Below are 144,179 nucleotides of genomic sequence, written 5' to 3'. Positions count from 1 at the left end.
GATTCAAACAAGGAAAAATAATTTGAATGGTCTTTCAGGGAAAACTACACAATCACAAAAAAGCAGAAAAGCTTTTATTTTAAATCGTTCCCCTCCTCAAAACTAACTGAAAAAGACTAATGACCAACTGTGACTGTGATAAATGCATACAGCTGTGGTCAAAAGTTTCCATCCACTCTCCATGAAAGCATGAACGACATTTCTTTTTTAATGATTTCTTTAACTGTTCTTTACCAGGACAAAATGATTGTAGACCATGCATCTTTAATGACTGCTACAAAACCAACACCTTCAAGCTCGACTGAAATCCACAGCTGCTCACGGGGACGAGCCAAATGTCGTCTGGACAAAAGTTTTATGGTCAGGTGAGAGAACGATTTAGCTGTTTGGCCATAATGACGCACAAAGATGAGTAAACTAAGAAGACTATGCAAACTGTCAAGCACGGTGGTAGCATCATGCTCAGGGGCTGTTTTGCTGCCAGGGGTACTGATAGATTACACAAAGTGGATGTGATAATGACAAATTCCTCAACTTCACCTCAAATCAATACGTGGATGAAACTTGGACACAGCTGGGTGTTCCCAAGACAATGATCCCAAATACAGATCAACATTAAGCTTCTGGAACAGTCTTCACAAAGCCCCGACGATTGGATAACACTATGCAAGTGACCTCACGACAGATGGTAATCACATCCATCTTTAACATACAGTCTGTGGTCAAGCCTCCAAAATCTAAGACATGCATCAAAAAGCAGAAATGAAATTAGAACACAGGTGAGAGAAAACTGAAAGCTGAACTCTTTTTGTGGTCCTGCTAACAGTTTGAATGCTTGTTGTCCATGTTGTGTTGCTGTATATCACATTCGGAGTTGGCTCTAAGTGTCACATTAGATAAATCCGAGCAGTGACCCATTCTGAGGAGACATGGATGAGATAATTACAGTTATACATTATACAAAATTGGTCAAGTGGAAAATCCTTAGTGTGTTTATGTCTACTTCGCTGCCTCAGGAGCTCAGACTCATTCAATCTGAATGCACAAGGTTTGGTGACGATGTGCCAGGATAAACCGTAGCCTACTTTTGAGGGGGGACAAGTTCACATTAACATGTCTCTGCATATTATAGCAGTTTATGTCATCAAGTTGTGATTGAGGGCAAGATGCATTTTGCATCTTGTTACGATTGCCCTGTTTGTAGTCATATATACACACACACACACACACACACACACACACACACACACACACACACACACACACACACACACACACACACACACACACACACACACACACAGCAACACTGGTCTCTCCCTCTTCATAAAAGACAAACAGCGCTCAAAGAATCAGTAATTTACATCTCTGGGAGAATTCCCAGTAGAGTTTGTGATTTAGTTACAAGCTTTTTAAGCTAGCTGATATGTTAGCTTTCTGAGGCTAACAGAAATATCACATGGCAGCAAGTCACCGCATTTAAGCATGCTGAGGTGGTGGAGACAACTTTAAGAGACTTTGAAGAAAGCCACACAAAACATTTGAATGAGTCCCAGTAATTCAAGTCCAGTGAAGAAAACTAAACCCTTTTCCAGACCCTCAAACATTACATCATATCCTGTACATCTCTTTTCCATAGTACGCTTGTTAAAGAATGTTAAATTTAAATTTCATACAAACATCTGCTTTTATATACACTGCATGTCATTTTAAAGTATTTTAGTGTGTTTTTGTGTGCAGGTCAGAGACAGCGGGTTGTAAAATGTGAGTTAAGGGGATTTCTTTCAGAGACAAAACAAGGGACGGGATGAGTTTTGAAATGTTTAAAAAGATGGTAAATTAGTATGTCCAAGGTTGATTCAGTCAGTTGATCACATACTGGAAATTCTCAGCAGCGTGGTTGCACTATCATGTCGATTTCTAATGTTACTTCTGCTTTCCAGCCTTTAAGTGTCCAGTTTGTGGTCCTACTTTTTACTTCCTTCCATCTTAGCGCTCCGAACTCGTTACATAACGTAGACTAAAAGCTTTCCGTGTATAACCAGCGGAATTGTGGGAGTCGTGATGGCTGATTGTAGGCTCACGATGCACGGGTCAACTTGTTTTCCATTTGATTTCAAGTGGTTGCTATGCAACGACACGATTGGTGCCTGAAGACCTATAAAGTAAACAGGCTTTAGTCTGTCTTTGCGATGATAACTCTGAAATGGCATGTGGAGCCAAAAAGCCGATGAAAGCCTCATTCAATACATCAAATGCTGTGTGATCTCCACTTATTTGCTTTGGTAGTCTACAGTAAACATCTCATGATGTCAGGAGAATCAGTTCTCAGCTAAAGGCTCTGAGTTTGTCACAATGTGATGACGCTTTTGGAGTCAAATTTAACACCCACATCCCCCCTCAAAAAAAGACATCCACTAAACTAATTCCATTCAAAACTCATGAATTCATAACCACTGCTCACATCAAGGTAGAATTTGAAGCAGCACAGTTTTAGAAGGATATTCACACAATGAAAGATGACATTCACATCAGCACTTCACATATCCGAAAACTTATCTGCATATAATTACATTAAAACCCGTGCAGGAGCCGTCTTTCTGCCACTCATATAAATCAAATTGGACGTTTTAATGGAATTTCCCCTTTGAATCTCATCCATCTTTTAACTTTTCTTTTAATCCAAGTGACAAGTTGATGCATAAGCCACCACCTGGCTGCCTTTAGGCAACATTAAAAAAAATCCACAAAAATAAAAATCTACAAAGCTCTACCAACAGTATGTGTGTGGGTGTGACAAATGAAAACCAGTGACACATTGCAGGTGTTGTAATATATACAGCAGTAGCAGGTGCTGCTGAATGCGTTCCATTAATAACATCAGGCAGCTAATTCCTTTGAAGCACCACTATTCACCACCTATTTCCTGTCTGTGTTGTTTTGATGAAACAGCAGAGAGGTTGTTGGATGTGCTCTGAAGCTTTCTTTACATTAGTGATCACTGTGAGGAATGGAGGACACTTCGTTTAAAGATGACTGCTAGTGTCAAAGTTGGAGTTGACAGTAAGAGGAATAAATTGTATACATGTTTTTTGAGCTTATGCTTACTCACTTTGTGGTTTACTGTGAAATTTGGCATGCACTCCTCTTAGTCCTCCTAGTCTGGACATTGTCTTTTGCCTGTTCCTTTCCAGCACTGATCACTCGGATGACTGATCAACTCTTGATGATCTTTAGCTGAGATTAGAGATTTCCTGTGTGCTGCTGTGGTCTTTGTTGCTTCTTCTCACTAAAACAACCATGAACATCCAGGTTTTGTCTCAGATGCCAGCACATTTATTTTGGGAGCACTGCAGAACCATGAAGGAATGTTTTGGATGTTCAAATTTACAGTCATTTTGTGTTTCTGTGTTTGTTTGTTGGGATACACACACAAATACAAGTTGTAGGTAGTGAACAAAATAATGAAATTGCAGAAATTAGCTTGCTTTGGGGGCTGGCTGGGCTCTCCCTTACAGGTTGGGTGATTTGCTTGGCCATTTGGAAAGGATTTACTTCTCCAGATTGACTAGGGTGACTACTGGATGCCTCTTTGGTGAGACATTTTGGGACAAATGGATGTGTGATTCTTTGGATTATGGAATGAAACCAGAATACCAAACTTAGAAAATGCAAACTCACAGGACCCCAGCTACCTGAAGGTTCAGATCCAGATCTTTGTTGTTGTGCATGTGCCCAAAAATATAATAATTGTTACTTCTTTTTCTTTTTTTTCAGTGATTTCTGGAAACAAAAGCATTTCTCAGCCCTTCTGCCAGAGGTTTCTGGATCATGCACATAGGTGTTCCTTTGATTGTTGGGGTTTTCCACCAGAATATTTTATAAATACTATCTTTACCTTACAGACCTGAATTGCACTGAAAAAGTTCATAAATATAACTCCACTGAGTGTGACAGCCACCTTTGCTGGTGCTAACGTGCATTTGACATCACAAATGGCACTGCACTAATGATCAGTTGTGTATGGAAACTCACTGATAATTCCCCTAAATGAAAGCATTTGAATTTTACGTTTTATTGGCTATGAATGACTCTTGGTTGCCAGCAACAGGACTCCTCTTCTCTCTGCTGCCTCAGAGTAAGAGTATCTGCCAACTGCAAGCTATTTCCTGCCCCTGCGTTAGTACTCTGCACTCTGTCAGCTGTAGCTTCCTGCATTTATCTCACATCTATATGTGGAAAGAAAAGCTGCAGGTCTGCATGTAAATAACATTTTTTAAAAGAGAAAAGGCTTTCCAGGAGATAAGCACTGCTGGGTGATGAGACAATGATGGCACTCACTGTGAAAAAGGAGCTAAGTGAGGGAAACTGTGTGATGGCTGTGATAGCATGTCCATGTAAACTACAAATACAGTAGCTGTGCCAGAGAAATCTGCATACTGATCATCCATCATCCTTCAAGAAACTGTGACTGAACACTTCAGACTTTTAACTAACCAGTTAAAGGTCAATTGTCTTTAAAGCACAGATATCCCTTACAGCTTTGTACACTAAAAGTCAGCAAGTTATTGAACACTTAACCTCTTTGAAGGCTTTGGAAAACAGCAACAAGCTGTAGACAGATTATGAGATAAAGGGATCTGCATGGAAGAACCAGATTTATTAGAGAAAGAAGCGTTTAGGTGTAGCTGACAGGAAATTCTTAAATAATAGATGCTCCAATCTGAAGTAGCCTATATTATTGTCATATCTGAAAATTACTTTCCATAAAGGAGTGCATGATATCATTCGTAAATTCAAAATGTGCGTACACGTAAAAGAATATTTAAAAAGTGAATATTGCAGAAAGATTGCTGTTTGGGTGGTTGAATTTCATGTCTGATGATTTGGAGGAATATATTGAAATAAATGCACAGCTTTGGCTTTTAATTAACATAAAGCTCTTTCATATTAAAGACTCTCACATATACACATGCAACATCAGGATAGGTGTTTTTGGCTGATTTCCTAGAAGTATAGGGGTTTATACCAAAACCCAGTGCTTGACTATGAGGGGATTCTGGTAGGTGCCACTTAAAACATTTCTTAGGTCGTCAAACACTGACACAACTTTTTGTATTATTACAGATTGATCCAATAAAAGCCAGCGTGGGGCTTGTCCTGCGCCTTAGGGGGCATATTAAGAACCACCCCTCATTTTGACAGTTTGAGAACCAGTTATTCAGTCGTGTTAACAGAAGATTGAATTATTTTAATGAGAAGAAAATCAGAAATGACTCATTGGGCTACATCTGTTACATCAGTCGCTGGTGAAATACTTGTGATATCCCTACTAGAAACACTCAGATCACTGGTTCCAACTCTGGGCTCAGCAATGCTGTGGTGAAGTGATGAGGGGTGCAGGCGCCAGCTGTTTGGAACTGGAACCAGGTGTGTTTTTAGTGCAATTACCTGGAACCAGGTGGACTGCATTTGTGCAAAGGGGTTCACAAACTGCCCAAAAGCCCAGACGTTCTGTAGGTTTGTATTTCCCTCCACTGGCCCTAAACCTGAGCAGGTTTATGAGACAGGTATGTGAACTGTTGCTAGGAATAAAATAAAAAAAAAACACTGATTTTCCACCAGAATAAATCTAGTAGTGCATTCCTTACAGTTTATAAAGAACCCTTAGGATTCAACACAATTATATTTTTTACAATCAAAAGCAGGTCTTCAGTATACCGCCAAAAAGGTGTAGAAACTTCTTTAACATATTTAGGTTTAATGAACCGATAATGGATATTGTGACTTAGACAGAGCCATGCAAATATGAAAAGTATATAAGTATATTTCACTGACTGACAGTATGACGGAACAAACTGAGGCAAAGATTAGCTGTGCGTGAGTCACATTCAGAGTGTTTATCTCATACAAAAGAATTGAGCAAAAGTCAGAAAGTTTGGAGAAAAAACTCAAGCTTAAATGTCAAGCACAGACACGTTTTACACATTTATTGAGAAGATGTTTGTTTTGTCACTTCAAGAGTCCACTGACATTCATAAAAGTGTCACATATGAGAGAATATGCTTTGTGTCTGAGCAAATTCTCAGTAAGTCAGAAGATTGGTGTGGTGGTTTCTGGTTTGACTCTCATTAATCAGTGCTTTGAAAACATCGTCAACTTTTCTTTAATGTCAGGTGTGTTTCCAGAACCACTGAAAACTGCTGTAATTAAACCTATACTGAAGAAGGACAATCTTGACAAGACACAAATGAACAACTACAGGCCGATCTCAAATCTCCCATTTTTAAGTAAGATCATTGAAAAAGCAGTTTCTCAACAGCTCAATTACTTCTTAACACAGAATAACTGCTACGATGCCTTCCAGTCAGGTTTTAGACAGAACCACAGCACTGAAACTGCTCTGACCAAAGTGTTCAATGACATATGTGTGAATACAGACAGTGTTTCCACTTCCTAGCAACAGTTCACTAATGTCAGTCTTAGTTTTTACTGGATCTCAGTGCAGCATTTGATACAGTTGACCACAACATATTACTCAAACGACTAGAGAACTGGGCAGGTCTTTCAGGAACTGTACTAAACTGGTTCAAAACATACTTAGAAAACAGGAAATACTTTGTATCAATAGGTAACTTCACATCCGAGCAGACAAGTATCACATGTGGAGTTCCCCAAGGTTCCATCTTGGGACCCCTTCTGTTTAACATCTACATGCTCCCACTGGCACAGATTATAAACAACAACAAAATAAACTATCACAGCTATGTAGATGACACACAAGTATATATCACAATGTCACCAGGAGACCGAGGCCCTGTACAGGCTCTTAGTAAATGCATTGAGGAAATTAATGACTGGTTGTGCCACAATTTTCTCCAGCTAAACAAAAACAAAACTGAGGTAATAGTTTTTGGCGCCAAAGAAAAACGATTACAGGTCACCAGAGAACTTCAATCTATACATCTAAAAACCACAAACCAGGCGAGAAATTTGGGTGTAGTGATGGACGCAGACCTAAACTTAGAAAAACACATTAAGACAATAACAAAATCAGCTTACTATCACCTCAAGAATATTTCAAGGATAAAAGATCTGATGTCTCAGCAGGACCTGGAAAAACTAGTCCATGCATTCATCTTTAGTAGGCTTGATTGCTGTAACAGCATCTTTACAGGTCTACCTAAAAAAATCAGTCAGACAACTACAGCTCATTCAGAACTCTGCTGCTCGAGTCCTCACTGAGACCAAAAAAAGTGGACCACATCAGCCCAGCTCTGAGGTCTTTACACTGGCTGCCTGTCCGTCAGAGGATAGACTTTAAAGTTCTGATGCTGGTCTATAAAGCTCTGAATGGTTTAGGACCAAAATACATCAGTGACCTCCTGACCCAGTATGAACCTTCCAGATCCCTCAGGTCATCTGGATCCGGTCTTTTATCAGTTCCCAGAGTCAGAACCAGACACGGAAAAGTTGCATTCAGCTTTTATACTCCATATATCTTGAACAAACTCCCAGAAAACCTCAGATCAGCTGAAACACTCAGTTTCTTTGAATCCAGGTTGAAGACTCGCCTGTTCTCAGCTGCATTTGAATAAAACACCAAATCCACACTTTTAAGCTTACATTTCAAAACTTACATTTTAACTACTGATTTTATCTACTGTTCTCCTTTTTTTCTCTTTTTCATTTTAAATATTGCTTTTTAATTGTTTCTGTTTTTTAATGTCTCTGTAAAGCACTTTGAATCACCTTGCTGTTGAATTGTGCTATATAAATAAACTTACCTTGCCTTTCACCTGTGATCATTAGTCTCATAGACTGCACCTGGGCCCTGCCTGTCAAAGCTCTGCAATCAGACTCTTCAGCCATGCATCTCTGACACACCACAGTGACGGTTTAAAGTTAGTCTCCAGAGCTTTGTTGTGTTGAAAAAAATAAAACATGCCTCCATGTGAGAATAAATCTGTGAAACAGCATCTGCTTCTGTGTCCAGCGGCATCTGGGCTCTCTCTGGGTTTTACTTTTATATTGTTCTGTCAAACTTTTTCACATCTGTGTCCCAATTTCCAGAGTAATCTCATGAAATTTACCCTAAATATTTGCTTGCAAGTCCAGTTGCATCAAATTCTTTAACATTGCCATACGTGCATCTGATATAAGTGGAGTTGAGAGAAATTCCTGATCGCAAAACACGAGTCAAACCTGTGAATACAAGAATCTGCAAATCTTACATAAGGCAAACCGTTATCCATAAAGGCTTTAGTGCTCTGTTTAGGATAATATCACTATGCAGTAGCTTATAGAAGAAAGAAATACATTTACAAATTGCTTGCAGCCAGCAGGACAGAAAAACAGTCATGATGTTTGTCTGGTGAGAGCATTATTGATGTTTCTAATAGTACTGAAAGGAAAGACAGAAAGTTCAGACTGAGTGACTTAGTTTCATAGAGATGTTTCAGTATTGTCAAAGAGAAATGATTGATAATACAGCAAACTAGAGATGTGGTGGAAACAATTTACTCCTGACGTTAACTGGATGAACCGGTTTCTTCATTTTATAGTGCATCTCTGATGTTTGTGACTATATTGATTTATTTGGATTAGATCTCGAGCACATGTCACTAACAGACACTATATGGAAAAAGGTTCACATCTGGGGGTGGGATAACATCAGAGATCAGCTTCGGGGTCCTCCATGTTTATAGTGGTTATGGACAGGATGACAGATGAGGTCCATAGATTATACTGTTTGCAGATGACTTTAAGATCTGTGGTGAGAGTAGAGAGTCTGGAGGGGTGGCGCTAAGGACGGGAGAGAAGAGATGACCTTGCAAGGGACTGAGGTTGTGAAGGTCAAAATACTAAATACTCAGGTAAAGCCATCCAAAGTGGACAGTGCATAATGAAACCAAAGCACTGTTTATGTCTAATATGTGTAATGAGAGTTTGGAGTTCCTTGCGCTGCATATTACCACACGCCACAGGACCACACTCTCAGCTCTCTGAGGCGCCCTGACATTTTTGTTTTTTTCTGGAGATCCCAACAGGCAGCTGCTTGACTTCACTCTGCACCTGTGTGATTAAACTGCCACTTAATGGAGCCTCATGTGACACTGATGCAGCGTTTGGCTGTAGCAGACTCATGCTCCACTCGTTTAAGCAGGGGGAACATTTCCCAGCTCAAAATCACAGCAAGAGCGAGATTTCTTTGTTTTTCCTCTCCACTTCAGATTGTTTGTGCATCTCTGTCTCTCTCAAATTGTAGTGTGGAGAAAATTACTTCAGCTGCTTTCCAAGGAAAGCATTTCATCAAAATCTTGACTCGACATGCCAAAAAGGCCATAGCAGGGAGAATAATCGACCTGCAGAAGCAGCTAGATGCATGAATCCACAAGGATTAGGTGATTTATTTATTTTTTTTTGTGAAATTTTGCCATTTGGCATGCTGAGAGCAATCACTCTTTAGACACTTCATACAGCCAGCCCCCTCCTGCTGCCTGAATTACTCAAAGGAGAAGAGTGTATACAGTTTTAAGACAAATGACATGTTAGGAGAAGGAACAAAGATTCAGTCACGTTTAAGGTACAAAGCATAATGCATTTATACTCTGGCTAAAGCTCTCCAAAGGCAGCAGAGCATTGAAGTAAATGAATCCTGTGTGACAACATTTTAAGCTGGATTTTGGGAATAAAGGTGCTGAACTCAAGCTTTGTTTCAGAATTAGATTTGGCATTAAGGCCAACAAGTTGACTCAGACTTCCTGAGCTCTTGTTTGGATGAAGTCCGTGCAGTTTCCTTGGATTTACCTTGCTCCAACTGAATTCACAGCAGTAAATAAATTATGAGACATTAACAGAATTCTTGTATGTGGGGGGGAAAAAAGCTTAATTTAGTTATCTACTTGTAAAAAAGATTAAAGAAGTAGTGCTGCCTTCTTCTTCTTCTACGTATTATTGGCGGTTGGCAAACAACTGCATGGTGCATTACCGCCACCACTGGTATGGAGTGTGGACAGAAAGTAGTGCTGTCAAAACTGCTCCTGAGCTAAAAACTTTCAAGTTCATGGAGGCGGTGTGCTTTAATTGGTTTAACGCAGAAGTGTGTAAGAGCCAATCAGTTGAAGTCACTGAGAGGTAGGTCGATAAAGATGTTAAGATTACACAGTCAATAAAGCAGAGCCTGATTCTTTGTATTGATGTCTTTGACTTCATGTGAACAACCTGAAGAAGCAGCCTTGGAGGGGATTATGGAGCTGAAAGGTGGTGGTTGTGTTCTTTGATGGGAAATAAGAAGTCTGTCGACTCCCAAGAAAATGTACCCAAAACTCTAAGGGCAACAAAGGTGTTTGTTTTGTTTTTATTATCATCTGTCTTTTTTAGGGTTAAACCTTTAACTCATTATGATAAATTGCCCACTTCAATGCATTTTATGTAGATAAAATAATTGTCATGTAACCATAATGCGTATAATAATGCAAATCTTCATCCCTTCTCTTTTTTCTGTGAACTAAGCTTGCTGTTGACTTCATTATGTCATTTGTTGGCGTTTTTTTAATTATTTTTAAATTTGCCATGACTATTACGGAGCAGAATATCTGTGTTTATATGAGCTGCAATTTTGTCAGAGCCTCTCCCGATTTAGTAAACGTGATGTGAGTCATTTGATATTCAGCCAAAAGGTTCTAAATAAACAGGAGTGCCACAGAGTAGCAATGATTACAGGAAGCAAAGTGAGCGATCAGTATTCTTCCACAAACTTCTGAAGCTTGATTGGAGTCAGTTTATATTAAACAGGTGTGTGTGAGAGAGATTACAGATTTTGTGTGTTCTTGCATCTTGTCGAGTCTTCATCTCTGTTGCGCACGTCCCATTTTAGTTGAGTCTCCTTTTGTTTAGTCCTGTTAGTCTTGTCTCTTGTGCTTTGCCATTAGTTTTATTTTCTGTTTTAATTAGTTTCAGCTGGTCCCGTTACGCTGGTGTTTCTCATCTTGCTGATTACTTTGTTTATTAAAAGCATCAGTTAGCCTTTTTTTTTTTTTTTTTAAATACATCATTCTGGATTTTCTTGTGTGTGCTCTGTAGATCTATTTACCACAATTTTGATTTCCTGTTTGGAGGTTTATTAGCTGCCTTTTGGATTACTGGCTTTCACATCAGAAAAGGTTATTAGTTTTCCTTTTTTATGTATTTACTTTTGCCTAAATCTGTATTTGGGTATGCAGCCTGTATATTATGCTAGTCCAGTCCGAGCCATGCAACATGTAGGCACCAGATGTCTACTTTATATTTGGATTTAGGCATGGGCAGAGAGGGTTAGGGGTCTCGGGGTTTTCTGGTTTTTGTTTCTTTTTACCTATGCAGCAGATCTGACAGAATTGCCTCTCCATGCTGTCTGTGACAACTGGACTTTCTATTATACTTAAAAGGCCAGTTTTTGTTCTTTAAATGCTACCACGATTGTGTCTGTTTGTCTGCAGAAAGGGGTTTTCAATCAATGCATATGAGCTCCTATGCTAATCCACTACCACTGCTAATTTCCCATTACCCTGCAATATAGCAGCTCTGCTACCTTTTTAAGCCGGGCACTTAAGGACAAACCACATTTTGTCTTTTTAATTTGAAGCTAAACAAAAGTTAACACTCCACAACAATAACTCGTGCCCACATCAGAAGTGTATGTTTGGTACATAAGGGCCTCCTTTATTACAGAGGGGGGTTGCATCTTTCAGCTATAAATATCAATCAGCTCTTGGATGATTAGACCCATGACATGTGCTTATTGTAAATCGATGTGTTCTGCAGGACAACAGTATGGATAAAAGCCCAAATTATGAATTTAAGACAAATGAAAATGAAATCAACATGACTGATCCTGTGTTCTTTATACATCTGAAGGCAGTTTGCTCATCAACTTGGACCATATCTGCAGATGGAAAAATTCCCAGCTGTTTTGCCTCCGGATGTTTGTGCAGTATTGGCCAGGATCCCGCACAAGTGCCCACTACCCATGTTTACCATCTGCGCCAGTTCTCACCATACACAACACAAAAAGTTTAATGTTCTGCTATAAAAAGTGTCAAGTATTAAATCTCAGACTATGTTTTTGTTATAATTGTTGGTGGGCGGATCTGTTACCCTTTGTTCTTTCGAGATGGGATTTATTTCTACAGGTTCTCTGTATAGAAATATTAAACACTTTTATTTATTTAAATTTTTTCTATAGCCTTTGACCTTGAAAAAATGAGACTTTGGGGGTTATTTTTGGCTTTTTAAACAGAACAGGGATGTCCATCTCCCGGCCTCAAAGGCTGGTGTCCTGCAGGTTTTGGGTCAACACACCTGAATCAAATGATTAGTTCATTTCCAGACCAGAAACTTCAAGACATGTTGAGGAGGTAATTTAGCCATTTAAATCAGCTGTGTTGGATCAAGGACACATCTAAAACATCCAGGACACCGGCTTGGAGTTGGACACCCCAGTCTAGAATAAGTTGTTTAATTTCTACATAAAGGACTTTTTTAAGAATATGGTTTTTAACCTCTTAATCGAGTCCTATGAATCAGTGCCTCTCTCGATACTCTCTTACAGCATGCTGTACTAGATAAGGTTACCACTAAAAGGCTCTTAACAAAAAAAACAGCATTTGACACGCTGTGAGTGAGACTGAGGCTAATGTAGATGGGATCAGAGCAGCTCCCATGACTGGCTGCAAAACAGGAAGGTTTAAGCCACTAATAACCTGCAGTGTACACATGCTGTTTTCACTGGCTTAACAAAAGTGATTGTTTTAAAACTGTGATTACATATTATTGTAATATACTACATTGTCACTGTGTTCTGCACAGGTACAGCACACTCAGTCTCACTGCATTGTGGTGAGCAGAGTTAATGAGCCCATTCGTACTAAAGAAAAAGTTTATTCAAATCTCAGGAGGCTGACGGCAGAGAAAGCTGCAGCATGTGGACTTGAGGAGCACACAGGAACGCTGCACTGCAAGTGTGTACGCCATTTAGTTTTTCCTCCTGTCTGCCTCCAGGGGCATCGATAGACTGGAGGTTACTTCGAGACACACGGCAGTTACGAAGGTTAAAGAGTGAAATCCCAGAAGAATTGGAATGAGAAATGGCCTCGCTTCAAAAACTCTCTGCTCACCATGGAGGTTCAGTTTAAGCAGAGCCAGAACTAATGCCAGGTTTGATTATATTCTGCTGGGCAGCTGGGTAGAGCCACATGTTCAAGACTAGCAGGAATACACTGTGTGGCAAGCTGCATGCCAGTATCAGTACTTAGAAAAACACATGCTGTGGGTAAGACTATAAAAGCCTTAGAGCGTCTCATTCTCTAAAGTAATTTCTTCTAACTTCTAGAAGTTTTGGGTTGCTCATAGATTTAGTATCGAATTGGCAAGGAAGTGTTTTTAAGTCTGTTTAAAGTGAGTCTTTCAGAGTCATTAAAGACAAATGAAGCTGGGACAAAAGCCCAAATAAATCAACAAAAAAGGCAGTCTGGGAAAAGTGAAAAGGGAATTTAGTCTGGGATTTTTCACAGTTATTAATTTCTCTTCATTTTTACAGCTCAAAATCTCAATTTTCAAACCAATGAAAACAAAGAATAAACCTCAGAATATTTAGTTGATATTTTTGAGGTTGGTGTGCAGTGGTGCAGCAGTGTATTCCTCGATCAGTTGACGATTGGTTGTGGGTAGTCGTTGGTCAAAGTGCTGCTCCAAAAACCTGCGGTTGCTTCAATCGTTATCAAATTGTTGTCGTTACCTGTAGTTTGCATGGAAGGTGCAAATTTGTCTGCACACTGTTGCAAATTACTTGAGGTGCAATGACTTGGAAAAACTGTGACGCAAACCAAAAACAGGCTTTTCACCTTCAGAGTAAGCTGTACTCTTTGCGCATGTGGTACCAGCTGTGAGGCACAGCTTTTACTTTGAAAGCAAATGCTGTAAAATGTTTGTGAGTAGAAGTAGTTAAACGCAGAGGTGGGACCAAGTCATTGTTTTGCAAGTCTCAAGTAAGTCTCAAGTCTTTATCCTCAAGTCTCAAGTCAAGTCTCAAGTAATGTCAGGCAAGTCAGAGTCGAGTCTCAAGTCACTGGTGTAAAAGTCCAAGTAAAGTCACAAGTCTGAAATTTTGAATTTCAAGTCCTTTCGAGTCTTTAAAAAAAAAAACGAAAAAAAGCATGTTGGAGTTATATGCTAAATGTAAATATTAGACCATGTAATTTTTAAATCTGTGTTTTTCTCAACACATGACAAAATAGTGAACTTAGAAAATATACACAAATTGTGAAATTGCACCTCTTTAAAATGCAGCTCAATTAAACCTAGCTCCAAGAATAATTTTCACCGACAGTTCTGAGATAAGCTGCATGTTATTCTTGGATGCGGTTGTAGGACTGGCTTTAAAATCGCATGACAAAAATATCATACATAAATAAATGATATTTTTTTTAAAATATCATTTAAAAAAAACTGCATCACCAACGTAGCCTGGAAAACATTTGCTAGTTAGATGAAGTCAGCTATCTCATCGTAGCATATTTATATGCATATTTATAATTATACGGTTCTTGGAGTGAGTGCATACACTCATTAAGTTTAGTAACTTCCGGTCACTGCAACAAGCCCAGGTACAGTTTACCGACGGATGGGTGCAGGACCTTGAAATGCACCGTGTAGAACGAAAGACCATCGTACGTATCATAAGTTTACCAGTCTCACAAATCGTCGTCATAAATACACATTCGTTAACCGTTTATTAATAGGACCTTTGAGCTCAACGGTAATTAATTAGCAGTGGAAATAATTTCTGGTAGCATCACAGAAATGTAGCAGTGACAATAATACTGTATGCTGTAATCGTACTGGGCAATTAGTGATACAAAACAACTGTTTTATCCTGTGAATAAAAGTATATGTTTTTGTCAATGTACCATAATAACAGAAGCGAAACGCAATATTGTGTCAGGACAATTCACTATTTATGCACAATAAACAAAGGAGCATAGCGCGACAATTTCTGTTCAGCGCCAGACTTGCTTGTAACCTATATCACCAATTATGTTAAGAAAAATGACGTATTAACTACAACAGCAGACTGACCTTTGTGTAAATGCTTGGAGCAGACTAACCTGTGAGCTGGAGTGTTCTGGGACGTTATATTTGATCTTTGAATGGCTGCAATCCAGGCCATCCGTCGCCTCTTTGTTACTTCGGAAACATGGCTCGAACAATTTCTCTTCAACGAGGTAATCCGATAACAACCGATCTCTTTACCCGTCGGCTTCCCGTGGCTGTCATGCGACCGGCTATTGCAGTTAATAATACAACAGCTTCTTGACATTTTTGTGTTTCTTTTTATCGCTGTATAACTGACCGCTTGCCACGAGTTCCCAGAATCCTTTGCGGTTCTACCCGTGAATGACGTCACATTTTCAATCTCTATATAATATGCATGTTAAATTTTATATTTGGGGTAAAATATCAAGTCTTTTCAAGTAAACCGGTTCAAGTCCAATTCAAGTCCCAGGTCATTGGTGTAAAAGTCCAAGTCAAGTCACAAGTCTTAGAACATTTTTTCAAGTCAAGTCTAAAGTCATAAAATTAATGACTCGAGTCCAAGTCATGTGACTCGAGTCCACACCTCTGGTTAAACGTGCACGGAATAAAGTGCTGTAAATATTGCTTGCAGTCTGGGTACCACTAAGAGTGCTTTATTCTATGACTGACTCTGGAAGTAGTTTGAGAACAAAAACATTTAAACTAATTTAAAAGTATAAAAGCATAACAACTCTTTCCTAATATAAAGTTCTCACCATGCTGCAGTGTAAGCTAGTATCTGCAGGTGCAGCAAATTCATGCTGTGTTTCGGTCACTCTCTCCTTGCAGTGATTGCTGCCACATGTTGGCTTTAAGATGAGCAAACAGCTCTGCAGTCATGGTGCCCATAAGTAAGCACCGTCTACATCAGTCTGGGGGGAGTTTGTAATGTTTACACCACAGCTTAGCTCCTGTGAACAACTCTGCGATGCTGCTAATTGGCACAGAGATGAATGCGTCCTTCCTGCTTCACGTGTGTGCATGCCTGAAATAACAGCCTTGAATGGCACTGGATTTGTGTGTAAAAATAAGTCTATATTTGGGGTGGAGGTTGACAGCTGTTGTCATGGGGACAGGGCTTTGGGAGATGCTCCTGAGTATCATTACTCCCAGTTCATTGTGCTGACACCATCTGTAGTCTTATATCCAGCCTACACGGATCAGTGTGCACATTTTGGGTCTGTAATCCTTAAATCATCAGCACACACAAAGCTGTTTCTTTTTCTTTTTTGCTTCTCTGAAACAAGAATAGCTGATTTCCTGAGACAGGAGCCATATGTTGTTCCGCTAATCACTGAAATGAAATGAAAGTTCAAAGCTGCACCCATTTCCAGACTGCATGAAACAAACTTATCTAATAGGTACCAGCGTCCTCATTATGGAAGGCTTTGATTATTTACTTCAAAATAAAAGACTTTATGGATTTGTATTAAATGTGAATTGAATGACTGTTCAGAAATTTGCAGCAGAATAATTGTACAGCACATATTTTCACTTTCAACAAAAAAACAAGGATTGGATGCACAAATGTATGTATTTATTTGGGATTTATTTTTATTTATTTTGGATTTTGACTAGTTTCTGGCATAATTTTCACAGAATTACTGGAGTTCATTTTAATTAGTTGGTTTCCTGGCAAAGACCGGCTTTTAGGCAGTCCACAAATTTTCAGTAAGGTTAAGGTCGGGGTTTTGGAAAGGCTATTCCAAAAGTTTATGGTTAAGCTGCTTTATCCATTGTTTAACATTCTTTTAACTGTCTAGATGTTGATTTTAAATGAAGTTGGACAACTTTGAGGCCATCCACCATTATTCCACCTACCCCTGTGAGACATCAGTACCAGCAAAACAACCCCAGAGCATAATGTTACCACCACCACACTTGAAAGTTAGTATGATTTTCTTAGGTTTGAAATCTTCACCTTTTACTCCTCCAAACATACCTTCTGTCCTATTTACACCTATTGTGGCCAAAAAGCTCAGTCTTTGTCTCATCTGACCATGAAACCAGAAGACATTTGGCTCGTCCATGTGGTCAGCTGCAGATCTCAGTCAAGTTTGACGGTGTTGATTTTGGATCAGGGCCTTCTTTCTTGATCGCACTGTCACAGTCTATGGTAAAGGCAGACTTGACCCTTGGTGGTTTCTTAGAAATTTCCTCTCATCTGAGGGTGACAGTTTAAGCCTCCTTCTAGACTTTGGCAAAGGGATGACAATCTGAAAAACATGTACTTATGTACAATTGTTTGAACTGTGTTGTGGAAATTTTAATTACCAAAGCCTGCAGACACGATGAGTTGTAACAACACCTTTATTTCAGCTATCTCATGCATAAGGAGGGACGTCAGTCAGGGCGCACTGAAAGTTGTCTCTGACAATGAACAATTTAAGTCCTTTTTAAACACAGTCCCAGAACAAAAGGCTTTTACAGTTGCAGTTCACACCTTGGCTCTAAACAGGAAGACTCTGTATCACCTGTGTGAATCTCCCCCACTCTGGGGTCAAGTCTTCCTGTGTGAGCTTCTGTGTCCTGGCTTCCGTCTCCTGGGAGACATTCACCAGTTTCTCACCGTCTGTTTTCCGGCGTGAATGAGGTGTGAACCAGACGTACTAAACTAAGTAACATGAAAGCATTTCATCAAGACAATACATTAAAGGACAATACATTAAAGAGAAATCCCACAACAACTGATGAAGAGAAATTGCTCCAAGAGACTTTCCCAACTTTGTAAATCTACAATTCTCCTTCTTTTATTGTATCTGGCCAATTTAACAGGTGAACGGCTCCCTTTTGGAGATGGCTCTTTGTGTTGGTTTTTGGCACTTCCATAAGTTGCCCCTTGATTGATTCTCTTTTCTTAGATTATTAAGTAGCAGATTGTTAGCATTTGAAGTTAAGTGACTTCTAGCTACTAAAATGGATCGACTGGGGGGATAAAACTGTGTCCTAACATGCTTGATTCTTGGAAATCCTGATTGTGATTCAATCTGCTGACTCCTCGTTGAAGATTATGAAGCAGATGTGGCAGCAGTGGTACAAACACATCTAAACACTGCCAACTGTGAAAGAACTTACTGTTGGCCATCTGAGAGCACCTACTTTAAAAAACCCACAGAAATCGGGATTATTTCCAGTCCTCTAATAGATAAAGAGAATTACATATTAATAACAATAATGTGGCGGACCACCAGGTGGCTCCACTCACACCCAAGTTTAAGGGAAGTGTTGGGGTGGAGATTTTGGCGCTTTCTGTATGTGGAGTTCTGGTGAATCTGTTAATAAAGTTGGAGTGAGACACTGAGACCTCTCCTGTCGTCTTTACATACCTCCACAATAAAACACTTATTGTAGACAGCTTTGGTAGGACAATAAACCACAGTTTGTTTCTTCTGAGTTACCCAGTAAAGCAGTGATACAGCAGTAAGACCCTGCAAAGCTCCTTCCACATCGATCATCAGCAGATGATTATGCTAATTTTCCTGCTGGGATGTGCACTTTTACAGGATTTTGTTTTAAGAATCGCCCCCCAGAGGAAAGGTCTTCAACATTTCACTGAGTTATTATGGAGGTTAATTAACAGGCTGGCCACAGCAGAAAAATGAAGGTTATTTCTGGGCAGTAACTGCTCACATTTTGAGCACATTAAAGCAAGCACTGAGTCAAACTAAATAAATATTAGTGTTGCTTAGATTTTCTATTTATGAGAAATATCTCTGCAAAATGCAACATCAGTGCAACATTCAAACATCTCTTCCTCCTCGAGTTCAGATTATTTCTGCGGTGTCAATGTTGCGTATTGGTTGATGAATTATTGACCTTTGCCTTCTCCACCGGTGTCTCTGGCCGTTTCGTCACAGAGCAGTAATAACCCGAAGGAACAATATTGCCAAACCCATAAAGGGGCAGAATTGGAAGAAAATGAAAAGAAATAAATAATAGAAAATGAATTTATAAAAGATGGAAAGATAAAACTCCTATAAGCCTGAGACGTTTTTCATCTTTGAGGTGCAATCATCATATAACCCCAAAGGCTCAGTTTTGTGAGTGAAGATTACAGCGAGAAATCTGACAGCAGCCGGATGAAATTTTCAACATGGTTTTTGTAATTGCAATGACAAAACCTTGTGTGTGCATTCTTTCAAAGAAGAACTCGCACACTGGGAAAGTTGAACATTAAACAGATTCACGGTAGGTGCTGCTGCTAACAGCAGGCTGTGACTTTTTCATCGAGGCCAGAGGGATGGGAGGGCTGCTGTCAAAACTGAGGGGTTGCTTATGCTGTCATTCCAACCATGACTGCCTGGACACATCAAGAGAACTGGCTCACTGGAGCTTAAACAGCTGTGCCGGTCATCGATTCCCTCACTTGCCTCCTGCTAGCATCAAACTAGATCCTCTGAGTTGCTCCGTTTCCCTGATTTGTTGCAAACCCCACAACTTTCAGCATGTTCACAAGAAAATGGTCATTTACGGATCATACCAACAAGGATCACCCTTAAACCGCGAACATGCACGTCTGCAGCTTTATAAGAAGTCTTTCACTTTCATTATTCCACTCACTTGTACTTTGGTTTCAAATATGTACTTAAGGATGCAGTAGACCCCAGTACTGCCTTTGCATCTTTGGCAGGGGGTTCCTATGTTTACACATATGGTTCCTGCAGGAATTTAGCATAAGAAGATCATATTGAACCTCTGGAGAGAATAGAATAGAATAGAATTCAACTTTATTGTCATTGCACAGGTACAGGGCAACGAAATGCAGTTTGCATCCATCCAGAAGTGCTTTAGTGATATAGATATATTACAATAAATATAGATATGTAAATATATTACAGAAATGGGTCTATTATGGAATGTTATAATGTACATGGTATGAAGTATGTTGTGAATATTCTATAACTATAAGTATGTACAGGCTGTAGTGAGTACAAGCTATGTACAGGCTATGAACAGGATATAAATATGAAAAACTATACAGAATATGAAATAAATAACTTTACAGAATCTGAGATATACAGCTATACAGAAATGGGAACTGTGCAAGTTGTAAACAGTTGTAGGGTTAAAAATTATCGTATGTACAGAATGATTATTACAGAGCTATACAGTAGAGCAGTTAAGATAAGTGAGATACGTGGATAGTTTCTACAGAGGCTATATAAAGTGCTAGTGGTTGTGAGTGGTGGTTCAGTCCATGTTATTATTGTGTTTGAGGGTACAGTTGTCCATTGTGGGTGTGTGTATGTTCAGTCCATGTTTTAACGTGGGTCAGATGTCAGGAGGCAGAGTTCAGGAGTCTGACAGCTGTGGGGAAGAAGCTGTTCCGGTACCTGGTGGTCTTAGTCCGGAGGCTCCTGTGGCGCCTCCCAGAGGGCAGGAGGGTGAAGAGTCCATGTGATGGGTGACTGGGGTCTTTGATGATTTTCCCAGCCCTTTTCAGACACCGCTTCCTGTAGATGTCTTTTATGGCAGGAAGTGGTGCTCCGGCGATGCGCTGGGCAGTTTTCACGACCCTCTGCAACGCCTTCCGGTCCGAGGCAGAGCAGTTCCCGTACCAGACTGTTATACAGTTGGTCAGGATGCTCTCGATGGTGCAGCGGTAGAAGTTCACCAGGATGTCTGAGGACAGGTGGTTCTTCCTCAGAGTCCTCAAGAAGAAGAGGCGCTGGTGAGCCTTCTTGACCAGCTTGGAGCAGTTGGTCGTCCAGGTGAGATCCTCGGAGATGTGGACTCCCAGGAACTTGAAGCTGCTCACACGCTCCACAGCCGTCCCCTTAATGTGGATGGGTGGATGTGGGTCAGCATCCCTCCTGTAGTCCACGATGAGCTCCTTGGTCTTCTCGTGTTAAGCAGCAGGTTGTTTGTGTCGCACCACTCAGCCAGACGATCCACCTCCTCCCTGTAGGCGGCCTCATCGTTGTCACTGATGAGGCCAATCACCGTGGTGTCATCTGCAAACTTAATGATGGTGTTGGAACCATCAGCAGGTCTGCAGTCGTGGGTGAAGAGGGAGTAGAGGAAAGGGCTCATCACACAGCCTTGTGGTACACCGGTGTTCATTGTGATGGTAGATGAGCAGTGGTTATCCAGCCGGACATGTTGGGGGCGGTTGGTCAGGAAGTCCAGTAACCAATTGCAGATGGGGGAACTGAGAGGGGGTTAGCAGTAGAAAATGACCTCCCACCCACCCCACCCTTTTTCTTTTTTTTTCTAAAGACGTACGTTGGTGATAGGGTTAAATCCTTTTTTTTTTTTTTTTTATACACATTGATGGTGTACTCAGTTTTTCATAGGGCTGCAGAGAGTCCTATGAAAACCTTGTTTTTAACATGACTGTGCACAACATTCGAGTGAAAATCCCAAAGTGGTGTGCAATCTTTTACACAAAGTGACACATCCATAAGTTGAAGCTTAAAAATATAATTAAATATTGATCTCACAGATTCAAAAAGTGCTGAAGCATGACATTGCAGACTATATAAGATATTTGGAAACGTTAGATGGTTTAGTCTGTGGAGACTGCAAGCATCAAAATAACATCTCTGATAACCCCAAATACTTCGAAGTGCATATGGTTATGTATTTAAAACAAACTGGCTTCCCTTGTTTAGTTATGCATCGCACTGCATTTGTGTTTGTAAAGTAAACTTATATGCAAATTCAAATACGCGCAGCTAAAAGTGTTTAATCTATGAAGTCATAACCTTAAAGAGTCAGGATGATGTAATGCGGTGATTTCAGACACCTTTCCGGTGGTTCGTTCTGATTAACAGCTGTGATTTTGACTCCTTTGACTCTCTGTGGTAAAACAACAACCAGCAGTGGAAAACAAAAGGCAGACCCACAGTCTCCACACCACGGAATTGGTTAATGAGTCAATAATGTGGTTTTCCTCTTCTCATTTCACACATCTGAGCACTCCGCCCACACATACCGACTGAAATAGCTGCCATCTAATGGTCCCGAGAAAACAACAAAACAGCGCATCCTCTCGTCTTCGGAGAGCAATTTCTCTTCAAACTGCGTACAGCGACTAACATCATGCCTCTCTATTTGCACCAAATGAAGTCACATTCATCATTTCAAATGGAGAATCAGTGGCCCAGGATTGGAGACACAGCCTGAAATTTAAAAACTTATTATGAGTGAAATTTCTCCACAATTACTAAATGGATTGTCATAAAATTTGATGCAGACATTTATTCTCCCATCGGGGTAACGATGATCCTCTGACTTTCTGGCCCATATTTATTCCCAGGATGTCAAATAGTGGAGTTTTCTCAAAGCCATCGCTGTGCCAGATTTACAAACAAGGTAACTTATTTCAGTTTTATTTATATGGTGCATGAACCCTCCCTCCGCATCCCTTTGAACAAGCACTTTGGTGACAGTGGAAAGGAAAAAATTCCCATTTAACAGAGAAACGTCGATCAGAACCAGGATCAGGGCGGAGCGGCCATCTGCTGTGACTCGTTGGGGTGAGGGGAGGAAAGCTAGTCGAAGACCTGCTGTGGAGCTCTAAGTGTATCTGCATTTAAGCACACCGGGCTCTCCATCTGAAGGGTCATGTTTTAATCCAGCACAATCTTTTCTAAACATTACTATTTTCACGTGCCCAAAAACGAGCAAAAGCAAAAACAACAAAACAAAAAGTGAGCAAACACTAAATTAATCTGCAAATAAACCAAAGCACCAAGATTCAAACCGGAGTCAAACTGTGGTCTTCTGACTGAGAAACCTGTGACTCAATCAACTCTCCTCTGTCAAGCTCCTCATGCTGACAGGACTGTTATGTGTGTTGAACCGCAGCCCCAAAGGGGATCTTGTGCATCAAATCATTGTGAAGATGAGCCTGGTATCCGCTTTAGATTGTGACACTTTGAGTGGGTGTAAAACTAATTATTTGAAGATGTTTTTTGCTACTCCACAAATAAACATATTTACCATTTGGTTCAGTAGCTAATTAGACAGAATATTCTCACAGTTTTATCTTTTGATAGTTTCTGTCGTGTTATTTCAACAAGGGCAGATAAAAAGTTGTGTATTAATGTGAGATTCTTCCCTATTTGTTGTATTTTGCAGATGGCCAATGCAAACACAGCCACCTCCAAGTCAAACGTGATGCATCTGCAGCCATCGTGGCCACCGGCTGAATGACTCTGCAGCTGCGGCGTGAGCAGACGGAAACCTGAGACTCTTCCACAGAGTGTCTGACATTTAACATCTGCCACCTTGCTGTAAGGCAGCTGTTGGCGACGACTGGCCTTTTCATTGATAGTTTTGTGGGTGTTTTTTGGTAATATTTGATTTTTGTATGTTCCACCACTGGATGAAACAGAAATTGTTTATTTTTGGTGGTACTGGCACAACACAAAGCGATATGGTGTAACAAAACAGGAAATCTTACCTAAAGAGTGCTCGCAGGCTGCTTTTTTCTCCCCACGGCTGTCAGGAAAGAGGTTAAAGTTGTGTCTACTTCACTATAGCGTCCCCTGGTTAAACCAGTTGCTTTCTAGCTGCTGTGAAATATCTCCTCAAAGTAATAATGTGAAACAAAAAACTCTGCGGCAGCTTTTGAAGGAAACCTGAAGAATCATATAAAAACGGACGCTCCAAGCATGGATGTGAAAATCCTGAACTAAAGTACAAAGACAAAAGTTCTTGCTCTTATTTTGAATAAGAAGTTGGGGATGGTCTTCTACTCTCCCTGAGAGAGGTCTCTCTATATTTTTTTTAATCTCTAGTTGGCAGAAGGACTAAATAACATGCAGCCACGAACACTGAGCAACGTTCACCTTCATTTAACATTGTGGCATCCTATCACGGTACCACGCTGGAATTCACTGCGCTCTAGAGAATAACCAATTCTGGAAGTGACCTGATTTCAGTGATTTAGAGGAGTGAGTAAATGCTTTTGACCATATAATGTAGCGTTACACAGTTACCCGTTCCACCACATCCATCCATTTGAGTGCAGTAAACTCGATGGCCTTAAGGGGCCCAAAGTGTGCTAAGAAAATATCCCCACACCATGACAGCCTGAACTGTTGATACAAAGCAGGATGTTTGTTTACATTTTGACTCTACTTCCTGAATATTGCAGTAAAACTCGAGACTCGTCAAACCCGGCGGCATTTTTTGAATCTTCTGCTGTGTAATCTTGAAGAATTTACAGAAAGCCCGAACATTAAACTGCCTCCATTTACTGGTGAGTTCGAAAGCATAAATTAGGAATTCAGTGAAGGAGATATCTGGATGTTCACTTTGAAAAGTCATTTTAATATTGTTACATTTTGTTATATTTGTAACATTTGAGATGTTTTGGGTCGCTGCTGTTTTGATCAGGTCTCGCTTGTAAAAGTCATCTCAATGGACTTCCTGGTAACATAACAATAGTACAAATATGCGGCGTCTTCTGCTGCTGCATGTTCACAGATGCCTTGGTTACATTTAACTATATCTTTGAACTAATCCTTCCCTTCAGCTTGAAACATCCTCCTCTGACCTCTAACATCAACAAGGTCTGATATTTTCTTTTTCAGGCCTCTGGATATAGCAGACAGGCTGGTCTGCTGCGATTTTACTGTAGAAGCATCCCTAAGGTTTACAAAACCACTTAAAATATCTACAAGCCTAAATGCATAGCGCTCTTGCCAAGTGACTGGCTGATTAGATGTGTTTGCAGGCAGCTGAAGAGGAGTACCTTAAAAACTGGCAGGTGAGTACAGTTTGATCTAATGGCCTGTGTATTCTAATGTGCATTTAAAATTTTTGTCTACATTAAATAAACAAAATCGATGGCAGCTTTCCAAATCCAAAGAAATCCAATCAACACGGCATCAGAAGCACTTTTAAAGGCATTTATTGATGAAATACACACTTAGGTTTTGACAAAAGCTTCTGTAGTTTTGTATGAAAGAAATTCCAGCCCCAAAACTCCTTGAATTAAATGACAGTGGAGATCAACTCATTACATGTGCAATAAATAACAATAATACAAAAGGAGGCAAGGAAAAGGACACCAGAATAAGAGTCTGTGTTGATCTGAAAGCAAACCAAAACCCAAAAAGAAAAAAACAGTCTGGGGTATTTGTGACAAGAAGAGACTAAAGTAAAATCCAGTCGTTTGAATTTTGGGTGCATTAGTGTATGTTCTGAGATTCCCTGGTCACCCTCAGGACCAGAAGGCATTTAGTGACCTGAGGACCTGACTGGAAAAAGAAAAATCATTTCAAAATTTAAAAAAAAAAAAAAAAAGGCTGGAACCATCTGGGAACTGTATATTGCACCTTTTCCTTGCCAGTACAATAACCACATTGCCACATTCATACCTTTTTTTTCTTTTCTTTTTTTAAATAAACTTGACCTAATGAATATGACCCATGTGTTTTGTCACACACTGCGAAGACGACACTTTATTTAATACGAAAGAGGGGGAATGAGTCATTTAAGCCATTTTTCCTGTACGAGTCTGCTCAGTTTCACAAAGAAAAGGGTAAAAAAAAACTGCAAAATAATGAGCAAGAGCATAAATGTCAAACACTTAAAAGCTACTGCAGAGGTCACTTTTTGAGCATAAATAAATATTTATACAAAACTGGACAGATCAGGCGATAACATCAGGGGAATGTCATTGTGAGATTTAGTAGATGACGACTGATTCGTTCTGAATTGCTAAAGCCAATAGTTTGGAGTCGTTCGCAACTGCTGCGCCTTTGCAAATGAGACTTTGTTGCCCTGATCGGCAGTGAAAAATCACCCGAAGCAGCAAAACAATCCATAATTTAAGCAGACATTTGCTCTTCAAGCTGAACCACCTGTGTGCTCGAGGGCTGCCGGCTCAAATGCTCTGAAGAGACACCCCAGCCAAACGAATCTATATTTTTTCGACCGTTTCAGTTCACGTGGCTCATGTGGTTCATACGAGTGAGGTCTCAGTCTCTGCTGCACATAAAGCCAGCCTGTGAGATTGCTGCGCCTTGCAGAGAACTCAAACAAGGGAGAAAGAGAGCTAGGTAACAAAGAAAGCTACCAGACTCCCAGAGTGGACGCTTATTACAGCAGAGTAAACACAGGAGAGCCATTTGAAGTTGCCAGAAACAATTCTGCTGCCAACAAGCCTGAAATGAAAGCTGAAATGAATGCGGCTGCCGCTGAGGAGGAAAGTTTCCGAGCTCAGAAAACTGTTCAAAGTGGCCTGAATAAACTGTTTACTCGTCTTGCCGTCATGGCGGTGGAGCAAACTTGCTCTGCTCAGACTCGACGGTCCACGTGAAGCGGCTAAACTTTGGCCGGGCTTCACCGAGATCCCAGCAGGAGCTAACAAACAGGCTGACAGGAGATCAGGGTCAAAGCAGAGATGAGCCAGAGACATTTCAGAGCAGATAGCAACACCATCTGCAGGCCTCCTGGAAGCCTCTCATCCTGCCTGTCAGCATAGCAGCACTGATGTCTCAATGTTAGTCCTAATAAAAAGGCGAACACTGATCTGTTCTGGCGCAAGATGCGGCCAGCATCATCTACACACGGGTGGCGAGAAGGTCGAACCTCCTGAGAGAAACGTGTAGACGAAAACACAACCAGCTGTACACGATTTTAAATTCATGGATGTTCTAGTCTTTCAGAGCCAATTATCTGTTAGAAATTGGAGTGAGACTCAATCGAACTCGGAGGCGCAAACATCTCACCAGTGAAGCCTGTAATAAGTGCGAGTTTCTCTTTGAGGCACGAAATTGCAGCAGGTGCACCCAATTTCTCACCACTTTTATTTGTCACAGCATCAGCCCCGTCACAGTCTATGACTTATTTAAAATTCCCTCTGTTTCCTTTCCAAAGCGAGCCTAGACAAGTAGGGAAACCCAATCTGAAAGTAGGGAGGGGATCGAGCGTCTTCTTTATCAGACGCCCAAGGACAGGAGCACGTACGGCGGCAGGAGAGCGAGAGCTTCGCGACACAGATCCTTTTTGTCTCTGAAGTTTGAAGCGAGTAGTTGTTAGCACCATAGAGAGCACCAGCAGCAGAGACGCAGCCTGACCGTCACTGCGGCGAAGACCTCGCCCTTTCCACCTTTCCATCAGGTCACAGGGCTTTTAGGAGAAAACAAGCACGAGAGGGTAAACAATTCTAATTTTGACTTAAAAGCTGCGCACCAATTTTGCTCTTTGTGTGACAGAAAACGCCTTGGAGTTGTTCTATTTGGGCTCATTAAATTTTATTTTTAGTTTTCATCGACACACAAATGCAACAGATCCAGAAGGTAAACTACTCAAGGCTTTAGAGAGGATTCAGAGTGAAACATTTGGAAAGACTTGATCGTGCCGAACGATGACCAGGATGAGAGCACTAACGATCAAAGCAGGGAAAAAGTGAACGTTTGAAGGCGGATGTGAAACACAAGGGCGTTTCCGGAGCAGTGTCCTGCATTATATCTTTTCCGTTTGTAGTCGTGAGTACAGTAGCACCTTGTCAAGTGTTTTACAGCTCAATCGCTGAATTACAGTAAAGAGATTTAATCAGTGACAACCAAACACGACGAGAACTCCAAACGAGTTGTGACAGCCGAACGGCAGAAAACACGATTACGATCTAGGACTGCAAACCAGAGGACTTAAAACACAGATCTCAGTGTCAGTGATAGCTCCGGGAAGCGTACTCGACACTCGTCCGAGTACTACGAAATAATCAGTATAAGCCTTTAAAACACCAAGTCTGCACTTACAAAGACATAATATCACACAGATATTACATTACGTTTGCAGGGATTAGTACATACACAACACTCTTCCACGAGCTGAGAACATGGCCAGGCTCATTGTTTTTGGTTTTTAATCACTTTCTATGCATGAAAATTTATTGTAGCAAGAGTCGGACCAAGTAAAAAAAAAAAATTAAGAAGAACAAAGAGGAGGAGAAGTAATACCCGGAGAGGTATTTCTGGACAGGCCAATTCAAATTTCACCTTTTTTAAAATAATAATAATAATAAAATAAAATACTAATTTACATAAAAACCATAAACAATGAGCACCCTACAAAAGGTAGCTGAATTAAGGTCCTTGAAACATAAAGGTCAGCACATGAATGAAGCATGCAGAAGGAGTTTTGGTAGAGCTGGTTTTGTACAGACCTGTAGGCTATAATGCATTTAATACACACGTCATAGGTCCTAACGAGTCCCTACACATTGCTTTGTCGGCCAATTTCAAATCACTCCGCCAGACTTGTGAGATCTGAAGATGCATAGGAACCCCGCACATGAGCGTACAGACAGACTGCTTGTTGTGGGGCGATACAACGCAAAAGCTGAACTGCCGTTTTTAATTACTGATAAGAGAAGTCAGTGAGGTAAGACTACTTGAGGTCTGACACGCTGCTCAGGGATCCAGTTGTGGTCAAAGACAGTTCGGTTCAGGATTTTTAGGGTTAAGACATTTTGCTTTTGACATAACATCAGTTTTCTGCGTCACAAAGTTGAGAACGGCATGCTCCCGCATGAGGAACAATCCTCCTCAAGGTCAGAAACACACATCTATAAGCACCAAATGACCAAACAGCAGTCATTTCATTATCAAAATGTTCAAAAAAAACCTCAGCCTCCTCGCTGAGAAACCTGAATTTGCACGATATTTCTTTCAAAAAGACTCATAAAATCGTCTTGTTAAGTCAACAATATTGAACACTGGCTACTCTGCAAAAAAGGAAGAAAAAAAAAAAAGGAAAATCCAAGTTTTATACTGATTTTCTTTTGTTTTGTGTGTGATTACAAGCCTAAAAATATTCACTTATCTTTCAGAAATGCTGTCGTATTGATGCGTTTAAAGACTTTGCACCTTTGCTCTCCAGCTGGCAGTGAGAACTAACCAAAGTATAACCCAGAAATGGAAAATAGCGATATCGCTAACCTGCACTCATGTTTGCAGAACTGGCACATCTGTGACGTTTGAATCCATCTGAAGAGACGAGCTTGAAGTTTATAATAAATGTCACTTCCCTTCCATGTTCACCATAAAAAAGAAACTAGGATAAGACCGTCTCTGAGGCTGTTAAGATGAGGGAGTTGTCTGTATCTCTACATTTCTACCTTGCAGCTTCGGTAGCTCTGCAGTAAAAATGGAGCTGAAGGAAATGTCTGGAAGGATGGAGGGTGCCAAAAAACATCTACAGCTAGCAGCTCAAACCAAAAGCTGTAAACATGTGGGTGGTATGGGCATACACCTGCCTGGTGCTGCTGCCACTGAAAGACTGCAGAAACACAGGGACGGATATTAAAAGACTGCACGGTGGGTACCGAAAACAATGTTTAAAAAATGAAACATCTTCCGGGCATCTACGGACATGAGTGTTTTGTGTAATGTTAAAATGTGTTAATATAACTAAAATTAACAATAAATGTGTTCTACTGAAGGAAGGTGAGATGGGAAGGATGAGGTTGGGGTGAAGCTTTCTCCTCATCGGCCCCCTAAAAGTTCATCTATCGGGGCAAAGGAACACATTTAGACCCCACATACACATAAATGGCAGAGGATTTGATATAGCTGTTTTGTGTCTTTCTCAGACAACATAAAAATGCATTTATATAATTTGATACTGATAGTGAGTCTGTCTTTAAAAATCCTAATTTATCACCTCTGGACATTTATTGCCCAACATATAGATAGCACTTCTGGGATCCACTCTCTTTTAACAGTCTAAAGTCTCTCTTCAATCTCTTTCTCTCTCTGTAATGACATTTTATGTACAATATTGGTATATAGAACATAAATAACTACACAAAAAATTAACCTATTCACAATTGACAATTGAGAACCCAATAGCAAATTAGACAAAGCCAACAGAATGAAATTTAAACCAAAAAAAAAAAAAAAAAAAATCAGGGAAATCAGAGACTTGATAAACAGCTTAAATTTGATGCCTGTTATATAAATTTTTCCATATACTTTCTGTGCTCCCAAGACGTGTCGAGTGCGGTGTGAAAAGAACAAAACACCTTTTTATATTAAAAAAAAATAATCCTGTCCTCCGCTCAGTCATCATCTCAGGAGGATGAAGTCTGCATGGAGCTGGAAAAGACGGTCACACGATTCCCGACATCTTGTTTGCGTGTAAACAGAGCACCAGTAGTGTCTTGGTTCCGTGTGTCTCTTCTGTACAAAAGTATAAATATATGCTTTTTCTCCATATTTTTTATTTTTTCGTTCACATATGTAGGATGTAGCAGACCAGGGAAAAAAATGGTTGTTTTAGTTTCTAAAAACACACGCCAGTGTTGCAGTGTCTGTGCTGGAGAGGCGGCCAGTTTGTGTCAGTTTGTCCCACTTTCCCTCCCCGTTAGATGGACGTTTGCTGGCTTGTGTTGACTTTTACCGTCGGGCGTTTGCTTGGTGTTGGTTGATCGTCTTTGCATAAATTAAAAAGGTTTCGGCACAGTCCGCGGCCACTGGGCCAGAAAGAAAAATAAAAAACAACCACTGTGTCCGTTGTAGCTACAGCAGATCCATCTTGGGTCTGTAATGGAGCAGGAGGGGGGATTTCTGCAAGGAACAAGCAAAACACAAGCTCGAGCAAAAGGCCTTAAACCATTCACAATTAGCTTATTAACTGCACTGAAGCATGGATTGGCTTAGAAAATATGATGCTAATGTTTAAGTGCTATAGTTTAGGTTCTTCTACGAGAAATAACAGATTTATGACAGACTAAATGGGTTTCCACCTACAGCAGAGACCTAGTTGTACATTAACTGTTACAGGTGGAGACGTGATGTATCAACACATGTCTGTGTTTACGCCACTGTTAGCTGGAACACAAGTCCTTGAATTTGGGGAAATCGCTTTAAGAACATAATTTGTCCTCATTTTCAAGAAGCCAGATGTTACACTCGATTAATTAAAAGAAGTCTTGAGTACAAAAAGGTGAACTTATTACTTCATTATTTTTAATTTTAAACCAGTTTTTGACAGATTTTTACAGTCTCTGTGTTTTGTTTTTATAATAGGTGATCTAATAAACTTACATACTCTATAACTTCCAAAGAAGCTTGAAAAGCATTTGGGAAGACGTCCTTCTAGGAAGTTTTTTGTGACCTACGCTGCACAACTGAAATTTCACTGGGTACTCATGAAGGCAGGTATATGGTATAGACTCTAGACGAGAAGATTACATCAGCCAGAGAAACCAAAGGACTGCTTCACTGCTGCAGCAAACACTGTAGATATGTTGGCCAAACTCTGTGTTCAAATTCAGTTTTTCTTACAAATCTAAGCACCATCTGTGTAAATGCTATTATTGTAGGGTCTACCTTACAGTATAAAGCGCCTTGAGGTGACTGCTGTTGTAGTTTGGTGCTATATAAGTAAAACTGAATTTAATTAAATATGATATGCAGAAGGAATAACAGCAGCTTTGATAACTAGCTTTATCTAATGAGATGCTAACTGTTACTCATGTCGCTTGTGCTAGTTAACCAAATGGAGCTATGGCATGTGGTGAAAGCATGCTTGCCTGATGGCTGTTCAGTAAAAATATAACCTGGAAACGCATCAGACTATTGGAGTTTACTTCTGGGGAAAAGTCGCCAATATTAACTGATTATATCAATACATGAACAGTCTGTAGTCAGCTGATTAGTTTTCAGTTGATAAGTGTCCACATAGCAAAAACATTTCAGTGAAATCAATTCAACTGGATATTACTGGTAATACCAGTCTCAAACTCACAACTCATTTGTCTTTTACCTTAAATCTCCATCTTGTAACAACAACAAATTTCAAAGTGTGGTCCTTCCCCAAGATTTCCTCGTTGCATAAAATGTCCAGCTGAGAAAAGAAGCACAGAAACAAATTACTGAACGATATCTGACCCGATTTGTGCAAGAGTAGTTAACAACATGACGTTAATATGAGCGGCGTATGCTGGAGGTCTCTGCTGGTTAGTGCGAGGACAAAGTGAAACTCTACTATTTTCCCCTCTTTCTTTCTATTCTAACATCAGTGTTTCCTGGAGATGTAGCTGGGTGGGTGGATGGGTGAGTGGGGGGCTCATTTTGACATCGAGTGGCCCCTGGCACCCGCACAGAGAATCCAAAAGTTCGATACTGAACACGATGCCGGCTCGCCAAATCTACCGCTCCCCCGTGAAGCCGGCATTGATATTCTTCTGAGCAGCTCCTCGCATCTGCATCTGCCAATCAATACTGAGAGGCACGCAGGGAGGGAGAGAAAGTGAAGGCCGGGGAGGGACACTGCCACAGCGCCACCTGCTGGCTCTCAGAGAGAGCACATTTTAAGGCTGGGAGGAGTTGAAACTATCCAGGTCTGATTGGAGGATGCAATTCAGGGGCAGAATTTCATTCTCCAATCAGGTTTTCTGTCCGACAAAACAAAACCATAAATCTAAAATTGAATTGTACAGCTGAGATGCTTTTTACCCTTAAACCCTGAAGAAACTTATTAAATCATCATTATCTAAACAGAGATGCTCACAATGAAAATCAGAAAAATGAGATGCTGAATGAAAAAAATAAATAAAAGCAATCTAAGAAGGAAACCAGAATCTGGCACACCAAAACCAATCAAAGCATAACTGTGATCTTCTGAATTTTGTTCTATGAGATTTTAAACTAAATGAATCATTTGTAGTGATGCTGGGAAACTTGTCCATTCATTTGCTACTTAAAGGGCTGAATTGTTGTAATTCCTTATGAGGTTGCTCTAAAAGCTTCCTGACAAGCGAGGTTTCCCTGAAATGTCACAGAGTATTAACAGGAACGAGTAAGAGAGTCATCCCGTCCATATTAGTTTCTCTTCATTGCCTTCCTGTTAAAACCACAATTTAATTTAAAATTCTTGAATAATCAGTCCCATCATAACTTAAAGACCCCCAATAGAGCACTCATCCCTCTCAGAGCCCCTGGCTTGTGTTTCCCGGAGCTCCTTAAAGTAGAGCGGGAGGCAGAGCCTTCATCTTTCAGGCTCCCATGTTCCTGTGGAACCAGTTTCCCACGTTGGATTTGGGACTTTTAAAATTAAGTTTGGCTTTTCACAAAGCTTATAGTTACAGCATGGATCAGTGATTGATTGCTGCCTGGGCCTAAGCCTGGCTGGACGTCTCTTCCTGTTTAAAGGGAGTTCTTCGTCTCCACAGCTGCCAAGTGCTTGGTTCATTTTCTGTTATTAAATTTACAGTTCAAAGCATTTTGAGGCGACTGCTGTTGTGAACTAGTTTCCACAGCTATAGAACTGAGTGTGTAAAAAAAAAAAAAAAAAAAATTAATGGATTTTTTAAACATGCATCTCCTATATGTGAAACTTTGAGATTGGAAGATTAGCTTTTTCCAAGATAGTCTTTTAAATGCCAAAAATGTGCTTATTCTTGTAGCACATTTATAATGCTTAATAATAAGAACAACATCTTTATTGTCTTTATATGGTCATCAAAGAAGACCTAAGAAAATCTATTTGATTCCAGGAATCGATCCCTGATTTTCCTCCATTTTGGGCATTCCTTTTATCCTAGTTTCATCTGACGGAAACACTTCCTGCAGAGACATTCAGATGGCTGACGTGGCCACAACGATGGGTTTACAAACATGATCAATGAGTAACTGGTGTACTGCTCCCCGACAATGCTCTGCGCTCGGCTCTGCATTGAAAGCAGAAATCGTTTCAAACAACATCTTTTGATAGTCAGTAGATAGGACAACAATGGCTGGCTGGGAGAGCATCCGCCTCGCCAAAGCTGTGTTATGGAGGCCAACGATATGATGGAGCCTTCCCACTCATCTCTGTGACAGCCAGTTTAAAAAAAAAAAAAAAAAAAAGGACACGGAGAAAACAGAAAAATAGACGACAAGGAGGCGACTGATGATTCAATCGAAAAATCCATCTGTCAAATTATCGCCTACTCCCCTCCACCCTCCCATCCCCCGCTGCTTATAACAGGGTGGTAACGATAATTAATAGAAAAATTAGATCTCATATGGGCTTGTTTCCTGCTAAATATAACAAACACAAAAGGCATTGTATGAGTCAGTACAGAAGAATTACAATAAAGTGACCTTTTATGCAATTTCTTGCAATTAACTAAAACTTTCTGATACGCGGGGCCCACACGGGACAGCTGGTGCTCCGAAAACTTAAAACAAGCGCCAAGAATTAAGAGATTTGTTCCAATTTGCTACAAATCCATTTCTGGAAAAAGAAACAATGTTTTTGTAAGAACAGGAATTAAAATGACTAAAAGCAGTAATCTGCAATCTCAATGTTTAATCACAAACTACTATAGGAATTATTGTAAAACTTCCTGGAGGGAAAGCCTGTAAGTGTCGAGGTTTTGTGGAGTTTTTCAGGTTTGGATTTATAATGTTTGAAATGATGGTGTCAGGGTGCGGGTCACGCCTCTAGCTGCTGGTCAGGCTGCTTGTGATTCTCAGCTTCTAGCAGCTTTTTAGCTTTAACCCACTACTGATTCTGAACAATGTCAAAGATATTCCTAATATGACTGGGCACAGAAGCCCCACCCACTTGCTGTTCAAACTTTCTGTTTACAAGGGGCAGCTAATGACAATATAGTTGGTTTAAAGGGAGGGGAGTAGCAAAAACAGCTCCTTTCAGACCGAGAATGGCCTTAAGGGTCTCACTGAGGCTCAGCATCAGATAAAATGAGGATTAATTTAAACTCCAAGAACAAACATATGAAGCCATTTCTGTTCCTTTGTAATTAAGGCTAGTAGAAAGCTTCAAATGTACAGGTTAAGTCTAGCTTTGAGCAATAAAAGGATCAGAGTGATGCAGACTCTCAAGGTTATCAACATGGAGATAACAAGCGCTGAGGGGGGGGAAGTGTTTCCTCTTAAACTGCTTCCTTTACAGCTTTAATTTTACACTAAAACTACATTTAGTTCGTGACAGACTCATTTCCCTGTCATCATTGTTTCCCGGGCTGGTGGAGCGTGATATTATCTGTACCTCATTAAATGATGTCAGGTTAAGCTTTTTGGCAATGAACTTCTTGAGGTGGAGGACCGTGGCTTGTGCTGAACAGCGGATCCACTTGCGCTTCAGACCGCGAAGCTTGCTGCTGTTGCACTCCAAGCAGATGCTGACCTGTTAGGAGACAGAAGATGAGGATTTAAATCCTGCGTCCACTGAAGTGTGGGTACATGATCTTATCATTTTATAAGGCCATTAAGAACTGTTTCATGTTAAAGTGCTACATTTTTTTTTAAATATAAGCCACGAGGGATCGCAAGGTTCCTTTTAAAGAGCAAGTAGTAGGGCAGTGCTAGAGCTAGCATCAGTGACAATGTGGAGTGTGTCCACTGCAGAGCCCTGTTCTGAATGTCAACGTAAATCTAGTGTTACATGATTGACAGAGCCTATAACTCTGCCTCAAGCTGTTTCAAATGCTGCTGTTTCACAGTCAAACTGTAGTCATGTGTGTAAAGTTAAATATAAATAAATATATAAACACTTTGGTTTAGGAAAGTTCAGAACAACTTAGACGTCTGCAGTCTTCATAAGAACCACCTTCTTACTTTGAGAAGCCCAGAAAGTTTCACCTGGCAGCACCTAAAGGTCAAAATTCCCACCTCCGCAAAGGTCAAAAACCTCATGGCAGAATTCACAAGTCCTGCAGCTGTGAACTTTTCACCCAGCAGAGCTGAATGTGAGAAAATTATCCAACTCAGCTGAAGTAGACATTAAAAAGCTTGATACAAAGCTGAGGTTTCGTTGATTGTGCTTATAAACGTATAAAGCAGGTAACCGTCCAGTGAAGACAGAGATGGCTGACAATCGCCAAACCTGATTTATACCAACATTGTGAAAACTGCTTCAATCTTCAATGCTGCTTTTAAAGAATGACAGAAATGCTTTCAGTCTGGATAACTAAACAGCCTTTAAGCCCCATTTGTCAGTTTTTGTTGTCGCTGAGGCTGTGAACAACCACAATATTTGGTTTGCCTTCCATTTATAATCCATTCAACAATTTAGTTTTGGCTGTGTAACCAGAACTGTAGCCTGCCCACATCGACAAACATATTTCCACCTTTCTACAGCATCTCTTTTGCAAAGACATGAAACCAAGAAGCCCGGCCGCAGGGATCGATTCAGCTCACACGGTATGTGTGGATTTGTAGCTCGTTTCACCCACCTTCTCATAAAAACTCAACCTGACGCTGGTGTTGATTTCCTCCTCTGCTTCCTCACAACATCTCACTGAACCTCTGCTGCTGTTTTTTGGGGTTTTTTGTTTATTGGCTTCTTTCACGCGACCGACACTTAATGCCATTGGCCCATTCATTTGTCTCCCCACCCCCCCGAGGTAACATGGTAGGTGGTTTTTGGCAGTGGATGGTAGCGGGAGTCAGAATGCATTACTGCTACTGGGCTCCAGCGGCACATATCAAGAGACAAAGGCAGAAGCGTTGGATTTATTCATTTGTGGGTGTTCCTCTTCCTCTTTTCATCTTTCTCTTTTGAGACTGAGAGAGCTAACATTACCCTGGTTTCTGTTTAAACTTGGAAATCATCTCTGCTCTCAAGTAAACACTGGCAGCGCTTCAGTGAGCAGCCTGCCCTTCAATAAGCAAAACCCAGATTCATAATATATCTGCTTTCCAGTGGTGTTGGCAATGAGGGAGGCTCATAATGTGAAATAAAACCCTTAGCAGTGATCTGGACTCCACGGCAGCTTGATAGCAGGCCGCAAGGCAGTTTCATTACATTAAAATAGATTAGTGACGTGCTCACAGAGCCGAGGACTCCCGCTTCAGCTAAACACACAGACGTGATGATGCAAGGGAGAGGCGTATCAAGAAAATATCGCACGAGCCTTCAGGAGTCATGAAGCGAAAGCTTTACACCATGTTGCCGAGTCCCGAATGCTTGCAGAGCGCTGATGCAACATTTCTATCTGCACCTTCTTCTGTGTGGAGTAAAAGTTTGTCTGTGTGGGTTTTGAATTTGGATCTCTGATAAATTACATTTGGAGACATCAATAAATAATTCAGAGCGAAGCTGCTCTTGCAAATGTCTCCAAAGTAGACTCTTTAAACCCAAAATATCTGTAGTTTATTAAATTTACACAATCTGTTCTGACTCTATTAAAATTTGATATGAGCCTGAAGGTGACCCCATCTGGAGACTTTATACCTCGTCTAGAAACATTAACCTCAGAAACGAGCTTCATGCTTTGCTGCAAAAGTAGGCTGCTCTGATTAATTGCAGCTTTTATCAGGAATTTAGTTTCTCCCTTTTTAGATGAGCTTGTTGCAAGTTTCTTTCTCGCCTAGCAACACCCCAAGGTTATACTCTAAAAGGTCGTCCAGAAGACAGCGGGGGAGCGTTCTGGAAGTCTTCCATGCATGCTCACAACGCCTGCTGGTTGTTACATCTCAGTGATGAAGGGGCGATCAATTTCTGGGAGAAAATTGCTCTTCATCTTCATTCCCCCCAACTGAAACTGCTGTTTTCACTTCCATCTGCTCAGAGATGCAACATCCCGTTTTGCAGAGCCATGCCATCAAATTACTTCAACGAGAATAATATGTATATATATGACCAAAAACCCCAATAAAGCTTCTTTTAGCTGCTCCTTTATCCCGAGGGTCTCAACCACAACAGCTAGCTCTGCATATTTGAGTTTTACTCTCAGCTAGCTCTGCATATTTGAGTTTTACTCTCAGCTAGCTCTGCATATTTGAGTTTTACTCTCTCCGTGCTGTCCAGAAAATCCAAACAAAAGGTAAAATTGTTTGCAAATACGGTACTGCACTGATTTACATCTTATACATCATCTCAGCATTTTTGGAACTTGGTTTGTCAATCAAAGTACATGATATTACACGAAGGCAGCCTAAATATGAAGTCCTGGATACAGCAGGCACCTCCACAAACATCAGCTCTATATATAGAATAAGTAGCAAACTGCAGTATTTGACAGCAGGAGTAGCCCTTTTTCACACAAAGTATAAATGACTGTAAAGGTGACTTCAGAAAAACACCACTCCAGTGATAATGTGATATGCCAGCAGCGTGTGCTTGCATTTATCCGACTGGTCAATGTATGCAGGATGACACTCTGTATTATGATTTCCTGCCACATCACATCTGTGTCAGCGGCCGTTCTCATCAATGCAGCAGCCTTCCTGAAATCAAGGTTGTATTTTTGTGTGAAAGGGCTTTCCCCCCCCTTTTCTTCTTTTTACTCCCTGGTGGTCTAAAAGCTCCCTACTTTTAAGAGTGTGCACCATCATCATCCTCTTATTTCAGCCATTTCCTTTCTGCATGTTCTGATGAGGCTCACTTTTCCATCATCTCACATTAGACTTCCCTCCGACATAAAACCCAGAGAATCGTATTTATGATCACCTCACCCCCTGCATGGTGACCTGACATCACCTCTCTCTCCTACACTTTGTCTCTTTTCCATCTCTCATCTTATTTTCCCTTCCCACCCTTCTGAGGCTGAGTTACATCTGACATCACTGCATTCAGCTCACGCAGCCCACTGTATTAGCTATTCCGAGTGCATTCTGCACTGCTGCCGCGTATCCAAAGGGCAAGATCTTCACCCTCATCAGGGCGGCCTGTTTTCCCCACATGGCAGCAAAGAAGTGGTTGTTTTGTTTTTTAAAATATAAATCCAATTCTTTAGAAAAGCAACAGCTAAAACGTGAACAAGATTAATTTTTCAGCCTGTACAACAAACGGCGAGCCATTATTTCCACATGGCGTCTGTCCGGCAACAATAGAAACTCCTGCATTATTAATGACATTTTTCAGGGCTTAAGAACACGCCGGAATACAAATGGAATCAAGAAAAGGCCCATTTTCATTTTAAATATGTTCAGTGGGTAGCAGTGGTGTGTCTGTGGTGTCTGTGTGGCTCCGTGCAAATCAAACAGCCGAAAGACAAAAGAACCCAGTAATTGTGAAACAGCCTGGTAAACCACAAGGGGGCCACTTTTATAAAGGCAATAATTGATGTTCAGGCTTTTAAGGCAATTGTACAAACAATTATCACAAACAGTATTTTTATTCCTTGGTGCTTTTGTTCCTGACACAATGCTTTGTAACCCATAATTATTTTACCCGATTCACTTCCAGTATCTGCTCAAAGGAAAAAAATATATACTTCCATGCCTTGTGGACTTTTGTGCAAAATATAAAACATAATTAGACTGAAAACAACTCAAGTGCTGTGGTATCTAACAAAGCAGATATCTCCTTAGATCCGTTTCTGTACTAATAAAGCAAAGGATAGGATTATGTTTGGGTTTTCTGTTTTTCCCGGTGCCGTGGACACCATAATGTCCCCGATGGCTTGAATTATCCTCAGACTTTGCTGTCAACAGTTTTCACAAAGACTTTCTCTTCAGCAAAAAGTATCTGGAATTAAAAAAACAGTTGACAGCGAGGTCCGAGGATTAAGATTGTGCCAGAACAGAGGCCGATATCTCAAAGCAAGGGGGGGGGGATGTGCCTTTCTGAAATGCAACAAAGTAGAAGAGAGGCTGCCACTTGAGAAGGCCCCGGAGGCAGGAAACAAGGAGCAAATGTTGTCATCCGTCAGGCTTACCTGCTCGTCACTACGGTGATAGTCGTTGTCCTCCTCTGGTTTCTCCTCTCCTGCCTCCTTATTGGCCGTGTCTTCTGATTTGGCATCACCTGTTTAAAAGACAAACAAACAAACAAGCAAAGAGTTAGAAAAAAAAAAAAGATGCTGTTTGTAGGACTCAATACAGATTCTCTCTTTATGTTTAGCAAGTTAAGAGATTTGAGGGTTACTGATGTCCACTGTGGCTGTGTTAAAAACAGATTTGTCAGGGAAACAGGCAGGTTTGTCTCCCTGCAGTATTTAAAACAGACTGTGCCTGTTGGAGCGTGAAAACACCTCCTGCAGAAGCCCATTTATAAACCAACTACATCTTTGAGGGTGTTAAAGCATCCTTTGTATGACTTATCGTCTGTGCAGGCACGTCTCTAGCACAGGTGAACTTCTAATCAATAAAAAGCGTTCGCTTATTCTGGTCTGCATGAGGAGTGACTTCAGCTCTGAACTTAACCCTGTCTGAGTTTGCCCTTTGTTCCTTTTCTCGGATATGCTGGTTTTCAGAGAGAGCAGCACAGTCTAGTGAACATTAAGGTAAAATAGGAAGAAAAAGGCATTTCTCACAGGCTGCACTGCTGAAGGATAATGTGTTCAGAGTGTTACAAAGCAGGTAAGGTACTGTTTAATAATGCATCACACAGAGCTTTTGGTCTGGCTCTGGGAGAAGTCTGAAGACCCTGGGTCAACTATATTTGGAGTTCACACACACACGCACGCACGCACGCGCTACAGGTGAGATTTTTTTTTTTGTAACTTAATTCTAGTAGAAAACAAAGTTACCTGCATCAATATACGAATTTCACTTGCTTTACATACAGTTCGTTACCAGAAGTAGGCAGGAAGAGATCTAACAATTACTTCAAATTTCTAAAACCAAATAAGCCAGACAAGCTACAGCAAATTTCAAATGTAGCCAAATTGGACATCAAGTTGTCTTCAACCTGCCAGCTTCCTAGTGTAAACTCTGCATGATGCCCGATTGAACGCATAGTGTTCACAGCGAGCAAGTAAATGCCTCATTTCCTGCCTCCCCCGTGTTCTATGGAGACAGCACCCTCGCCTAAAGCAAACCATATTTCTGAAGGTGAGAATGCATTTGACCCAGGCTGGCTCCTGCTGTGTTCTACACATGACAAGGGGCAATTTCAGACAACATCCTGAACTGATTGCCAACGTCTGTCCTGAGATAATGTTGGCGAACTGCTTTGAAAGAATACACGCTAAACTCAAGGGATGCTTATGCTATGATGCACCATTTCTGCAGCTTTTCTGAAAACACAGGTCTGCATCACAAGTCATGTAAACGGCAGGTTTGTCATCTTATTCCAGTGTGGCAATTTTTCTTTTACATCTGGATAACATAAAATGTATGCGTGATGCACTGATCTGCACCCATTTTCATTCTGTTAAAGTTAACTACCTCCATTCACTAGTATATTAACTGAAATTTATTAAGACAAACAAATAACTCTGAACACATCTGCATTAACACATGGATTGTCATCAATCCAGCAGCCCACTGCGCTCATGATGTCAGAGCTTTGCTAGTCTAACATCCATCAATCATGTGCTGCTGGGCAACAGTTTTAAGCCCAGACGTCCCTCCCCTGGGTTACTTCCCGCAACTTATCTAAGGGAATACCAAGGAAATGGTGATATAATATCTCCAGCACATCCTGGATTTGCCCTTGACCCTCCTCCTGGTAGGACTTGCCTAGAACACCTAACCTTTACTTGTGAACATGTGTGCATCACCCTCACCCTCACCCTCAACAATCACCTCCCTTCAAAGAGTGCAAAATACACAGCAATGAAACCCAAAAACCAAACACTCAAGCAGGAACAGAGAAACAAGCAGAAACAACAACAGACGGTGTGATGGTTCACACTGTGACAACACCCAAACTCCCATCAGGGCCACCTGAATCTCCAGAGCCTGAACACCAACACACACAGTGGTTGCGAGAATCCACACGAGCCCAGAAAACTAAAGTGGTCAAGACAAATAGTGAAGACAGCAGTGTGCCGAACCAGAAACATACAGGAAGGTTACACCAGTGCTCAGAGCACCTCCCCTAGGACAAGACCAGAAGGCATCGTAGAAAGATGCCCAAACCACCTCAGCTGTTCCTTATGGTGTGAAGGAGTAATGGCTCTACTCTGACCCCCATCCAAATGACTCTGCTTCTCCACCGCTCTCTAATGGACAGTCTAGACACCCTATTTTTGGAAGGAAGCCTATTTTTGTAGTCACCAAACATTGCCTGTCGAAGCCAAGGGAACCATATCATCTGCCTAAAGCAGAGATAGGATCCTGAGATCTCGGAATCTGACGCCATTCATCCTTTGACTCCTTTAGAAATTCTGTCCATGAAAATTAAGAAAAGAAGCGCTAACAAAGGACAGCCTCGGTGGAGTCCAAAACCCGAACCCCGCTCCTGACCCTAAACCTAAGTGAATCGCCAGTGACCTGGTGGATGTTAAAAGGTTAAACATTTACAGGTGTGAGGCAGAATTATGATGTTCATTTGACTTTAGGTACATCTAAAAATGAAGTCTCATTCGAAGTATTTGATTTTCAAAAATGACATGCTGTCTCACTGTAGAGACTTTTAGATATATATCTAAATCTAACACACTTCCCGATAATTTCAAACCTCACACTGTGAAACAGATGCTCCACAGTTGTCCGGGACAGCTGAGGTTTATATATTTCTCTAGGGATTTTCTTGTTGGCTGTGATATTGTAGTAGTATTGAATTTTTAGATATGAAACTTGGTTATCAAAGTCAAAATTGCATTGCAGTGACAAAATTGCCACATGGGCAAGTATTGCTTTTCTGTAACCTTTAAAAAACAAAGAAATTCGGTCTGTTCTTCCTGGATTCAGTGGATGTAATAACGTGTGTGTGTGTGTGTGTGTGTGTGTGTGTGTGTGTGCGCGTGCGTGCGTGCGTGCGTGCGTGCGTGCGTGCGTGCGTGCGTGGACAGTTTAGTCCTACTCAGACAGATGCTATTGGGAGCACCCCTCTGTGACCATTTTCTGTCTGGGCTAACTGTCACAAATTCCACCAAGTATTATTGAGCTGCTCTGGTGTCTCTGTGGTGATTGTCTCCAGAGTGTGCCTCACTGATTGCTTATCACCAGGGTCTTGCTCTTATTGTTGTGCCTCACCTTCAAACAACTCCTGAGCATCTGAGTGACTCAAACATGAAGTCCTGGCTTTTGTTCGAGGTGATGGCATCGTGTAATGGGTTGATTGCTTGGGTCTGGGGATTAGAAAGACTGAGCAGTCTGTCTCTTCCAAAATTTCTTTTTGTTTCAGAAAAATCATCTACTCTGACAGGTTTATGATTTGTGGGAACTCTTATAAACAGTCGAATCCCAAAGGCATGTACTACAACGTTTTCGAGTGATTCTGCTGTGTAATGGCAGTGAGATGGAGTAAACTGTGTGTTAGTGAGTGGGCGTTTATATTGTCATGAAGTAGAAAAGGGCACTCGACAGACTCATCATCGCCCCATGTCTCCCTATTTTCTTGTGTAAAGTGCTCAGAAAAGAAGGTCATTTAGAGAAATGAGTTTGCTGTATACTAGAGGAGGCCAGATTTTTAACAGTGTTTGGAAAAAAACTCAGCTTATGCACTTAAAAGCACAGCTAACACGGCTTAGATCTACTGTGCAAAGGCTTAAATCGTGCAGTATTATAGCTTAATGGCAGTGTTATCAGTGGTTAAAATATTGGGCCTGTTGCACATGCCACGTTTGTCTTAATGTAAGTAAACCTTCAGTTGGGAATAAAACACACACAAGAAAGTCCACAGAAACATCTCTAATATTGCTTTGCATGTTTAGTATATTCCAATCAATCAGCATATTACTGACAGATAACTCTATATTGCAGTTTCTGTGAGAGACTGTGAGACTGAATGCAGAGCTTGGAGGTACTCTGTTAAGCCGCCTTGGAAAGTGTTTGGAACATATTGATAAGAGAGCTGGATTATGCACTGTCAAGGAACAAGCTGCAAATATGTCATACTTAGAGCCAACACTTAAGGAAGAAAATGGGCAAATTATGAACTGCCACTGGTCCCCTGTAATCAATAAAATGTGATTTTTGTTCTGTAATTGTTCATCTCTTTAGGGTATTAATGCACTGAGGGAGCATTTGGATTAAGGTCCCAACATGACTCACAATGTCCCTGATTCAGATCCACATGCAGGTCTGTACTACATGTGCTCTGTTTAATTAACAGACATTGCGTCATTTATTTCCTGAAAACACACTCTTTCTTCCAAATATTACAACCTCTGGTTGTGACTTCTGTGCTCATGGATTAGAAAGTGTCGATCCGTCTTCTATAAAGCGGAAGAGGTTAACTTTATTCAGCTGATTAGAAGGACCTAAAAGAAAGTTCCTAATTTTGAGATTCTGGGTAAATGAGCCTTTAATTAAGCGTAAAACTGCTCAGCTCTGGCAGGAGAAACATTTACAGAGCGCCCACTGTCACCTGTTGTTAGTGCAGTGTGATCTCTGCGATACCATCTGTTAACTTTGGTTTGCTATTCTTAGATAGGAACCTAATGAGGAGCATCCATTTTCTCAGGTGGGAGAGAAAGATTTCAAGTAAACAAACCAGCCTGCTCGCGGTGATGCTGGATAAACAAATTCTGACTATGACTTAATATTTTTCACCGTTTTGGGAAATCTACCCAGCTTTAAGAGCTACAAAACAGAAGAAAATAGAAATACAGTAGAGCTTCTAGAGGCCAGCAGCTGCACAATTTAAAACTAGATTTGTATTGTCTATTTTAAAATAGAGTACAAAGTAGTTTTTTGTTGAGTAGTTTAAAACCAGAAAACCTCATTATTATTATTTTTCCAGTTGGGGCGAAGAATTGTTGGCATTGACCCCCGTGTCCTGGAGTGGGACGTGGGGCATGACTCAGATGAGCCATCGCTGCAACCGAACACCGCCTGCCTACATAAAATCACTGCCTACTACTTTTATACCACATGTATTCAAGTCAATGGACCTGGAGCACATAGAAGCATGTCACTCACTGCCCAGGAGGAGTGACAGACTGCTGGCCATCATTATGAGATTTGTCAATCGGAAGAACAAGGTCGCACTGCTGAAACAAGGACGCAAACTGAAAGGCACGGACGTTTTCATTAATGAGCATCTGACACGAAAAAACGCAGACATCGCGAGGAAGGCAAGGCAACTGAAGAAGAACGGTAAAATACAACATACATGGGTAACAAACTGTAAGATTTTCATTAAGCTAAACGGGACACCAGAATAGGCAAAAGTACTGATAGTGAGGAACATGGAGGATCTGGACAAGTATAACTGACACCAATGTATCAATTACACCAGGAAATGACATGGACACGTTGAAATTAGTTCTTCAACAGAAAGTAATTGATCTAGATTGTGAATATAAGGAGCATAATATAATAGATCCAGAAATAGATTCTGAAAGTAACTTTCTCTCTTCTTTTGTTAAAAATTGTAATTATTTCACTCAGGAACAATATGAAAAAGAAATTAACCTAGACGGGAAGCTCTCATTAATTCACTTTAACAGCAGAAGTATGTACTCTAATTTTGATTTCATTAAGGACTATTTGCAACAATTTTCTCGCCCCTTTAGTGTTATAGCCATCACTGAAACTTGGTTCAATGTCGATAAAGGAATAGATTTTTGTTTGAATGGATATGATTTAAAATACATGAATAGATTAAATAAGGCGGGCGGCGGGGTTGCTATATATGTTCATAACTCTATAAAATATAATGTTGTAACAACTATGTCTATGGCTATTGATGGAATTTTGGAATGTTTGACTATTGAGATTATGAATGAAAAAAAGAGAAATGTTATAATAAGTTGTATATATCGGACACCCAGTTCAAGTATTGACACTTTTAATGAATGGATAGAAAAAACGTTTGCTTCGGTGAACCAAAAATTACTATTTATCTGTGGTGATTTTAACATTGATTTGCTAAATCCAACAAGGTTAAAAGCCATTGATGACTTTACTGACACAATGTACAGCTTATCACTATATCCAACAATAACAAAGCCAAGCAGAATAACATCACATAGCGCCACTATTATTGACAACATTTTTACTAATGTCATGGATTTCCAAATTAATAGTGGTCTGCTTGTCTGTGATATAACTGACCACTTACCAGTTTTTACTTTGTGTGACTGTGATTTAAAAAAAATAGATACCAAGATCATGATAGCAAAGCGAACAATAAATGAAGAAGCAATTCATGCCTTCAATTTCGATTTAGCACAACAAGATTGGAGTTCGGTGTATGAAGAGTCAGATGTGGACAAGGCTTATGATAATTTTCTAGATATTTTTACTATGTGGTACAACAAACATTGTCCTGTAAACGAACACATGACAAAGAAAAAAAAGATAAAAAGTCCTTGGCTCACAAAAGGAATTATTAATGCTTGCAAAAAGAAAAACAATCTGTATAAACAGTTTATCAAAGTAAAAACAAAAGAAGTGGAACAAAGATATAAAGCATATAGAAATAAATTGACTGATATTATAAGAACGAGCAAACAACTTTATTATAGAAGAAGATTATATGAAAATAAAAACAATATAAAAGGAACTTGGGATGGTTAAACAACTTAATTAAACAAGGATCTTCTGGAACATCATATCCTGAATATTTTACTGATGCAAATGGTGAAAATCACAACATGAGTAATATTGTCGATGGGTTCAATAAATTCTTCATAAATGTTGGCCCTGAACTAGCAGCGGACATCCCGTGTCATAAAAATGAAAATATCAGTAATATAAAATCAAATCCCTTTTCACTGTTCCTCTCAGCTACAAATGAGCAAGAAGTAATAAATATCACATTAAAATGTAAAAGTAAGTCTTCAATGGATTATCATGACATAAATATGTCTGTAGTTAAACAGGTTATTCTGAATATTGCTAGTCCCTTAACATATATCTGTAATTTATCATTTCAGTCCGGTTGTTTTCCAAAAAAAATGAAAATTGCGAAAGTAATACCACTATATAAAAGTAATGACAAACACAGTTTTACCAATTATAGGCCTATTTCTCTACTGCCTCAATTCTCAAAAATTCTAGAAAAACTTTTTAATTCAAGATTAGAAAAATTCCTTGAAAAACATCAAATAATAAATGTTGGTCAGTATGGTTTCAGAATGCAAAGAACCACTTCAATGGCGATAATTGAGGCAGTAGAAGAAATTACTGATACACTGGATAAAAATAAATATGCAGTTGGTATTTTTGTTGACCTCAAAAAGGCCTTCGACACAATCAATCACTCAATTTTACTGGATAAATTTGAAAGATATGGTATTCGAGGGAAAGCTGGTAACTGGTTAAAAAGTTACCTAACAGGTCGGGAACAATATGTTAGCATAGGGCATTACCATTCAGAGAAACTTGGTATTACATGTGGTGTTCCCCAAGGGTCAGTGTTGGGACCAAAACTTTTCAATGTATACATAAATGATATTTTTGATGTTTCTCAAGTACTTAAACTCATACTGTTCGCAGATGACACCAACATATTTTTCAGTAGCGATGATTATACTGATCTTGTAATGACTGTAAACAGGGAGCTAAAATTAATAAAAAAATGGATGGACATAAATAAATTATCATTAAATATAAATAAAACTAAAGCAATGTTTTTTGGTAATTTAAAATATAATATAGAATTACCAATTATCATTGAAGGTGTACCAATTGATAATGTGAGTGAAAACAAATTTTTGGGAGTTATAATTGATAACAAAATTTCATGGAAACCCCACGTCAGACACATAAAAACCAAAATTTCCAGAAGCCTCGCAGTTTTGAACAAAGTGAAACAATTCCTTGATAAAGATGCACTTCGTACTCTGTACTGTACCCTGGTTCTTCCATATCTTACATATTGTGTGGAAGTGTGGGGAAATACATATAAAAATACAACTAATCCATTAGTCACAGTACAGAAACGAGCACTGCGTATTATTCACAAGGCTGGTTATCTAGATCATACTCACAAATTCTTTCTTCAGGCAAAGTTACTTAAATTCCAGGATCTGGTTAATTACAATACATCCATAATTTTGTATAAAGCTTTTACTAAACTTTTACCGGCAAATTTACAAACTAGATTTGAAATTCGAGAAAAGGTTTATAATGTGAGAGGCTTTGGAGAATTCAAATTACCCAGAACTCGAACAACCCGTAAAGGCTTTTGTGTGTCTGTATGTGGTGTGAAAATCTGGAACAGTCTGAGTTTACAATTGAAACAATGCAAAAATATTCATAGATTTAAATTTCTCTACAAACAGTTGGTCTGGTCACAGTATACTCAATGATGGGTTTTAGTGTGCTCTGTAATGTCTGTCCTCTTACCATTGCTGGTATGGATTCCAAAATAAAAAAATTAAAAAAAAGTGTGCGTATGTATGTACATATATGTACTTGTGTGTGTAGATATATATGTATGTATATGTATGTGTGTTTGTTACTTGTAGTTATTACTGCCTGTTACCTGTGGTAATGCAATTTATAATTTATATATTCTGTATTCAGTTATGAAGACTCTAATTGTTGGTTGCGAGCTGCCGCTTAGATGCTTGTATCTGCCTGGGGCTGTTGATGGGTCTGTATGCAATGATGGGCGTAGCTGCGGGAAGTTTATTGTTTTTTTTTTTGTTGATGAGTGAGTATAGGGGTGGGATTTAATAAGTTTTCTTCGTCCCACTCCTTTTTCAGGCAAGTTTTGTTTTTTGTTTTGTGTATTTTATGTTCAATATAGGTATTTGTTGTGCCTGAAAATGAATAAATAAATGAATGAATGAAATGAATGCAAACAGAATCTCTGTAACTTTAATGAAAGTCCTGACAGGTCTTCAAAGAATCTGGATGCAATGTCAAATCGCTGAGTCCAGATTAAAGATGGATGCAGATAATTTACAACCTGTAAAACAAGTCAACCACAACCAGATGACTAACACATACCCAGGATGCACTTTATCGCTTCTGAGCAATGTGCGTTTTTATTTACAGTGCCTCATACTGCATTAGCTTGTATGTATAGACAGATGATGGTAATATTACATACTCAGCCTAGTAGGATTTTTGCTGCTAAACCACCCCTTAAGCACCACTTTGTGATCAATCTAACCTATGTGTAATATTGTGACACTCCTCGGCTTTCTTGTCTCTCTCAAACATTTGCTGGCGTTGTCGAAACTTTTTTATGCAATCTAAACCATGACTGGGGAACTGTGGCTGTATTTTTAGCTCAATTTGTGGCACTTGCAAAACTATCTAACACTAATGGTGTTGTACAACCATGGTGAGTCTTTTCAAGAGTGGCTATTTGAAAAGACCACTCACCGTGGATGCATTACGGAGAACTGCACACAAGATGGTGTGCCATTAGCCGGCTACCTGACACATGGATGTTATGCACGATGCCTTTTTCTATTCAGACTTCCATTTGGCTCAACACACATGCACGAATGGATTAAATAATATAAAGTTATAACAGCTCAATAGTCTAAGATCTTTTTCTTACATTGTTGAACCAGATGGATGAAATGAAAAGAGAAATTTTGTTGTGCAGTGTGACATTTTCTTTGTTGTGTTTTCAGTGATTGTATATAGAGACGAGCTTTGAGGGAGACCAGATGGTAAACCAATTATCTGAAATTCACTGGAGTTAAAAGGAAGCTTTCAATTCCTTAAAAGGCTGGTAGCTTTAAAATCTTCAGAAACGCACGAAAGAGAGTGAATTTCTATTTCCATAACATGCATTTGGTTTTCTATAGTTTCCTCATGTCAAGATTATTTTTATCACTGCTCAAAGCTAGAGACACATTTGTTTGTTCAATGGTGAAATGGAGCCCAGGAGTTGCTTTGTTTCTTTTTCTGTTGGCGTCTGTGCAAATGGTCCTTAAAATGTGTTTGGGTATGAACATTTAGAGGTGTGTGTGTGTGTGTATATTCTATAGCTAAACCTGACTTCCAGCGACAAAGCTCGAGAATCCAGAGAGCAGTTCCACTTCCATTTGAACCTTAATTACCAAAATCAGAGAGGGGGGTTAAGCTAGCGATTAGGCCTGCCAGCATGACAGCCCTCTGGGTACACATCTACACCAACCCTTGGAAGCGAGCAGGTTTGGAAAAGCCATTGTGCACAAAGAGCAGGCCAGAGGCTCGTTGTGATTGGCTAAATTGTCTTTATCTGTACTGTTTAATGGCTTCTGCTCTTACTCTTGGTTGTGCTTCTAATGTTTCTCATTACTGGCCAGAGACTTCATTCTTTACACATTATCAGCACGACATCCACACTGCAGAGGTGAAGTCTCATTTATAACAACATGACGTTAGCATAGAATAGTTTAGAATGAAACATGATAAGCAGGCTGTTCTTTAGGGATCTGTGACCGGCAGGTTTCTCAGTAAGGTTTCTACCCTTCACTTGTCACATTCATTTAAAAAAAGCAAAACAATCAAAATGCCACACTCTTAAAGACTTGGGAACAAACAAACAAACCCATCTACATCCATCACAGCTCGTCTTTTGTCCCGTCTCCATCCAGTCACTTCTAACCGGTCTACAGCAGATGTTTGCCCCTCCCTGAGCCTGATTCTTGCAGAGGTTTCTTCCTGTTAAAATTCAGTTTTTCCTTCCTACTGTTGCTGAGTTCGTGCTAATAGGGGTTCGTCTAATTGTTGGGGTTTTCTCTGCATTACTGTAGGATATTTGTCTAACAATATAAATAGTTTTGAGATGGTATGAGAAGATATGAAAAAAACATAACTGACTTGAATTGAAAATTGAATTCTACTAACATACTGAGTGCAAGTATGTAAATACAATATCTGCACGTTACCATGCATAATTTAAGTATAATATGTGAATGCATATTGTGCATGTGTCTTAGATTGTTTAGGTTGCCAACAGGTAAAATCCGCCCGGACAATCAATACAACATTATTTACACCATTTTTCAAAGAGGCTGCAGGAAATATTTGTTTTCATGCCTGCAGTACTTTTTTCAGCCAGGTTGAGCCCTGGTGCTATTTGGAGGACCTTCAACTCACAGCAGCATCACGTGACAAAGCCAAACAACATCCTCTCGTATGCTGCATTCACTGAGACTGTTATGTGCCACCGTTAAGGCTGTGTTGACTAAAGGTCAAATCCTTCACGTCAAACAAATAAGAGACCCGTCACAGGTGCATGTTAAGTGTTGGTTTAAATGCAGAGCCAGCTCCAAACTAGATGAAGCAATAAGAAAGATTCTCTGTGGTTCTGAAAACAGCGCGAGTCTGCGAGGCTAACGTACCGTTGCGTTGATCTAGATGAGTCTTCATGTTGCAAAGTTCTCCTTTAATGTCTCCGGGCACCTCCATCCCCAACTTCTGATAGAATTCCCTTTGTTTCTTTATCTCCGCTGCACAAGAGCCAAAGGAAGAAAAAAAAGAGTTAAAAACAGAAGTCCTTTTTGCTAAGGCTGATGCTGTCATCGTTTTAACATTTAGAGAAGCATGTGTGCACTACAGGGAGCTTGTTCCTTAGGAGTTCTGAGGTTCACGTACAACAGCGAGGAAAAACAATATTAAAATGATGTATTTTTCAGTCAGTTTACCAAAGCATGCATGCAAGGGAAAGCTAAAAAGTTACGTTTTAAGGAAGGATCTCTTGTAGGTTGCATCCCAGGAAATAAATACACAATACTTACCCTCTTGTAGTCCCGGTACCAACTTATAGACAATGTCTTGCATTGTTCTGTCATGGCTATAAGGGACAAGAAAATAATTAGTTACTTTAACACGCAGTGAAAATTAACATTATAAAAAGGGAAAAGCAACTGAGTTTCAAACCCAGAGATTCAAAAACTCACAGCGAACAAGGTAAAGATGCACTTGTACAATTTCATAACACATTTGCATGTTTTTGTAACTCACAGCAGTGGATCCCTACCTTCAAGTCTGGACTGGAATCCACAAAAAAACCCCAAAAAAACTCAGTCTGAAGTCATGAGATCATCAACATGATAGGAGAGAACGTGGGAAACAATATTCTGCTGTTTCTTTTCTTATCAAAATTCCCCTTGATTTTTTTCCTTTTCTTGTATGTAATGCTGCATAATCAGTCTAGCCTCTGCACGCAGCAGTCTGAGAGGGTGGAATAACATTTGGTTGAACTATTGAGAACCTGTAGATTTTGCGCATCCTGTTATGACATGCTGCAAATGCCCCGAGGTAAAACTATAAGTTCTTGCCACCCTGCACTGTAAAACACTATCCTGTTAAATGACTGAAAATCTCAAGGTGACGTGCAAGAAAATAATCTCACAAAGCCCCAACTGACACCCTCAAAGGCTGATGTTCAGCATGCGCTCTGTCAGAGTGTTAAATGGTTAAATGGCCGCTTCCCCCATGCTGGTGACATGGTGCACAGTGGGTACGCGTTATGTGTGATGGTGTGTTTTGACACCCAGTGCTGACAGCCAGCTAACAGACAAAGTGTGCTGTTTGTTGCAAGGTTATGGAGGAGAAAAATGAATAAATAAAAATGTGACATGTTTGTCTCCCCTGCTGTCCACTGAGGAGGAGTTATATCAGGGACCGAAATTAGCCACCTAATGCTGAGGATTGATCCCCTGCAAAAAAGCAGGGAAACACTGACCCCTGCTGGACAAAACTGATTATAGCCCTGAGATCTGTTACTGGCGTTAAAAATGTCCACGTTGTGAGAAATGTAGACAAAAATCACAAATACTTTGTGTGTTTCTGTGTTTTTATTTCCTGATCCCGCCTGGAAGTTTCTGAATCATGAGACTTTAAAAGGTCAAATAAATATCCCATAAATCACCTGAGTTATCACTGATAAAGAAGCAAATAAGAGCATAAAGAACCCAACAATTAAAATGTGATTGTGCCAACTAAAACGACTGCAGTCTCACACACCCACATCTGCTGCTCTGATTGGGTCTTATGAGCCACTGCATGTCTTTCCCTCCCCCATGCCACCATGTCCTTATCACATGAGCTCCTTCCTGAAGAAGAGATAAGCCTTGGCTACCAGTGGCCAACTCCACATGGACACTGAGTTACAGGCATTGTTCTCCTCCTTCTATGGACTCGGTTTTAAAAGCCTATGAAAACATTAGAGTGACGTGCACATTAACTCTAAATAAAATGATCCAGCAGCCCTGAACTGTCTCTAAATGTTAACACACATAGAAACCAAAATGTAAATGTAACAAATATATCATTTAAAAAAAAAGTAGTGGCATGAATCAACACCATGTTTTGAAGTAACTAAATGAGACCAAGTGGCAACAATATGTGCACATTTCCTTCCCAGAGCTACTGATTCCCAAGCTGTTTGCACGCATGTAACCGCAACAATTTAAAGTATGTGAAAACAAAATGGATTAAAACAATCAAAGAAAGCCACATTTGGCGGGCGGAGCGGCAGGATTTGTTCTGCCCAGCTGATTCTCTGAAGAGACATCTGACTGTGATTTTTAAGCCTAAATCTCAAACATCAACTTTGATCAATCTTCCCAATGAGCAGATGGGGTTTTGCTTGTCATCTGCTGGGCGTTTTGCCTTCAAATCACTTGTGATGTTTTCCATCAGCTCCAATTTCCTGCAAACAATGAAGGGAGGAAGAAAAAAAACCCAAACAGCTGCGCAGAGAGCTAATGCGTTTGAAATGGAGCATTTCCTGCAAAACAATGAGTCTGCAGAAAGCGCAGTTTACACAGTAATGACTAAATTGCTGGTGCACATTAGGTTTGTGTGCCACATTTATCAGACGTTAATGCGTGAGCGCTCAGAGGGGCAGACACCACACGATGCTTCGCAGAGCAGGATTTAACCAGCCGGAGACGGCTTCCAAAAGCAATAAGATATTTACAAAAGTCAACGCACTTATCGCTACTCAATTAACAGACTTGAAGTACAACTTTCCTTTTTCATATTTAGTTATCAAGAAACAGTGGGGAACGCCGAGCTGCGATGCCACTTTGATGCAAAATCCCAGCAGCGGTTTATGATCATAGCTGCAGGATCATCTACTGTATATCTACTTTATAGCAACTGAGCCGCGCTTTATAATGCACACAGACATGTTTGTTCTTTTGAAGATTTTTGAGCGTAAGCAAATAAAACATAAAAATAAGACAATGAGCATCTTTGGATCTCAGTGGGCTACAGCTGTTTTTTTACATTTTAAATGTGCAATGTGGATAAAGGGATCTCTTTGCTTTGGTTAAAGAGAAAAATATAATTTAGCTCGTGTATTTTACTAGTCTTTAATAAGAGTAGAGGGAAACTCCACAGATCCCAAAGTTGGGTTTTTTTTTTTAAACGGGTGTTCGAAAGTATTACTGCACATCCAAAAAAGGAGAAAAACATGGGAAATAAAAATGTAACCGCCGTCCTTCCTGGTCTGATAACATTTCAGGTGAGCAATGCAGGCAAAAATAAATAAATTATTGTAAAAATCATAGTAATAATTGCATCACTAACAGTAACAACCTTCTGCACCGATGTTATCGTGTAAGGCAGACGGGGAGAGCTGTTATCGTTCCAGCCACAGATTACAGGCAAACCTAATCAATGAAATCACACCGACTTGTGTGATTAATGTGAGAAGCTGCTCACGCTCAGCCCTCCATGTTTAAATGGTCAAAGTTTAATAATACATTGATTGTACTAACTGTACAATGAGCATGTATTTTCTAGACTCTTGTGCAGAAAACAGAGCTGTGAATGGGTGTGGGCTTTAAGTGTTTTTGTGCGAGGTGCAAATCTACAAAAGAAAGCAGCCGGACCACCCCGAGAGGCTTTTTGTTTCCTGCAGAAGAGCAGAAATCAAATGGAAAAGGACCGCCGGCTCTTTGGTCCTCGGCAGTTTGTTTACTGGCAGAGCACAGCTGATGGCACTCAAAGTGTGAATGAGTGAGTGAGTGTGTGTGTTTGTGTGTGTGCACTTTGCGGTGGTTCCTCACTCACCCGATATACTGCAGTGGATGGCTCTGATGAATAACAATCCTACACGTGGGGCACGTGTTGTTTTCCTCCAGATACTTCACAAGGCAGCTTCTGCAGACTGGAGACGCACAGCAGAAATGTACGGTTACTCTTCATCGTGGGCACACACACACGCACACAGAGCATCTTTCATTCAAGGTCTTTATTTGTAGAGAAAAGAATCTGCCACACATTTTTAGATTTCCCTGCTTAATACATGAAAAGCAAACCGTTTTCCTCGGCTTTTTAACACTCGAGTTTGCATTCGTTGATCTCTGTGCAGCGCTGTTGTACTTGCTGTGTAGCTTTATTTTCTTTCTTTCTTCATGTAAATCTACGAATGACCTTAAAGTTCAAACACACTTGGCCAATTTGATCTTTTGGTCAACCATTACACCCCGCATCAGTTGGATTCTTTAAAATGCAACTAAAACTCTCACCACCAGGAGGCAGAGTTTTTACCAACGGGTGTTTTTGGATGTGTGTTAGTATTCTTAAACTTTTTAATGTCTTTTTAGTCCGATCCCCATTTCTTCAACAGGCTTTGCTTTTCCAGGCCATAAAGGAGAATAAAGCAAATAAAGGAGAATGTGTCCTTAATGGTTACACTGTACTGGTTCACCAGCCTGACCCCAGTTCAACTCCAGTTGAGAACTCTTAAACACAATATAGCAAGATTTCAAAGGTAGTACTGATTGCTAACAGCTTTAGTTTTATTTTTTGAAGGTGATTAAAGTCAGTCTGTCTGCAAAGTTCAGGGGCAAGCTGGCAAACTTAACTAAGGTGAATTTTACCATCTCCAGCTGATATTTAATGGTCAAAGTGACATCAGCTTATGTAGTAAGCAGGCGTTCGGTGACAAGATGATGTAGTTCAGAAATGATAAGCATCAGTGCTCTCTGCTAGACTACATAGGCATTAAAGACAGCCTCTCTCTTTAATCTCAAATATAGCATACATTTATTTTTCCCCACTGTAAAGTCTCCTCAAATCTTACGGGTTTTTATGGATCTTCTCAATTTAAAAAATAATAACAACAACTTTAAAGTCATTATAGAAGCCGATTCCCTAGCTGCACTCACTGTTGAACGATAAGAGCATTAGCTCAAACAACAACCTGCAAATGTTTCCATTAATAATCTCGTCTCCTTTTCCCAGCCAGACAGGCTGCGCCCTTATTTCCTGACCCGGCTCATTCACATTGAGTTCTTATTAAATGGTTGTAAATAAAAGCATCACCCAAGGAAACATTGAAATATTTCTGCTCATTAAAACGGTTGATTTGAGTAAAAGGTGGCTCAGGTGGCACAGCGGGTCATCTCACTAATCACAAGTGCATGTGAAAGAGTCTTAGCTCCAAAAAAAAGCAAACATCACCGACTGTGTGTATAGCTGTAAATAAATACAGGCCACTTACCATTTAATACACGAGACAGTGAGATAATCAAGTAATCCAAGGATGCACTAATTAAAAAAAAAAAAAAAAGACATACTGGATCACAAACTGCGTCTAATGAATCTCATACTGCCAACAATGCCTGTGCTTAAAGCAACTGACCCCTCACCTATGGATCCCTTCATGTGTACAGCACATGTTGTGTACAACCCAGCACTGTAATTTGCAGCACGTGGTTCACCACTTTACCCATCTCAGCCACACTTTTTTTCCCCTCCCGTTTCTGTGACAATAGAGCTCGATCTGTCAGAACAGCTGCAGTGGTGACGTGATGTGAATCTCTTTGTCTCCACTCTCCAATGGTGGAGCCTTTCTCCAAGTGAGAGGGAGAGTCAAAGCGTCACGTCTGGACTCAGACGCCTTAAGTGGGCAGAGGGGCTTCCATCTGTGAGTGAAGAGCTCCCTCTGGTGGGCATGAGAGGTACTAAAATGTCTGTGGTTATCTTAACATATATTCCAGCACATGTCTGATACAGGGTTATGTTTATTTTCACTGTTCTGCTCTAATCAGTGTCCAATTTATCAAATCATTTTTTAATCTCCCCAAATGCTGAGTGTGTTGTTCCTGAAATAAATGTGTCAAGTTCAATTAAGCTGCTCCACAGGGGGTGAGAGCGCCCCCCAGCTCATAATGCTTGGACACTTTTTATTATCCTGCATCAGAAAATTGTGATTTCACAAAAACAGCCATCTTAATCTGCCAACATGAGCAGCTTGGTGTGGTTAGCTAGGCAATCTAAAGACTCTCATGTGAGCATTAGAGGGCACTTAAGGTTGTGGGGGGGAGACAGGCCAAGACCTCGACAACTCGGAGACCCCTGCGGGGATTACGAAATGTCAAGTTCAAGGTTGAGGGGAAAAAAAGCAATAAAATGCTAAACAATGTGCAGCCATTCAGCACGTGATGACTTGATTTAAAAGTGAGACTGCAGGATAAACCAGGCCTCACTCAGTATTCAGGAAGTGTTTGGTGACATGTTGGAGGAGGTGAAGCCAGACGCCCTCAAGAGGTTTAAAACCTACTGAGAACTTTATTTTAAAAAAATAAAAATAAAACAAAATACCCCATCGGGTGCCTAGTTATTCAAACTCAACCATCTCATTTGCTGAAAATATGAAGTCTGCACTGTTTCATTCTCTTTCAGCTTTGATTGTGGAAAAACTGACATAATGGCAGTGATGCGGGTTTTACCCCGGTAAAGACGCAGACACCTGGCTTTACATGTCTGGTTTGCATTTTGTATGCTCGAGTTATCTTTGACTAATATTAAACTTTGTGTGATCAGATCTGTGACAAATCAGCAAAAAAAAAAAAAAAAAAAAAAAAAAATCAAAGAAATTCAGCAGCAGAGTAAACATGATTTCTTGTAAAGTTATAAAAAACACAAAAAAACCAAAAACAACATTTCCTTCGCCTTTGAGGTTTCAGCGCCTGATGTCGTCAAGCCTTTTATTTCCTCTTTGTTCTTGGTTTTTTGTCGTTTTCATTTCTTCTGCAAAGCTCCTTCTACATTAAAAACATCAACTTCTTACTTATTGCTGCCAATACACGGAGCAACTCTCAGTTACTCGCCCACGAATCAAATCCGCGATCAAATTGGCTGCTGACCAAACTTTCAAACTCCATTAAAAAGGCCTTTAATCTGTAAATTACCTCAAATGCTCCAAATGAAAGCCATTCAGTTTCATCTTGTAAGACCAGAAAACATTTTAATTTCGGAAGCGCTGCAACTGAAGCTGCACTTTAGCTTCTCTTGTCCTTTGAGGAGTCCTGGATTACTTTGTTTGTTTACTTTTCAAAAGCACAATCAGCTCATACGCAGTAGTTATTATGAACTCTGCAGCCGTTACGATCAGACGCCGGTGAACACACAGAATCAGACTTTCTGCATGAGCGCCGTCTGGTTTCACGCACTAGAAAGCACAAACCAACAACAACCAGTGCAACGTATCTGACTCTTTTCCTCTAAAGCAGCTCTGCCAGACGTTGCTTCTGTTTTTACATGCTGATCATGCCATTTTATTAAATACACCAGCAAAATACATTAAAATAGGCTCTACCTTTATGCAACTCAGTTTTCCGTGTCTAAACAGACGACTTGAAAAGGTTTAGAAGTTCCAAGAAATTTTTAAAAAAGTTTTTGATATCAGTTTTTGAATCTGATTTAACCAAAACCATTTTCAGTTGCATTTTTCCGACACGTACCTTGCATACACATGTTCTCCAATATGAACCAGTCCTCTGCAAAGACTTCTCTTTTTGGTTCCTTCTTTTAAGAAATGGCTCTTTATGTTATGCAATGTCATGACTAAGACCCCAAGTATCTTAAGATTTGATGTATTTACCCAATAACAAAAACCTTACAGTCATCATCACAGGTGAACTCTGTTACCTGATTGATTTTTTTTTGTGCACTAATGAAGTGGTCACTCTGTATTTCAGCAACAGACTGTCTAAAACCAATCCTATTATCACCAAAACTGTACTAACCAGCAGGTGGTGTAAGTGTGGCCCTCATATATGGAGCTCATGTTAAAAACAAAATTAACATTAATTAAGGTTAAGACTTGCTAATATTAAAAAAAAAATAAAAAGGTAAGAAAGTGTAGCCACGAGGAGCCTCTTCATGAGACAAACAAAATGTGAGCAGTAAAACTTAACGCCTTTATAATCAGTCCTTCAGACACTGGTTAAAGAGTCTTTTTAAGTCCAGGAAACTTTAGGAGTTAAAGGCAGGATCAGAATGTGTGTGTTTGGGGGGAAAAGAGGGATTAAAGTTTTGTGTTTGTGGAAAACAAGACCAATGCATGGATAAAGAACCTAAAAGTGACTTTTTGCACATTTCTATTGCACTATTGTGTTTGTGTCTGGTGTTGCAGTCTTTGTTTTTTTGGTTTGCTATTTTTTGTATTTTTTGTATATTGCACTTTATGTAGTCCTGTGTTGATTGTCTGTTATATTGTTTGTTGTACGTCATATTTAGCACCATGGTCTTGGAGGAATACTGTCTCATTTCATTTTGCACTGTACCGCTGCACATGGTTGGAATGACAATAAAACCACTTGACTAATTTTCAGTTTCAGATAGGATGGGAAATATCCACAGTCCTCACAGTGATGAAAAAAAAAAAAAATCCTGAATGCAGATCCAGATCAAACGTCGACCCAATCATCAACCATCACCACAACTGAACTTTTTACAAAACCTCTTTGGCTGAGTTAACATCAGTGACAGCTGCACTGACTTCGCACAGCCTGCCTTCACAAACATGTAAACGCCTTTAATTACACTGTATGAGTTGAGCTTAAACCTGCGTCCCATTGCTGCATCCAGACTGGAAGCAGTGGGCTGCTCACGCATCGCTTTGAAGCTGGTGGCCGATCGCTTGCAACATTTCAGGCTCCAGCTAATTAGGCGATCCTCTAATGTATATACCACCGGGCCACATGTCGACTAATAGTGTTCTTCACTCTTATTGGTCTCTTCAGTTGCTCGCCTGGAAACTGAGAAAAGTTTCTCTCGGGCCCCGCCCACTTCCTGTCACCAGCGGTTATCACTATGGTCACTTCTGGTCGCGTCCAGTGTGGACACAGCTTTGATTAAGAGAGGGTTTTTCATCATTTTTACTGAAGACGCTGACTAAACTCTGTTTTTAAGGTTACGTCCTAAAAAAACTACTTATTTTCATAGAATTTGTAAGAGAACTCTAAAGATGCTCATGGATCCAGATGAGTCTTTGTGTCTGGGTTAAGGCATTGGATCAGACAAGATAACACCTCTACCTGCAGCATGAACCAGGTGTTATCACGGCGCTTTATTGAAAACACCCAGCTGATGCATAAGAGGTGACTTAGTTTGATATTTTTATGAGACTAATAAATGTGCAGAATATCTGGTCTGCCCTCTTGTGAGTCTTTGTACGCGCATCTACTTCATATTCAAAGCCATTTGTTGGAAAACACCAGCACAAATAAAGATTGTTTTGAGATTATGCTCTGCAGAAACAGTAAAGGAAGAAGCAACAGTCAACCTGACCAACAGAAACAGCAACAAGCGGCGCTGCACAGATATCAGAAGCATCGCTCAGCCTCCAGGATTTTTTTCCCCGAACGGCAAAGAGCCAAGAAAAATCCTGGGAGACAAAAACAGCCTCTGTGTGTGTGTGTGTGTGTGTGTGTGTGTGTGTGTGTGTGTGTGTGTGTGTGAGAGAGACACACAACAGAAAACTTAAAAACAGAAGCGAGCAGATGAGAAAGAAGAAGCGAGAGTACTTGAAATCACAGAGTGAGGGGTGGGGAGGACCTACAGGTGTGTAAGCACTCTGTGACGGTGGTGGCGTCAATCAGGTAGCCCTCACACAGACGACATGTGATGTGGGCGTTGATGTGACACAGCTTTATCTTCCTCGTCAGCATGTCGGGGTTCTGGAGGAGGAGACAAATTTAGCAGTTAGCCATCTTTCACGCTTTCGTCAGAACAGGGTTTTTAATCTTTTGATGCCTTTGAAGAAAAAGTTTTATAGCCTACTGCAGCTATTTAAGCCCTGCTGTTCCCTTCAATTTACCTCCTACCTGAGACAATCCAGGTGAATCACCAAATGCTGGCAGTAATGACTTCGAACTAACGACGAAATCGGCCGAGCCTTTAGCTGAGCGTAGCGGCGCTCTCAGACAGGCTGGCAGAACAGGCTGCGGGGGGAGCTGCTCATCTGGTGATTCATGCTTTAACAGAGCTGCACGGGAGCTATGTTGAAAGCAGTGATTTGCTAAACAGGAGCTGAGTTTGCGTTGAGTAACAGCATGACTAACTGTGGTTTCACTCTGCGAGGGGCATCTTTAGGGAGTCGACCGTTCTCACAGAAACTCTGCTCGGGTGTTAACGGTCAACTCACCTGTCAGACCAGAAACTTCACTTAGTGGCTGCTAAAAATGTGACTTTAAATCCTTTTAGATCTGTTTAGATTAGTACAAATAAAATTACAAACAAGACAGATCTTACTGGAAAGTTGAAAATTATGTACTAAATAACTAGAGTTTCATCTTTTTTTAATAAATGCTTAAAATTAGGCTAGAAAATCTCAACTGTTCCTACTCCAGTTTAAATGTGTGTCCTCTGTTAAACTACTGTAATCTCCTACAGTTCAGAGCTCCTACAGTCGTCACATGCATAAAGCCTCAAACAGCTGTGTGCTACATGCACACTGCCCCCGCTCTCTCACTCACACACACACACACACACACACACACACACACACACACACACACACACACACACAGGTTCGTTTGCTTTGGGTGGAAACCTTAAGTTTACAGTTGACAGAGTGTCGCCTTGATAAACAGAACTGAGGCTCAATCAAAGATAAGGCGACAGGCAAAAATGGCTTTTATCTTTCCTTCTGATTTAATTTTTTTTTTTTTAAACTTAACTTCAGCCTATTTTGATTACATCAAGCAACACTGGTGACCCCATCTGATCAACTCCACCTGATAATCTTTTATGTAGCATTTGTGTGTCTGTCTGTAAATAGTATAGCTTGAAAGGTTTAGAATGAATTCTGATTACACTTAGGTAGGTGTAGGTGTGTCGAATGGGGTCAATAAAATTTGGCTTCCTGAGTGTCAGACCGATTCAAGAGTCTCCACACCAGGATGGAAAACAATCAAAAATGTTCCTCAAAACATCAGGTTTTCACACAAGTTTAGAGACATTTAAAGAGTTCGTAATGAACAGCACTTACTAATGATAGAAGAAGTTTGTGGTAAGATAATAAATAAAATATTTTTGATCAAAGGTAAATACTGAATAAAATTTTTCTAAATTTGAAACTTTATATTTTAGCTAGCATAATATTAAACTGAACATCTGTTATTTATAATTACTTCTGGGGGGGGGGGAAATAAATAAGTAATAAACCAATTTTTCAGGCAGAAAAGCAGTTTGATGCAGAATCAAATGTTTAAGTTCATTACTAAATAATAAATATGATGCTAATTTATCCATTCAACTCTTTAGCTGCCTCCCAAAATGTGAACTTTTCAAGTAAAGCACTGAAAAAACACCACCGGAGTGAAACCTTTTCAGTTTCTTATTAGGCCGGAGGTTTCCAAATGTTGTGCAGTAGTTTGAACTACAGTTTTTCACAGGACTGGATAGTCAGATGAAGGCACATTTCTAGAGCTAACTGTAAATCTACTAAATAAACACCTGATTCAGGAGCTTGTTGAACCACTTTTAGCAGCAATACATTGAATTAATCATTTTCTTTATGATTTTATCAGTTTAACACATCACTGTGGAGGAATTTTGGCTCAATCGTTTTTCCAATGTTGCTTCATTTCAGTGAGGTTTGCATTCATGCGCAGCTCTCTGAATGTCCAACTACAGCAGCTCAGTCAGGCTGAGGTCTGTTCTGTTGTAGATCTGCTGCTGTGCTTGGGATCATTGTTCTGTTATACGACCCATTTTGGGCTAAGCCTTAGCTTTCAAGCAAATGGAAGATGAGCTCACATTTGACTCTAGAATACTTTGGTACACACAGGAGTTCAAAGTTGACTCAATAACTACAAGGTGCCCAAATCCTCAGCCCTCTCATCGTGCAGACGACTGGTGTGTCTTTGTGCTGATATGCTGTCTTTGGTTTTGTGCATCATGGACAAACGTCTCCACTTTGGTCCAGAAGTCTTGTAGTTTGTTCAAATTCAGCTTTGCAAACCTAAGCCGTACTGTCATTTTCTTTTTAGAGAGAAGAGGCTTTCCTTTCAGACCTTCAATACTTGTTCAGACTTTTTCCAATCGTACCGTCATCTGCTTCAACCTTTAGGAGGATACCAAGGCCTGTACAGTCTGAGATGTAGCTCTCCATTTTTTTCCTAGTTTCTCTGAGCAATGCACAGTCAGACCGTGGGGGGAAATTTGCTGGGACATCCGCTCATGGGAAGAATTTTGCGAGTTAATTTAACATGTGCTTTTGTTAAAGTAAATGGTAAATGGACTGGTTCTTATATAGCTCTCTATCTGAACGCTCAAAGCGCTTTACACAACTCGTTCATTCCCATTCACACAAGCACTTTTCTGCGTTTTTAGTGCTGTCTAACTAACATTCATACACACATTCACACTCTGATGGATGCATCGGAGAGCAACCTGGGGTTAGAGGTCACACTCGCTGACGATGAGTTAATCAAACTTATGTGTCTGCTGCTTGCCTATTAGCAGTAAAGCTGTACATTTTTTTAAACCATACTGCTGTATATAGCTCAAAGAAGAAATTATGATATTTTAATCAAATGAAGGCTATTTTCTGTAAACATGTCAATAAGCGTCCCTTGAAATTTTGGCTCATTCTTCGGTCTCCCTTGGACATAAAATGTTTGAAAACCACTCAAATGCTCAACAATTATTTCACCATTGTTATGAATCATAACACCAAAACAGAACGTTTTTAGAGGACAGTTAATATCACAGGTTATACATAAACAGAAACTGAAAAGATGAAAGGAAAAGATGCTTCCTGTTATTGTGAAAACATTCTAACTTCTTCAAGCACCGATAAACCTCACAGAGCGATTCTTACCCCTAATACCGCCATGCGTCAACTGTGGGTGGTGCAGCAGCCACGTCTCTTCCTGTGGTTGTGCGGCAGTCAGTGTTAGCTGCTCATCCTGAAGAGCCTCTTATCAAAGCCTACAAACACAGAAAGAAGCAGATTTAATATTGTAAATAATAAGTAATTATAGCAACAGGGCCTTGCTTTAATATCTGTGAATCAATTCACCTGATTTTGATGGTTTAAAAGATCATCAGTGTTTTATATATGAAAAAACTGTGAATAAAATATCAACCATCTACCAGCACGGCTGTGGTTCCTACAGGTCTCTAAATCTGCTGTCAGATTTTAAGCATCCGTCCTTCTGTTAACTTGAGCTGCTCTGCATAATCATAGAGCCAGAGTACCAGATATTTAGCCTAATAATTATTTAGATTTTTAATTATTAAAATAACAGCTTTATATTTGGTTGTGTTTTACTGAAAAACCAAAGAAAGAAAGCCACCCACAGTCAAAACACTCTGGAAAACTACACATCTCAGTACCACCCACACGCCACAACGACTGCTCGGCCAGAGGGAACGAACACACACACACACACACACACACACACACACACACACACACACACACAAAAAAGCAGGATTGACTGAAACCCCGCTTTAGTTTAACATTGCACAGCGTTCGTGAACGTCACCGTCGTCCTCCACACAGGGAAAGCGGCCATGCTGCAGTGACTGGCTCTGCCGCCGCTGTGTGATTCGTCACCTAATTGTAGGAGTCCAACCACACCAGTCACGATGGGCGAACACACACCACCCCTAACGCTCCTTCAAACACACACATACACACTCACAGCTTCAAAAGAAACTGCCTTCAACGGTGAGTCTGCCAGCCTTCCTCTGTCTGCTCATCAGACCATGAAATTAGCCCAGTTAGTCGACAGAGATGACATGCGGCGACGGTTGCTGAGGACACACACACACACACACACACACACTGTATGGTGGCCTGTTACAGATCGGCAGCACGTCGATGAGATTCACACACATGTTACAGTCACATGACATCCAGCAACCTTTCTGTGATGTAATCTTTGATATTTCTTCAGACGTTGGGTTGAGTTCAGAGTTTCCAAAGCCTGAGATGACCCCCACCGGGAACACACATAAAAATAGCTTTAAAAAATAAAAAATACAAATAAAAATAGAAATGAGCTTAAAAAGGAACCAGCATGAAACATCATTTTACCCTAGCCTCATCATTTGGCACAATATGTGGATGACTTTTAAATGTAAAAATCCACCAGCGCCTTGTGTATCTACTCCTGTGGTGGATGCTCAGACTTAATAGTTAGGTCAGTAGAGGTACCGATAAACTCTGTGAGCCAAAAGCTTAAACTTAAGACTGCTGTAAACACCATGTTCATGACATTTTGTTCTTCTTCTTTGTTCGTCTATTACGTCAGAGTGAAGATATCCTTTATATGGTTTTCTCAGAAAAATTGCTGCAGCTTCAAGTTCAAGGGCAGCCAATTAGGAGAATGATGGCTTAAAGGCAGGTGTGGGTTATAGTTATATTGGGACTCAACTATACTCTGTTGCAGACCCGAGGGCCTAGTAGTCCTTCCTGTAATACTATACATGCCTATAGAGACAGGCATGCAAACATCTGACGATGAAATTTGCATCCCACAGTCCCTACTGCTCCGTGGATACGGAAATTATAATCCTGGCCTTGCCGGCACCAATTTATGAAGAGATATATATTAAGCAGAATTGAGTTCAGATTATTGGTGGAGCCCTAGTCCTAGTTTCTCATGCAGCCTCTGGGAAAATTAATTGCCCAACGCTGATTTAAAGGGATGCAGTAGGGAGCTAAAACAAATTGTTCAGCAGAAAGACTGACTGAGTGTCTCCATCATGCAACGTTATCAGATAAATGAGGCTCATTTGTCCCATTTTGAGTCCAATAATAAACACATAGGAATAAAACTCTCCTTGAGGCATGTCAGCTGCTTTGAAATACACATTTGTACACCTGAACTTTACATTTCAACATAAGAGACTCTCACTTTAATGTAATGTTATATAACATTACAGGCTTCCTGCCAGTTTTGAACCATCATGTTCCCAGAGGTGTTGGATGTAGTGTTGGTCATTTCTTCCACACAAGCCCGATAAAAACTGCTTCTTTGTAGCCGAATGCGCACTGCCGACACTTTCTAAAATTTGTCATTTCTTGCTTTACCTTAAGTGACTAATTAGGTATTTAAAACTTAACAATTATTGGCCCATAGCAGCTCTAGTATGCTGAAGCATCAAGACATAACTGATTAAAAACAGAAGAGGAAGTGTCCACAAACTTCTGGCACTGCAGCGTGCATGTGAGATTAGTTTGCAACCTCTAAACAAAACAATTACAAACCTGTAGCAAAGTCAGTCTTCCACATCGTATTGGAAGAACACGCATCTGTATTCTTTATGAACACGCTGTTCTGAGATCACGTCTTTATTTGGACAGCATAGGGGAAAAAATACCTTCAGGCTGTCAGAGCTTTGCTTTGAAATCATATTTGACCATCTATGTCTGTCTGTGGGATGGAATAGAGATGAAATATACAGTATATATAAAGCGTACCACAAAACAAACCACAACTGAGCTCAGCTCAGTTCAGTGCCAACTTGAGGCCGCTGCATTCAGGGTCATTTAAGGATACCAGCTATTTAAAAGCTGCAGAAAGCAGCACAAAAGGCACAGCGCTTCTAGCATTATATTAGAGACACTTCCACCATTGTCAACTATCAGATAAAAGCAGCATCCTGGAGGACAAGTGGGTAAGACACACAGCTTTTAATTGCAACTACCATTATCAAATTCATGAAAGGTCTCTGATGCATTTCAGTCTCCTCTGTGTCTCAGCTCATTTCCTGCCCGTCTCACCTGTCAGCAGCAGAGGTGGGAATCACAGTGACTTACAATCTGATACCATCATTTCACATTGCCCGCTGAATTATGCATTTATTCACCGCGTCATTGTTTCAGTGTGTGCACCAGTGGTGTTCGGTTTGAACGAAGCATCAGCTTTATTAATTAGTGCCACACTACAGGCATCTGGCAACACAGTAACAATCTGATACCAGGGGTAATTTGGTGAGCTGTAGGTCACATTGGGCGATACACATATGTTACACCCTGGACAGGTCGCCAGTCCATTTAGTACTCAGAGCAACAACTGCTCACCCCTGAAGCCAATTTAAAGTCACCAGTTAGGCTAATGTCTTGGACTTGGGAGGAGGCCAGAGTACCTGGAGAGAACCCACACAGGCACAAGGAGAATATGCAAAGAAATAGAAAGGTTCTACCCAGCCAGCAGGTATAATGTGATTCTCCTAAATTATTTGCAATATAGTTTCATTTCAGCTTTCCTGCATCTCAGTTTCACTCCAATGTGTCCTCACACATAAATCTCACGTGGAGTGAATCTGACTGGTGAAGTGAAATAATCAAAAAAATCAAGCTGACATTACCACATTAAGATTACTGCAAGCACAATACAGCATTGTGCTTGCAATGCTTCCCGACAAGGGTTATGAGCAAATCTGCTGGGCTCCACGGGGTCTTAGTGACAAAAATGTTGTCATCAGGTAGTGAAAGTAGGATTCTGTGCATGCCTGCCAGGTTTTACTGACCGCTACAGCGTACCAACCATGGCAGTCCTCAAAGAAGTATAGCAGGAATAACTGGTCTGAGTCCACAACAAACTATAGGCCCTGTTTTACAACAACCCTAAAGTGAGAGCAAGAAACACCAACACAGAAAGACTCACTATGACCACAGTTTGTGTTTAAATTTAATGAATAAATAAATATACTGCAAACATACCAAGAAAAGCTGTTGGTATCAGAGGTGTGAAATGCCTCCTAATTGCCAACTCTTTGCTGTTGGCTTCCTTCATCACTATACTCCTTTTAGCTTTATTTAGGCATAAACAGGCGGATATGAGCCAAATATCTGCGGTGTATCCCTAAATGATGCTCTGAAAGCTTTTCCTGACTGCTTGACATTCAACCCTTAACCTGTATTGAAAAAGAACAAACTTCACTTAGTTTTTCTTCACCCTCATTATTCTGAAGTCATGAAGTAGTGATTCAGAGCGGTAATCTGTTCATAGTGTAGAAAGTCTGCTTCAACACATTCACAGTAGATATAAACACAAATAATAACAGCTTCCTTTTTGCCAGGAGAAAAGTAAATAACTTTTTCTGTCCGTCATATTGAAAGGCTTATGTGCACATTATATTTGCTAGAATCACAAAGAGCCATACGATATCCCACTTTTAGGTAAAACAATACAGCAACAGAGGCTAACCAGGGGGAAATTGTTCCTTTGGCAGCATTTTATCTACAAACTTCATTTCCTGAAGTCTGTAATTGTTCTTGTGATTTGCCACATCAAAGTTCCTGCTGCCTTTTCACAAAGAGATGTGAAAATAACTTCCAATATTGCACTTTTTGCTCTTACCCACTTTTATTTTCTCCTGCTGTCAGTCAAACGACCCCACATGCAATTTGCAAGAGGCTGCGGTGCACAGATGTCTCAGCCCAGCAACAAAAAGTGCTTCACCAGACAAGACTAGGTACACCGTTTAAGACTTCAAATGTTTTGGCACTTTAAATTTAACACATCAGGGCTCAAAAAGTTGTCTATTTTATAAATGTATTGGCTCATACAGCATCTCAGAATACTAAAAATTAAATCTCTTACACCAATCGCCCAATCTGGTTCTGCCTGAGGTTTCTTCCTCTCAAAAGGGAATTTTTCCTTCCCGCTATTACTAAAGTGCTTGCTCATAGGGGTCATATAATTGTTGGGTTTTTCCTCTCTATGTATTATTGTAGGGTCTACCTTACAATATAAAGAACCTTGAGGCAACTGTTTTTGTGATTTGGCGCTGTATAAATAAAACTGAATAGAATAGATCCATTAGAATTCAGTACCACGTGATGCACGCCCCATGACGTCATTTGTATGGGACACAAACAAAACACAACAATGGAGGTGGTATAGCTGCTGCTCGGTGCACGGCTTTTTGTCAGACTCGGCGACCATAATGTTGGTTTTTGTGGAACTGGCCAAATTCAAATATGACAGTATTGATTTTTCATGAAGGAGTCGCCCTTATGACTCATCAATTGGTGGCATGCAATCTGCTGGTGTCACTTTTTCAGATCACCTCAGATTGCTTGGAACCCCGTCTGAGTAGGTATTAAAAAGTACCCGGTACCAGGTGCTACCACCTGATGGAAAACCCTAAAACTAAAAGTACTCGTGGAAAAGGCCTGTTTGTCTAATTTATTTTAAAAACAGTTAAAAAACATCAATCAAAGAAACATCAATCACATCTGAGAAAGTTCATCTTTAAAAAACAAAAAAATGACTGAAACAACTAAAATGACAGATGATAGTTAGTCTAAATCTTTCTTTATGTAGAAATCACTTCTGTTACTTAAAGAAACTCTGATACTGAGTAAGAACGTGAGATGAAAGTAAAAGTAGCAAATTATGTGGCTCCGTTCCCACTCTTATTTTCTTTTTGGAGTGATTCACGGTGAGACCATCAACATCATCACAGCCTCCCACTCAAACCTGTCCAACAGAAACTTTTTGCCACAAGAAACTCACATTCACGCCAACGGCGCTCTCCTGAAACCAGTCGCTCTGGTTTTTCATTAGCCACAGAAACGACCACATGAGGCTGATCACAGCACTGTTTCTCCCCCTTGAAAACAGACGTCAAGGCAACAGTTTTAATTTGTGCTGGCGATATTCATCTATAGCTTAAATAAAAAGGTATTGTTGCGATGAAGGCATCTTCGTATGTTCACTTCCAGTCTTTATCAGAGATCAATTTTAAATGATCTCTGATGATAAATCTCAAACATGTAAGAACATCTCCTGTGAGGAGGCGCCACAAACAAAGATTTATTCAAAGAAAGACCACACTCCCAGAGGTCTTTACACTGCAAGGTAAACCTACCCTGAGGGACAGCGAAGCTGAAGGGGAGGCAAGGAGAGCGTTATGAGACAAAGGAGAAAAATGAGGTGAAAGACTTTGAGCCTGTCTGAAAAGCATGTTTAGCTCACCACAGAGACATTACTGTCAAAATATAGTTTCATCGCCTATAATTCATGTCAAAACATATTTTTTAAAGCTCCTTAAATTTAAATTTGTTCCTCTAGGCAAAATACAGTCAATTCAAAACATTTCAGGGAGTCATTTCATATCTTTGGAGCTGTTGTGTAACAGCTTGTAAGCAAAGCCAGCTGCCTCAAAGGGGCAGAAATAGCAATGCAGGTGAAATTTCAGTGTGCCGACTTTCGGTGAAGGTCAGAGGTTTTTTTTTTGACCCTCTTGACCCTTGAGAGAAACAAACTGAGCCGACCAAATGACATTTCACTGCAGCAGGTTACTTGTTACAGTCTGCCAAGTGCCACCTTTATGTCATGTGGTGAATGAATAATTTGAGCAGAGTCAGGAGGAAGACGACCATCATAAATGATCCAAACTAAACATGTTTTTAGAACGATTTCAAAAATATACACAGATATATGGAACGATTTTCTTGTTTGCATTCATTCACTTTAGTGATATTACTGTTGCCAGGCATTATAAATCATGTGCAACTCTTTCCTAAAAACCCAGACTCACTCACACTATTCAAAAAGATGCAAGTAGATTAAGTCAGGCTCTTAAAGGTTGCCTGGAGCTTTTGTTTCTAGATCACCTGCCTGCTTTAGCTTTTGTTTGGCTTCAGCTCTCCATCCTTCTCCCTGTGGAGAAGCACTCATGTCGCTCGGGTTGCACCATGAGACATCTCGCAGTGGACTTGTGCCCTTGTGAGATGGGTTTTGCAGTCAAAAACACCCACTAGTCAATTCCTAAGGTAATAAAAGCAAGTTCCAAGATTTTAACCTTACATCTAAACCTGAGCAGAAACCACTGCAGACGCTTAAAGGGGGGGCGGGGGGGGGGGGTGATAAGAGAAAGTTTGAGAGTTAAAAATCTTCCATTTTGGACAAATTGAAGGCGATTACTTGATGCTCTAGACAGACAAGAAAATAGTGCATTACAATAACTTAAGTGGGAAGAGATGAAGACATGATGGGCATCGCCAGTTCACTCTTTGAGACAACTGTCTGCAATTTTGCAATTGCAATTTTTATTTATTTATTTTTTTTAAATTGTAAAAAATGAGAGCAGGTCAGATTTAATGTGAGCATCAATGATAATCAGGCACACTGCTATTTACTATCTAACCATTAACTAACCATTATCCAGTTTGGGTTTACAGAACGGTACAGCAGAATGTCGTCGACATACAGATCATAAGAAATGGTTTTAAAACTCATAGTGTGACCTACTGGGAGACTACTCAATAAAATAATAAGTAAAATTAATAAATAAGTAACAAGGCACTTAAACCACATCTTTGTGGAAACCTGCATAGCGATACAGCCAACATCTGGCCAAAAACTACCCAAAAGCCAGGAATTAAGCGAACCACTCCAAACACACCAGAACAACAGGACAGATAGGTCGGTCAACTGGTTGCTAGGCCCATTAAGGCCTTGATGATTTCAGTGGCTGCATGAAAATAATGTGAAGAGGGGATTAGCAGTGAAAATAGAACTTTTAGCAAAGAAAGGGGTATTTCTTTCCTTTGACAGCATTATTTTGGACATTAAAATGTGTTTACTACCAGCAAATCTTCAATTCTTACTCAGTAAAAGTAACAAATCAGATCTGACCATCAAATTAAAAGAGTCAAAGGTTGAGAAATATTTTTCCTGCTACTTTTGAACAACCTCTAGACCACAGAGAAAAGCTGTGTTATGACACAGCATTTCAAATTCGAGTGGCGTTGGTTGTGACCACAATGACAATGGGTGATCCTCAGTCTACTGCTGCATCGCTGTTTCCAAAAGCTTAGTGTAATATCTGCAGAGGGTTTCAGAAACAACACACCAACTGCTCATGTGGAACCAGGTAATAAGGGGAACAATTTTCTTTCAGAATGCAAACCATGACTCTAAATACTTTGATGAATTTTCTGAGTGGGACAAAGACAATTCCCAAACACTACAGCAAATGGTCGGGGGGGAAAGATAAGCTAGGTTTTCTAAGGCAAGTAAAGAAACAAAACAAACAAAACAAAGCTCATCTAAATAAAAAAGAGAAAGAAAAAGAAAGAAAGAGAGAAAGAAAGAAAAAAAGAGAGATCTAGGCACCAGTGAAGTGTGGGGCTGTCTGCATGGCAACTATTGGACAAGTTACAGAAAGCCACAGAAAGCCCAACAACCAACAGTCCCCAAGTGAAAAACCCAAAAGACTCAGAGAGATCATGCAGCGGGCATGCAGTAAAATCTACAAAAAAATCTCATGATTTTACTTCCTCCAGATATTTCTTGTCCAACAAAAGCTCTTTTTATGTCATCCTGGATTCAACTGAACTAAGCAGCAAGTTAGTTTGAGCTTCAGGGAGGTCTTCTAGGGAAAGGGGTGCACTTGATCCGAGTAGTAATAAAAAGTTAAAAGGATAATCATTTCATCCCGATTATTTTGTTTTCAAGATTACTGGAAGCGAAAAATCATAACTGAAAATAAAATCTGATTAATCACCCAGCCCAGCTGATGAGTATTAGTGGATGCAGTTTTAAAACCAGTTGCTCTGGACAGATGGGATAAACTAGTTGCTTCAATAAGGTAATTAATAATCATCGCTGCAAACTTGATGAATCTATTTGACTTTAATGGCTTTCCTTAACAAAGTCACTAGTAAAAAATGTAATTTTATCCCCTCTTTGGGATAAATCATTGTTTTCTTATCTACACACACGGATTTTTTTTTGTTGCTGTCGTTGTTTTAAATTGCAACAAGACATTTCTTCCTCCCCACAGCAGCTTTACAGCTTCCAGCGCACTCATTGATTTTGAGCCACTATTATAATGCAATTCACACTCAGCAATGCAGCCAAGACTTAAGATTAACAACGTTTGCAGTCAATCATGAGCCGAACAACTGGCTCAGTAGCTGATAAGTACACAGAGAGACACACACACTCTCTCACACACACTCTGGGATCACAAAGAGCCCCTGTTGGCCTGCCTGTGGGTATTGGAGTGTTTGGCCTCGGTATAAATTGGCCGCCAGCTGGAGCGACGGACACTGAAGGCCTGCATCAGTGGACGGAGCCAGGAGGAGAGGCCTCTGCTTGTTGTGGAAGCTCGGGCCTCATTTCAATACACACACATAGACACAAACACATACACAGAGACTAAAATCCACACAAACTACACAAAAATGGAAAAGCACTCTTGCCTGAGTATTCACACACTTGCACACACATCCACCGTCACACACACACTTATTGTCTCCTCTTAATTCTGTTTGATGGCCCTCAATCCTCCAGCCAGTACTCAGTGCCTGGGGAAATCAGTCAGACAATAGACGGGATCCAAAGAGAAGCAGACTGCAGCAGGCCAGGAGGCTGTATGGGCTGCCAGGAAGCAGCAACACTTGAATAATTGAGCTCTGAGTTGAGGTTGTGAGGGCCAGCGGTGGAGTTATTGAAGCTAATGTGCAATTTGCCCCACAGGTCAGACACAAAACAGAACAGATCCTAAGAACAGAAATAGCTGGAGCTCGAGTAATCCAAAACAGTTACTGAAAGTTTTAGAAATTTTACGTTTATGCTTTTAAAGATGCGGTTGTTCTGAATTTCCTAAGCACAGAGAAGATCCTTCCTTTTTACTTCAGACTGGAAAGAGCGAGGAGTGAGATGTGGGGGGCTGAGTACACTAAGTCTTTCCCAGAGGCAACGTGGAAAAGAAACCGATATTCACATGTCTGATCGCGGTTACAGCATCCCACTTCTTTTAAGCAGGTCTGGCACAATCATTCACTTTGCCATGGAGAGAATATTTCTCACCTTGCTTTCTAAAATGTTCCTGGACACTACCTACACACCAACTTGAATTAACTTATATCTAATGAATATTGATCAAACTGGCGATTATCTCATGAGTAAAAAAAACAAAAACAAAAACAAAAAACTAACAGAAAGATACTTAGTATGGGTTTTACTGCAACATTACACATTTCTACTTTCCTTTTTAACACTGGAAAAGCTAATAGTGGAGTAACTTCAAAAGAATCTCCTTTATAAATGACATAAACAATTCACATTATTAAAAGAGCTGCAAATTATTACGCAGCCCTACTGATCCAGATCTCCTAGTTGCAGCTGTAGAAATTATTAACTACCATAACTAAAACAGCTCTGTTAGCCTTTCACATGCAGATCAGTTCTGCTCAACTGAAAACAAGTCAGCATTTTGTGAAATCTGGCAACCTTTTACCGAGATTAATTTAATGAAAACATTAAAACGAGACTAATTACTAAATTAATTGTTTTTGGGAAACAAAATTCATAACTTGTGCTAAAAAAAAGCCCTTTTGTCGTATGGTTTACAAATTGTGTGGGGTTCTACATGAAGCCATCTTCAAAATAAACATTTCAATCTGATCTTTTTTTCTGGGCCATCTTTGACTTTAGAAACCAGTTTTTAACCAAAGTTGGGGTGTCTGTCTGGGAAACCAATGAACTGTATATAAACGATGGACTTTCCAGGTCTGAAAAACAAAACCAATTTAAAAGTATGTTAAATTTGCATGCTCTTTATTGACCAGCAGGGGGTAACTACTCGGGAAGCAAAAATAGGTCTGACAGGATTGAAGTATGTGGGAAAATCAGCTCCGTTTTCTGTGGCCTCTGTAAATACTGGTGAGTTTGTCCTAGTTTGTCGTTAGTCTTACTGAATAAACCATGTTCTTTTAAAAATAAAAAAATAAAAAATTGTGATCTTCAATCGATAGCTAACCGAGACAATAGCTAGCCGAGGCGATAGCAGCAAACTCCCCGCACATCGTTTTCACCCCACCCCAACCCCCGTGGTCTTTCGCTACTCAGGTTAAACATAATATATAAGTCACTTAGATAATTTAATGTTATTGTTTGGCTTTTTTCAGTGTTTTACTTGTTCGTGAGTAAATCTGTTTGGCTGAGATTAAAGTTATAGTTTTCACACAGCCGAATAAACGCCAAACAGAGAACTGATTAAACAGAAGTGTGAGATGATCGGGAATTTATGTCCTGTTATATTTTAGATAGAAAGGAGCAGACAGCTGAGTTTATTAAACTCCACTGAGACAGCGGTGATGCAAAACTGAAGGCTAGATTGTCCAATTTCACAGCCACTCACTTCCAGCCTACCCGACCTTTGGAGGACCTGGCCCACGTAGACCGCGAAGGCCGGGTCTTCAGGAGGATGCAGCCTATGAATTTGTACACCCCTATTCTTGTTCTTGTTAGGTTTCTGCAATGATGCAAAACATCCTTTTCTTGTTTTTTTCTTAAAAAACAAAACAAAACAAAACAAAAACCTCCTTTGCTTGAGGAACTGTCTGAGAAGGTCAGAGTGATACAGCTATTGATCGTAGGACCTGATGCTTTCAGCTGAGAGGGCAAGCGAAACAATCGGTAAGCCAAACATAGAGCTCCTCTGTACTTACACAAAGGACCTCACATGGTTTCTGCAAAATTCAATATCAGGGAGAGACAAACCACCCAAAAATCTGTGTCAGGGCATGCTTTGGAAAAGATTTAGATGGAGTAGTTTCATGTGTGGAGATAAACAACTATTTCTTGTGTGGACTCACAGTATTTTAATGGCATGCAACAGTTATAATTGGGATCCTAGAATGAGAAATAAGTAGATTACAGTAGCAGCATTAACTGGACTGGTGGTTGGGTTTTTTTATGACTCTAGCTCCATTGGAAGAAGAAAGACCAATGACTAAGGGTTTGCACAAACCAAAGTATACTAATGCCCCTGCAGGGAGCTTCTGAAGAATGTTTAAACGATTTAACTTTGCCAAATGGGTTCATTATCTAGCTTCTTGAAGTAATCAAACACACGCGCTACTGAGGAGCATGCAGTGATCCCGCTGTGCAGACAGAGACACAGACACTGGCCTACATAAGGAGACTATTTCAAAGAGTAAACAGTCTTAATATCCAGAGGCTGAGGACACACAGCCCACCCCGGCGGCACCGAGACAAAACAGATAAGCTTCAAGTGAGGCTTTAGAAATCATGCTTTCCACTCCCTGCTTCTCTCTGTCCCATTTGCTTAGAAAAAAAATATAGTTCTTGTGTTTACATCATCTCCCCAAGACAAGAACTAACAGACTTAAAAACTCCTTTGTCCCACACGCCATCAAACTGTTTAACTCCTCTCTGGAGGGGAGAGGGAGGGGAAACAGGAGGACAAAGGAGGGGGGAACAACTAAGCTGTAGTGCCTCTTCACCTCACTGTACAATACCTTGTGCAATACTTTTTGTAAATAGTCAACAGTGCAATAGACTCAATACTTGAAATGTGCAATTCACTTGTATTTTTATTTTTTATTCCTATTTATTCTATTTATCCCCTTTGTATATTTTATTTATATTTGTCTCTGTATTTATATATGTGTGTGTGTGTGTGTGTGTGTGTGTGTGTGTGTGTGTGTGTGTGTGTGTGTGTATATAACAATTCTGTAACTGTAACTTCGGTCGTTGCTGTGCTTTTTGGAAGTCGAATTTCCCAGAGGAACCCACCCGAGGGATTAATAAAGTTCTATCTTATCTTATCTTACATCAGCTAATGTCAAGAGAATTACCTGTTCAGTTGGGTTATTTAAGATGCTGACTTTAATTGTGGATGTTCCTGGCACATAATTTACTATGCGTTTAAAGAGGTGGGGGGGCGATGTGATTATCAAGTAATCTAAAAGTCAAAATGAAACAGAATTTAGTCTATAAGGACGACGTTAAACACTGTGCAAACCTAGCACCTGACCTTTAAGCGCATTCTTTAAAATCATATTTTAAATTACGCCAAAATGTGCAGCCACACATATTTGCCGACATAATGCGCACAGCGACTAATATTAGCAGTCCTAGCAGCAGGTTCAGATCCACAGCAGTGATCTGCCAGTGCACTCTCTCAGAATCATCATGCACTCGCATGTATTTATGCTTTTTCCCCAAAAAGTCTTAAGTTTGCAAACTGTTGCTCTCTTTATCTCTCTGAGTTTCTGTACTGGATTATCATGAAATATCATTAAAATTGTCGAAAATTGTCGTGCACACGATCGTGCGTTGGTGTGATTTTGCTTATGCATCAAAAACACAGTGGTACACACTGTAGGATATGATATCCAACTCTGCGCATGGTGAGCATAAAAACACCATAAAACTCGATGTAGACTTCTGCTGGAAATCTAGATCCTAACTGGCATAGTAACTGGAAATTCATCCCTACACTGCAACCTTCCACGTCATTCGAGTTGTTGTGGTATGTGTCGACGAGATGTGTTGCTACATTACTCCAGAGGTGGAACGGATGGGTTGCTTATTTGCACGGCTGTCTCCTTCCTTGTTTGAATCTTCCTGTCAGGGGCAGCCATCGTCTTTCAGCAGCTAGCTGCTGGTCTGGTGTTACAGTGGCTTGCAAAGATTTTTCTTTGCAAGATCTTATTGGAATTCCACGTGAAAAACCAACACAAAGTGGTGTACACGTGAGAAGTGGAACGAAAATCAGACATGATTCCAAACATTTTTTACAAATAAATAACAGCAAAGTGGGGTGTGCGTAATTATTCAGCCCCCTGAGTCAATACTTTGTAGAACCACCTTTTGCTGCAATTACAGCTGCCAGTCTTTTAGGGTCTGTCTCTACCAGCTTTGCACATCTAGAGACTGAAATTCTTGCCCATTCTTTGCAAAACAGCTCCAGCTCAGTCAGATTAGATGGACAGCGTTTGTGAACAGCAGTTTTCAGATCTTGCCACAGATTCTCGATTGGATTTAGATCTGGACTTTGACTGGGCCAGTCTAACACATGGATATGTTTTGTTTTAAACCGTTCCATTGTTGCCCTGGCTTTATGTTTAGGGTCGTTGTCCTGCTGGAAGGTGAACCTCTGCCCCAGTCTCAAGTCTTTTGCAGACTCCAAGAGGTTTTCTTCCAAGACTGCCCTGTATTTGGCTCCATCCATCTTCCCATCAACTCTGACCAGCTTCCCTGTCCCTGCTGAAGAGAAGCACCCCCAGAGCCTGATGCTGCCACCACCATATTTGACAGTGGGGATGGTGTGTTCAGAGTGATGTGCAGTGTTAGTTTTCTGCCACACATAGCGTTTTGCATTTTGGCCAAAAAGTTCCATTTTGGTCTCATCTGACCAGAGCACCTTCTTCCACATGTTTGCTGTGTCCCCCACATGGCTTATGGCAAACTGTAAATGGGACTTCTTATGGTTTTCTGTTAACAATGGCTTTCTTCTTGCCACTCTTCCATAAAGGCCAACTTTGTGCAGTGCACGACTAATAGTTGTCCTATGGACAGATTCCCCCACCTGAGCTGTAGATCTCTGCAGCTCGTCCAGAGTCACCGTGGGCCTCTTGGCTGCATTTCTGATCAGCGCTCTCCTTGTTCGGCCTGTGAGTTTAGGTGGACGGCCTTGTCTTGGTAGGTTTACAGTTGTGCCATACTCCTTCCATTTCTGAATGATCACTTGAGCAGTGCTATGTGGGATGTTCAAGGCTTGGGAAATCTTTTTGTAGCCTAAGCCTGCTTTAAATGTCTCAATAACTTTATCCCTGACCTGTCTGGTGTGTTCTTTGGACTTCATGGTGTTGTTGCTCCCAATATTCTCTTAGACAACCTCTGAGGCCGTCACAGAGCAGCTGTATTTGTACTGACATTAGATTACACACAGGTGCATGCTATTTAGTCATTAGCACTCTATGGGTAACTGACTGCCACACTCTTTGTGGCTGTAATGTGACAAAATGTGGGAAAGTTCAAGAGGGCCGAATACTTTTGCAAGCCACTGTATAAACATCACAGAACCAAAGCAGCAAGAACTGATAGGGACTAGCTGATAATTATTTGTACCTTTAATATAACCAAATCTCTGGAGACCACTGATTTTAGATGCAATGCACACTTTACACACCGAATAAAGAAATATCACATGACTGAGGTTCCTTAACATGCACAGCTACAATATTGGCAAATAGTTTGTGCGCACTGTTGACACAGACCAAAGCAGATCAAAAGCATTGCAGTTACATTCATCAGATGGTCAGAAACATGACTATAAATGACTGTTTTTTTCTAGCTTAATAATCTAATTCATTAAAAGTCAGGCGTGCCTCGAGGCTATATCAATAAAAATATGCATTTCTTTTCATGTGCACATGTAAGATAATTAAGACTTTCTCCAGTGGTTCACAATAGCAAACTGTTGCTCATTAGACTTCACCACACTGTTAAGCCCTAGATAACAGCAGAGCTCTGCATCAACCACACCTTTTGGCTGAAACCATTCTTGGCTGCAAACACTGATAACCTCTGCTGAACTTCTGCACTGTGGTTTGAGACTGAAGACAGAGGTCTAAGTTTCTGGCTGTGAGAAACTTTTACTCCAAGAAATCCTGAAGATCAACAAAGTCATAAATACAACTAATGAGGTAAATCAAAGGACAGCAGCTAGAGCAGCTGTTTAAAAAAAAAAGTACATAAATATTTTCTATTCATATAAAGTATTCAATAAAAAGCGCTCAGTGCAGCTCAATTTTCCTCAAGTACAAGAGCATAACAGGCTTAATGAACTCAGATGTCAGATAACATTGTACTTGTCTTGTGATGAATTGTAGCAAAAATATGAAAATCCGATATGCAGCAATATCTTCCAAAAAGCCGGAAAACATCAATGACTTTAAGACAAAAATCCATAATTGTCCTCTTGACAGCCAATTGTGAGGAGTGGATTAATTAGAAAGGTTATTAGGAGAATGAGTGTGCATGAGAAATACACACTGGTATAACAGTGCGACCTTAGCTACATGCTGTGAAGTAGCTCGTCTCTCTCTCAGATTCTCATCCTGAGGACTGCCAGCAGCCAACTAAACATTTTGGGGTTTGTGGGGGGTTGGCAAAAAAAATATGACCAAATATACAGCTGCAAGGATTCAGCTCTCTTGCATTTAAGATGAACATCTCTGAATTTTATGTTTCGATAAAATGTACAAAACGATTCTGTTTGCCTGTCTTCGCTTGACTTTTCTGAATAAAAATAACTTATATCCATCCATGTTCTGCATCTGGCACACTCAAACCTCCCTTGCAAATTCTTTGTTGGGATAGAGAGAGAGGTTTCCAAAGTAGCTGAGATATATAATCTTTCTAGTGTGACCCGGGGCCCCTGAAGGGCTAAACATGCCCTAATCAACTCACAAAAGAGGCATCCTATTCAAATGCCTGAACCACCTCAGTAGGTCATTCTGTTGCAGGAGAACAGCAGCTCTACTCTGAGTCATTCCTGGATGGCTGAGCACAGACACCCTTCACAGGAAGCTCGTTCCCATTGCTTGTATCCACAATTTTCTTTTTCACCTTCTGCACTGTTCCACCTGTCAATCTTCCTTGACTCGTGAAAAATGAAGCGGTGCTTGAACTTTTCTACTTGACCCAAAAACTCATCCCAAACCCAGAGCAGGCAATTCAGCCTTTTCTAGCTGACAGCTATGACCTCAGAATTGGAAGTGCCAATTCTCACAGCTTTTTAACTGTAAATAATATATAATTATAAGTTACGTATGGTTATCGTACGCAAGAAAATTATGTCCACATTAAGATGCAAATTGCACACTTAACGCTGGGTGGCTTAGACTGCCTCTAATGTACGAAAAGGAGTAGGTTCTGCTAATTGCAGCAGCTCCGACTCGAGCCGTGCAGACAAAGAGAGGAAGCACTTATAGCTGGAGCCTCTTACAGACAAGTTTGAGGCAGGAGATGATCATTTTCAATGCATGACAAGAAGCTGGGAGAAGGAAAGAAGTGATATCACACACCAGTCAGTTCTGACTGCACATTTCCCATTTGTCAGTTAACTTCTGCTTCCTTTTGCTGCTTAGGAAATATGCGAAAGTCCCTTTATGAAATACGGAGGTCTTAAACCCTGACAACAACCTATCCATCACAGTTATCATATTAAAGACCTTACATGGGTTAACAGGGACCCACTACCTAATTTCAAGCTCCCCATTTTCCATTCTAGGTCTAAATAGAGCTGCTTTGTCTTATCTTATACTGTGGCTCAATACATCCACTGTCTTTAACTTTTTTCTGATTGTCTTCCCCTAAAACCAAAAGGTTTAAATACCAGGTCCACATGATCACAGCTGTGTGTCCGATATGCCCGTATTAGTTACATCCTCTCTTTTTGACATTGTACAGAGGCAATACTAGAAGAAAAACTGTCCAAAACAAAACATTTAGGGCAGGCAAAGTCTGAGCTTTTGGCTCATATGGATTACTTGTAGATAAAAGGTACATGGGCTGGTTCTTATGTGGTACTTTTCTACTCGAGCACTCAAACCATTTTAATTAACGTGTCTCATTCACAAAAACATACAAGCACTTTTTTGTCTACATTAAAGTGCTTTCTAGCCAACATTCACACTCTAATGAATCCACCGGGAGCAACTCAGCATTCAACATCTTGCCCACGATACTTTTTGCCACAGAGTCTGGAGAAGCCAGGAATCGAAACTGCTTTACCGCTTGGACCACAGCCACATAATGAGCATCCACTGTAAGACTGTATATGAATAAATAACATAAAAGGTCTTCTTTAAGCTCTAAAACCTTAATTAGCTGCTACCTCTTCTAACCCCAATGAAATTACATTTGCATGCTCACAAGTCTCCATCGATTCCACGGCTTTTGTATAGTGTGGTGTAATTTTCCACTCTAAAATAATCCGGCTGTATTAGAGATGTTGACCTTTGATAAGGAGTTTTCAAACTGTAAATCTTGAACACAAATACAGACAAGGAACTACGCACAATTTGCCCCATTTAGGTTATTAAGTTATTAACATTATTTACATTCTTTACGCTGCTTATTTTTACTCTGTTCAGCCTGAACTTTTGGAATGTTTACGAGGTCTATACTAACACGAGTGGACAATTACATTTATCTTTAGTGATTTGTGTGACATATTATAACTAAGACCAAATAGGCTTAGCATTTCAACTACTGAGTGAGGGGTTTTTTAATGAGACAAAAATCAGGATCTTTCCGAGGTAGCACAGCAGAAAATAAAGTTATTAATCAGAACAATGTCATAGAACAGTTGTGCTGTTAGAAAAAGTAGAGATAAACAACCCAGTTGCTTAGTTTGATTATCACCAGCTGCTCCTGAGAGGCAGAAGAAGAAGTTGGCAGATTACAGTACAGGATCAACATGGCATCACATTAAATAAAGATTTTGTTTATGATAATGGCTGCAAAAATACCAAAACACTATTAACCCAGACTGTATTAGCAGGGTGCCTTCAGACTGCCGGTTGCTGGGTAAACATTTACTGCTACATAAACATGCTCACTTAAATTAACTGCCTGCCACAAGTTTGAGTTTTACATGGCACCCTCGTTCTGTGAGAGTCCTTGGCTCTGAGCACCCACCGCCCTCTGCCCCGCTCAAAATAATCTGTATGAAAGCACAATTAGGACCGAAACAGGCATTCGTCTGGTAGATAAGATCAAAGGATTAGCTTTCATCGCATAAAACTGAGTTCAGATGCAGTTTCAACAAAGAGCAAAAGCCACACACGTTTCACTTAAGACTGAATAATATCATAACGCTATTACACCACAGAGGTGAGTGTGATTCTTTTTGTAGCACCAAAAAGACAGCAGATGTAATTTATTAATAGCAGCAAGTGCATGGTCAGCACTAAACTGCAGCTGAATTTACTCACAGCAGGGACTGTCAATCTTTTTTCCCTCTTAAATAAATATATTTAAATCAGCTGATTTAGCTCTTTCTGCCCTCTCTACTCTGTGGTCTAGAGCCATGACCTTCCAGAAGAACTACCTGATTGCTGATGAACTTTTACTCCTGATGAGTAACCAATCAGCAAGAACAGAAAGGCACATTTACACACTACTCAAATACTCAATTACCCAAAAGTAAGGCATCCGATATCACTGTGGCTGAAATAAACATCATCAACCTTTTCGCTTAAGTTATTAGCTAGCATAGTTCCAGTGCCGAATAATGTGCTTTGTTACACAGACATCATCGTCATCATCATTAGGGCTGGGCCATATCATATCATTCACAGTAATACCGGTATAATGTTGGGCAACGATAAGGAAATGAAATGTCGCGATAGAATATGGGTAAACCGCGCATGCGCAGTGCCTTTGTTTTCATACGCACATGGCGGAAAAAGCATGGCGGCGGCGGAGAATGAGAAGGGCGAAAGCGGATCTTTGAATGAAACGGATGAACCAGAATTGGTTTGTAAAAATGCTGCAACTTCAGTGGTGTGGAACTGGTTTAGCTTTCGTACGTCAGATACACAACAAAGCCCTATTTTGGTAGCGCATGCTAGCGGGCCATCGTTATTACCGTGTTTTTGGAAAATACAGCACACTTAATATCAATCATTTGATTTTTCTGAAAATCGACAGTGCCCCTTATAATACCGTGTGCCTTATGTATGAATTCTGGTTGTGGTTACTGACCTCAAAACGATTTTATGTGGTACACAGCGCTCGAAAATCTGTCAAATGTTTTAGTACGACTTTGCTAAGCTACGAACCTGCACCGCTTGATGGATTGTCGGAGCATTACGGCTACTGTAGGCAGGAGCCTTGCGGAGTGATACGTACTGTGCTTCAACATAATATTACCGTACTGCGTGTGTAGAACCTCGTTTTAAGTTTTGTGGATATTATACATGGTTATGCTGAGGATGTGTCGGCCAATTTCCACTGGAAATGTCTTTTGGTTAAACTGTCAGCAAGGAATTTGCATTTGCACTGTAAAATTTTTATATAACTTTAAATCACATAAAAAAAACAACTGCTTGTTAAAGTGAAAATACATCAATATTTTTGGGGGTTTTTGCACTAATAAAGTTGTGGAGTTGTAAAGTATTTTTGTCTAGTGCCGTTATCGCATATTTTCAAATGTATATCGTGCTAAATATTTTTGGTCATATGGCCCTGCTCTAATCATCATCATCATCATTTATTTGTATAGCACTTTAAAAACACACCAGGCAGACCAAAGTGCTGAACAACATAGATCAAAACAACTAACAAAATTAAAAATACAATAAAATTATTAATGAACAGGTTAATGAACAGGTCTGTTTTCATACATGAGGCGCACCGGATTATAAGCTGCATTAAGCGAAACAAAACAGTCAGATAAGTCAAACTTTACTCAAGTCATTCATTCTTCTTGCTTCCTCCACTTCCGTACCATTGATTCATTAATGCTGAATTCTCTTGCAGCTGCTCTATTCCCATGTTGTTCCAGTATAGTAATGACTAACGATTAATGACAGAGCTGTACATTTTAACTTTTTCAATAATCTCTCAGTCAGAACATGGTTTCATGTTTAGGTAAAAACTAGCGAGCTAACTTCCTGATAACGTCCAACTCTGTTTAATTTAATAAATTCTGTTTTCATGGATGTCTCGATGTTAAACTTAATTGTTACACCTGGTAAAGCAGCAACGCTGATCATTTTGTTAAAGATGAAAGAATTTAGTCAGTTTTTAACTCTTAGTGATGCTGCAGTGTTCGTTTGACTTTGGGACCTGAAGCAGATGGAGTTTTGGACCCAGATTACAGATTTTTGAGCGCCATGTACCACATAAAATTTGGTTCGAGGTCTGTAAGCACAACCAGAATTCATACATAAGGCGTACTGTTGATTTTTGATCAAATTAAAGGATTTTAAAGATACCTTATAATGCGGAAAATACAGTGTATAGTGCAAAATCACAAACAACAGTTGCCTCAAGGTGCTTTATATTACAAGTTAAAGAACCTACAATAGTTTCATCTACAATCCCTGACACAGTAAGGGTTTATGTAAAAAAAGAGGAAAAAACTGATAACCACAGAAAAACAGAATACCACAACAATGCATGCATCTAAAAACAGTAAAGTAAGCACCCAAAAGCACATTTACATGGACAAATAATCCAGATTACGACAGTATGAACACATTATAAAAAAATACATTTTAGGAATTGAGTAACATCATTTGAAGCAGAGCTTTCTTCCCATAACTTGGTGTTTTAGTCAAAATTTTGACTTCAACGTTTTATTCTTTTGCTGGAAATCAGTTCCAAGTATCAGTTATGCGTCTCCTTCATTACTAATAACCACTGTTGGTCAAGTTACTTGAAAAAAGTAATCAGTAACTAATTACTGATTACTTTCCCAAAAAAGTAATCCCGTTACTTTACTGATTACTTATTTTCAAAAGTAATTAGCTACTTAATTACTTTTTTAAAACATGATTTACAACCTGAATAGGTGACAAAGCGATAGATCTTTCAGCCCAATTCTACTTTCTGCCTAATCCATCATATAAAGTGTAATCAAATAGAAAAGTCTCTTTAAAATGTGTTTTATTAGTTTTAATCTTTTAACTTTATGCATCTAGCAAAAATTAAATTATATGCAACATTGTCTGACTGGAAGACATTTGTTTAACATTTAAACCTATTTTCTGCATATTCCGGCACATAAAATAAAATGTTTTTTGTGTTTACACTCAGTCTTTCAAATAGATGCAAGTAAAACACAGCAGAAAATAAATAAAATCAAAGACTAGCGGTCCTGTTGCTCTATTTTCAACTGTATAGCACGAGTGGGGCAGGCAGATGTTTGCCCTGGTGCAGGTGTGCCGCAGCGCTCAGTGGAAGAATCCGCCAGTTTGTCTGTGAATTGCCCATTCCCTGGTAGCGCACTCGGTGCTTCCTCGGAAGTTAAGGGATTTTTTTCGCTGTAAAAAGAAGTTTTCTTCCCATGCAGTGGACAGCGGATGCAAATGTTTTTGTCACTTTTTACAGAATCAAACTCAAAGTGAGGTCAGTACTTCCATGCTTTAAACGCTGTACGCTCATACTCTCTCCCGCACTCCATATATTATCCATTCTTGATCTGCACACAGCTGTTGCCATGAACGTCGCACTCGCTTACGTCACTGTCACAAAAGAATCACGGTTTTAGTAACGCAGTAACGCAGCGTGCTTACGGGAAAGTAACGGTAATCTAATTCCCTTTTTTTGCAATAGTAATCGCCCATCTCTGCTAATAACTGGTACTGGCCATCAAAAGATAATTGATATACAGACATGATATATCTCCAAGTTTAATGCTGTGAGAATTAAACCTGTGATATATATTCTCCCAGTTAGCCAGCTTATTTGTCTTTGGATAAAATAAAACAATTAGCTCTTAAGTGTTGTAATTACCTTACACCAGTCTCTTTTCTAAAGGACTCAAGTGTCAAAATTCACTTAACTCACTCCGTCCGTCTTCAGGCCCCCATCAGAAATGCCACTGCTCTAACAAGCCGACACAGTGCAGGAGTCCTCCACCTACCACTTATCCTGACAATGCCTCAGTGATATACTGCATTTTAAACCTTTATTTACCCAGGGAGGGTTTGCTGAACATGTATTTTCTTTCTTCATAATTTTGCTTCATATTTTCAGTTACACCCAGTTAAGCCACAGTCACCTGCAATTTGCAACTTAACAGCACCAGTGGTGTGACTGGGAGTGGCCTACTTTGCTTAAGGCCACATTAACAGCAGCACTGCTTGTCCATGTCTCCGCTTCCATTCTTACACCAGGAATTATAAACGCGTCTTACAGCTTGAATCGATAACCCTGAGCACTTTAAGCCATTTCCTCTGCTTGCTGAGTTTTATGCTCTTCAAATTACAATGCATTTCTTCCGGTAGTAAGGAAGATGGGGGCCTTCTTAATCTGCCGTTTTACAGCAGTAGAAATTGAATGTAACGGCCCCCATCATACTGAGAAACTGCAACCGTTCAATAAGACTACTGAGATGGAATAAAGTGAAATAGAGCTACAACCAAGGGTTATTTTTATTATCAATTTACCTTTTGATTATTTCTTAAGAAAGCCTAGAACCATCAATATTTAATTTGCTGTCATAAATAAAAAACTTGCATTTTATACGCCAAATAATGAGACATTGAGCTTCATACAGGTTTTCTCATCATTGACTAAAAAAAAAAAATTTGATCTTTTCGGGTCTAAACTAAACCGACTGCTGTTACGAGCTGCAAATCAAACTGTCACAGATCCAACTGCTCCAAATTATCTCCAACAAACTGCCAGTTTTGGTTGAGTTAGGCCCAAAGAAGTGGAGTGCATCTGTATGTTAAAACTGCATTTATGTAGTAAATACTAAATCAACAGTGACATGATTACAGCTGATTTCCTGTAAGCCTCTGTGTAACTTTGCACATCCGTCTGCCAGTGAAGCCTCATAACCACAACAGGACGAGGGTCACCATCAAACGCTCTGTGTAGCTGAAAAACTGGACGGTGAAACAGCCACAATAAATGTAAAACCTTGACCCAGCAAAAGAAAAGAGAAGGTACAGAAGGTGAAAGGAGAGACTGGCAGAAACTGAAAGCCCAGTCGACCGTTTACGCCATAGAGAAATAACGATTTGGGTTATTTACATTACCTTAAAGCAACAAATTTGTTTACTTACTAGTGTAATGCAACCAGGAGATGCAAACAGGTTAAAATGGAACCAATCTTTGCAACAGAGGCACAGAGGAGAGACAGGAGTCTACTGCCACTTTAAATTTTTTAAATCATTGAGGAAAATGCCCCTCAAAGTCAATCTGAGTGGTTTTGGGTTTCTTATTTAATCCAAGCAACAATCCAAAACCAATAGAAAAAGAGTCCAAAAACCAGAGTTTGCATGAAAAATGACAGAAACTATGGGGAATTTTATATACATATTAGAGATGGCACGATACCACTTTTTTATGTCCGATACCGATACCGATATCATAAATTTGGATATCTGCCGATACCGATATGAATCCGATATAGTGTTTTTTAATCAACAAAACTGTTTTTTAAAATATCTTGCTGCATTTTGCAAGTCTGCAAGTTCATACTCAAGTTTAAAACAACAACAACTACACTAAAGCTATTCTGTTATACCTGTATACAAAAAAAATATTTCATAGTTCAGCAATACTGATCAATCTAATAAACTTAAACCTACACCATCCTCACTATTCTGGTATTTTAAAGAGTACTTAGCGTAAATATTAAGCAACCTAACTAATAGGGTTCCAACTCCCAGCAACAACAAAAATAAATAAATAAAAAATAGGGAACCACCCCTCACGCTCCACCTCATGATGCTTAATCGACGTAATCAACCTTAATTTGATGAAGTGTGAAAAAAATGCACAGAAATCAATTATTTTTCAAGAAATATTAAATAGATTCAACATCTTTCTTCAACAAAATTGCAGACTGCACAGATGGTACCTTCCCAAAGTAAAAAGTACTATAGCTTACTAGGGTATATATATATTAGACTTAATAGTCACTATATACAGTAATTGACTTCTATTCATTTTACATCAAATTAAAACTTTGGGTGTCAGATAATTATTTATTAAAAGCTCGACATTTTAAATGAGAATAAGAAAGAAAAGTATGTCTTTGTGCCCCCTTTTCCCTATTAATGCCCTATCGGCCCCCCTGGCTAAACTTTGCTAGATCCGCCCCTGCACAGTTACCAGCGTCAGCTACGTAGAAAAAGATCCTCGAGTAGAAAGTAATATTAAATACATTCTAACAACAGCTGATCAAGCTTAAACGTGCTGCTGTTGTTCAGCCGCTGGTTTCCTCTTTCTGGTGCAAAGTGGGCCAAAAACAAACAAGAGACACTGACTCGCGACAGAAAAGCCGATCAGCTGATCATTAGCAGTTTCACGATTGAAGTAGCAGCAGGAGAGCGAGAGGCAGTCGCTTGTTAAGCTTAACGCAGGAATGCTTTACAAACATTCAGAGATGGACTTACACACTTGCTTTACTTCTCTCGGGGATAACTTTGTCGGAGATGAAATGCCAGGTCGCTAGCGAAGCTCCAAATGCTATCCAGACCACCGACAGGTCCCGTATGCCACAGCTGCTCTATGGGTATGGGTACTGTCTGAGGCGAGTTACGGCGTGTTGCAAGTTTTGTGAGGTGCTTTCGTGATATTTAATGGATCGGATTACATTTTTTATTTTTCTCCGATATCCGATCCAGTAATTTAGGTCAGTATCGGACCGATACCGATACGTAATATCGGATCGGTCCATCTCTAATACATATTAGAGATGGCACGATACCACTTTTTTATGTCCGATACCGATATCATAAATTTGGATATCGGCCGATACCGATATGAATCCGATATAGTGTGTTTTTTAATCAATAAAACTGTTTTTTAATATCTTGCTGCATTTTGTATAAGTTCATACTCAAGTTTAAAAACAAACAAACACTGAAGCTATTCTGTTATACCTGTATGCAAAAAATACACTGCACCCAAAATATTTCATAGTTCAGCAATACTGATCAATCTAATAAACTTAAACCTACTCCATCCTCCCTATTCTGGTATTTTAAAGAGTACTTAGCAGAAATATTAAGCAACCTAACTAATAGGGTTGCAAACTCCCAGCAAAAAAAAAAAAAAAAAAAAAAGTACTAGCTTACTATATTAGACTTAACAGTTACTATATACAGTAATGGACTTCTATACATTTTACATCAGATTAAAACTTTGGGTGTAAGATTCAGATAATTATTTATTAAAAGCTAGATATTTTAAATGAGAATAAGAAAGAAAAGTATGTCTTTGTGCCCCCTTTCCCCTGTTCATGCCCTATCGGCCCCCCTGGCTAAACTTTGCTAGATCCGCCCCTGCACAGTTACCAGCCGTCAGCTACGCAGAAAAAGATCCTGGTGTAGAAAGTACTATTAAATAAATTCTAACAACAGCTTATCAAGCTTAAACGTGCTGCTGTTGTTCAGCCGCTGGTTTCCTCTTTCTGGCGTGAAGTGGGTGATAAACAAACAAGAGAGACGGACTCTTGACAGAAAAGCCGATCAGCTGATCATTGATCAGTTTCACGATTGAAGTAGCAGCAGGAGAGGGAGAGAGAGGCAGTCGCTCCATATATCGGTTGTTGAGCCTAACGCTGGAATGCTTTACAAACATTCAGAGATGAACTTACACACTTGCTTTACTTCTCTCTGGGATAACTTTCTCGGAGATGAAATGGCGGTTTGGTAGCCAGGCTCCAAATACACAACCAGACCGCTGACAGGTCTCGCACGCCACAGCCACTCTATCACGTGATGCATACTGCTCCGACGTGCTACTGTTATGAGCAGAGTTACGCCAGGTCGCAAGTTTTGTGAGGTGCTTTTTTGATATTTAATGGATCGGATTACATTTTTTATTTCTCTCCGATATCCGATCCAGTAATTTAGGTCAGTATCGGACCGATACCGATATGTAATATCGGATCGGTCCATCTCTAATACATATCTTCCTAAAGCTCTAACCTTGATGGTTTCACAGCCTATTAACCCTTATCACCAATTAACAAGACCTAAAACTGTAATTTCTGTCTTATACTTTTACACCTGAAAATAAACATCCACACCCTACTGAGAAAAAGGTCTCCAGGTCAAAGAGGTGCCTCTTCTGATGGTGTTAGGGGAAGGAGACAACCAACCTTTACTGAGACATCGGTCACTTCACTTTAAATAGTTGAAGGCAAGGTATAGGGATGGGTACTGGTGTCCGGTGCGTTCTGACATAAACGGTAGTAACCAGACCGAAAAGCAGCACACATTTCGGTGCTTTATTTCGGTGCTTTTTTTCCTGAGCTGTGATACACTTCTAGCCAATCATTTTACGTTTCCGAGGATAGTAGGCGGGGCCAGGTACGTACGTTCTGTTAGAGCAGAGCTACAGATTAAAAATGCCCAAGGCGAAGCGGTCAAAAGTCTGGCTGTACTTCACAGCAAAATATGCAAACTCAGCAGCCTGCAACAAGTGCTTTAAGCTGATACTGTCAAAGGAGGTAACACCAAGAATCCGATTAAACAGCTGGCGACGCATAGAGTTTTTTTTTTTTTTTTTAAAGCCGAGAAATGCGCCGTATTTGATAGCCTGCTGCGAGACCTCACACCGTGCACGTCGGGTGGGTTGCCAGTTATCGGACCCGGAGCAACATCCCCCAAAAACCCGAGGAATAGAGTCCTGGCCCCTAGCCCTGCCAGTGTAGCAGAAATGATGAGGATGATGATGCAGCAGCAGCCGTTCTTCTCTGCGTGAGTAGCTTAATGTTGTTAGTGTGTAATTTACGTTGAGTAGGCTAACCACGTTATTACATTAATGCAGGTAAGGTGAACTAGCAAACATCATCATAGCTACATGCGGCTGTCTTCTTGTTTGATGGCAGATACTCCCTTCACCCTGGCCAAAAAGGCTAAAATGACCAAAGAAAAAGTGGAAAACAGTTAAACATGAGAGGTTTTTGGACAAAGTTTGTGTTTTTTCCATTGATTAAGCACTGCTTCCAGCCAAGAGTGATACCATATATGCCACATAGCTGCAGAAAAGGCACACATTGTTATCTTTTTACAAAAAAAACCAGCTGAACATGAGAGGTTTTTGGACAAAGTTTGTGTTCTCCATTCTTTAAGCACCGGTTCGAGCACCGTTTAAGCACCGGCACCGTTTCAAAAGTACCGATTTGGCACCGGTATCGGATAAAACCTAAACGATACCCATCCCTAGCAAGGTATGAGTGGCAAAACAAAATTATTTTGAAGTCTAGAGCTTTTACAGCTGACTGACAGCAAGATAAATAAAGTCGATTCAGGAGAACTGTGTCTGAACGTTTTCTATCCAGTCATGGCTGTCGTTAGCACTTTAACCTAAAAAAGTCCAGCTGACTTAAGACTAAAAAGAGTGCTACTACTTTTAATCTCTACTTTTAATAAAGGGAATAAAGGAAAACTGAAGGACTTTAACCAAAGACTAGCATCAATGCAATAGACGTATGTTTGTGTAGTTTGACGTGATTGGTGACGGACTGTGAAGTCACAACTTCACAAAGCACAAATTTATATCTTTAAAGTCCTTACATTTGTCAAACAGTTCAAACAATACAAAGCAACAAGACGAAGCAAAATGAAAGCAACCCATGTAAGGCACAAACTATAAACTACAACGTACTTACACATAAAACCCTCCACCGACACCATTAAAGCATATTTAAACCCAAACAATATGCCCGCTTGTTGGCACGCTGCAGTCTTTACAGGAAGGATGGAGAATCACAGCTTCACACTGTTAATTTTTACACCCATATACTTAAAACTTCCTGTTTTAGTTTCATAAATTATAATATTCAAATGCACCAGTCAGTGTGTGGTGGAGAAGAAGCTTGCTGCAACAGGAAGAATGCAATGAGCCATTACGTGGGTTTGCTGGTTAACAGGCTGGCAGAATTGTAGTCCCGTCTTGCTTTTCTCAGTTTTAACCACAAACTGTGGGCTAGCGGCCGCGGGAAAAAGACAGGGCGCGTCACACACAGATCCTGAGATGAGAGTTATTATCAGAGCTCTGTACGAGCTTGGCCAAAGTACAAGGCAAGCAAGTAATTAATACCTCATTTGGCGTGTCGACGTTCACTTAGAAAAGGCTTTCTGGGCTTGTTAAAAGGACAGAGATGCTAAACAGTAATGTCACTTGTGCCACGCTTCTTTTTGGACTTCAGGGAGAAGTCAGACCTTGGCTGACCCTTGACCGCATTTTATCAAACAGCTGACAACTAAATAAAAGCTGACCTGTTAGATTGTATGTCTGCAGCTTAGTTTGAGGGGAGAAAATCAAAACAGGCAAGACAACAGTGGTGATTCGATGTGGTCACAACCTTTTTCAAACACGTCCTTGAGTAACTTTATGCATCATAACTTTATGGATCCTTCGACTGAAAGCTGGGCGGCAAGTCTAAAAAAAAAACAAAACACAAAACTAACTGAAAGTTTTGTTCATTTGTTACTTTCAAACTCATGTGGTCTATGACGAGCTAACAAGTCACATGTTCAGCACTGGATTAACCGCCTTTGTCCTTAGGGCATGGCGATAGGTTGCTACATAAAAGACTGCAATACAACTGACAGCTTGGGAAGTTACATAATTGAATTTTGGTGATTTTACAGCCTTTGCAGTTAAATCACAAACCTGGCATCACTGAGAGCTGCGGGTTAATAAAATCTGCTCTCCCACAGAACACACATAAAAACAGCACATTGTTGTGAATGTGGATTCAGCTGTTTAGCAGCATTAGACTTTTTATTTTGGCTGACAGCGTATAAGAGACAATATCTTTGACTAGAAACTGCTATTAAAAATTTAAAAAACACTTGTGCTCAATTGCCAAAACGGGGATTAAGACTAGTGGTTCGGTGAAGGTCTTAATCTTTCGGTCTGGAACTGGGCTTATGCTGCATTCCAGATTACGTCAGAAGCCTGCGTGCTAATGTGGGACGCCCGTTCAGCTCGTACTACTTCGAAAGTCAGAGCAGCCCAACCAAGTTAGCAATCTAAGATGGTGGTGGTGAACATAAAGAGTAGAAAAACTGGAAAATTTTTAATCAGTGCTGTCACTGGTGTTTGCTTGAGACTTGCCAAATAAGCTACACGCAGAGCACTGACGAGACTCTTTTCATGAATGTGCTTGGATTTTGTATATTTCAGCTGCATTTTGCTCAAAATTATTGCTTTGTGGGTCCTGGTTTAGCTCAGTGGGTGAGCAGGCGACCATATGCCGAATGGCCAGAGAGCAGTCGGCCCCAATTCGAGTCTGACCCACGACCCTTTGCTGCATGTCTTCTCCTCTCTCTCCCCACTTTCCTGTCCATCTACACCAGCGGTGTAAAACTCAGTCCTCAAGGGCCACCATCCTGCTAGTTTTTGAGATAGCCCTGCCATGCCTGCTGCTGATTACCTGAATCGGGTGTGCTTTGCCAATAAGAAGCTACAAGGTCAGGTTAGTTGGAAAACAAGCAGGACAGCGGCCCTCAAGGCCTGGAGTTCGACATCTGTGATCTACACCAGCGGTCTCCAACCTTTTTTGCGCCACGGACCGGTTTATGCCCGACAATATTTTCACAGACCGGCCTTTAAGGTGTTGCGGATAAATACAACAAAATAAAACTAGTACCGGTACCAAAAAAAAGAAGATTTATTCATAACACACGTGAAAAGACCCAGGGACACCGAGTTAACGATAAAAACGATAACAAAATAACACTGAAAACCGATAAAAACCATACATTTCACACCTGAGCCTCAACTCTCGCTGCCCGGTACCAAACAACTCACGGACCGGTACCAGTCTGAGGCCCGGGGGTTGGGGTCCGCTGATCTACACCATCTCAATCCAATAAAGGCTAAAAGGCCAAAAAAATAAAAAAATTATAGCTTCACCTTTGAGGATGGGGAAACTTTTGAGTGCATGTAGTCAGTGTTTCCAATGTGTCTGTTAAAGAAGCTGTGGTTTTTGCAGTTAACTGTCATCCTTGTACCTTTATTTTAGCATCGCTTGATAACATCTGTAACGTTAGTGTTAGAAAGTCTCATCAAGCTTGCCGACCACACAAAACGTTACCAAGTCCCACCACTGGCCCCCAGGGCATACTTTGAGAACCTGTATTTTATCTATACAGATATCGCTGCTCTGAATATTTTGGTGTATATTAAGAAATATCTGTGTTCAAGGTTACTTGGCAAAACCACTGATTGCATTTTTCCCGATCATAACTTTATGGCATACAGCTACGAGGAGTTTAAATAATGAGCCTCTGGACTCCAGAGGATAATGACCATAATGATTTACAGCTGCACCTTTAGATAAAAGTTGGGTTTGTGAACCAGAAAGCTGCATCGCCATTAGGGCTGCCACAAACGATTATTTTGATAGTCGACTAGTCACCGATTATTTTTGCGATTAGTCGACTAATCAGATCATCATCCATTGGACGTACAGCTTATTGCACCAGCAGCATCTGGTCTTATATAACTATCATTAGCTTACAGCTTGAAGTGTTTGTGCTAACTAAAAATAAAGACAAGATGGTAGTTTATTAATTTTTAATGAAATTTGCAGATTGTTTCGGTGAAGTTTAATAAACTCCTTGCTTTCTAAAATATAACAGGACACCGGAGTATATTCTCCAGCGTCTCACACTTCTGATAATCAGCTGTCTGCTTGACAGTTTTAGCTGTGCAAAAACTATAACTTTAATCTCAGCCAAACCGATTTACTCAGGAACAAATAAAATACTAAAGAAAGCCAAACAATAACATTTTTAAGTTATCTAAGTGACTTATATATATATATGTTTAACCTGACTAGCGAAAGACGGCGGTGGGTTTGAAAACGATTTGCCGTGAGTCCGGTGTTCTCACGGCTCTAGTTAGCCTTGCCCCCGGCTAGCTAACGAGCTAGTGGGTAACAGACGTCTCCGAAAACGTCGGAGCGCTTTTGAAAATATGTGGTGTCTTGATAAACTGAGCAGATATTTGAGGTTTACACAGCTACATTCTCGCCTGAAAATATGTTAAACGTTTATTTTGTGACCCAGAAAGAATAATAAGAGTAATATTAAAACTAACTAGCTGCCGCCATTGTTGACAACTGCGCTGGGCTGCGCTATGAATTCTGGGACACAGCTTCTTCTTCTTCGGGGTTTAACGGCAGCTGGCATCCTTGTACATGCAGTGCTGCCATCTTCTGTTTCAGTCCGTTATTACACTCTTAAATCCTACTACTCATTCCTGCGTCCTTTGTGATCTTACAAAGCTTCAAACGATGCGTCGACTATTAAATTAGTCGTCGACGATTTTAATAGTCGACATAATCGTGACTAGTCGACTAATCGTGGCAGCCCTAATCGCCATCTTTATATTTTAACAATAAACTCCTGTTTGGTGTGTAGCAAGCATCTCAAATATTGATCTTGGTTGGATATAATGTTTAGCATTTTTTTGGCTGCCTAACCTTGCAAACCACTTGCTAGTTACTCCTAACTTTGAGCCACAAGCCCGTATCCAAAAGGAACTCGATCTCAATACAAAGTCTGCACTCTCAGAGTGCTAAAATATCATTTACAAGTGAAAACAAGTGCAGCAGATTTACCAAATATTCTGCAAATCAGTCAGCTGCAGCTGGAGAGCTGCAGTATGGCTGCCAGAGGGAAGGTGACATAAACTGAAAGCACAGAAAGAGAAACCTTTCCAGAGCAGCTCTGTGCATCAGAGCTGTTAACGTACACCGTCTTCCTGTCTTCATTAAACTGGCTGAACTAACAAGTGAGTCTGGAAGCCACGCTGTGCTTGTTTATTACCCTGTCACTATGCTACATGCATCCTGAAATACTACAAACGACTTAACCAATTATTCTAACACAAACAAACTTGCGGTCGTGTCATCTACATTTAAGCAGATAACTAAAGACAAAAAGGAGAATGAGGACGTGAAACACAGGCGTCTTTTGTTTGCCGTTTCATCCACCTGAATGCAGCACTTAGCATGTCAGGGAATGTTTTTAATGTCAACACAAAGGCAAAGCAAACCATTTAAATTCACACCACCTGTTGACAACCAGCTATTTGAGATGTTGACATAGAACAGATAGGATCTGCGAAAGCCTGAGCACAGCCATGAATCTTATCAGCAGAGCCAGCGCAGACCGAGCTGCTTCAAAAACATTCACTGCAAGTCTGTACCGATTTTAAGTGTCTCCTTCTGTCCTCTGGCCTTATGGCTGCTTCAGATAACCCACTGTGTTTATGCAATAAATGAAAAAGTCTGCCAGAAAGTCTGAGATTTTTTATGTGCCCTTATGTAAATAACAACACAGGAAAACAAACTACTTTCTAAATTGTGTTGCAAAATAGATAATTCCACCTGGTTCCACCCTGGGTTTGTTGGAAATGTTAAATTTTCTTCAAAGAATCTGGCTGCTGTTTGCATTAGCTAACGTTATCTATGGAGAATAACATGGGAATGTCAGATGCTGCGTCCCATTCTGTTGCTACAATAAAACTGCTTTCAGACTTGAAATCTGGACAAGGTCAGGAGAACATAGCCAGGTTATTGGTCACAGCTGACTTTCTCACTACTATAAAGCTCATTAGGTTTACTTGAGGCTTCTGCTGGGTAGAGTATCCAGGAGACAAGACATGTGGATTCAAAACTACTATTCTCATTCCTCATCATGTCCAATTTTCAGCAGGAACTGTGCATCGTACCCTGATGTGCACCTCCCAAGAAGCCCACAGCAATTATGATTGGCCTGTTCAGCACCATCAATTCCTCGTGTTGATTTCGCGTTACATTTTTGTCTCAGCTTTTTAGTTTATTAGCGAAAGAATAACAATGATCGCCTCAGTATAAGGAGTAAAAAAAAAAAAAATCATAGCATTAATATAAGTACTGACAAATATCAGCAGATTCCTGGCAGGAGATTGTTGATGTGTGTGATGTGTGTGCCTCCTCTTCATGTGTGAAAGCAGCTTGTAATCACTCTAAGATCTGATCACACTAGAAAAAGATGCTGTTAGTGATTAAGTAACAACAACAGCTCCTGTTGTGTGAAACGACCTATGCAAGACTTTTTAAAAAGCAATAAAAGAAGAGAAAAATAAAACCCTTAGTTGAAGAATATAAAGCAGTTGAAGCACAAACACACCCTCAACTTTCATCTTGAGTTTCGATCTCATTTGGTTTCATTTTTTGTGTCTAGACACTGGTTTTGACTTGTGGTCAAAGAAATCCTGGTTTAAAGCTAAATGTACTGTTTTTCAATATTAAACAGAAACTAGAAAACTAAATTTTCTGGAGCCATTTGCACACATGCGCTGCAGCCCTGAGTCTTTCCAGGAATTAATGACTGGAGTGGTTGTGAAAGCGCAGATGTTCGGTGCAGTCGGGTTGGACATTAGCTGGTATCTCACCTGCCAGCATCCTTCTACATAGTCCATATTGGGATGAGTCAGTGTACAAAAAGCACAGCTAATAGACCGGCACATTCACCACTAGCAAGTGGGTGAAAAGTAAGCAGTCGCCTGCATGCTCCATCCAGGCTCCTCCCCTCACCTAAACCACATGGAGCATGGCTGAAGTGGATTATTTCCTGCTGCGTACTACATGTGATACTGGGAAAAGCATCCCAACCTGATTCCTGGAAAAAAGCCCAAAGCTGATGAGTGAAAACTGCTCAGGTTAGACCTGTCCCAAATTCCACTCTACTACAAGGAGGCAGCACTACTTTAAAAAAATAATTATAGGCCATAATAACAACCTCAAGTTTACATTTGGCTGCCCTTGCTAGTAGGCACCAAAAATACCAGTCAGTTAAATAATTGATTCTTGTTTCATTAATGTACAACACCAGTTAGACAGCTGCACCGGAAAATGACAGTGCCACATTAATGAGCTGCCAGAAACATCCTGAGCCAACAGGTCAACCAGCTCGTTCTGCACCTTTCCCTAAAGAGCAAAATCGCCAGTTGGTACTACAATCAAGAAGACTTCAGTGTGGCTCCAATGTGCATATCAGCGTTCTCTCAACTTAAAAATTAGGAAGTTATTTTGCAGGTTTAAATGGTGACATGACCGCGCTTTCAGGCCACATCAGACTGACAACTGCTGCATTATAAAAAGACAGCTCCCCTCCCAGCGATCATTAATTTCAATGACACCTCTTCCTTGACACAGAGGCATCCATGAAGCACACAGCTGCAGCTAAAAAGGAGGTGCTGTCCTGTAAAGAATGTAAGCCTCCCTCAACTTCTGCTACTTCAAAAATCACCAACTAATCACACAATCCTGCTTTGCACCCATCTGATACCTCTAATTTAATTTTTCCTGAAATTCCAACAGTATCACATCATCTTATCAGTATCTGTAGAACCTTGCACACACACACACACACAATTAGGACTGCTGCCGGTATATGACCTGTAAAGATGGGCAAGGACTGAACCAAAGGGGTGATACTGTGTCCATTTCCCATTACTGAATGTTCAAAGAAACCGTGTGAAGGAGGAAAAAGCGAAAGTAGCGCTGAAGCGGGTGAGATCAGCCTCGCTGAGCTGCAGCATGATTTGCAGGCGAGGGATTCTCCACGGTCGTTCAGCAGCTCATTTAGAGAGCTGCCCGAGATCATTTCCTGTCCAAGGAAAGAGACAAATGCTATATCTACCGGAGCTTCACTTACTATTGAGTTTTCTCATTATCAAGAAGCGCTATGCTTTAAGAGGTCGTATACTGCTCGCCTGTCCTGCAGGGCGGACAGTTTTATCAGACTGCCCAGTGGGACCATTAACATTGTTAAAACAGTGCAGAGATGCATGTTTCGGGGTAAAGAGGTCAAGCTTCGTGTTCTTTTGGCCATTTGTATCCATTAACCACTGATGAAAATGCAGAAATTTCACTGTAATGTTAGAAAACCTCGTTAGGTGTCATTGAATCCAGGTCAGAGGTCGGCGCTAAAGAAAAGCTGCAGGTAATTTAGGGTTCCCCTGCAAAGTCAGCAGAAACCCGATATGAAAGTAGACACTAAGAGGATATGTGGAGTGCTATGAAGCAACTATACCATGTGGTAAATGCAAGCACAGTTTGAGAGGCTCAGTGAAGTTAATTTAAAGTGAATCAAAGTGTTTTACAACCTAAATTAAAAGCTGGAGCTGTGACAGACAATAGCAGCAACTCACTTTAAACTGAAGTGCAGAAGAAAACAAAAAGAGTGAGTGAAAGCCCCATCAAGGAGAACCTGGCCTTGCCAAATGCTGCATCTCTTCCCTCTGTGATGATGTAAAGCATCAGAAAGCAGCTCAGCTGTTTAAACACAAGCACACTGGCTGCAGGTTAGAAGAGACATCTCAGGCGAATCAAAGCTATCAAGACTCCGAAAAGCAGCGAAATTATTCACCCATCCAACATCAGGCAACGTTTTGAATCAAATGGCGTCAGTGAGGTTATGGAGGTCAACTTTCTGTTGCTGTAAGGTGCAGCTTGAATTCATCACTGGCATGATGAGCACCCTGGTTTCCGTGCAACAAAAGTCTGCTCAGTCTGACGGCCTGTGGTTTACAGTCAGCATGAGCATTGATTTGGTAACCTGCAGATCAAAAGATGTCTAGACGTCGATGCAAGAGGGAGGCTGAATTTGTTTTTTTGGCTTTTGTTTGTTTAGCGATTTTAAAAATGTGCCGCTGTGTGTAACAGTGGTTTCTGTGATGACCTTATTCCACTGTGAGACAGCAACGTCACACTTAAACGTTAAACTACAAAACTCTCCGTCTGACTGCTGTACAGGATTGTTTACACCATTTACAGAAATGAACAAATATTCAGTCTTTCATAACTTCTGTTTTAAAAAGAAGTTAAATGACCTTCTCAGAATTTAATATAAACAATTTCTCCCATTCTAGACTTTATACACTACATTACACTTAGCCATAGGATGCATATTGGACCAAGACAGCCTTCATCTGTTCTTAAAGAGGCAAAATCCTGCTTTTCAATTCAGATTTAAAGTAAGAAAGGACAAAGTTTCCCCTCCAGCAGATGAAGACGGCAACAGGCTTGTGCACATAAAGCTCTTAGTGCGAACAGCAAGTGAGGAGTGGGTTTTTTGACAGTAGGGTGGCTCCAATGCAGACAAAACGAAGGCATGATTTCACAGACTTTTGAACCTTTTTTTTTACCCTTATCTAAACTGTGAATACTGGAATGTGCACGTGCATTTCTGCTCAAACATCCGAACCATGAGCACATTTCTCAAAATGAATTTGCCTGTCAGTGCGCCCCAGGGTGGCTGTGGCTACAATGTAGCTTGCCATCACCAGTGTGTGAATGTGTGTGTGAATGGGTGGATGACTGGATGTGTAAAGCGCTTTGGGGTCCTTAGGGATTAGTAAGGCGCTATACAAATACAGGCCATTTACCATTCTTTTTAAATACTAACCAAACTTTTAACTGTAACTAAATATGGCATATGTATGTAAGAAAACGTGATCAGGCTTTTTGATTTTTCAACCAAATTCTGACAACAGGCATGTGCACATAAATCTCACTGCTAGCATCCAATTTAAGAGCACATTTTCTGACAATAAGATGGTTGGTTACACTTAAAAACGGCTTGATTTGACAGGTTTTGACACAAAAACTTTGTCTGTGACCGTGCATATTAATTCCTAAGAAAACTGGACCCACTTCTCACCTAGACACAACCTGCAATCACCCACAGCATGCTTCCCAGGCTGCAGATTCTCCTCGTGGTGTAAAGTTAAGGGAAACCCTCGCATCTAAACCTGGATTCAGTCCAACTGACTCCACCATACTAAAAGGCTTGTGTAAAGCTGATCCTTATCCGCATCTCCCCCTACACACACATACACATATGTACGTACAAATAAAAGCGCTGCACAGACTTGTTGGCTGCACGCCTTCCCCCTCACAATGTCACCCAGGGTTTGCTGCAGCAGGAGCAGGAGGAGCAGGGTTGTGAGGGGCGACATCCACCCAGAGGGAAAAGAAAAGGCATCAACTTTGTGTCTCCATTTAATCCGAACCTCACACACAGATCCTCCTCTGAACTTTGGACAGCAACAACAGCAGGAGGAGAAGGAGAGGGAGGAGGTGTTGGAGGTGGTGAGCCTAATGGTGGACCATGAGCTGTTTCCTTCAAGAACATTCCAGTTCACTGGGAAGCAAAAACTGGTGTTTGGTTTAGAAGAACAACAGCATTTAAACATGACGAGACAGGCAGACAGGCTGCTGCCAGAGCCTCCTCTCCGGGACGGCTAACCGTGTGCATCCCGGATAGCATTAAAGCCACCTTTACGGCAGACTTTACCTCCTCAAAAATAACCCCCATCCCCGGTCTACAACTGCAGGGCCCGGTCATACACCACCACCACCACCACTACCGCACACACACGCACACACAGGCACATAACACAACACGTATAGCGTGCCCCGTAGCACCAAGCGGAAAGAGACAAGCAAAAAATGTAGAGGAGGGGGTGCAAACCGGGACCGTAAACCGGCCACACACCCGCCGAGCACGGACATATGAGGAGGAGAAGTGCAGGTAGACGAACTAACCTGTTTGGGAGCAGCACGGTCCGTTGGATGTTAGGTTGAATCCGAGTTAAATCCACTATCAGTAAAACAAAGAGGCGAAAATGACCGAGCGGTCGCGGAACAGGCCGAAACTGTTCTCTCGAAGCGGCAGAACGCATGCGCAGAGCGGCCAAGCGACCGAGCCGGAGGCGGTAGAGTCGGGGGAGGGGGGAAGAGGGGCGCGAGTTGAACGAGGGCGGCAAATTTCGGAAAATCGATCCGCTGATTCTGTTATTGATTATCGAGTTGGCACCATTTTCTTTATTATGGGTTTATAAGCTGTAAATACTTTATTTATTTGAATTCTTTCATATTAATCAATAAAAATTTATAGCAACACCAGGTTGCACTTCATAGGTGTCAAACATAAGGACCAGGGGCCAGAATCGGTCCGTGAAAGACTACAAGCGGGTCAGTGGAAGGCTTTTGAAAATGTAAAGGAGTGCATGGATTTTGGACTTCTAAGTGTATTTTCATAAGTTTTATGGCATTTATTATTATGTTTTACACTACCTGCTTTAGAAATTTCGGTTTAAAAAACAGGAACATTTCCTTTGAATTACCTAACTTCATGGTTTATAAATACAAGATAGTCTGGTCAATGAGCTACCAGAACGTTTTCTGTAACTGACACATTTATCATGTAGAAAAACTGAGACCTGCTGTTGAAACACTTCTTTTTTTCTTATCATAAGAAATCACGGGGATTAAATGTATAGTTTAATGTCTTTACATTGACAGAACGCAGAGTTTCAGTCCATTTCGCTTAAAAAATAATAAAAGTGATAAAAGATAAAAGTGGAATTAGTTTTGAATTTTGTATATGTTCACTTTGTTTTATTTATTCTTTTTAATGTTATTTTTATTTAAGAAGTCAGCAGTGCAGTAAAAACAAGTGCAAAGTCCAAGCTTTTGTTATCTGACGTGCTGAAATCCAGTGTGTGAATGTGTGTGTGAATGGGTGAATGACTGACTGTAGTGTGAAGCGCTTTGGGGTCCTTAGGGACTAGAAAAGCACTATACAAATGCAGGCCATTTACCATTTAATATACTTTAAATTATTTATGTTGTAGCACATACATCGCATTCACTTAATTATTTAGTAATGACTATCAAGTGACAAAAGTCTTTAGGTCACAGTTTTGGGTATTTTCTAAAACTTTCCACTCATTCAGGAAAATTATGCGTGTATTAAAAATGTTATGTATTTAAACAATTATAACCTCTTACTGTAATGTAAATAACAAATTCTAATAAAATAACATAATCGTTATCATCCTCATATAGCATTTTCTGTTGTCAGCACAAACAAGGTCAGTGAGAAAGATAAATAGCTCCATGTAGCATTATTATCATTATTATCACTTTGACCATCAGGTGAATTCTTGACCTTTAAGGAGAGGTCAGAAGTCATGTGATATTTTAAATCTTTTTATATGTATTTCTATGTATTGTTGATGCACATTGTGCTTCTAAGACTCATAGTTTATAAGTTATAAGAGGTTTTTGACCAATAAATCATTAAGTGGAATTTGAAGATTTTGTTTGCCTCCAGCTCTTTTGGAAGGACACCAGGACATTAACTAAACCAGCTGAGAGACATATTCTCTCCAGCGTATCCTGGTTCTGCTTGGGGGCCTCCTCCTGCTAGGATATGCCCAAATCAGCTCACCATGTAGGCATCATCAGCAAACTGAAAAATGGTTCCTTTTGGGGCGTAGATTGTCACCTTATTGCATCAGAGGGGTTTGTGATACTTGACAGCTCCCATGAGCTGTGTTGTCAAAAGCAATTTGTCTCTGGTAGGCTCTCCTAAGGGAAACTCCACCAGGACTTCACATGGCCTTAAGTGAAGCACAGGAGCCCATCTTTATGGGGGCCCTCTTCCCACAGAAGGCTAGGTGCTATGTGAATCAGGCAGTGGCCCTTATCCTGTGTTGTCCAGGATCCAAAACTGGTTCCAGGGCAGCAAACCATCAATTTTTCCAATTGTTCTTGGTCAAATTACTTTTGAAGCTTCCTTTATTTTGGGTTCTATATAAAATAGTCTAATCAGTTCTCAGTAGAAAATCTGTTGGGGTTGTAAAATTGTGCTTTAATTTCTCTATGTAAACAAATAAACCTCCATCATATTATAATTTATTAGACAATTCTTTAAAATATTGTATGGTTTTAATTTTTTTTCTGTCTGTTGATTAATGTAGGGTCGTCTTCTTCTTGCACAGAAATGATGAAGCTGGAAGCCAAAAGGGACCCTGCACATTTCTCTAAAAAGAGGCTAATCCAGCCATGGAAATAAGCCAGTAATAAGAATAAGTTTTGGGGATGCCAAATTGTGGAAAATCCTTCTTCTTTACAGCCCTTTTGTTTTTAAATTCATAAGTGAGACCACCTGCAGTGCTCTCTTAAACACCTACCAGAAATCTGGATCAAAATCTGTTTGTCAAATCGCTTGAGATTTACAACAGCAGACTTCAACGATGATCTGTACAAGATCATAAATGGCTGTTTATTATTTATAAAAAACACATATTATTGGTTCACCAACATTTTTAACTGCATTTCATTTTAGTCATGATAACAGCTGATCAAAACTGTCCCTGAACTTACAAATGTCTTCAGGTTAATGGATAACATAACACGTCTGCAATTTACACCAGGTGAAATAAATGAAAGCAGAACTGATCTGATTTCTCACTTTCTTTCCACGCGACTTTCCTGTGAATCAGAGCTGCAGAACTGCCACACTGAGTCACAGAGGGTTAAAGAGAGGGCGGAGCTGTGGTCATGTGCCGTCAATAAGGACAAAAGAGTGAAGAGTTCTCACTCTGCTCCTGCTAAAAGAAAAAAAGTTTGCAGTAGTGCAATGGTGAGTCACGTCGACTGATTCGCTGACGCAAAGACATTCCTGGGCACACAAACTTGTTACAGCACAGCACATTTATTTTGTGCATGCAAAAAAAACCCCGAAATTACAAATTTACCTTCATATAAAACTGCTTTACACCTTCATTTAGACACGTAAATGGCAAAGTCTCCAAGACAACCATACATTTTACAACACTTTTGATTAGTTTGATTAGTCTAATTCGCTTCATCAACATACAAAAGACAATAACTTGTATCTCAAGACTGAGTTAAATACATTATAATTTCAGTGCTATGATTTAAAAACATGTTTTCAGTGAATGGAAGTCTTTTCACTGTGTGTTGTTTGATTTTTACATCAGTTTTTTTTTTAGAATAAATAGCTAAAAAAGACAGTCTTTGTCACTTTGAATAACAAATTGGGGTACTACATTTTAGTTCTGCATTCATTCTTTTCTGTCATGTTAGTCATATTTCTGATTACTCATAAATAAAATAATAAAATAACATAATCTGCATGTCAGCGCTGCTTTTTGATGGCAAGTGTTACACATTCCGCAGGTGCAATGTGAACGACACTTGAAGCCTGAAGAAGTGACCTTTGCCAGTTTATGCTGTGGTGCAATATGTGGAATCGTTGTGTGCATGCTCATTTTTTAATCTTGTTGACACAAATTTAACTGTCACCACTTAATAGTCCCCCCCGGCTACAAACTTAGTGTGGTTCATGTAGACTGGTCACATCTGCCAAGCTGATCAAGTCCATGGGTGAGACCAGCAAAACCATTGCATGCACATGTATGCTAAAATGTATGGATTACAGAGGATGGAGAAAATCCCTCAAAACCCTCAACAGTAACGAACAACATCATTACTTCCTTATGATTCAACCTTAGATCTGGAAATATCTTAAATTTACATATATTTTAACACCGATGCAGGGTGCAGTTTAGCACTGTTTCATCACAGCAAAAACAACTTCCTGGTTTAAACCACCTGGCCATTTGGGGCCTTTCGGAGTTAGTTTGCATGCTCTCCTTGTGGCTGCACGCGTTTTCTACAGTTTCCTTATACTGTCCAAACATACATGCAGATTAACTGTCTCTAGTTGGGTTTTTGAGAGTGTATAATTATCTGTCTCTCTGTATTAGCCCTGTGATGAACTGCTTACCTGCCCAAGGTGCACCCCACCTTTTGCCCTATGTCATCTAGAACAGGCTCCTCCTGCAACCCCCCACAAGTATTTAAGAAGGGTGGGTGGATGGATGGATGTGGAATGCTTGTACACCCCACAGCAAAAGTAACACTGCATTGAGGTATTAATGACTTCTCTGCAATTTGGAAATTTTGCAAAGCCACCTGGTGAGCTGGGTTGGCCGCTTTGGCAGGCCGATCTTGGCCTTTGACACCCTTGGTTTAGTCTATTACACCAGTACACATTAACGTTTAATTTATCTGTGTTTATCCTTTATGAAATGATAAACGCAGTCCAAAGTTTTGCTTAATTGAATCTTTTAGATTTTTTCTAGACTTGAAATGTATTGAGAAAAAAACACACAGATCAGTGTTTCGGAAATTATTAGAAGTGATTTATTATTTATTTATCGTTTATGAAGGCAAGACTCATTCAGTTTGAAGAACCCTTTTTTAAGTTCTGCATGCTGACAGCGCTTTTCTTCAGGGCGGAGTGGCTCATCCTCTCAGTCGAAGATCTTTGTAGCTCCCTGATTAATGTTCAGAGGATTGCTGACTTTTTCCAGGCTTCAAACTGAGTTACCGGCTTCTGTGTGAGACACAAAATGTCCTTACAGTCTGTCGGGAGACAGCAGGATGGATTTATATCTTGTTTACTTTAGTAGACATACACCATTTCTCAGGTTTCTGGGATTTTTTGACCAAAAGCGACCGAAACTTCGGTGCTTGTTCAACTTCTGGGAGCTAAGCAGCTGTTTGGCTTAACCGGTTAACTTGTCATAATACTAGTAATAATAATAATAATAATGGATAATAGCGGCGAAGTCTCCAACGACATTCGGACTGTTTACGCTGCTGTTTCCAGAGAACCAAACTCTGACCTGAAGAATGGACAGCTTTTCAAACTTTACAAGAGGAGGTGGTTTGTGCTGCTGGTGTTGTGTCTCCTAAACTGCTCCAACGCAACGGTGAGTCTGTGAAAGGTGAAACCAGGTGTGTTTATGAATACAGGTAGACACGGGACATGTGGTGTTCCCCCTATATGTTTGTTTGACTTGGTATAACTCCCCGGTGGTGATGTTAGTGTTAAGCAGGGTGTGCTGAGCTCCTCCCGCAATCGTTCTCCTACTTCCTGCTTCCACGGGACTCCTCTTCCCTATGGGAGCTATTGTTCCGAGGAACAGGTGTCCCCACTTCCCGTTTAAGGCCCTCAGGCCATAGAGAGTCATTCCGTGGCTGATAAACAAGGCTGATAAGCAAACAAGATGTAAATCTGTGCAACAGGGCTGACAAGTACAGTGTGCCAGAGGCGGAGCTAAAAGGGACACATGGGGTGGCGCTTACATCCTTTTGTACCCCCACCCCAACCACACGTCAATGCAACCATGGATAAAGGACTAATCAGATGCTCAAAACACTTCAACGGCTTCATTTAGTCTTGCATGGTAATTAAAGGGGAGTTTGAAAATGTTAATCATGTTTTCAGTAATTAAATGTTGCATAATGCCCTTTTTCCTTTAATTTAAGCATCCACATATCTGTGCAGAGTGTACACCTGAAACTTATGTTACAGACCCTGACCAGTGCATTTATATGTGTTAGAAAAATGTTTGCTCCCATGTTTCTATTTTCATTATATCATGTTTTCCCTATATGATGACAGTGGAGATGAGAATTGATGATATGTTGTGGTATCTATAGAAAATCTGATAAAATGAAACTAGGAATCCTAATACTCCCTAACATTATTTATTTCATTTTCTTAACTTTATTAATTAATTATTGTCCCTAATAAGACAAATAATAAAGAAAAGAACAGCAACAAACTAGAGAAGGAGCCTGTGAGTCAAGGTGCAGGGTGCGATATCACAGTTTGTTTTTAAAGTAGGGAAGATGGAAAATCTGTAATTGCATTAAGAATTAATTTTACAACCTTGTCTGGTGTTTTATTCCACGACATAACAACAGCTGTGACTCAGACTACCTTAGTGGGTTTATTGTGGGAAGTGAGTTTTTACTCAGCGTGTCAGCGAAGTTTCCACAGTGACAGAAAAGTGAAAGCAGTTAGCGGTTGTTGTCTTCCTGCAGTCATTCATAAAGTGTGCACATAAGCTGTGGCTTCTCTAAAGCAGGTACTGAAAGAGAAGTGATCTGTAAGCCTGACGGAGCTGCTGTTGGAGTCTTTACAGAGTTAACAGGTGAACATTTCTGCCCACGGTGTCATGACAAAGAATAGAGTTTGTTGCTTAAGAGCTTACTAGAATGATCAAATATCAACGTGCTGGGCCTGCAAAGTAAGTCCCTCTTAAGTTAAAGTTCAAATTATATTAATAATAATACTTAGAAAACAGAAGGTCATAAACCAGTTCTTCTAATGCAGTTTATTTCTGTTTGTTAGTTTATTCTAACAGACCTTAAAAGGTGCTACAAACATGGAAAAACATAATCCCAAGTCATGAATAATCACAAATCTAAGCAATTTTATTTTATCATCTAACAGTTTTTACAAATTGCAGATAAAAAATTTGTTAACATATTTAAATTAAAACATTTTAAATATTGAAATTAAAGTTTCACTTGTGACAAGATTGCATTAACTGTAATCTCTGCAGATAATTTAGGATTTTTCATTTTTAGCGTGTTAGCATCGCATGTTGCCTAGAGGTAGGAATCACCATACATCCCACGATACGATATTATCACAATACTTAACGCACGATATGATATTATTGCAATTTTTTAAAAATATTTTGCGATATTCAGATTCTGTACATAAAGGTAAACGTTATCAATATTCATTTTATCTAATATCAAAGTCTGCACTGAGTCTTTCTCTCATTTCAGTCAGTTTTATTGTTGACAAACTGAACGGTTTGTATTACAGTCTAGTCCAACTTAACTGAATGCAACCATCTGGTACAATTATAGCTATTCTGAACTATGCAATTTATGAAAACTATGCAGCCCCTTCAGCAACTGAAGAATTTGAAAGTCAATGAAAACAAAATATAATTTTACATAAAATAAAAAAAGTTTTAAACTTAATTAAAATAAAACATGTCTTAAATTAAAATAAGTAAACTGTCATGTTTATTGCTGCCAAAAAAAAGTTAAACACATTTGGACAGTGAAGGAGTGTCAGGATTCTTGCTGAGAAAAAGGATCAACATGCTCTGAAGTCAGAGCACAAAAACTTTTTTGTAACAAAATATCGATTTCTCCTGTCCCTGTATCGATACATTATTAGCAAACAAAATATCACGATACTACACAGTATCGATTTTTTTCCCCCACCCCTAATGTTGCCTACAGTTATTGTGCACGCCTTGATGCTTTTTAGGTGTCTGAGTCTGCATGAAATCTAATTTTAGCACAGTTTGAAACATGGACGCGTGTGGGATTGAGAGGAAGCGATACTCTGATCTGATACGACCTGTGAAATAACAAAACAGGGGCATGTGTGAAAACCGTTTCTAGAAGCATTCCTCCCTGCTGGGGACAAGACTAGCATTGTGTGTTCAAATCAGCTGACCAGCTCCCGCCAGCTCGGCATGAATTAGGATTTGTTCACCGTCCACACAATAGAGGACAGGACTGGTACTGCCTTTGTGGTCTCGGTGTAGAGTTTACAGGTCAAATTCATTCAGTTTGTTTGTGCATCAGGCCAAAAATACACACATACACATGTGCTGCCTGTTTCCAGGTGAATTATAGGTTATATGTGTAGTAAAAAAAAAAAAATCATGGATACGTTCCTTTTTAAACATGTTTAAATAAGCGTGACATTGGATTCTGTCTGAAAAGGTGTTACACACACGGATAATTTAAACCTTTTAAGCAATAGAAGTATAAACATGTCCTGGTTTGTCCTGAGAAGCTACAATTATTAAGTATTTTATATGTTTGTCATGAAAATAGGACTTCTTTATACAAATTCAGGTTAGATTCGAGATATTTCAGCTATTTTTAGTGCACTTTTTAGTTGCTCTACACGAAAATCATCAGTTACAGTGACAACATGGTGATGTTTATCAGGTACAATTCTTGTCATGTAACACGGTGTAGTCTGACGCACAAGTCTGGCAAAATCTCAGCGGGAGTGTGGGTAGCTCCTACTGCTTAGTACGTGTGCACATTAAAGTTTCAGCTTCTTCTTCTTCTGCAGATAAATTCACATTCAAGACTTTTCACAGTAAAGCCCTACTTTAAAAAAAAGTCTGGAGGAGTTTATTAGCAGAGAAATGCAATCGCAGCAGCAATTTTAAATAATCAAAGATGTCATTATTATGTGAATACATAAAGCTCCTACATTTACAATGAGTTTATTTATTACATTTATTACATTGGTTTACTATCTAGCAGGAGAGCAGCTGTTGTTTCCTTTTTGTCAGCACAGCATGTGGTTTTAGTCGTAGCTTATAACCGGCTTACACAACCGCAGCTCTTTTTTTTTTTTTTTTTTTTTTGAAGTATTTTTCATCCATGAGGATTTTCCCACTCATGTCTCTGCTTTTGATCGACAGCAAAACTGCAAAGACTAATATAATTTACCTACTTTGCATTCAACTAGAAGTTACAAACCTCAGGTCTTCACTCAGTTCCTTGGACTTTCCCATTGTTCTGAGTGTTGGTCAATCCCATAAGTGTTGTCAAAAAAGTAGAGAAAATAGAAACTACCAGTTGAAGTCAATTGTTAAGTTCAAGTTAAACGAAATTGTAAAACCTTCAGCACCACTTATTAAAAGATTTGAGTGAGTATAAGTGTATATGTGAGCCTGTGTAGATTAGAGAAAATCCAAAATAAATTCAAACTTGTGCACCAAGTTCATAATTTTTTAAAGCCATCAAATATGCTGTAGAATCATTTCATCCTGGAAAAAGAACAGTTCAGAGAAATCACTGACAGCCCAAAATGAACATGACATGCATGCCCATGATGGGTGCATATGTAACCTTCTCACCACAAATGTAAGTGCTTCAACATTGTTCTTGAATAAATGTTGTAGGCCTCTATTGATAAACTCACTCTTATTCATCCACAATCAAGGTGAAATATGAGAGAATTTTCTAAAGGCTGAAGTCTTTTTGTTGAACATGTCTTTTCACCAGCTCAGCACAGCATTGTAGCTTTGTCCAGCTTGTAGAGTATGATGAAAGTGTCCTATTATTTCCTGTCTCATGCATGCTAAGTGGTGTCATGTGAGGGCAGACACATGACACTAGGAACATAAACAACAGAAATCATCTCCTTCTCATGTGAGATGAGCATGTCTTGTCACTTCCTTTCTTTTTCTAAAGTTGTGTCCAGATCACAAGACTAAAACAGGCTCCAGGAATCTGATCACTAAAGTGCACCTGCTTTAGGAGGAGTGACCACTAAGATGATGTACTGAAATAGGGATGCTTTGTATATGTCATGTAATCGATGATGTCTAACAGAGTGGTTGTTAAATATCCACCTAAATGATTTGTACCTGACTGGCACTGTGATAAAGCACTTTAGTGTAATTATTCTCCACCTGCACAAAACTAAGCTGACAGCACTGAATGGAAAGCAGCTTCTGAAATATCCATGTTGGCACGCTGCTGAAGTAAACCTTCGGTTTTACCTTTTTTGACAGAGCTGACATTTTAAAATTGCTGGCTAGAGTCACTGCAAACCTTTACACAATGCAGATTTACAAAAGGTCGTTCAGGCTTTGCCCCGTCTGCTGTGGTTTTTCTACGGTGGATCTAAACACGCAGCCTGGTCTCATATGCCATACTTATCATATATCAATATATAGAAATGCACTGATCATATTTATATCAGGAATACAGCCAGATCTATCAGGTCTAATGTATTATCAGTTATATTTACTCCTTAATTTCTTTAAGTATATATGTATTTTTATACACTTCTTTTATTTAAGTGATTTTGTATTGCTGTCCTCATATAAAAAAATAAAATTATTATTTGATTTCCCTGAAATGTTGCCCTGCCACATTTAGTTTGTACACTTTGTATAAACGTCAGCCATTATTGTGCATTTTTTTTTGTCCTTTTAATATTTTGTACAAAATCTGAATGCATTGGACCTCCTGCACTCTCACTATATATGTATGTATGTGTGTGTGTATGTATGTGTGTGTGTATGTATGTATGTATGTATGTGTGTATGTGTGTGTAGCTTTCCATACTTAAAAAAAAAAAAAAAAAAATCTTGGTGTCTCCTCAGATATGGCTTACCTTTGCACCAGTGGCGAACCAGTCTGCCCAGTACCTGAAAGTTACTCTGGACGAGATCAACTGGCTATCACTGGTCTACATGGTGGTGGCCATACCGCTCAGCTTTGCAACCACTTGGATGCTGGATACTCTTGGACTGAGGATAACGGTACCAACTGCTTGGTTTTTTTTGTTAATATTATATGTTTTAGTATGAGATGGTAAACCTCAGAGCACAGTGTGAGGTTTATTCTAAACTCTAGAACACAAAGTTTTAAGTGAGTAGTGAATGATTTTAGAAGAGAGAAGAAACCTTCCAGGGGAGGATTTTAATGGTTTAGAGCTAGTGCTGTATGCGTGCATATAAACATAGGCTTGATGGAAATGGGTACAAGTTAAAAATGAATGAAGCCTGAGATATGGCCATTATATGCTCCTTTCATCCTGGAGTCATCTCCCAGGAAAAATGCTGTACAGGAAATTGTCCTGCAAATTTGATTTGTTTAAAGTAAACAGAAGATGAAGTGAACTGATAAACGCAGCAGTCAGACCGGATTCAGCTTCCCAATAACCAGTTCAACCAGCCATAGGAGAGGGAGAGGAGGCGGATGACCTCTGAGTCAGGAAAAATGGATCGCTACCTCCAATAAGCACGCAGGCCATTGGCAGCGGTAATGTTTGTTAGCATGTCTGATAACGAGATTATGCAGAAACTGCAGGAAACTTTGGAGATGAGGTGTTCATGAAGGAATTTATTCTTTTTCTCTGAATCTAGTGACACATAATACAGAGTAGGTGACCTGCGACTGAGCACCAGTGAGTGCAATGACTCTGACACCGGTTAGTTATAGTGGCATGATTAATAAAACTATGAGTAATTGAAAATGTTGTGGACTGCTGTTTTTAGCCCAGAAGGCATGCAAACCCCTACCATTTATATTTGTCACTTCACCCACATGACATCCTGTCCCACCTGCTTCTGACCACACCATGCAAGCTAGTTTTACTTCGTGAATCTGAGATTAATTGCGCCTTTTTAAAGATGAAGACCTCCCACTGTCTTGGACTGATCTTTGAGAAGACCTTCTGAAAATGTCTGACAGTTATTTCACTCCCAGATATGAAGGGATTTTCTCGTAAACTTTCACCCTTCTGTCCTCTGACTGTCACAGCTGATCCTGGGTGCCTGGCTGAACATGCTCGGAGCCGTGCTGCGGTTCCTCGGCACGCTTCCGGGTGAGAGTTTTAAAATCCAGTACCCGATAGTGATGTTGGGACAGACCCTCGGCGCCTTGGCTCAGCCCCTCATCGTTTTCGCTCCCACCAAGCTGGCAGCCCTGTGGTTCCCCGACCATCAGCGGGCCACAGCTAACATGATCGCCTCGATGGGTGAGCGATTTTACCTTTCACACCTTCAGTACAGCATCTACAAACCTGTGCAGATGTTCTGCTGTGTGTTAGTCATGTGCATGTCAAACAACAAAGGAGCAATACTCTTTTTATTTTATTTTTATGCCAAAAAAAAAATCTGTTATGGCAGTTTTAATTAAGGAGTTCACAGAATTTGGCTTTTGAAGCATTTTTAAGTTTATACTTTCAGGCAAATTCACAAAAAAAAAAAAAAAATTCAAATATTTTTGAATTTGATAAATAAATGTAGACTTTTTTCCAAAGTTAGTTTGAAATTCTAGAGTGTAAATAAAGCCAGTGAAAATGAAACAGACAGAGATATAAGGTATAGAAATATAAAGGATAATAGTCTGTACAAAGATGGAGGTTTAATTAGAAACCACTTTATTTTTATGTTTCTCTCCATGTTGGTTTTCTGGAATAAAAATGACCAGTTTTGATGATGGATCGGCATAAATTGAATGACTGCATCAAACTGATAAATACCTGTTAAAAATGCTGAGTAACAATCTAATCTAATCTTCTTGGATGCTTAAAATAACTACCAAAAAAACATCAATCAAAGCAGCCAAACACCAAACTTTGAGCCTTTTTGAACCAAACCCTGGCTACAGCTGTTATGAAGCTGGAAGTTATCTATGAAGGTCAGATCTTTAACACTGGAGTCTGTGGGCACTGAGTTGTGGCTCCTGATTGTGGTGGTTCTAGTGTTCTTGTGTAACATTTGGGCAAACTATGGCCCGAGGGCCAGAACCGGGCTGTGGACATCTCAGTCTGGGCTCTAATGTTCACAAAGCAAAACTAAACAACCTCAACCCTCGTGTGTTTTCTGCAATGAGATAAATGCATTTGCTCTAGTGGTAAATACATATAAATGAAACCTTCATACAGCATTTAAATGGATTGCTTTATGTTACAGCACAGCATATAGACAGAAAAAAGTCTAGATTTCCTCATAGAAAGTTCTCATAGGACCTGTTCTAACTTGTTGGGTGATAATTTTTCATCATTAACACTTTTACTTTTCACATGATTTATTCCTGAGGGAATATTTTTTCCAGCTTTCATGGAATTTCTTGACAGCAGGAACAACAGAGCTAATTTTTTCTTTGTTGGCCACCTGCTAACTGGGCAGTTTTAGAAATGTGAGGGCTGCTGATGGTGGGCTTTTACCCCTCACCTGTAAACGGCCGATGGGGTAATGTTGTGATGCGGGCAGGACACCCAAGTTTGTAACTGCGATAACTCAACATAACTCTTGTGAATGCATGAACTTGAGAACAAGGCTACGTAACATTCTAGCCACCACCACCACCATTTTTTATTTTTATTTATTTATTTATTTTTAAAATTTAACATGCGATAAATAGAAAATGCACAATTAAGGACAGGGAGACTTGAGAGCTGTGGCTTTAACCAAAAGTTGTCATGTTTCTTAATCCTTTTGGAGTTTTAATGGGTAAAACTACTGTAGTTAAATAAAGGCTGGTTTGATCATCATGGTCATTCTTATTTTTTGCGTTATGCTTATGCTCCCTGAAGGTTTGCTTACAAAGCGCTTTCATTTTAGCATGTCAGCAAACTCCTGTGTGGACGCAGCTGTTACATTATTAAAATGACTGCTAACAAGGTCTATTGATATGTATGCCTGTTAAAGACATTAAAATGGGAAGCTGATGTTAAAGGGTGATTAAAGGTCAGATATGTTGCTCAGATGTTGTGTTGTGAATGAAACGGGGAACAGAAAGTGATCTAGGACAGCAGTAAAACTCCACTTCTCTTTTTTTGTCCTCAGCTAATCCCCTGGGAATCCTCCTCGCTAACATCATCTCTCCTGTGATGGCTGAAACATCTGCACAGATCCCAAAGCTGGTGAGTTTAACAAAGAAACCTTTGGTGTTCAGAAAGCAGAGTAGTCTGTGATGCTTATAATAAATGAGAACACCAGTAATCGGACAACCGGGTTTGGCTGGTTCATAAAAAGATTTGTGAGTGTGAAGGACATTGGTGGTTGTGACAGATCCCCAGAATATTACAGGACAAGTGCTCCAATACACTGATTAGCCACAACATTCAAACCAACAGCACACTGTTTCGCCTGCCATAATGTTTGTGCATCAGGCCCAGATCCTACAGGACAAGACAATGCTGTGTTATGTGCATTACACAGAGAGACTCCTGTCCTCGGGGAGTGCTATTTTTATTTTATTTTTTTTTAACCCAGATCTACACTGTATATTAAAGATGATGGAAGCTCCTAACATCCACTCAGACAACAGAAAGTCAATGATGGCAACTTCAAATGACGATGATTAACATAACTGCCGGCGAGTGGGCGGGTCCTGATTTACATTTTTCTCAGCTTTGAGGCGAGCAAATTGAAGTGACTACTGATATATATATATAAGCAGGTGGCAGTTACATTAGGCAACCAGAGCGTGGATTATGCACTATAGCCAGCAGGGGGCATGTCCTCTAGTCTAGCCAGGTTATTTTATAGGTTATTATAGTTTGTAGTTACACACGGCTGCTCCTTCTGTAAATTTAAGTCAAAGCAGGCATTAAACGGGGTAGCTTTATTGTTGTGATTCATGAATCGTTACCATAGAAGCGTAAACCACTCTTCAGTTTCTCAGATCAAAACTTGGATGGCAACGGCTAAAACGCTCAGCTCGAGTCATCAAAAATGCGAAATGTCCATCATTTATATACAGTTTGTGTCCCAAGCATAAAATTGTATTAATAGAAAATGATTAATGTTATTCATTTCACCTGTCACTGCTTTTAATGTTGTGGCTTGTCAGTGTACATAAAACTGAAATATGGCTCTGGTCACCTCGGCTGCTAACGATGATAAATGGTGTTTGATTTAAGCTGCAGTCACCCATTTATCATCACAATATTTGTTTTTCCTTTTCTTTCGCTAACCCTTCTTGACTGGTAACTGTCTGGTATGGGCGAAATTATTAAAACCTTTAAAAAGCTCTTGTTTTGGATTTAGGTGATTGCTACAGAGAACTGTGTGACTGCACCTTCTCACCCTGCACTCTGCCTCTGATCTCCTCACCTTCTAATGATGATAAATTGTGTCAGATAAGGTGCAATCACCCATTATTCTTTACGTTATGTGTGTTTCTCTCCTCTTCCAGCTTCTAGCCTATGCAATACCGACATGCATCATCTGTGTCCTAGCAACAGTGGGGATACGCAGCAGTGCCCCCCCGACGCCGCCCTCAGCCAGCGCAGAGACCTCCAACTCAGAGCCGTTTGTACAAGGGATCAAGCTGGTAAGAAAACACAAAGCAGAAAAACACTTCTAAACATTTGAGTGCAAACAGAGCCTGAGGCGTGTCATCGAGCCATATTTACTGATTTCCTGGTTAACTGATATTTCAGTTATTCTAATCTCTGAAACTGAAGATTCATTTGGCTTTAGAGTGAATTTCAGTTCACAGTTCTGTTCAGTTCTGGCCCTCAACTTTACTGTTGTTTCACACTTTGGATCTGTTATTAGTGTGGTCAAAACTGGCCTAGTATCATGAATAACAAACTAAAGACCTCTGCTTCCTGTGAGCCTAACCATGGAGGGGGTGTTTAAGATGTTTTTAGACATATCCTACAACTGTTAAGCTAGTCCTGCCTGTAATTATCTTACTGTTACAGTTAGTCAGTATTTAAGCAGATAAAAACAACGTGAAAAGGTTAAGAGTTGAATTAAAGATATTAAAAAAACACAATCCAGGTAAATGTTATAACTTCAGCTGCTCGGCTGATTTATTTCTGGTGAAAATGTAGCTTCATGTGAGATTTTTTCTTTTTTTGCTGTAAGCGATTATGAATTTTAAAAACTCAAATGTCTAAAATATTTAATTACATAACTATATAATATTCTTTCCATACACATGTTTAGAATAGACAGCGATTATAAGTGATCATTAGCCTGTTCTGCATCTCCGTCTGATGGTTTAACCCCACCACCACTCCAGCATCCACCTGCATGCTCCTGCAGTGTAATTACTCCCCTTAATTGTCATTTTTGTACAGAGTGACGGCAAACTGGAGTTATATTATTCTTTAATCTAAAATGTCGAAACCAATCAAACAAGCTCCTAAATGACGTGACAACAAAACCTGAGGTATCTACCTCTGTCATTACTGGTACACTTCAGCAAATGTAATGATAAACTCGGATAAAGCAAATTTTGCTTTTTTGATACCTTTTTTAAAAATTTCTATTTAATTTGATTTATATAACACCAAACACAACAGCACTCACCTCAAGGAGTAGTATGTCATAAAGTAAAGAACCTTCAATAACAGCAAGAAAACCCAAACAATCAAACACCCTCCTTTGGGTGAGCTCTTGGCAACAGTGGGAAGGAAAAACTCCCTTTTAACAGGAAGAAACCTGCAGCAGAACCAGGCTCAGGGAGGGGCGGGGCCATCTGCCGTGACTGGTTGGAGGTGATAACACAAAATAAATTCATAGAAAAACTCATAATTTAGTTTATTTTCTTAATTTATGTAGCACTAATAACAGTAGCCAACAATCAGACTATTCCACATGAGCAAACACCTAGGAGCTTAGCGATAGCGGAGAGGAAGAGCCCCATTTTAACAGGAAGAGACCTTCAGCAGAAACCAGGCTTGGGGAGGGGGTTGGCATCTGCATCTAAGAGGAGCATGGAGAGACCACGAACAACAAACTCAACAAAATACAAACTGCAGGAGGGAAGACAAAAGTTAATGACCAACACTTGCGGCATCTGACATTGACATAAATAATAAATGATAATGAAAATAACGATCAATTTCAAACCCCACTGACATTTCCAGCAGCAGCAGTGATTTCGCTGACAGTGACATTTGCGAGCGCTCGTCTGGCTGCACTGATGCCGTTTCTTCCTGCAGCGACTGACATTTCCATCGGCAGCAGTGACGTCTCTAACAGAGGCGGCGATGAGTGTCTCTGAAGTGAGGATGTTCTCTCTGCATCCGTGACATTTCCCCCCCAAACGTGCCGCTCATACTTTCCCTGCACCTGCTGTGATTATCTCTCTATACAGTACGCAGCTTTTGTTATTAATGCGAGTTGCACAGTGCTGATTTTAGCATCTTATTTCCCAACAACACAGTTTGTGCGCTATGTCTGCAGGCTCTGCACAAATGTGTTTGCATTACCTGTGCCAGGTGAGCGTGGAGTCGCAGACAGAGTAAACAGCAGCCAGCACGCTGTTGTTTCACCGCTTCATTTCATTTTCTTTGCACATGTTTCCCTTGTTGATGTTGCCGCAGTGCGCTTGTTTTCCCCTGAGGCTTCTCTTACAAATCGTCCGGTCTGTTTCTTCTGTAGTTACTGACGAACAGAGCCTACCTCGTCCTGCTGCTTTGCTTCGGCTCAGGGATCGCCGTTTTCACCTGCTTCTCCACGCTGCTGGATCAGATCCTGTGTGTAAAAGGATACACCAATGTAAGTATATGCCAGGAGAAAGACTCCAAATCAATGTCATCGAAGGATAAATGGAAAAAAAAAAGCAACCCAGACGGTATATTTGAGACTAGATGGTGGTGATGTTACAGCTCTCAAACTGAATAAATTAAGAAAAAGGTTGATGAATGTGTAATTTCTTTGCACAGTAATCTAACATCTTATTGAACGAAGTGAAAGAAAGCTTTTCCCAGTCTTGCATAGATGCTATTTGCTGTAGAAAACATGACTTACAACAGTTATTTACCTACTGAACCTATCAAATCTGACCACTGCAGGACTTTGCTGGGTTGTGCGGCGCCCTCTTCATTGTGTTTGGCATCATCGGCGCCGGTATTCTGGGTCTCTATGTCGACAAAACCAAGAAGTTCATGGAAGCCACAAAGATCAACATGAGCTTCTGTGCTGTGGCGTGCATCGCCTTCTCAGTGGTGAGAACATTCATTTATTACACAAAGAAACGTAGCTGGTCCCTGACTGTTCGTCAGGCCAGGAAGAAGGCTCTGCATTAAGACTTTTGATTGTTACGTTCACTGAGGGGCAAAGGTAGAAAATAACGAAGTACAAATACTTAGTTACTTTACTTAAATAGAATTTTCAGGTATCTGCACTTCACACGGAGAGAAACGAGAGTGAGGTAACTTAGAGATGGAAAAAGATGTAGGAGGACAGGAGAGGAAGACGAGAGGTTAGCTTTAAAGGCAAGGACTGCTCAGTGGTGTTTGATAAACTGCAGATTTAAAGCTGTGATGTGATGTCTTCATTTGAATTTTTATATAACGTGGAGATAGAGATATATATATATATATATATATATATATATATATATATATATATATATATAAAAAAAAAAAAAAAACAAACAAACCGTGTTTTGATAAATTATCAAGTGTATTCACACTAGCCAGTGTTTCATGATCATCCCTCCTGTCTGCTTTCCCACTGACCACTGCTAATACTACCTCTGATGATCTTGGCTTAAGTATGCTTCAGTCCATCTCAGCATTCCAGCTCCACCTCAGCCTCCTTCATTTTCTCTTTCATGCACAAAGCACTCTTGCAGAGCACGATGTTCTTGGTTTTTAAGCATTTTGTGGCTTTATTTGTGAAGCGGTGACATGCTGTCCTCTCACATGCTGTATAGATTTGTTAATTACTTACAGTGATTTTCATGGATACAGCTGTCATTGATTAAGAGTCCTCTTCCAGTTCACACAACTGTTCCCAGGCACAGCATATAAACTAGACTTTGGATGCTACAGATCGGCTAATGTGAGAATGACGTAATACTAGGTACTGTTTATCCTAAAAAAGTCTTGGTCCTGGATCAAATCAAGCGACTGTCAAGTTTATGAAAATATTAAGCCTTTCGTTATGATATGGAGTGTAAACTGTGACCATAAAGACGGGCGCATAGTGAGCAGGAATAATCTATGGCATAAAAACCATTGGACTGATTGATAGATCTCAAAACGGCCATTCGCCACTGAAGCTGGCTCCAAAGGTGAGTCAGTCGCCAGTCTTCTGCTGTTGTTCCGAGTTTTAGAGACTGCTGCAATGGAAATCTAGGAAATTATGGATATTTTCTTTTTCTCCTCTGATTTTGATATTTAATATGAACATTAATGCTGAACTCTTTTCAGCAGGATTGTATTCATTTCACGACAGATTGTAATGATTATTTCTTAATCTAAAGTATTTTTTGTGTGCTGACACACAAACCATGCTGTCAGAAATGTGCGGCAGATTCTTGAAGTTAATTTTTTGTCTATATTAAAACTGGTAAACGCCTCTCGCAGACTAACGTACAGTTTTTTCCAGGCAGACGTTTATATTTGCGTGAAGTGTATGTCAGACAGAAGTTGAGGGCGCTTAAAGGAAATGGAAAGAGTCAGTGTTTGATGTGCAAACACTTTGAAGAGAAGGCTTGTTTGGTCTTTTTATCAGGTTATGCTGACAGCTCTGTTATGTTAATGCAGTGTTTCAGTAAAATACAGCATAAATTAAAATTCTATATCAGGTTATTGAGAGGACATCCACTACATAAAGAAAACTGTCTTCAGACGCGGGATTTATATGCAGCAGACAGTAACTCAAATAAACACAAATAATTTACTCCATATACTTTCTTAAATGCTCAAAACCCTTCTTCTCCAGTATTATGGACAAAATAATGAACTTTTAAAATGATCGTTAACTGATATAAAAGACAAAAAACAGTGATGTGAAGGAGAAAGTCTCACATGTGTGTTACATAAATTGGAAAAAATAAACTTGAAAGTCAGGAAAATATTATGTTATGAATATAGTGGTCTGTTTTTGTTTTTTTGCCCTCCTTGGAGCTCACATTTTAAATTTTATGGAAAGGCATGTTTTCATCACAGGAAACTGAACTAACATTAGAAAAATCCACTGAGGAGCCACTTTGGTTCATCAGTAAAATGACTCTGGCATATACTCTCACACATTTGCAGGTGTGAGGAAGGGAACAACGAAATGTGTAGCTTATAAATTAAATATAAATATTTAAAAATAATAATAAATACAGCCTGTATGTAAATACATCTAAATGTACAGAGTTGGATATGCATTAAAATTTAGGCACTAGAAGACGAGCGACTGGTATGAATCAATGACTGAATTTAATCAAAGCTCTCCTATAAACACTTGAAAACAAGCTTCGAGAATCTCCAGGACTTTATTTGGGTATTTATTCTGAAGCATTAACGGTCAGTGGTCATCAAGAAGGCTGCGTGTCGTCAGTGAGAGGTGATGAAAAGTTTTAAAAAGCTTTTTCCCCTCACAGGTTTTAATTAGTCTCCCACTGACTCTCACTTCTAATGTGTCTGACTTAATAGAAAGAAATTAAAAAGCTGTGGGTGCCAGCGAGCCCCAAAATAAACAAGTCTGTAGTTTATTGATTGTAAACGCAGTTAAACAACCCCTGTTTAAATACACGAGGGTGGCAGAATATTAAGAACGCTCGAGAGTGACCAAGAGTGGCCATCCAGTATTATAGTAAACCTTCACCTGAGTGTTAAAACAAAAAGACTCAGGTGACTCTGTTGATGTACTTTAATATGTGGAAAAAACATATATTATATTGTATCAAAGCCTAAAAGACCCCCTTTCTTTCTGGTCCCGGCCTCTCAGGTGTCTCTGATGCCGCAGCAGAAAGTCGCCGTGGCCGCCGTCTGCTCTTTCTTCGGCTTTTTCGGTTTTTCCATCTACCCGGTTGCCATGGAGCTGTCGGTGGAGTGTTCGTATCCCGTTGGAGAGGCCACGTCAGCTGGACTCGTCTTTGTATCGGGGTACTAATGTCTGAGCAACACATACTTATGGTTTTATCTCATTTTTTAAAAATACTGGAGTTCTTGCAAAATTCTGCTGTAAATTATCCTGAAGATCGTAAAACCACTTCAGAGACAATATGAGGAATGTATTTATCATCTAATTGTGTCTTAAAGTCTTATTAAAGAATGGGGGGGAACTAAATTTTCACTAAATCTTCAAACGATGCACAGAGTCATCTTAGAAAATCTTTGTCTAGTTTTTTTTTTTTTTTTTTTTTTTTTGGCTTTAATTTTGCAGGAGATTGCTTACTGTAAAAATCAGCTGCTTAGCTGACATCATAACAAATGGCTTTCATATTTGTGCTGTCACCTGCAAAATGTTTTGGGTCACTGTTGTGGGTGTTTCAGTAAAATGTAGCCTGACGTCACCTGGAGATGCACTCAAAGGCTTTCAGCTTTTCATGACCCATTTAAAAAGTTTGTGCTGATGTTGACAGATCATGTTATATCAGGTGTGCCTGTAGTCGACCATGTGCCTCAGAGATTAGATAGTAAATAGAAAAATGTGAAGTTGCATTACTGAGACTGATGTGACCGTTTTCTTCTTCCAGACAGGTTCAGTCGGTTGTCTACATCGTCCTCCTTCAAGCTCTGACCACACGGCTCGCAGACTCTCCCCTGTCCACCTGCGGGGAAGCAGCCTTGAGCTGGAAGGGTAGGTCGCATGATGTTACATCAAACCTCTGTCTGCTGCTGGTCGGTTTAAAGTTTATTGATGTGCATTAGTTTAATCTGAGGTCCGTGCTGGATAGAGTCGGTCCCAAACTCTTTCATGGCATGCATTTCTAATTTCTCTTTGCTATTTGGGCTGATTGCGACCTGATGAATGTACAAACAAAGAATTACCTGATTTTGGTTTTTTGTTTTTGGGGTTTTTTTTGGGTTTTTTTGTTTTGTACCTGATTTTGGTTTCTGAGAAAAATGAGATCCACATATGAGGACATTCGCTTGTACACAAGAAGCCTCCATGAAAGTGGAAATGTTTTGTAATAGACGCGTAATGTCTTTGAGGAGAGCGTTTGGACTAAAACTCGACCTTCCTGTCGTCTCCTACCCTCAGTGCCCATGATGGTGATGGCAGGGCTGTGCACTCTGTTCACCTGCTGCTTCCTCGTCTTCTTCAACACCCGCTACAGGCGACTGGAGGCCGAAGAACAAGCGACTTACGGGACCAGAGAGAGCCAGCATCTATACAGGAATGAGCACCCTCCGTGGAGGCATAAAGCTGCTGATAATACAGAGGAAACATGCCACTATGAGTGAGAGCAGAAAGGTACTCGAACAGATGATCTTTTTTTGTTTTGTTTTTGTTTTTTAAATAAAGATGTTTGTGTGTAGTTTGATTAAGTCACAAACTTTTGGTACATTGTTGGATGTAACAAGTAAATAATCCAAATTTCCAATCCTCAAAAAAAAGTTTAAATTATTATTTTCCAGCCACTTTGGCATGTAAATAATCTGTGTCAATACATTAAAATAATTTCCATCTTCTTTTTCTTCTCATAATAATAATAATAATAATAATAATAATAATAATAATATTATTATTATGAGAAGAAAAAGAAGGAAACCATTTTAATACAGGACACTGCACTTTTACTCACTCAGATTTAATATAAAGGTGAAGAAATGTTACCTCAAAATGAAGTTCGTTGTGTACACGGGTACAAAACACCCACCCACACCTGACCAGGTACAGTAGAGTAAATGGTAATGGGAGTTCGGTGCTTTGTTACAAAACCTGCTTTTATGGATTAAGTTAAATTTCACATGTAGACCACATGTGTCAGCATTCATGTATCCACTGTCCTTCAGTGCACTCCACTTTAGTCTTACAGTCTTCCTTTGAACAGCAAACATGTAAAGGTCATAAACTGTGAGTCACATGACTCAGCACACTCGTTCGTGTGCAGATTCATTTTGCCTCTCAGGGACTGACTTTGTGCCGTCAGTCAGCACTCGTGCTGCTTGAAATAACTCCTGATGCCATCCTAGTACAGTGAGAGACTTGACTTTATAGATCGTAGGAAGGAAACTTGCATACATTTTTGAAAAATCACTGTAAAAATCACAAATATTCTCCAGATATCATGTCTTACCTTTACGTGTTAAACGGGTTTTCTGCAGGTTTCTGAAAACTGTTTTTCAAACATGACTACCTGAATGTTGTTAAAAATAAACATAACATCTTTCTACCGCTGTAAAAAATAAGAAAAAACTCCTAAAAAGTGTTTTAACCACTTTAATGCTTTCTTTTTGTAAATGTGTGGCCTTCTTAAGGACTGCAGATGTTTTAAAACCCTTGAATAATGTTGAAACCTCACAGGTGAGACATGTGGGCTTTGTGCAATAAAAGAAAACAGTGTTTCAGCTGTGGGGCACTTTATGACAAAAAACATGTACACAGTAAATAAGAACACTTTTCTAAATCATGTAAATCTTATTTTTTACCATTAAATTTGTTAATCTTTCCTGCTTGAGTTTGTTCATGTTACTGAGTTCAAATTTGATGCTTTCTTTGAGCTAAGAGGCAACAGGACAGGATACTGATGCTTTGCCTCATTTTGTGCAAAGGTTGACAGGACTGTGCAGTTCACACTATGTTTGAGTACCTTGCAGAATCCCATCTCTACAATAAAATTCATTTGATTCATCAAGTTTTATGGCATTAATTCATGCAGTTCTCTTAAAGTCCTACAACAGCTTCTTATTGTTTATTCAGATTCAGCTTTGCAAAACTAAACTGCACTGCCATGTTCTTTTTAGAGACAAGAGGCTGTGTCCTCAAACTCTTCCTAACACGCAATACTTGGATCAGTCTTTGTCTAATTGTACTGTTATCAAATAACATGCTAACAGAGGCCTGTAGAGTCTGAGGAGTCATGAGCTTTCTGGAGTTACTGACTCGGTCTGCTTGCTCCAATCTCTGGGGTGAATTTCTGCTCCTGTGAGGATTGTGGAAATGTCTGAATACACACCCAATTGCTCCAGAGCGGCAAACTGACAAAGCTTCTGCATTTATAGAGGTGCTCAAGCTTGCTGATGATAAATGAAGTGGATTAGATTAGCAGTACCTCTTAGTTCTATGAAAGCAGTAAGGCTGTACTTATGCACTTAAGCACTAGATGTTGTGTAAATGTTTACTTGTCCTTTTTAGGCATTTATAACAATATTTCAATTTTTATTTACATTGGTATGTTCAGATAACCTCAAACTGGATGCTCCCCCCCCCCCCCATTCTGTATTTTCATGAAGACTCAATAACACAAACGAGTGGATGGATAAAGACTCTGTAGAGCTTTAATTACTTCCCAATTCCACATAAAACAAATATAAAAAAGTAGAGCACTCTCTAGATTCAGAATCAGTCAGAACCGACCTGGAACCTCCCTTCCTATGAAGATTATTTCTGTAGCTCCGTCTTCATACAGTTTTTAAAAAGATCCATTCATAACAATACGGCCAGGAGGTAAAAATAAACAAAAGAGAAAACAAAGAAATACATCCAAAAGAAAAAAAAGGAGCGCTACCACAAATTAAAGATTTTCTCAACAGACATCCTCTGATGTGGCTGCACATGAGTGAAATGAATGGCACCAGACAGGAAAATAAAAATAAAACTGAAGAGGAGATTCTTGATGCAAGAGCTGGTTTTTCTAATGTGTCGCTTCATCACATCGGGTGAACACAAGTACACATTTCATCGGGATCGTGTGTCTCAAAGCTGCAGGGCGCAGAACTGCTGGTACACGGCCAGGATGTGGTGGTCGAGCTCGGCGGTGAACAGCAGGTTCTCCAGGGTTCCCATGTACTGCTGGATGGTCGCGTGGTGCTGCAGAACGAGGGGGAGACGTCACAATAGAGTTCACAGAGTGAGTTTAGGGTAAAGCTAGCCTTGGTTTCCATATTCAGATACATTAAAGGTACAGAACTTAGCAGTGTGTGGAAAGATTTTTCTCCCCCCCCCCAAAATGTCTCTTTTGGTAGTAAAGGGTTCCAGCCCGTTCTCCTGTTGAACCAAAAGCCAACTGGAACTGAGTGAATCACATAAAGCTGGCATGTTTATATTGGCTCATGTCCAGCACAGCAGTATTTGCCTCATGTTTACAGTGCTACTCCTAGCATCTTAAAGCCTGCACCTGAGCCTGAGGTTCTGCTGGACATCTCTTCCTGTTAAGAGTTGTTCCTTCCCCCACTTGCCAAGTGCTGCTAGGTCCCTCAAAATGAAGGGCCTTTAGTTTATAGCAGGGGTGGGCAACTCCAGGCCTCAAGGGCCGGTGTCCTGCAGGTTTTAGATGCGTCCTTGATCCAACACAGCTGATTTAAATGGCTAAATTACCTCCTCAGCATGTCTTGAAGATCTCTAGAGGCCTGGTAATGAACTAATCATTTGATTCAGGTGTGTAGACCCAGGGTGAGATCTAAAACCTGCAGGACACCGGCCCTCGAGGCCTGGAGTTGCCCACCCCTGGTTTATAATATAAGGAACCCCTATGTTGTTAATTAAATAAGAAAAATAAATTGGATAATAGAAGACAAAGTAGCCTTTATAAATGAGATTCCAGCCTCTCTGCTCTCAGATATTTTAGATTTTTAGAGTCAGAGTGGCTCACTTTGCATGTAAGCACTAATGGCCTGCATGCAGTGTGCTATGCATGCTTGAAATTACATAATTTTTTTTTTTTATGAAAATGTGGCAGACAACTTCGTCATTTATATTTTTCTGATTTTCCAAGTAGCTTTATGGATGCCATAAGTCCCATTGAACCTAATAATGTGTGTGAAATTTGTGTTTGTCTCAAAAGTCTTAAAACTACAAAGAAAGTAATTGCTTGTCCTTTTCCGGAGGAGTAAAGAAAGTCAAAATTTTTACTCACCCAAAGAAAACTAAAATCAGACTAAGTGGGCATTAATAAAAGAAATCTAATGATGTGTGTGAGAGTGTTTTGTGCTTTTACCATGAGGAAGATTTGCTGCAGCCGCTCGATGCCGTTTTTGTACCAGGGCGTGCTGATGTCAACGCTGCCCGTTTCACAGCGAACCAGGTGCTCCGTCAACAGCATGATGAAACGCTAAGGATGGGGAAAAGCCTCATTTAAAAATGCTTTTATGGAGCAAGCTTTTATCTTTGCATTTTAATCTCTTCAGCTCGAGAAAGAAGAAAGAGTCGGCAGTGGTGACTGTCATGACGCTGGCAACCATTTTAGCCTACACGAATCCAGGAAGTTTAATAACCTTGGAGTATTCAGTTCCAGAAAAACTGATCAGTCAGCTCTGAGTGTGTTCACTCTAAGTGATCGCATTTATCTTTTAAAACATCGTCTGTTACTGTGGTCCGATATGAGCTTTGACCTTGTCTCTCTAATGAGGAAATGAAATAAAGTGGCAGTCAGCTGCTTTGGTGACGAGAGGAGGCCAAAACCAGAAACTAAACCAGAGTTTAACTTCCGTTGTTGGGGAACTGAAAACCTCAGTTTTTACTGATTCCACTTTCTTGAACACAACCCTGGTAGAAAATCAATTCTGTTCGGAGATTTATTTTTTTTTGGTCTAATCCCAGAATTTAATCCGTCCCCTCATTCTTCCTTCACTGACATTTGACTGAGGCGGGTCAGATTCAAACCCAGCAGTTGTTTCATGTGTCTTCACTTGTGATGATATAGATCTAACCCTTTCTACAGTGCTGTTAGCACACAATGTTTACCTTCTAAGGAGCAATCAGCTGCAGTGATGTGGGGATCTGCTCAGATTTAACACAGACACAAGCCACTTGACACAGGGCCACTAGAGGGCACTACAAAAGATTAAATCCCTTGTTTACTTCCACCTGCAGAAGTTGCATAAGTTGGAGAGCTGCAACCTTGAAACCGGTTAAGTAGTTAAGAAGATAAACTGTAGTCTTCCGTACCTGGAAGATGACAAGGAAGAGGTTTTTCTGCTCGCTCTGAGCAGACTCCACCTTCTCCTGGAGTCTCTCGATCTGCTCCTCCAGCTGACCCTCCTCATCTTCACTGTTCTTGTCCATATCCTCGTCGTCCCCGCTGTCGCGCTAGTAGTGAACAAAAATTTGAATTCATTTTACACAATTTGTTCATTATTTTAAGTTTAACGTTAAAATAATGATGATTGCATATTGGGGGGGAGGGTTACCCTCTTGTGCTGCTGTTTCTCCAGTTTGTCTTTGGCCTCCTCCAGCTCCTTCTGGATCTTCTGCACGTGTTTGTTCATCTTTCGGATGGTCGAGTGCAGGATCTCCCAGATGAAAAGTCTAGATGAGGCACAAAGTCTTTCAGTTTACAGAGAAGACGCTGCGCTTGCGTCATGAGAGCTAAAACCTAAACATCTGCGTGTCCCACCTGGTGAACTCGTGGGCCATGTCCTGAGAGAAGAGCCAGTTGGCGACTGCAGCACAGTCCACAACCTGCGTCCGAATCAATTTGTCCACCAACACGGCGATCATCTGCCAATCAGCAGAGTTTACATGAACCACAAAAAAAAAAAAAAAAATTGGCTTCATTTACATGCTCGTGGGTCTGTTTGTTGTACCTGCGGGTGGTTCCTCCACACTTCATACAACACTTTGAGGAGGTGCAGCTTTCCCTCGTCACTGTTGGCCAGAGTCTTCAGGATCTCGTGAAACCTGAAAGCAATCAGACGCAGGTGAGGCCAGCAGCTCTCCAGTCACTGCATGTGCATTCAGAGCATAAAAAGCAACTAAATTAAATAATTTTCCTTTTATTTCAGCTCTTAAAAAAATAATAGTTTCTGGCACTTTGTATAACAGCAGAAAAGCATCTGATACATCTCTCTGTATCATAGATGAATACAATACAACATTTTGGTGGCAACAGATGTTCCTTACTTGCCGAGCGCACTGAACGAGTGGCTGAAGGATTTGGCTGCTAGGTTGAGCAGAGTCTGCAGGAACACGTCGATCTTCAGCGGATTGAAGCTCTCGCCCTCGTCTGGAGGGACCGAGAAAGAAATGTAATCAAAGAAGGGAGAAGTGTAGGAGAAAGACAGCACTGCACAAATGAACTTTTCATGCAGGAGCAAGTAAAACGAAACAAGAAACAAACCATCATCATCTTCCTGATTGGGGTTGGGGACCTCTTTGAGGACGGTGAGGATCTCTTCGTTAGATGCTCTGTTCTTGATGGCGTTACTGACGGTGATGGACATGGGGTAACCCGGTAACGAGGCTATGAAGCAGCAGAGTCCAGTATTTAGTTATCAGTCTGCTCCTTTTTGTTTTTAAGTAACAAGAAAACAAAATGTCTGGCAGTCTTACAGGCGCTCTCGTCTGGATATTTATATGTAAAGATGGGGTCAGCAGGAATGAGGGCCGAAAAGGTTGGAGGCACGATGTCCACTATCCTCTGGTGGTATGAAAGTCTGCAATTAAAGCAGCACAACAGAGAACAGCAGAGAAATGAGCAAAAACACAGACGTTCTTTCCACTACAATTTTCTAATCCAAAGGGCTTTTTAAATGTTTTCTTGTTATTGTACTCTCTTCCCAGCCTTACTTCTTCCCTATAGTGGCCCTGATACACTGTCACAAACACTCAAGATAAAGAAGATAAACCCTCTCTAACTATATTACTACACCTGACTTGTGTCCTGATCTCCTCTACAGGACTGGAAAACAAAGAAAGCATAAATAGTGCCCCAATACCTCATGCACTTCTCCAGAACCTCTTTGACAAACTTGGGCTTGGGTTTCTCTAGATCCACGGTCAAGCAGTCAGACCTTTAAGACAGAGCATGATTTAGGTTATAATATTAAAAAGGCAAAACATAAATACAGCCACTTTAAATGCTCCCAGTCAGTCACTCACCAGTCATCCCAGCTCCATCGGAACTGGAAGTTGCTCAAATGATGAGAAAACCAGTTGATTAGTCTGCAAAAATTAGCAGTGTGATCACATTAGAGTTAAATGAGAGTCAGGAAACCTCTTTGTACTGTTAAAGTTAAGACACAGAAACATTACCGGTCTATGCAGGTGGTGTTCATGGTGTCCAGTCTCATGTAAAGCATCTCTGTGGCTTGGGCCAACTAACGGGCAGGTGTTAAGGCTCCAATAACAACTTCTAATTGTTAAACCTTTAACAATTTCCCAACTAGAGTGTGTTTTCTACATATGTGCTCATTAAGACAAGTCAAATCTGATCTCCATTTGTGTCCTTTCACAGACACTTCTACTCATTAAGCTCCTTGTTGTGTTACAGTTAGTGAGTTCAAGTTAACTGAACTGCCCATAGGAGTGAATGTGTGTGAGTGAATGTGTGTGTGTGAATGGTTGTCTGTCTCTCTGTTGCCAGCCCTTAATCAGGCTGGCAACCTGTCCCGAGGCGTACCCCACCTCTCGCTGTATGGTAGCTGGGATAGGCTCCAGCCCCCCTGTGACCCTGACAAGGATAAGCAGATGAGAATGGATGCCCTAGAAGAATTATTCAATTTGATCGCGACATGGCAAATATGTGTTTTTGCATTATCTGGTGCATATTTTTGCTGCCTGTATTAAATTATTATGAAGAAAATGTCACAGGAACAACAGAGAGGAGAATCCAGTCACACATTTGACTCAAATGCTAACCTTTTAGCCCCACAGCCAAGGTTACCCACGATAAACTATTTCACCAAACTCTCAGCGTCTCAGTATTGAATCCTGGGGTTTGAACAATGATTACATAAGACCGACTGCTAAAATACTTAGGCCCTGTTAATCTCTAAAACTAATCTAAATTAAAGATGGCCACGGTTGCCTTTTGCAACAGTTTGGTGTATTTAATTCAAACAAGTGTTCAAATTTTTCAAAGGAGCAGCTAAAGGTTATTTTTTAAGATAAAATAATCAAGGATACGACTTGGGGCAACGATCCGGGCTGCAGTTTGCAGAGCTCGATCAGCAGTGTGGTGTACATGACATCGATGTGAGGCGGCGAGGGCAGCTGGAAAAGTTCCCCAAAGATCACCTACAAGAGAAAAAAAAAGCCATTAAGCCAGCAGATTAGACTAAAACAGCTCTGCACTGTTTCTACTTTTTGATGCCAGAAACAAGAAAGAAAATATACCTCGACGATATGATAGTTGAGTGGGATCTTATTTTTCCCTGGGTAGCTGAGGAGCTGGGCAGCGCTGAGCGTTAGGAATAGAACAACAAAAAATTAGTTTAAGCATTTTAGTAAAAAATTAATACGAGTCACTATTTATTCACACATTCAGGTGTAAACAAAAAACAAAAAGCCCTCATTGCTCACCATGTTTTCCTCTCTTTCCAGTGAGTTTTGATAATGCAGTGCAGGTTTTCCTCTATAACAAATCTCTCCACAGAATGGCTGCCGGGCATAACAGGTCCCTGAACAGAAAGAGATGAATATGTAAAAAGTTGCAGAAGAAGAGTTTGACAGACAGCGTTTTATTTGTAATGAACCTCTGGGGCGTCGGTGTAGTCAAACACGCGGAAGATGACCCGGGGCATGGGGTACTGGGCGTCGGGCATGTGGCCCGGTGGGGTGAAGGGGGGCAGGTTGTGTTGCAGGGCCTCGCAGAGCACGCTGTCAAAGGCGATGTAGGGACGAAGAATGTGACGCTCCTGCCAGCGGTCTTTCTTCAGCTTCTGAATCTGAGCCCAAAGGCAGTCCAGGTACTGGAGGAAGGAAGATACGATCCGTTTACTCAGACGAAAACAAACATTGCTGTATCCAAACAGCAAGCTCTAGTAAACATGAGGCCATAAGGAGACACTTTTACTGTTTTGACCATTGCACATATTTGCTGTTGTTTAACCGACTGCAAGACTCACCTCCTCTTGTGGATGGGGTTTATCTGCAGTCCACACCTGCAGCATGGGGACATGGGTCTTTACTCTCCTCCTGAAAAATGTGGATGTAGCCAAGAATAAAAACGAAACAACGGCAGCAAACGATGATTGCTTAATTAAAATCTAACCAAACCGGGGAACGTACTTGAGGTAGCCTTCAATCTGGCTGAGGAGCCGGTCCATCTCCACGTCCTTCTTCTCATAGAGCTCCTTCCCGACCCAGGGCAGACAGGACAGAACGACGTACACAAACCAGTCCGACCGAACCTGACAAAAAAGAGACCAATTAAAGGACTGGATCATAATCCACCACAGTGTGGACTGTGACACAGCCATGGGCTAGTGAAAAAAGATCAAAATGTGCTCCATAATGATAAAGACTCACCAAAATTAAAAGAAAGAAAGAAACAGATAAATCAAATAATTACTATTTTAATGTAAGGTCTGGCTCAAATGTGAACATTACAAATTATTTAAATTGCTTTTGGGTACAATGCAGCTTGTTTCACACCATAAACCATCTGCCTACCTGTGGCACATCTTCCTCCTGAGTAACACTGACAAAGTTTTCAAACATGGCCACCATAGAGGGAGCAGCAATCACGTGGCAGTTGACCAAATCAGACAGAAAACGCACCTAAAGAAAGAGATGTCATTATGTAAAATAAATACAAAGTGGCCATGTTAATTAGTTTAAAAGCAATCTGTAGGATTATTATAAAAGCCAGCATACCAAGTAAACAGCTTCACTGTACAAGTTGTTTTTTAACGTCTCCTTCAACTGCCTGATCATGGCCTCAACGAACTCGCCCCCAAAGTTGTAGTTCCTGGCGTTAAGGAGGCCGACTAAGGTCGTATAAACGGTCAGCTTCTCGGGCAGGAGGCGGGCACTGTCAACAAATGACAACATATAATGACTGCCGCCACACAAAACACACTTGCAAAATTTATTAGAAATCAAAGGGTGAGAGGTGTGAACGTACACAGCACATAAAATGCGCAGAATTTTGCTTTTGTAGTTTGGGAGGTCTGCCTCTAAGACGCCAGCGAGGCCCTCCAGGTTGCTCTCGAGGGATGATGTGCTCTGTAAGGAAATATTTTCGCACAAGAGCAATTTGTCACTAGAAAGCAATTTAACACAAAGCAAAGAAGACTTAAAAAGAACATTCTGGCATTTACTTTAGAAGCAAAGTTTTGCACTGAACTTGTGTGGCTCATCTCTCTAGAGTGGAAAATGAAGCTACTCATCCTGAAAATAAAAATGTGTCCTTCCTGTAGAGTCTCCTTACCTTTTCCCCAACACGACATATCAGTGACTCCAGACGGTCTTCGATCTCAATCGGCTCCGATGTTCTCCTCCTCTTATGGGCTTGACCTCCTGGAAAGGTGAAAGAGTAACACAATAATCAGAGCCAGAAGAGGCTCAACCAGCTCCTGTAGGAATTATCTGTCAGTTTCTCTTAGCTAGTGCACTCTAATCTCAATGAGTCTTTTCAAAGTAAGGATGATAAATTCTCCGCTGTGTTCATCAGTTACACCGTCATTTCACGTTCAGTGGTTTTCAGACAGCACAGGACTATGAATTGAACAATGGTCTGATAAAATAAAGCTATGTGAAGTTCAGAAAAGCACACTTACACTGTCATTTAAAGAATAAGAGCATTAACAAAACATGAATCCAGCAATTGAATTGAACATTTAAAGGGGACCAAATTATTTTTACATTATTTTTTCTCTATTTTCTGTTATTTATATAAAGGTTTATTAACACTGTTAATATATTAAAAGTAAGGATGTAGTCTCGAGTGGTTGTTCGTTATGTCTTATCAAACCAAACAGCACTGTATCAACAGCGTTCTCTTTCTGGGATTAATAAGTTATTTTCCTGGTGTCGCATGCAGACTGCCACACCTAACAGCAGTTCTATACTTGTCTTAAGTGCACGGCGTAGGTACTTCATACTAGCAAACTCCTTCAAAATCTGATGACTTAACCTGATGTGCACCTTCCTGGAAAAGAAACTACACATCACACTACACAACTCATTAAAGGGCTTCAGCCCTAAATATATGTCCGAGTTGTTTTATAGATACAAACCCTAAGGTTTGCAAGATCTGGTCACCTAATGCTGCTTGAATCTTAAACAAAACAGGCTAATAAAGCACTTAGCTGCTATGCCGTTAACCAGGGGTGTCAAACATAAGGGCCAGGGGCCACAATCGGCCCAGGAAATACTCCAGTCTGGCCTCCATGGGCAGCTTTCAAAAGTGTGAAGGAGGGCATTAATTCTGGCTTCTTGATTGTATTTTCATAACTTTTATAGGTTTTTATACAGATAAAGAACTCCATGGCTACTGATCCTATGCCAAAGTAATTAAGCAACAGGCGAACAATTAAATGACAGACATGTTTACGTTTACTGTACAAATGTATAATTTTTAAAAGAGAGACGTGACAAAAAAAAAAAAGACAGGGTATTTTCTGTGAATTAACAAAAACTGTTTTATAATTCAAACTGTATGTGCGGCTGTGTGTGAACCAAGACACAAAATAACTTTTGACATCTCTGCTTTTTATTACCATCATTGCTATTATTGTGGTTGCTATGAATATTACTACTATTTCTGCATTTCCCTTCTTTTCTGTTTTAATCTTAATCTTGTAAAGCATCTTGAATGACTGTAGTATTTGAAAAGTGCTATATTAAGAAACTTGATTTGCCCATGTACATATGCAAAGTTACCATAGTCCCAGATTAAGAGAAGAGATCTGATTTAATCTTTAAACAGACCAGGTCACATTTAATTTCAGGATCTTGCACTCTGCGGGAAAATATTTGATATTTTTAGGTGATTTTCCCCGCCCATAAATCCAGATCCATAGTTAAACTTTCAATCAGATGTTAACACTAAATCTCGTGCATGTTTTGAAGTGTTTGGTTACCGCCCCCATAGTCGCTGACTACTCTGATTAACGCCAGCTAATCCTGCAGCTAGCTGCACCGGTTCATTTTGCGGCTGCATGCGACTGTTTGAGTACTTTTCTCGCTTTCAGTGCGCCACAATGTAACTGAATACTGCGGTCATCACTGGTTTTGAACTTTCTGGATCTCGCCGATAAAACCCAAACATTAAACTAGTAAAATAACCCTCCCAACAGTGCGTAGGGGACGCATGAAAAGCTCGCTAACGCCAGCTAGCCACCGCTGGTTAGCCTAACGGTGTGAATAACACGCCGTTAACGTGCACCGACTCACCGTCGTTCTCATCGCTGTGCCGCCTCCTGGACATGTTTCACCCCGCTTCGATGTGAATGTAACAAAGCCAAAATATGTGTTGAACGAGAAACAAAACAATGAGTCCGTTAAACGAGTTTATCTATGGATCATTCAGCAGCCAGCCGCTCAGAGAAAAATAAAAGCGGTCTGATTCAAGTGAAGCACATCCGGCTAACCCGGAAAGTGCACCCGTCTTTGGTGTCCGGAGTCTTGTGCTGAGTTTTCCGGTGCACGTTTGGAGGATGTGTTTGTTTGTTTCCTTAAAATAATATGTTAGAATTTATCTTTAATTCTGGTGAGACGGGTTAGTCGCCAACTGTTTTAAAAGCTCTTTTAAAAACACAATGGCGGCGGATGATACACCCTGCTCAGAGTTTATAAACTGGGAGGTTGACTCTTCAATTTGTAATGGATTCAAACAGGAGAAGCAACTTTCTGCCCCACAAAGGAGATACTACAGCTTCTGCAGGAGAAAGGTGAGCATCAGGACACACTGACTGGAATCCCTGTTTTATGGTTCAATTGTTGGACATATATAACGATTATTGTGAAATTTCAAGATATTTAATTTTGTTTTTCGCACATTGAAGTCTGAGGCAATGTTTGAACATTAATATCTCAAAATCTAAGAAAGATAAAAGCCTTAAATTGTCACTGGCCTCTCTAAGCATCTAAATGAATCTGATCTGTAATCTGTATTTTCTATTTAAAATCTGAAAATATATACACATTTGAGCACACTCATGAAAAAAAAACTTCAAATTGCAAAAGACAATTGGTGACAGTTTACATATTTATGAACAACAATATTAAAAAAAAAAAAAACCCGTTATGATCTGTTTTGCATTCTGTAATTTTGTATTTTTAATCAGTGGTTTCTCAGCTGTGTGCTGGGAGTGTAGTTCTTCTACTTAAAAAACTATATTTTCCTATTATTATCATCATTATTGTTGTTGTTGTTGTTGTATAACTTAGAGGCCAAGGAAGCCCCCCCCCCCCCCCCCCCCCCCCATAGGTTTCCTCCTTGTACTTTGATATGCTCCCATGTCCTGTTTTACAGTCTGTGATGGACTGACAGATGGGGTGTGCCCCACCTACCTTCCAATGTCAGCTGGGATAGGCTCCATCTCGCCCAACCACTCTAAGTTGGATAATATAATAATAATACAATAGTAATATATTGTTAAGAAGGAAGGGTCATTATTTACCAACTTTTGAGTCATTTATTTTAGAAACGGATACAGTTTCTAAACTACTCTGGACAAATTTCAATATTATCGCATATTGGGCAACATATGCACCAAACTGTGGCATACGATCACACAGCCACTGTCTTATAATCTTAAACATCTATTTGACCATGTTAAAGATTTAACTCTTTAATTGTTTTTTATGTTATCCCCTCAGTCATTTGCTGCCTTTGTGGCATCCAAGAAGGACGGTAGTCACGAGGAAGGAAGCCCTTTGTGGTGCTGCTGCGGCCAGACGTTCATCGAGCACGCCGCCATTCACAAACACGTGGCCAGAGTGCACAATGCTGAAATACAGCAGCTCGCACAGGACGAGTATGAGCATTTGTTTAGCCAACTGGAAGAAGAGCCCGAAGCAACGCAGGTGAATGAGCACAGTGGAGAAACGGTGGACGTCTCTGTGTGGATTCCCGATATTAGCCACATCTCTGAGGAGCAACTTAAAAAGTAAAGACAATCTCAATACAGTTATTTCACTATATTCTATATTTCTAATCTATATATGTAGATTATTAATGTGTCCCGTTTTAATTTTTGAATTTGATGTTTTATTTTGGTTCTTTGTTCTCTCGTTCTCCATCAGCGGTCCAGGCAGGGTTCTGCTTTACTATCACTACTGTCGCGTCGAGGAGCCACATGTCATCTGTGCTTGGCAGAAAGCTCTGTGTGAGAAGCTCCACTTAACGGGCAAGGTGAATGAATTGTCCCATCCAGTCTTGGGTTGAGGAACACTTCTATGAAAGAGCAAAGAAAAAAGGCTTTTCTCTTAATTTCAGTGAAACCGTGCCATTAAAATATGTGTTGATCTTTTTCTTCAGGTGAGGGTGGCGACTGAAGGCATCAACGGAACAGTTGGTGGCACAAACTTGGCCACTGACATTTACATAGAAGCAATGCGTTCACATCCGCTGTTCGAGATGGATGAGGAGGATTTTAAGGTCAGAATCAGATAAAGGGAAATTTTATATACTAGTGTCACCTCCCTCTCTTAATATTGCTTCATAGGATCGTAGGACTCTGTTATAGGCTCCATCAGGGTGTGGTTTGTCCATAATCAGACTTTAAGCAGTTATTAATTTATTTTTGTTAATCTTTGAATATTAATGGTGCTGTTTTTGTGGGTTTGTTCAGACCAGTGACGGTGGCACAGAGTGTTTTACAGAGTTGAAGGTTGGGGTCTACAAGGAGATTGTCCCAATGGGAGTGGACCCAGATCTTATATCTTACGAGCTGGCAGGTACTATTTGTACTGACACTGTAAGCCTACAGAAATTATTAATAATGTAAGTGACACCTGTAGCTGATTTACTAATATCATTGCCTTTATTATCATAATAAGGTGCAAAATGTCTGCTTTGATTGCTGCTCTGCAGCCATAGCTGTGCTCTTGTACCAGCTGATGACAAACTCTATGCTGTGCTTGTATATAATGTCAGGTATGTGTCTGTTTTGCCTCTCAGGAGTTCATCTGGAGCCCGACGAGTTTCATAAAGAAGTGGAGGCTCTTCTGACTAAAGGAGATTCATGCAATGACACCGTCCTCCTGGACTGCCGCAACTATTATGAGAGTAAAATTGTGAGTAGTAAATTTGTTTTCTTTAGGAGATTGTTGACTTCATTCAACTGTAATCCGATCATTTTGGTGGTTTCAGGGTAATGTATGATCTTGGCATACTTGTGACATGCCCAGAGATTTATGTTGTAATTTAAGTTTTTTGTGCACCATCTACACAAGCTACCATGAGCAAATAGTAAGGATGGGCAGAACACTGATATTTGTAGCTGGAAATAATGAGTCTGTATCCAAACAGAAAAGCATGACTGGGATCAATTTCATAAGCCTCAGTATTTTAGCCAGAAGCAGCGGTATTGAGGTTGTGCTATTAGAGAGTAATGTGCAAAGGCTGTAACAGTTAATAATTGCTGTTTTTTTTGCCTTCAGGGGCAGTTCACTCAGTGCCTGGCGCCAAATATCCGTAAGTTCAGCTACTTCCCAGACTACGTGGACCAGAACCTTGAGCTGTTCAGAGACAAGAAGGTTCTGATGTACTGCACAGGAGGGATCCGCTGTGAGCGTGGCTCCGCCTACCTCCGCTCCAAAGTAAGCTGTTCAGTCATCAGTCTGGAAAGCTTTTAGTGGAGCTGGGTTCACTCGCTCACTTGTTGCAGGTTGCTGATTCTCCACAAGGGGGAGCCTTTTACTAGTAGTTTAGGTATTGAGAAATGCATATTTCTGAAATGTTTGCATCAAATATTTTAAGTTCTTGTTCATATTTATCTCTTAAATCTGGTACCAGGATGTGTGTAAGGAGGTTTACCAGCTGAAAGGTGGAATTCATAAGTACCTGGAGCGTTTCCCCGAGGGGTTCTATCGTGGAAAGCTTTTTGTGTTTGATGAACGCTACGCCATCTCCTCAAACAGTGACATCATCTCAGGTTAGTGTGTAAACAGAGCCCATTCTCTGCATGTTAGAAGTACCAGAAAGCATCCATAAGATCTAATATTCTCTTAATATACATGTATTTTTTTAAATAAGATAACAGACTCTGTTTAGATTGCAGGTACTGCGGCCATCCGTGGGACCAGTACAAGCTCTGCTCCACCCAGTACTGCTGCCAGCTGGTTCTGTCCTGTCCAAGCTGCAGACAGGACGGCCACACCGCTTGCTGCCCCACGTGCCAGACCAAAGGTCAGGCTCAGTCCGAGGAGACCTCACATCACAAAGAGGAGTGCGAGTGCACTGACGTACGCCCCAGAATCCCTCAGGATGTGTAAAATGATCAGATTTCAGTGCTTAAAAATAACATAAACATAGTGTAAAATGTGTGTGACAGATTTTCAAAATAGGAATTTTTATACTAATGCATGTGGGAAATTAAGTCAGATGCATTTTAACTAATGAAAATCTATTGAAGAAATTGAAGAAAATATCTGCTGAATCTGTTTTTATCATGTGAATATTGTGAACATTTTGTCACTAATGAAAGCTCAACTTCAACTTATTGTATGTATAAATGTTTCTGTTTCGTACTTTTAAACTGTGACATATATTTTGTCTCTTGTGTTTTCAAGCTGTTTAACAAACAGATGCATCATTATTTAGTGCTCTATGTATAGCCAAGATATGCATGCATTACTAGGATCCATGCACGTTTGCTTTCCAAACTCTGCAAACTCTGGCTAGTGTAGCTTACTGAGACTGCAGGTGTTGTTTAAAGAAACCACAAGCAGTAGTGCATCTGTTTGCCTCATGGCAGAATGTCCCTTTAACATATGTAATAATAGATGCATGTCAAAAACAGCGCCAAAGTATGCAGTTACATAATAGGTTTAGCAGGTCATAGCATGAAAGTTACAGCAACAGAAGCAGTAAATGAAAGCAGTAACTAAAATAAAGCTTTTAAGAAAACGTGATGTGACAGACACGAAGGAGTGGGGTACCTGCCTGTTCTGGTAGGCTAGTCAAGCTGCACAGGGCTGGGCTGTGAGGACATGTCTCATTAAAGGAGGCTGGGCCCAATTGATGCTTGGGGAATGTTTTGTTTTCTAACAATTTGGTCAGAGACATGCAAATTAATAGCCAGATGGAGGAGGCATTCTTCACCCTGTTCCTACTCAGACAAAGGAGCAGATATCGATTCTACTGGGTATATGCCTGTATGTGGACCTGTTCAACTCTCCTCTCTATAAAGGCCCAGTATCTCAAGACTGGAACAGGATGTATCTACACTCTCAAGACTGTGCAAGGAGACATAGCATGTGTGGTTACACTATCATTCCTTTCCAAAAATAAACTAAAACCATCAGCAGGATATGCAGAAACATCCACTACAGTATAAATTTCTCTCCAAAACCCCAAGCTGGAGATGATCTGAGACTATGCTTTTGTGCTGTGTAATACTAATATCTACCAGAAGGTGGTCAGGCATGTAAGAGCATGTTCTTATAATGCTATTCTGCAAAAGAAAGTCTGTTGAAGAAATGCTGAGAAACAAAGAAATTTCAAACAAGTTGACATCCAAAACATCTCAACACATCCCCTGGTGGTGAACGTGTTCAATTCTACAGTGGGAAATGAAAAAAAGTGTCTTTAATTAAGAGTCTAACTTTCAAGGTCAAAGTGTGAAGACATTTTTTAAAAGATATACAGGGGTAGTGTTGACAGACATTAAGGAAGAAGATAAGACAGTATAAAGAGATGAGAACAGTTTGGTTGCAGGTGTTGACGTGTTTCTCAAAGGGGAAGAGGAAGGACGGTCTGTGTATTCAACCTCACCTCTGGTGCCGGTGCCCATCTCTCAATTTTAAATGCATGTAGACATTGAGGGTTCTCGGGAGGGGCCGTGCTGACACCTGCTGCTCTCTGGCAGCAAGCACCATGCCCTCCCGTGTTTTAAATGCACTTTAGAACAACACGCAGCAACACTGTGCATGAGCGGGAGGTATGGGGTCTTCACACACCCCCGTTCTCTGTTAGCCATCGGGGCGGAGGGGCTGGAAGGAGGTGCTGGCTGTCCGTTTGGGGTCTGGGATGCGGAGCCTCCCTGCTGCTGCGGAGCCGGGGGCAGTCTGCTTGCCTCAACCCCCGGGGAAAGGGTAACATCTCCTGAGTCTAGGTGCGGTTTCCCTCTGGGGGCGAGGGTACCTGGACCTGGGGTATAGAGTACTGTTTTGGGGGGGGGGGGGGGGGGGGGGGGGCGTGATTGTGTGTGTACAGTGTCCATTTGTGTCTGTCTTTACGTTGGGTAAGTGCTGAGTATTTGTATATGCGTGCATGAGGGTGGGAATGCACGTTTGTGTCTATATTGTCAGGTCAGGTCTTAGACTCCACCTCTCTGGGAACATTTCAGGCCCTCCAAAGTGTGGAGGCCTATCTCTCCTCACCATACTCCCTGCCGGTGGTTGATGCCCTCAGGTGTCGGTGCGTTGGTAGTTTTTTTTATGTAAATGTAAGGGGCTGGGCGCTCAGGTATGTATCGGCTCACTCCCAGTGGCTGCTTGGCGGGGCCTGGCGCCCGTGGCTCGGTCGGTGTACACACGGGTGTTCACTATTAGACACAAACCACACCTTTCTTGGCTGCTACCTCAAATCACATTGTGCGCTGTCGGTCCTGCGTGCTGCACAACAACATTCAGTATTTACTTTTATTTACACTTAGCTAGATTAATGCAATGGTGTTGTGTTTATTATGCGGCTCTCTCTCTCTTTTTTTTTTGCTTGTTCTCTCTCTTTTTTTTTCTCAACAGGTGATCCGGGAGATTTTCTTTCTGTTTAAGTGCCCTTTCTCACTGTCCCCCTTCCCCTTTATTTTTCTGTTCTTTCATCTTTTCCCCCTCCCTTTTCTATCCCCCAGCCATGTCTCTCTTGTCTGTAACAGCTGAAAAAATAAATAAATTAATTAATAATAACAACAAAGGTCGATCGAACGGACCAATACGGCAAAGCCGTGATGATCCACTTGGCAAAGTAAATCCGTTAGGTGTCTTTGTTGGTGTAGCAGCACGAGGTGAGAATAAAGTAAATACTCTTCACAGTTTAAAAGACAACGCCACCCTGGGAATTTCACCCAGATAATACTGGAAGTAACACTAATCACCAAGAAGGCAGTTAGGTTTGTTATACTCAGTATAGAGACGAGGTTCAATGATAAAACACACACTGACACTAATAAACTAAGAAAGGCAGGTGTGTACACTCAAAGGATCCCACCACCAAGGCACCCATAGTCTCCTCCACGTCGACACTCCGCATCTGAATAAAAGAAACAAAGAAAATTTTAATATATTACAACAAAACTAATATTCACACGCTGGGGATAGCCCAACTGCAGGAACACACTGGTGATCCGCATCTAGAAAAAGGGCCTCCCACCAGTGGCGTAACAAAAACCCAAACTACAAATCAAACAACGGAAAAAAGAACAAACATACAGCCTAAATAAAACTTTAAAATATGGGGCAGACGGAATTGGTATTGCTCCAACTTGCCGTCTGCCCGACTATAAGTTAATCTTCTAATCAATATGCACGCCAGCCGACTCGCGTAGCATATGGCCGTTGTCCACGCCGAAGTCCACTTTAAAGGCTGGCAGCAGTAGGAAAAGAAACCTCGCAACAGGAACAGACAGTAAAAGCAAAGCAGCAGCACTTCACTTAGCGTAGCTTTGCGTAAAACTAAGGCCCACACTTCCTGCAAAGCATAATATGTATAAAAGAACAATAAAAGACAACAACAAAATTGAATTACCGAGTAAACCGCGTCATGAAACATGAGCAGAGTGGCTCATAGGAGGCTTCTACAGCTACGACCTAAAAACAACATCTGTTTACCACCAAGTAAGGTAAATTACACACTACAATGAGTAAACACCTACCAGCCGCGATGGAGGCTTCAGAAGGGTAACCCGCAAATGATCTCTGCAACCTGTCATGAAATCAATATCCTTAGTATCCTTATTTTCCTATTATATTGTTTTATGTACTTTAATAATGAAGGCTTGTAGAGCAAGGCCACTTTTGACTCACAAACTAAGTGCTCAGCCAGACTGAAAAACAGGGAGTTTTAGTGCACAGGCATATTAATAGATAAGACACAGAAAAGAGGAACTTTGCCATATAAGCAATGTTTGAGAAATAACACCATATAAGACATATATGGAGCTAAAATGTTAGAGCTCTTGCAACTGGCGTTTGGGCTGTGCAGGGGTCTCTCTCTTCCGGAAGATGATTGAATAAAAAGAAATATAAATGTTTTAACACACTATGAGTCGGTTTTCTCTGTTCTATCACGGGGACAAAAGAATCGGGGTTAATAAACCCCAAGGGAAGTCAGCCAGGTGACCAAAAAGGAGATCACAGGTAAGCGATCCAGGACTGCTCAAATGGCCACTATTTACTAGCGCCCCCCTAATGCGCCAGGCCGAAAGTGGGTTGAACTGAGGAATAACATTCATCCTGCCACAATGGCATCAGACAACAGTTATGATGGCTGAAGAACCAAGTGGGACAGGCGCAACCCCCCCCCCAACAAAAACAAAAAACAAAGGGGAGGAGAAAGTACACTAGCAGAGAATAGGGAGATACTGCAGCAGCAAGACATTTTTTTTACAGATATACAGGGGTAGTGTTGACAGACGTTAAGGAAGAGAAAAACACAGAATATAGAGATGAGACCAGTCTGGTTGCAGGTGTTAACATGTTTCAG

At 40.3% G+C, this 144,179-nt stretch overlaps 4 protein-coding genes and 1 long non-coding RNA gene across 6 annotated transcripts; 3 read left to right on the top strand and 2 right to left on the bottom strand.

The window, feature by feature from the left end:
• Window positions 1-10,016: 10,016 nt before the first annotated feature.
• Window positions 10,017-12,091, top strand: LOC146581661 (uncharacterized). The gene is made up of 3 exons (XR_014893708.1): window positions 10,017-10,137; window positions 10,231-10,345; window positions 11,899-12,091. It is a non-coding gene; the product is annotated as an uncharacterized LOC146581661 (long non-coding RNA).
• A 12,872-nt stretch (window positions 12,092-24,963) lies between these two features.
• Window positions 24,964-102,218, bottom strand: pcgf3 (polycomb group ring finger 3). Its single transcript, XM_085285634.1, has 10 exons — window positions 102,084-102,218; window positions 63,850-63,959; window positions 60,583-60,700; window positions 54,801-54,897; window positions 51,512-51,567; window positions 51,116-51,223; window positions 39,695-39,783; window positions 35,080-35,217; window positions 31,849-31,929; window positions 24,964-30,647 (listed from the first exon to the last, which is right to left on the bottom strand). Exons 2-10 carry the CDS (start codon window positions 63,862-63,864, stop codon window positions 30,600-30,602), a joined length of 750 nt encoding a protein of 249 aa, XP_085141760.1. The 5' UTR covers window positions 63,865-63,959; window positions 102,084-102,218; the 3' UTR covers window positions 24,964-30,599.
• Window positions 102,219-106,702: 4,484 nt separating this feature from the next.
• slc49a3 (solute carrier family 49 member 3) lies at window positions 106,703-125,093 on the top strand. 2 transcript variants are annotated; one of them, XR_014893705.1, is made up of 10 exons: window positions 106,703-107,131; window positions 112,382-112,540; window positions 113,544-113,760; window positions 115,577-115,653; window positions 116,931-117,068; window positions 119,135-119,251; window positions 119,548-119,700; window positions 122,423-122,580; window positions 123,178-123,277; window positions 123,683-123,821. XR_014893705.1 is itself a non-coding variant. In XM_085285631.1 (10 exons), exons 1-10 carry the CDS (start codon window positions 106,970-106,972, stop codon window positions 123,883-123,885), a joined length of 1,488 nt encoding a protein of 495 aa, XP_085141757.1. In that variant the 5' UTR covers window positions 106,704-106,969; the 3' UTR covers window positions 123,886-125,093. The 2 variants fall into 2 exon arrangements, 1 of the variants encoding a protein (XP_085141757.1); XM_085285631.1 differs by having other exon boundaries at window positions 106,704-107,131; window positions 123,174-123,277; window positions 123,683-125,093.
• An 803-nt stretch (window positions 125,094-125,896) lies between these two features.
• Window positions 125,897-135,919, bottom strand: ncbp1 (nuclear cap binding protein subunit 1). The gene is made up of 23 exons (XM_085285630.1): window positions 135,704-135,919; window positions 133,737-133,825; window positions 133,431-133,531; window positions 133,181-133,337; window positions 132,977-133,084; window positions 132,593-132,714; window positions 132,430-132,499; window positions 132,058-132,273; window positions 131,885-131,982; window positions 131,699-131,762; window positions 131,489-131,599; window positions 130,616-130,680; window positions 130,463-130,525; window positions 130,300-130,374; window positions 129,914-130,017; window positions 129,702-129,824; window positions 129,485-129,587; window positions 129,169-129,262; window positions 128,979-129,082; window positions 128,773-128,890; window positions 128,531-128,671; window positions 127,581-127,694; window positions 125,897-126,454 (listed from the first exon to the last, which is right to left on the bottom strand). Exons 1-23 carry the CDS (start codon window positions 135,735-135,737, stop codon window positions 126,341-126,343), a joined length of 2,388 nt encoding a protein of 795 aa, XP_085141756.1. The 5' UTR covers window positions 135,738-135,919; the 3' UTR covers window positions 125,897-126,340.
• tstd2 (thiosulfate sulfurtransferase like domain containing 2) lies at window positions 135,910-140,025 on the top strand. The gene is made up of 9 exons (XM_085285633.1): window positions 135,910-136,200; window positions 137,132-137,421; window positions 137,558-137,666; window positions 137,793-137,912; window positions 138,106-138,211; window positions 138,435-138,550; window positions 138,917-139,075; window positions 139,272-139,410; window positions 139,530-140,025. The coding sequence occupies exons 1-9, from the start codon at window positions 136,069-136,071 to the stop codon at window positions 139,748-139,750; spliced, it is 1,392 nt and encodes a 463-aa protein (XP_085141759.1). The 5' UTR covers window positions 135,910-136,068; the 3' UTR covers window positions 139,751-140,025.
• Window positions 140,026-144,179: the final 4,154 nt, after the last annotated feature.

The sequence above is a fragment of the Mchenga conophoros genome, linkage group LG2, assembly GCF_057382185.1.
Source record: "Mchenga conophoros isolate Kocher_MC1m ecotype Shallow Benthic linkage group LG2, M_conophoros_male_GT1.1, whole genome shotgun sequence".
Classification (NCBI taxonomy): Eukaryota; Metazoa; Chordata; class Actinopteri; order Cichliformes; family Cichlidae; genus Mchenga; species Mchenga conophoros.
The sequence above is the reverse complement of the archived record's forward strand: the minus strand, read 5'-3'. Positions and strand labels throughout refer to the sequence as shown.

Coding starts and splice junctions, on each gene's coding strand:
- tstd2 (XM_085285633.1), top strand. CDS start 136,069: ATGGCGGCGGATGATACACCCTGCTCAGAGTTTATAAACTGGGAGGTT. Junction 136,201..137,131: donor ACAGCTTCTGCAGGAGAAAG/GTGAGCATCAGG, acceptor TTATCCCCTCAG/TCATTTGCTGCCTTTGTGGC. Junction 137,422..137,557: donor TCTGAGGAGCAACTTAAAAA/GTAAAGACAATC, acceptor GTTCTCCATCAG/CGGTCCAGGCAGGGTTCTGC.
- ncbp1 (XM_085285630.1), bottom strand. CDS start 135,737: ATGTCCAGGAGGCGGCACAGCGATGAGAACGACG. Junction 130,375..130,462: donor CGATGGAGCTGGGATGACTG/GTGAGTGACTGA, acceptor TCTGTCTTAAAG/GTCTGACTGCTTGACCGTGG. Junction 127,695..128,530: donor TCTTCCTTGTCATCTTCCAG/GTACGGAAGACT, acceptor CCCCATCCTTAG/CGTTTCATCATGCTGTTGAC.
- slc49a3 (XM_085285631.1), top strand. CDS start 106,970: ATGGATAATAGCGGCGAAGTCTCCAACGACATTCGGACTGTTTACGCT. Junction 119,701..122,422: donor CGTGCATCGCCTTCTCAGTG/GTGAGAACATTC, acceptor CCGGCCTCTCAG/GTGTCTCTGATGCCGCAGCA. Junction 123,278..123,682: donor AGCAGCCTTGAGCTGGAAGG/GTAGGTCGCATG, acceptor TCCTACCCTCAG/TGCCCATGATGGTGATGGCA.
- pcgf3 (XM_085285634.1), bottom strand. Junction 54,898..60,582: donor CACAGAGTGCTTACACACCT/GTAGGTCCTCCC, acceptor GTGCGTCTCCAG/TCTGCAGAAGCTGCCTTGTG. Junction 51,568..54,800: donor CATCCACTGCAGTATATCGG/GTGAGTGAGGAA, acceptor TGTCCCTTATAG/CCATGACAGAACAATGCAAG.